Here is a 144,179-nt window from a genome sequence, read left to right on the forward strand (position 1 = left end):
ATACACAATCACATGATGCAGCAGCAGGAGCAGGGACCAGACCGCACCAGACAAGTGAGCTGGAAGGAGAATGGGGGCCGGGGGGAAGACTGAGCAGCGGGGAGGATGAGCGCTGGGGGGGCAATGATCCAGGAGGAGAATGGGGGCCTGGCGAGACTGAGCAGCGGGAAAATGAATGAGCCGGGGGAGGAGGGATGAACGCCAGGGGGAGATTGGGGGGCGGGGGAGACTGAGCAGCGGGGGGAATGAGCGTGGGGGGAATGAGCGACAGGGGGGCAATGATCCAGGGGGAGAATGGGGGGAGAATGGGGGCCAGGGGAGACTGAGCAGCAAGGTGGCGAATGAGCGCTGGGGCAATGAGCCAGGGGGAGACTGAGCAGCGGGGTGGAGAATGAGTGCTGGGGGGAGCAATGAGCCAGGGGGAGACTGAGCAGTGGGGTGGAGAATGAGCTCTGGGGGGCATTGAGCCAGGGGGAGAATGGGAGCCGGGGGGAGATTGAGCAGCGGGGTGGAGAATGAGCGCTGGAGGGGGAATGAGCCAGGGATGGAGAATGGGGGCCGGGGGGAATGAGCCAGGTGGAGAATAGGTTCCGGGGTGGAATGAGCGGCGGGGGTGGGGTGTGGGGAATGAGCCGGTGAGCCAGGTGGAGAATGGGTGCCGGGGTGGAATGAGCGGCGGGGGTGGGGGTGAATGAGCCGGGCGGAGAATGAGTGCTGGTGTACCAGGCCAGATTAACCCCGCCCAGAATATACCCGGGCCAGGCCAGTTTATGCCCGTCTGGGCAAGAATATAGCCCAGATGCTGTAGATTGGATTTTTCATGCTTTTGAGAACCATCAAAAACGGGGCCCAAGGCAGCACACAGGGGCCCCAGGCAGCACACTGGGACAGAGACAGCGAACGGGGCCCCTGGCAGCAAAGAGGGCCCCTGGCAGCACATGGGGCCCCAGACAGCGCACAGGGGGGGCCGAGATAACGCACAGGAGGCAGAGACAGCGCTGTCTCCTACCCCTTTTGTGTGCTGTCTCTGCCCCCTGTGCGTTGCTTGGGGCCACTGTGTGTTGCCTCTGCCCCCTGTGCACTGTCTGGGGCCCTGTGCACTATCTCTGCCCCCCATGCACTGCCTGGGGGCCCCGTGTGCTGCCTGGGGCCCCTCGTGTGCTGTCTGGGGCCCTGTGTGCTGCCTGGGGCCCTGTGTGCAGCATGGTCGGGGCCCCGTTTTTGCTGGTTCTCAAAAGTGTGAAAAATCCAATCTACAGCAGCTGGGGTATATTCTGACCCGGAGGGGTATAATCTGGCCTAGGCCACTTTAACCCCGGGTATATTCTGGGTGGGGTGGTTAATCTGACGTGATACACTGGGGGGGAATGAGTGATGGGGGAGGGGAGAATGAGCCGGGTGGAGAATGAGCAGTGGGGAATTATCCCAGTGGGGGAGATGAGAATGAGCCCGGGGGAGGTAGATAAGAGGTTGAACGAGAAATGACATCACAATTCTTTTTTTTGTAAATACCGTTTAAACTCGCATATAAGCAGAGATTTTCAGGGGGGAGCAGGGGTGTCAGATCATACTGACTCCCCCTGCCGCCTCTCTGCAGCCCCCCTGCTTGTCCCACGGCCTCCTTTCCTTCCTACAGCGGTCACATGGTACCGCTCATTAAAGTCATGAATATGCTCATATTTATGACTTTAATGAGTAATAGCACATGACCACTGAAGTAAGGAAAGGAGTCCGTGGGAGAACGGGGCTGCAGAGACCGCGCTAGGGGGAGGTAAGTATATGCGATATTCACCTGTCCCGGTTCCAATGCTGCTCGCCGCTATCTGCCGCCGGGTCCCTCTGTCAGTGATGTTCACGCAGTAGAGGTCGCAATGACGTAGTCATTGCACGCCCTCTGCCTGAACAGTCACTGAAAGAGGGACCCGGCAGGCAGACAGCGGCGAGCAGCGGTGGAACCGGGACAGGTGAATATCGCATATACTTACCTCCCCCTGGCGTGGTCTCTGCGGTGGAACCAGGAAAGGTGTAGGGTCCTGAGACACCTGTCCCCCATAGCGCACCAGTGTCCGCCTGCTCAGCACACCGGCACCTGCCCCCAGCGACGAGAGGCGAGTATATGTTTTTTTTTTAATACCTGCAGTAGTGGCAGCAGCAATATATGGTGGCATAATCTATGGGGCATATTATGTGGGCAGCATATGGGGTCATATTTAGTGGAGCATCTTATGGGGGCAGCATATGGGGGCATATTCAGTGGAGCATCTTATGGGGGCATATTCAATGGAGCATCTTATGGGGGCATATTCAATGGAGCATCTTATGGGGGCAGCATATTGAGGCATATTCAGTGGAACATCTTATGGGGGCATATTCAGTGGAGCATCTTATGGGGGCAGCATATGGGGGCACATTCAATGGAGCATCTTATGGGGGCAGCATGTGGAAGCATATTCAATGGAACATCTTATGAGGGCAGCATGTGGGGGCATATTCAATGGAGCATCCTATGGGGGCATATTCAGTGGAGCATCTTATGGGGGCATATTCAATGGATCATCTTATGGGGCAGCATATTGGGGCATATTCAGTGGATCATTTTATGGGGGCAGCATATTGGGGCATATTCAGTGGAGCATCTTATGGGGGCAGCATATGGAAGCATATTCAATGGAACATCTTATGAGGGCAGCATGTGGGGGCAAATTCAATGGAGCATCTTATGGGGGCAGCATATTGGGGCATATTCAGTGGAGCATCTTATGGGGGCATATTCAGTGGAGCATCTTATGGGGGCAGCATATTGGGGCATATTCAATGGAGCATCTTATGGGGGCAGCATATGGAAGCATATTCAATGAAGCATCTTATGAGGGCAGCATATGGGGGCATATTCAATGGAGCATCTTATGGGGGCAAATTCAATGGAGCATCTTATTGGGGCATATTCAGTGGAGCATCTTAAGGGGACATCATATTGGGGCATATTCAGTGGAGCATCTTATGGGGGCAGCATATGGGGGCATATTCAGTAGAGCATCTTGTGTGGGCATATTCAATGGAGAATCTTATGGGGGCAATATATTGGGGCATATTCAGTGGAGCATCTTATGGGGGCATATTCAGTGCAGCAACTTATGGGGGCAGCATATGGGGGCATATTCAGTGGAGCATCTTATGGGGGCATATTCAGTGGAGCATCTTATTGGGGCAGCATATGGGGGCATATTCAGTGGAGCATGTTATGGGGGCAGCATATGGGGGCATAATCTATGGAGCATCTTATGGGGCAGCATATGGGGCATATCCTATGGAACATTTTATGGGGCCGCATATGGGGCATAATCTATGGAACGTCTTATGGGGCCATAACCTTTATGGAGCAGCATATGGGGCATATTATTCTATGGAGCATCTTATGTGGCCATTATTAACCTTTGTGCCGCATTATATGGGGCGTATTTTGTGTGGAGCTTGGGGGGCCTATCATGAACTGTATGGTGCATTATATGGGGCTCCTGATACAATATGGCTATTCAAAAACATTTAACCAACTGTTGTCTCAGTTAATTTTACTTTTATTGGTATCTATTTTTATTTTTGAAATTTACCAGTAGCTGCTGCATTTTCCACCCTATGCTTATACGCGAGTCAATAAATTTTCCCAGTTTTTTGTGCCAAAATTAAGGGGGTCAGCTTATACACGAGTATACGGAAATCCTCTAATGTCTGCTGGACATGGTATGGGGATAGTTTATAGTTCAAGTTAGTACAGACACCATACTTCTTGCTGTTAACCAGTTAATGCTCTCTTGTCCACCACACTGCAGTGTCAAAAGAGGAAGACAGCGAGATAGGCAGCAACATCGCATCAGAGAGCTCGTGACCTCGAAACAGAACATCCTCAAATCCTGGTATTGTGACATAATATTAAGAATAATATTTACTCATTGATATTGAGCTATTAAATCCACAGCGCTTTACATACATCATCAACACTGTCCCCATTGGGGCTCACAATCTAAACATCCCATTAGTAGGTCTTGTGAGTGTGGTAGGAAACCCACACAAACACAGAGAGAACATATAAACTCTTTGCAGATGTCATACTTGTTTGGGATTTGAACCTCAAGACTCCAGTGCTGCAAAGCTGTTGCGCTGACTACTGAGTCACTATATACAGTGCTAACCACAGAGCCACCACGTACAGTGCTAACCACTGAGCCACCATGCTGCCATAATAGCTATGCAAGAATATTTTTGCTGTCAGCATTATGTATTAGCTCTTTCTATGCACATCATATGCATTAAACATCTGTTTTTATTGATTTATTTGAGGATATAATATTGATATCACATCCTTATAATAGGCCATCAATATTGACACCAGCACTGATCAGTTGACTGAAGGAGTTGTAGCGCTTCGTGGAATAATGACTGCTATTTTACCATACTTATACACTACAGTATGTTCCAATGGTCATTTGTTGATTTTGCAGCATTAAGGCTGGAAACACGGACCGAGAGGCATGCGAGATACGCATGAGTCTCGCACGACTCACCCGGGACAGCTGCAAGCTCTCTGGATGTGAGTGCATCAGCTGCATTGAAACACATACAGCTGACATGCTCCCTCCTGCGACCGTCCCAGGTGAGTCATGTAAGACTCGTACAAGGATCTCGCATGCATCTCACGCCTTATATCTCCAGTCTAAGAGACCACATTTACTGAATTCAAATGCTTTTTCAATCAAAAACATCTTAGGTGCTTTCACACTGCTAAATTTCTGATCCGTGTCTATTCTTTTTTATTTGCTTCATTCTATTCGTTTTGTCATTGATTCATTTGTGTCAGTTTTTTGCATGCACCCAGAATCGGAGACTGCTTTGGTTTTGGGCTGCCTTGAAAAACGCCGACACAAACGGACAGACGTGGATCCGTAGCTTTCTGAGTCAAATAACATGGATGTCTATGGAGACGGATCTGTACAGATCCGTGAAAAAAACAGATCCGTGAAACAGATCCGTTTTGCTGTACTGAGAAATCAGCATTTCAATTGATATATAAATAATGCCTAACGACTATGGTGGATCTTAACTCTCTCTCACTCCAGCTCTATTTCCCGCAGAGTGCTACCTCCTTTTGCTTCACTTACAGCCTCTATGATGTGTTTCCTTCTGGAAAAAATAGCTGTAAGTCAATCAGGAAGAGGTGGCACTGAGCGGGTATAGAGCTCGAGTAACAGATCTACTCCCTTATTTGCATATGTATGCAAACCGATTTCAGATGAATAGACTGAACATGTAAAAATATTGCTGGAATTGTCTTTGAAAGAGCTACATGGGCATACACATAGATTCGCCCTTACTCATTCCCTATGAGACTTGCGAACATGTTCGGCACTTGCGGTTTTGCACTTGCGGTGAGACAAAAAAAACACAGCTAGCAGCGTTTTCTTCCGTTGCTGCAAGTACCGCATTTGCGGGATCGCGGCAAAACTGCAAGTGCCGCACATGTCCGCAAGTCCCATAGGGAATGAATTAGGCCGAACGCAGTGTTGCCGTAAGTGATCCATTACGTGGCAGATGCGGAAAAAGTGATGTGAAAGTAGCCCAAGTCACTGCCAACAGTGTCTGCATTAGTCATACTCGCCAATGGGGGGAGGCAGCAAGAAAAGTGCCTAGGGCAGCACAGACTATAAATACGGCCCTGCCCCCAGGGATCATCTGTAGTGCCAGCTATACTACAGTCGAACACTCCAACTGGCGTCATGAATCACTACATAAACTTTATCCCTAATCAATACTCCCCTTTTACATGACCGCCTGGGGCCACGGACCGGGTCACTGCCACTGTGACGCATCCCTTTAAGACGACTGGCCCGGTACCCAGTATCCCACGGCCCCTGGGGTGCGTCACCACTGTAAAGGGACAATCCATCCATATTATACACTTCACCTGTCAGTGGTTACATTTTCATAGCTGATAGTTGTATCTTCCAAAATACTATAACTAAATTGAGAGCATGTTACTTAATTCATCAATGGCTTCTGTTTATTTTTCAACAAGAGAAGTGAAACTTTCTGAAGATCTTCAAAATCCAGAGAGATTAAACATAACACCATTTGCATAATGTTCACTAGGTATAAGGCTTACGGACAGGAACCCACTGAATCCTTGGGGGAAAAAACAGTCTCAGCTGGATTAACTGAGCTAGAAAATACCAATTACAGTATGTCAGGAAAGCGATGGAAAGATGTAGGAGGCCACTGTCTTCTTTGTCCCTTTATACATAGATCATATTCAAAACAGGAGAAAAAGCTTCAGGAAATCTGATAATGTCCTTATTTCGGATACCATGAAAGCTTTAATGGACATTTCCTCTATTTAAATGCAGCGGAAAATATTGGAAACATATACACTGCTCAAAAAAAAAATAAAGGGAACACTTAAACAACAGAATATAACTCCAAGTAAATCAAACTTATGTGAAATCAAACTGTCCACTTAGGAAGAAACACTGATTGACAATCAATGTCACATGCTGTTGTGCAAATGGAATAGACAACAGATGGAAACCCAGCAACAGGACCGCTACCTCAGCCTTTGTACAAGGAGGAACAGGAGGAGCACTGTCAGAGCCCTGTAAAATGACCTCCAGCAGGCCACAAATGTGCATGTGTCTGCACAAACGGTTAGAAACTGACTCCATGAGGATGGTCTGAGTGCCCGATGTCCATAGAAGGAGGTTGTGCTCACAGCTCAACACCGTGAAGGATGCTTGGCATTTGCCACAGAACACCAGGATTGGCAAATTCGCCACTGGCGTCCTGTGCTCTTCACAGATGAAAGCAGGTTCACACTGAGCACATGTGACAGACGTGACAGAGTCTGGAGACGCTGTGGAGAGCGATCTGCTGCTTGCAACATCCTTCACCATGACCGGTTTGGCAGTGGGTCAGTAATGGTGTGGGTTGGCATTTCTTTGGAGGGCCTCACAGTCCTCCATATGCTCGCCAGAGGTAGCCTGACTGCCATTAGGTACCAAGATGAGATCCTCAGACCACATGTGAGATCATATGCTGGTGCGGTTGGCCCTGGGTTCCTCCTAATGCAGGACAATGCCAGACCTCATGTGGCTGGAGTGTGTCAGCAGTTCCTGCAAGATGAAAGCATTGAAGCTATGGACTGGCCCACCCGTTCCCCGATCTGAGTCTGATTGAGCACATCTGGGACATCATGTCTCGCTCCATCCACCAACGTCACGTTGCACCACAGACTATCCAGGATTTGGTCGATGCTTTAGTCCAGGTGTGGGAGGAGATCCCTCAGGAGACCATCTGCCGCCTTATCAGGAGCATGCCCAGGCATTGTAAGGAGGTCATACAGGCACGTGGAGGCCACACACAATACTGAGCATCATTTTGACATTCATCCACTCAATGCCGACTTTTATTCCCCATTGACTTGCATTGAGGTCGGGTTTCGGACGAAACTCCGACTTTTTTTGCCCTAGTCGGACCAGTTTCATCCGACTCAAAATTTGTTTCATGAAACCCGATCCGACCAAAGTCGCTCAACTCTACTTATAACGTCTACCCCTAACAAAAAAAACTATGTTTCCAAAATTGTGCTGATGTAAAGTTGATGTGTGGGAAATGTTATTTATTAACTATTTTGTGTGACATAACTCTCTTATTACGGGCACAAAAATTAAAAGTTTGAAAATTCCAAAATGTTCAAAATTTTTGCCAAATTTCCATTTTTTTCATAAATAAACACAAGTTATATTGAAGAAATTTTACCACTAACATGAAGTACAATATGTCAGAAAAAATGTTCTCAGAATCAGTAGGATCCGTTGAAGCGTTCCAGAGCTATAACCTCAAAGTGACAGTGGTTAGAATTGTAAAAATTGGCTTGGTCATTAAGTAGGAATTTGGCTCTGTCACTAAGGGGTTAAGGGAAGCACTCATACCCATAGTTTTCTATGGGACTGTGCGCAATTTTTTTTGCAGTCCGAGGAAAAATAATTGACATATTTGACTTTGATCTGAGGGTCAGATCAAAATCCTTGTAACGGCATAAGCAGCTGAGGAGTTCATTGCTCAGTAGTTCGTTTGCCTCCTCTTCCTACTAAGGGGTAGAAACTGCAATCTGTCTATGCATTGTACATACTTGCATTCATTTAATTAAGTTATTCTTCCATTTTATTGAATTTTGGTCTTCCCTGGTATTCAAACACACAACCTCTTGCATGCCAAGTATAGGACAATTTTCTCTACTTCTCTAACTCTTAAAAGAGAATAACACACTGGCGCTCACAAAGTATTGGTAAAAATATAGCTGCTGGTAGAGGGGCAGGCTCTGTGTGTTAGCCTGTCAGCAGAGTGGTCAAGGTGATGACAGAATATACTACCAAGCTACTACAGAAAAATAGAGCACATAGGGTATGAAGCAGACTAAGGTTAAAACCAGATGTGTGGATAAAACACATTTGGTTGTGATGCACACAAGCTGGTGAGCCACCAAAGGACACGGTTGTACTTAGTATCTCTATGCCATATTTTAGCACAATACAGTGGCTGTAGATATCTCCACTAATTATTAACAAGTAATATATGCCCAAAGTGAATAAAATTCATAAATTTCAGGAGGTCACGTTGCCCGAGGTGTCTTTTGCCTGGCCGCTGCGAGTCTGCTTAGATGCGACACTGTACAGTGTGTATAGTAAAGTCAGTTGCAGTGCCTCTTGTAAGTGGGGTATTTATTAGTAGCAGTCATACAGCTCTCAACTCGGCGTAGTGCTAATGGCAAGGTCCTGTTGAGTGGAAGTGTGGCGCCCTGAGGGTTCAGTCGCCACAGAGGTACTGCACCTCATCCTGAGGTGTGGTACCCCACGATTCAGGTAAGGTGGAGACCCCTGACCACACTCCAACACCTGCATCCCACGCAACATAGTAGTGTAGCAAAGCACCCTTTGGTGGCTCCTTGCTTGGAACACGAAGAGTGCTGGGAGGTGGGTGGAGCTTAGTCTGCACCAAAAGATTGGGAAGAGTTTAGGATTTGGGCAGTCTGACTCAGTCAGTCAGTCAGTGAGGCTGACGGGGTCGGAAGGAGAGAGAAGATCCCAGGAGAGGGATGGATGAGGGAAGTGCTGCAGAGGACCTCAGTGACCTGGGTCTGCTGGCACAGGAAAGACATCACGAAACAATCACTGACCTCAGGGAGACCAGTCAAAGAAAACACTGCGGCAGCGGCGCTCAATCAGTGAAATCCTAGGTGCATTGCTCCCTGGAAAATACGAATATGCAAATAAAGTCCGTGGAGCCTCATTTAAGAGTCTCAAGCACGGGACTAGCCAGATCTTCCTCCAGGTAAGGACCCAGCCAATGAGTGGCTCCTTTTGGAAACCACCATTATCACCATATTAAGTGGCCCCTTAAGTCAATATCCATCTCTTTACGAGTTTACAGATATGACAAGGGAAATACCAAGGCCAGGTGTCCATCCACAGACAGCTGTTTCGGGGTGTTGCCCCTCATCAGTGTGGAGTAGGATTCTGGCTAGGCACAGGAAAGAGACATAGATGGAAAGCCTGACTCTTTATAAGAAAGATAGATTTGAACGGAACGTAAGGAGGAGAGGAGGACTGAGGATTAGGGTTAGAGCAGAACCCTTCCCAAGTTCACAGTGCAAGGCCAGGGTCCGGTCCCCGAGGTTGTATGGATACTAATGGTCCTGCAGTAGACACCGGAGGAATAGAAGTTGTCACCGCTTTATTCCCACACAAGACTTGGGGGCACAACAGCAACGTGAGTGAGCCGGGACTTAGTAGCAAGGAGTCCCCGAAGCAGGCTACCGCTGTCTGCCATACAAGTAGAGTTCATAGGAACATCTGACAGGAGGAACTCCAGTGTAACTCAGTACTGAGAGTACTTCACTATAGGCGCAAAAGGGAGATGTTCAGAAAAGGCACATATGTTGGCGGAGTGTTGGAACCGAGTACTTCATCTTGCCTGGAAGTTGGCTGAGCTCCTGACCTGGAGGACATGGCACGGATGCGGGCACTTGTATGCACAACAGACTGTGAGAAAAGCTTTAGAACTACATGCCCTGGTGTCCTCCGCTTATTCCTGCGCCAACATCCTCAGCACTGCTACATCTCTGTGCCTGACACTGCACCATCTACGTCTCTCCCCTATCTTTTCAGCTACACTGCCCTGAGACTACTGCCCTACCTGTGGAGGGCCACAACATCATTGCTGCACTACACCATCTGTCCCAGAGGATCTGTTCGCAGCATCGGCTTAACACCTTTCTTGCAGAACACCACAGGTGGTGTCACGAATCATTCAATGAACTATCTACAATGGGTGCCCAGGGCCACGGACCGGGTCATAGCTGCCGTGACAACAACCCTCCTCGTGGAGATCCGCGTGCCCGGTACCAAGTACCCCACCAGCCCTGGGTGGGCGACTCAGAAGTCCAATGCAGGAGCTTCCTCCACTGGATGCCCCACTCCATGTCTGCCACCTTCTGCCAGACACAGAGAGGAGTATCCATGAACACAGAGAGTAACGGAGAGGTCATCCACTTATTTTTCTCTAGTAGCGTGGTAGTATATTCTGTCACCACCTTCTCTAATTCTTCATTGCAGGCACATTGTACTAGTACATAGAGCTAGATTGCTAAATTCCAGTGCATTTCATTGTACCTGAATTTTTGAGGTAAAATAAAAATTACAATTTTTTTTCCTCCGTATAAAACATCAAAATATTTAAAAAAAAAGAAAAACTATTGCAATTATGACATTTATAATGCACTTTTAAAAAGTAAATATTACAAAACCGCAAATAACAGACAAATTTGGTATCCCTGTAATTGTAAATACCCATACAGTGAACAGATTATTTCTGTTGATTGATAAATGGTGTAAAAAAAAATATCATGAAAGATTTTTTTTCCATTATATCCATAAAAATGTAAGAGAAATCTGAAAATGAAGCTGTAGTCACACGTAGTGTACATCCTTTGTTTGTTCGGCTGCTTTTTATCTATACTTTTTCTGCTGGTGTCCTGCCACACGATGTAATAACAATGTTCTCTGAATATTGCATTTTTGCTGCCTTTTCCCCTTTATTTGATACTTTTTTGAGCAATTTGAAGAAGCACTTTTAATGTGTTTTTACAGTACAGAAAAGCTTATACAGGAAAAAAAACCACTGTAAACATAAAAACACAGTTCACAAATGTCTTTAGACACACAGCGGGCTTGCATTTTCATGAAGCTTTGCTTGGACAGTTAAATGCAGAAGACTTTTTTAACAAAAAACGCAGCAGAAAAAATGCAGCATATGTTTGACAGTAACTACAGCTCAACTCACAAACAAAGCAAGACTTTATATAGTGAAGCTTAAAGGGAAGCTGACAGCAGGATTGTGCACAGTAACCTACACACAGTGTCAGGTCACCGCCGTTACACTGACTAAAATGATACTTTGGTTGATGGAATCTGGTTTGTGTATTTGTAGTTTTCAGTTATTTAGATTTTCATGCTCTGAGGAAGCCTGGGGGGGGTCCTTATGTGGTGCTCTGCTTAGGTATTCACCAGTATGGCTTCTGACAGGTCACTGATCCCTCACTGACCTGCCCCCTAGCTTACATACTGGATAGAATATTGTTTGAAAAAAAAAAATCACATTCATCAGGCAGGTGCCGGCAAGGTGCTTTGGATCTTAGGAGTCTCCTTTTGGAATACAACTACTGCACGCACTTGGACAGGTTCTGGAGGTCGTTCTTCTTGACAAAAAGCTGTAGACTAATGCAAGATAGAAGTTTTCAGATAAGGAAAATACAAGCAGGTAGAAGAAGCAAGTCAACTGTAAACTTATTTTCATGCTGTCTAAATAGTTAAATTAAAGGGAATCTGTCACACCCTGGGACACTTTTCAGCCATTACTATGGGCATGCAGGTAATAGAAATGTTAATCTAGTCTTACCTGTATGTCTCATAGTTTCTCTCTAGATGTGGAGAAATCGAGTTTTCATTTAATTATGCTAATGAATTCATCCAGGCTCTGGGCCGTGCGGTGCCTTGAAAAAATCCCTGCCTCTGCTCTTCATTATACTATCACCCCTTTGCATGCAAGTCACACTGACATGTGACGTGAAGTTATGGCTTCAGAATCCAGTGCCGGAATCCCGTGCATGCACCCTGCACTTCCTTGACAATCTGTACCTCTTCCTTGTTTCTGTGGTCCAGTTCTTGTGCTTACGAACACAAGAACACTGAATACGCTGACCATAGAGAGATGGAAAATGTACACATTGTCGCGCAAGTGCAGGGTGCATGTACAAGATTCCGGAGCCACAACTTCACGTCACAGTTCAGTGTGATGTGCATGTGAGGGGGTGATAGCATAATGATGTGCAGAGGCAAGGATTTCTTCCAGGCACCGCATGCCTGGAAGAAATCACTAGCCTAATGAAATAAAACTCTAATTCTCCACATCTAGACTGCAACGATGAGGCATACAGGTAAGACTAAATTAACATTTCTATTACCTGTGTGCCCATAGCAATAGCTTAAAAGTGTCCCACAGTGTGACAGATTCCCTTTAATGTATTAGCATGAGAATATCCCTTTAATAATTGCACCATTTTTGGATAATTTAACTGTTTTTCTTTTTTTGGTTGTTAGAAGTTACATGTATGAAAATAAAAATCCTTTAAATCTATAACTTTAATAGCATATACGGTAATAGAACTAATTTATGTTAACATATAAAGTGAAATCGTTGGGTTATCATTATTGACTAGGTTAATGGTGATGTTCTTCATTGTTCATTTGTACTTTGTTTTATTATTTCTGCTTTCTCGGTAGGGTTGACTTATCTATGATAGTTTGGTCTTGTATCATATAGCTTCTAATATTGTAGATGTTAAATATTCCTGATATGATGATTATTTAAGGTTGTGATCAGTGCTGGATTGAGTTACCTTGAACTCAACAATGGGAAATATTTGACCTGCCAGACTTGTACTACACAGATCAAGGAAAAATCAAATATAATTACATTGCAGTCTATGTTTTAATTACTTACATTTTGGGGTGAGCGATATTGACCGATATTGTATCGGAATTCCGATTTCCGATATTGAAAAAATATCGGATATTGGAATTTCCGATTTCCGATATCAATGCAAGTCAAAGGGAGAAAAAAATCGGAATTACAAAATGACCACTACAGTGCTATATAATGGATAAAATGGAGGGGAAACACCTCACGATAATGGGGAAGGAGATTGCAGAGACCGAGGTGCAAAAAAATCGCATAGAAAAATGCACAGAGCGAAAGCTGTAGCAGGAAAACATCTTCTTAACAGCGGTGTTTTTTCTTTGGGTTAGGATTAGTTGGGGTAGGGTTAGGGTTTATGGTTAGTAGGGTAAGGGTTAGGGGTTAGGGATAGTTAGGGTTAGGGTTAGTGATTTTACATTATTAAATTAAAACTGCCGGTGGTGGTGTCAATATGCCCTTTGACTGACATGTGTCCGCGTTCAGCTCACCTTGCTTTGCAGGGAGTTTCCAGGAGCACCATGTGGAGGAACGGATACACTCCCCTTAAACCATGCTTAGTCTTCTTCTGCTGATTATATTACTGTTATTCAGTAATTCTGCATATTGATATTCTGCTTTTGGATCATGTACATCTGCTCCTACTGCTTCCTAAACCTCTGTCTATGGTTATCCTGCTATTGGCTGGTCGCAGAATGTCCCAAACCCAGAGGAAATACACAGAAGTAACAGTAGGCACAGGAACTTGAGAGAACCAGCTGGTGAGTCTGGAACCCGTATAGGCAGCAGAAATCAGCATAAGAGCCAATGGAACTAACGGGCACCAGCTGACGTTACTGGAGGCTGATAGCTAAGCAGGAGGTAACCTGTGCCAGAGTGCACTACCAAGGACCAGCAGACGTTACTGGAACTCGGATACCACAAAGGAGGGACCTAAGCCATTGACTCTACTGAGAACCAGCTGATGTTACTGGAACCCAGATAAGCAGCAGAAGGTAAAAGTGCCAGTGGCTGTACTGGGCAACAGCTGACATTACTGTAGCCCGGATACCACAATGTAGTAGTGACATAAGCCAAAAGCACTGCCGAGAAGCCCAAAAAATCCCCACACAGACGCAAGTTCAAGAGCAAAAAGACAGGAGTCCAGATACATCTCCATCTGTCTTCTTGTCTTGGGTCTTCTGCATCTGTCTTCGTGTCTTGGGTCTTCTGCATCTGTCTTCGTGTCTTGGGTCTTCTGCATCTGTCTTCCTGTCTTGGGTCTTCTGCATCTGTCTTCCTGTCTTGGGTCTTCTACCGGAGTAATGTCTTCTCGGCAGAAGATGCAAGAGCCACATTTGCCCCCGCAACCCGGACACAGTCTTCTTTGCTCCGCAGTCGCAGCAGGGGAGGAGGAGGGCCTACTGGCACTGTCGAGACCAGCCTTGAGCGCCAGGTCCCAGAGTCCACGTAGGGGGCTCCTACACTGCCGACACCTCGGATAACAGCAAACTGAGCCGAAATGATATACGGCGGGGGCGTGGAACAGTGCCACGGACACAACCGTGTAACGGCGAGCGTTGTCGAAACACGGTTTGGAACAGGAGGTACCCGTGCCCTTGGGCACTCCCAAGAACCAGCTGGCGATGCTGGAACTCGGTTTACCCCTCGGGGGAGGCACCTGTGTCCGCACTTCACTGCCAGGAAACAGCCGACGTGGCTGGATCCCGCCTCTTGTGCTTCTGCCTATAGGTGTTTGGCATCTGTTGTCCTTTTTTGAGATAAGATTAGGTAAGATAAGATAAGATAATCCTTTAATCGTCCCACCATGGAGAAATTCAGAGCATTACAGCAGCAAGGCAGGAACAAGTACAGATACAGATGCATAAAGGCATTACATTGACAGTAGGTAGGTACATATACGAAAAAAAAAGATATAACCGGACTATCACAACTTTGGATCTATCAGTTCACTGTTTGGGTCGTTCTCCGTTTTGGACAGTGTTGGTTATACAGCCTAACTGCAGCAGGAAGAAAGGACTTTTGATAGCGCTCCCTCTCACATTTAGGATGAAGTAGCCGGTCACTGACAGTACTGCACATCTTTGTCACGGTCTCATGCATGGGATGGGAATCATTCTGCACCATGTAGCTCACCTTGGCCAGTATCCTCCTGTCGCCTACTTCCTGAACTGGATCAAGGGGGCATCCCAGGACAGAGCTGGCCCTTCTAATCAGTTTGTCCAGCTTATTCCTGTCCCTGGTTGATATGCCACTACCCCAGCACGCCACACCAAAGAAGATGACTGATGCCACAACAGAGTTGAAGAAGGATGCAAGGCGTTCTCCCCTAACTCCGAAGGCTCTCAGCCTTCTGAGCAGATAAAGCCTACTGAGGCCCTTCCTGTACACTGCATCCAAGTGATGGGCCCAGTCAAGCTTATTATTGAGGATCACACCAAGGTACTTATAGGTGTCGACTTTCTCAATGTCATTTCCCTCAATTTTTCCACTTTGGTCTAACGAGGTACAGCTGGCGTTACTGGTGCCCAGAAACACAGCATGCTGTGAAAGTGGCAGTCACGGAAATGGGAACTAGCTGGCGGTACTAGAGCCCAGAAACACGGCATGCTGTGAAATCAGCAGTCACGGAAATGGGCACTTGCTGGCGGTACTAGAGCCCAGAAACACGACATGCTGTGAAAGTGGCAGTCACAGAAATGGGCACTAGCTGGCGGTACTAGAGCCCAGAAACACGGCATGCTGTGAAATCAGCAGTCACGGAAATGGGCACTAGCTGGCGGTACTAGAGCCCATGGAAAACAGTATGAGGTTAAAGAGTCAGTCACAGAACCAGGAGCTAGATGTTGGTAGTAGAGACCTGAGCACTGGCATAACAGATGACGCTGTGTGAAACATAGACACATGACAGACCATGCACAGCTGCCACCAACAATGCATGTAACCTGTTTACTCTGGCCCAGGGCAGCAAAAGTCACCAGAAATCAGGCCTGGTTCATTTTTAGGAATGTAAGCCGGTCCACATTTGCAGCGGATAGTCTGGTACGTTGGTCTTTTAGTACATTGACAGCTGCACTAAAGACACGTTCAGAAATCACACTGGCACCAGGACAAGCCAGGACCTCCAAGGCATACTGGCTAAGCTTGGGCCATGTATCCAACTTGGAGACCCAAAACTTGAAGGGGGCAGATCCATCCTGAAGCACACTGACAGGGGTGGAGAGGTATTGTGCCACCATGTCACGGTAACGTTGCCTCCTAGTGCGTTGCACTGTCTGTGCCCGAACTGTTTGCGGGTTCAGAAACCCTTGGAACAGGTTGGGTATACTGAACCTGTCAGTAGCAGATGTACTGCTTCTGCTACCGGCTTCTGAACGGATTCCGCTGGGCCCAGGATGCACTGAGGTGCCTGCTAGTGCACGCGCATCACTGCTATGCAGTGGAAAAGAGTACATGAGTGAATTAACCAGTGCATCTTGTTACTCCTGCATTTTACGTGCCCGGTTCAACGGTGTAATTAGGATTTGAAGGCTGTCCCGGTAACGTGGATCTAAGAGGGTGGCCACCCAGTAGTCATTTGTGTGGAGAATACGAGCCACGCTTGGGTCGTTTCTCAGACACTGCAGCATGAAGTCACTCATGTGCTGAAGGCTGCTAACTGGCCATGCATCGCTGTCACCAGCTGGAGGAATGTGCTCTGGCTGCTCTGCATCACTCCATCCACGCTCTATCTGGTGACTACTAGTAGAGCGCTGTGTACTTTCCTCCTCTGGCTCATCCTCATAGTCCTCCTCATCCTCTTCTCTTGCTGTGTCTTGCCTGGACCTTTGTGAGGCACCCACAGAGCTTTGTACCAACCGGACCGATGAAGATTGCCTGGTTGGTGCAAGTGTCTCATCATACTCCTCCTCCTCCAGAGAAACCTCATCCCTTAGTCCTTTAAGTCATGATTCTATAAGGCATATAAGGGGAATAGTCAGGCTGAATAGGGCAGCATCCGCGCTCACCATCAGAGTGGAGTCCTCGAAGCACTTCAAAATGGTGCATATGTCCTTCATGGATGCCCACTCTGTGGTTGTAAAGTGGGAGGGCTGAGATGTGTGTCGCCTACTTTGCGCCTGCTGCAGCTGCAACTCCATAATTGCAGGTTGCTGCTCACACAACCGCCGCAGCATATGCAAAGTCGAATTCCACCTGGTGGGGAGGTCAACAATGATGCGGTGCTTGGGCAGGCCCAATCTTCGCTGCATGGCTGAAAGGCGCGATGCAGCCATGCTTGAACACCGCAAATGAGAGCAATCGTATCTGACTTTGTGCAGCAGCTCCTCAAGGTCAGGATAGTTCCTAAGGAAACTCTGTACCACCAAGTTTAGGACATGGGCAAGGCATGGAATGTGAGTCAAACCACCTAGGCCCAGAGCCGCGACCAGGTTTCGGCCGTTGTCACACACCACCATACCTGGCTGGAGGTTGAGCTGTCTAAGCCACATGTCGCTCTGCTCCTTGAGCGTGTTCCGCAGCTCGGTTGCGGTGTGGCTAACATCACCCAGATAAACCAATTTCAACATGGCCTGTTGATGTTTGGCTGATGTAGTGCTGAAATCGGTTGTTGTGGTATGTCTGGGTGCAGGCGAGTCTGACGAGGAGTATGAGGAGGACTCAGTTTGTACGGAGGAGAGGCCTGCAATCCGTGGAGTTGGCAGGACCCGCGCACTTGCACTGTCTACTTCAGTTCCAGGCTCAACACTACATTTACCCAATGGGCGGTGATGGAAATGTAGCGTCCCTGGCCATGCTGACTGATCCACGCGTCGGTGGTCAGGTGGACCTTGCTACTAACTGCATTTTGTAGCGCATGCTTAATTTTACGCTCCACATGCTGTTGCAGGGTGGGGACGGCTTGCCTGCTGAAGTAGAAGCGGCTGGGAACGCTGTATTGTGGGATTTCAAACCTCAACATATCGATAAAGGCTGGCTTGCTCACCAGCCAGAATGGTAGCATTTCCACTGCAAGCAGTTTGGCAATGCGAGAATTCATGCCCTGTGCTCGTGGGTGGCTTGCCAAGTACGGGCGCCTTTTCTCCCACACCTGTGTGACAGATGGCTGCACACTGGATTGGGAGTGTGAGGATGCCAGCGATTGGGATGCTGATGCTGATGAAGTACAGACAGTGTACAACACTGCCTGCAGATGCACCCTGGCATTCTGGCTAGGAAGCGGGAGCAGCTGTTTGCGAGCTGGAGTAAGAGGTGGCCGCTGTGGCTGAAGAGGTGGAAGGTGGGGAACCAGCTGCAGGTGGCGAATCATCTTGGGTGTGATGCTGCCACTCCACAGGGTGCCTCTTCCTGACATGCGTCAACATATTGGTGGTATTAAGGTTGCTGACGTTCTTCCCTCTCCGCACAGTTTGTCGACAAAGCTTGCATCTGACTACTGTAACGTCATCTGCAACTTGGTCGAAAAAGGTCCATGCACCACAACTCATGGGCGCACCCCTTGTGTTCTTTAAAGGAGCCCTGCTCCTAACGGGTGCTGAAGTTGAGGGAGCCAACAACCAATTTTTCCCTCTTCCTCTCCCACGTAGACTGCCACGCTGCGCCACACCTACAAGCTCTTCCTCTGAGCTATCCCCACTTGCTTGCTGCCCCTCAGCATGCCATGATGGGTCGAGGACCTCATCATCCAATACACTTTCGTCAGCAGAAACTGGCAGCTGAGTTTCATCATCATCTCCTGACTGGGGTCTGGTCACTGGCCCACCCTCCACTTCTTCCTCAGACGGACACAGTGGTTGCGCATCTGTGCACACTACCTCTTCTTCAGCTGCAGGAATGCTGTCTGGCTGGCACACAGATTCCAAGCCATCAGATTTTGAGAAGAGGATTAAGGATGGCTCCTGGCCCTCTGAATGTCTGGGCAATTTAGTGGGCGGTTAAGAAGCAGATGAGTGCTGCTCTTCAGTGGCCTGACCCGAGGTGGTGGAGAGGTAGGTCCTGGGAGGATGCTGCACTCATTGAGGTGGATTCCTCAGCTGCCATCCAACCAACAACGGATTCTACTTGATCCTCTCTTATCAGCCTATGGCCCTGAGCTCCTAACAAGCTGCACATAAATGACTGCTGCCGGGTGAAAGTAGATGCTAAGTTACTTGGGCCTGCTGCTTGCTCTGGATGTGCACCATGTCTAGCTGCTGATGCACCTCTTCCTCGGCCGCCGCGGGGACGTCCCTTACTCCCTGCCTTCTTCATCTCTATCAATGGATTCAGAACGGCAAGAAAGTAATTATTAGGAATTATTCCTGTAGGACTACAAACAGGTATAAGAAACACTAATGGCACTGTATTATGATGGTGTGTCTGCTACACTTTATTTGAATCTAGTGTGGCCTACACAAAGAGAAATGTGTGTTTGTGGTATTGGTGTACACGTTACGGTCGGATATCACAGCGCAGTAAATGACACTGCTGTGATACCAAAAAAAAAGGATTCTCCGGGACTGGGCCAGGTGCTGTGTGGCACCAGCCACAGAGGTTGTTTCGGTCCCTCACAGCACAATCCCTATATAGTGTTTAACTTTTAGGAAAAAATAGGGGAAGGGGATTTAAGAGTTGAGAAGAAAAGGCAGTGAGACACACACCACACAGTGCTGCAGCAAGAGGAGCTGCAGCAGCTGCATTGAATGTGCTCTGCACTGTCTCACTAAGCACCTCACCGAGAGCCTGCACAGCACAAAAAATGAACCTGAGCAGGGTCAGTGAGGAAAATGACTGCTTCTGTAACACACAGGGGCTGCTATAGTCGCTGAAAAACAATTTCTATCGCTATTAGATCCGAGATCTCTCCCTATCTCCAACAGCAACCTATCCCTATCTGCTTTCACAGTAGAGTGAGGCTAAAATGGCAGGCGCAGCCTTTTATACTGCCTGATCACACCATTCAGCCAGCCAATCGCAGCGCAGCTCCTAGCTAGCAAGTTTGGACGCCTCCTACCAAGCTTAGGGGAGTTACACAATGTTGTCAGCAATTCTTCAGCTCCTGATTGGCTCCACAGAGCGCTCAGAGGCTGAAGGATTATGGGATTTCCGATTTCCGATGTGAAAAAAATATCGGAATCGGAATTCCGATATCGCAAATATCGGGTCGATTTCCAAGATTTCAATATCGGAAAGCTCATCCCTACTTACATGGGCAAGTTCATAACACAAAAAGTGTGACAAATAGTTTTGATTGTCTCCACCGGCAGCTTCAAATGGTATTCTGTTGTGATTGGATCCTATTGGAAATTGACCTAGTTTTTTAGATAAGATCTGAGCCACTAGAGGATCATCTCTTCTTCTGATGCTTTCCGTCAATCTTTGTTCTAATAAACACAAGTTTTACCAAAATGTGGCTTGTAAAGTTGAGATCTTTCTTTCTCCTACGGCAATCACATAAAAATGCAAAGAATAATTACAATGGAAAATAAAATTATTAATCAGAGAATTATATAAATAACTGTTCACTAATACTATATCTAAAATTATACAGCATAAAATATAATCTAATATTAAAAGTAAAAGTAACAGTATAGACAATAAACAAAAAGTAATTAAAACACGGCTGTAAAGGATAAATATTGTTGACTGCGCTGACAAAATCGCTAAGCTTCTAGATCTGAAATCCCTGTGCTAGGACTTCAAAAATCTTATTGAAAGCAGCTTTCTTTAGTTTTAATTACATGCCTGCTAATTAACAGTAGGACACTCTCTCCTTGGAGGCCATTGTCATTAATTACCATAGGCAGGTATATATAAATCATAGCCTTAGCTTACCTTGCTCTACATTTTATCATTCCGGTTACTGGACTTGTAAACTCCTGAAAGCACAAAGTATCATATTAAGGAGCGATCATCATTTTTTCCTCCATACCTTATTGCATACAAGTGATGAATGCTTGATGTTTTAATTTTTTCACCATCATGGGATGGCAGCAGAGAACTTCTTTACGGTCAATTTGCATCCATACTCTTCGTCACACTAGTGCTCATGGAGTGCCAAACATCATACATTCTCAGAACCGATGGAGGAGCTGTTGCTGGGCAGCTTTTGTGTTCCTAGTATTAGGCTGCATGTTATGGCAGTGCAGTCAGTTAACGGCTACCTATCTTCAGTATCCCACACAAGAGAAGGTTATACTGGTGAACAGTGCTCGGCTTCCATTTCCAGCCATCACTTTTTGCAACCTTAATCGGGCACGGAAATCCCATCTTAATTCATCAAGATACAAGGCTCTAAATGACCAATTATCACTGATGTCAGATCATGAAAAGGAACATGGTCTAAACAGTAATGCATGGGAAAGGAAATTTGCTTTTGCTATGTCTCAGCTAAGTACCCAAGAGCAGATGACGTTAGGACACCAGCTAGAAGACATGCTGATTTCCTGTGTCTTTCATGATATGTCCTGCAATGAAAGGTTAGCATGGTTAAATTAAGCTTCTGGGAACCATATTTAATATATTGTTAAAGTGATTGCAATAACTGACTTTTCCTTGTTGCTTGATATTAATGTAAAATCTTAATATACTTTTTACATTGGCTCCAAAGTAGAGCCATAAAGGTTGTGAAGGAGGTCGTATATGATCTAGAATAGAGTTACGTTCTGCTAGCAGCACTTTTTAGCTTGACTTAAGCACTCCTTGTGTTATATAAAAATGGCATTCACCTGAATAAATTCCATATTTTATTAATTCCACTAAGCGGACACATTTTGAAAAGGTATTGTCACTGATAAAGGCAAGGGGAAGAACTGCTTCAGTGTACAGGCTCAATGCAAAGTCTTGAGCACGACATTCTGCTCATAATCGAGAATAATCAGAGTATTTCTGCAACTTGGTTTGAGCTATTCATTTGAGTTTCAAGACCTAGACAGATCAAAACTAATAAAAAGTGCCTTTAACCCCTTAATGACAGAGCCAATTTTCCAATACTGACCAAGCCAATTTTTACAATTCTGACCACTGTCACTATATGTGGTTCTAACTCTGGAACGCTTCAACGGATTCCACTGATCCTGAGAATGTTTTTTTCGTGACATATTGTACTTCATGTTAGTGGTAAAATTTCTTTTATATGACTTGCGTTTATTTATGAAAAACTGGAAATTTGGCAAATTTTTAAAAATTTTTGCAATTTTCAAACTTAATTTAAGTGCCCTTAAATCAGAGAGTCATATCGCACAAAATAGTTAATACATAGCAGTTCTCACATGTCAACTTTACATCAGCACAATTTTGGAAACATAATTTTTTTTGTTAGGATGTTATAAGGGTTAAAATTTGACCAGCGCTTTCTCATTTTCCAAACAAAATTTACAAAACCATTTTTTCTAGGTACTACCCCAATGTGAAGCTTACTGTTGCCACATGGGGTTTTTTTGCCTTCCTCTGGATCAACATGTTAGGGCAAGTTAGGATAGGATATGGGTTGAACTAGATGGACTTAAAGTCTCCCTTCAACCTTAATTACTATGTTACTATGTTACTATGTTACCTAACATTTGAAGTGAGTTTGGGGGGTCAATATAACAGAAAATACCCAAAAGTGACACCATTCTAAAAACTGCACCCTTCAAGGTGCTCAAAACCACACTCAAGAAGTTTATTAACCCTTCAGGTACTTCACGAGAACACTGGGGAAGGAATAAATGAACATTTTACTTTTTTCACAAAAAAATTACTTTAGACCCAAACCTTTTTATTTTCATAAGGGGAACAGGAGAAAATGAACCACTAAATTTAGAGTGCAATTTCTCCTGAGTACACCGATACTCCGTATGTGGGGGAAAGCCACTGTTTGGGACTATGGCAGAGCTCAGAAGGGAGGGAGCAACGTTTGACTTTTTGAACGCAAAATTGGCTGGAATCAATGACGGGTGCCATGTCGCATTTGGAGACCCCCTGATGTACCTAAACAGTGAAAACCCCTCAATTCTCACTCCAACCCAAATACATCCCTAACCACAACCCTAACCCCAACACACCCCTATCCCTAATCCTAACCCTAACTATAACCCTAGCCACAACTCTAATTACAACTCACCCCTAACCCTAATCCTAACCCTAGCCATAATCCCAACCCTAACCACAATCATAACTCCAACACCACAACCCTAACTCCAACACCACAACCCTAACCCCAACACAACCCTAGCCTCAAACCTAACCCTAGCCCCAGCCCAAACCTAACCCCAGTTCGAGCCCCAACTCTAACCCTAGCTGTAACCCCAATCCTAACCCTAATGGAAAAATATAAAAAATGTATTTTTTTCCTTTATTATTTGTACCTGACTAAGGGGATGATAAAGGGGGGTTTGATTTACTATTTTTTTATTTTGATCACTGTGATAGGGTCTATCACAATGCTCAAAATTAATCAATAGGAAAAATCTCTTATTGTTGCCAGGTGACGGCCTGCAGATCTCGGTGGGCACACTGTGCATGCGCATGCTATTATCTTCCAGGACAAAGATGGAGGACAGAGCCAGAGTGTGCAGGGATACTGGAGGTACTGGGGGCTCCCATTTCTCTCTCCTTAGGTATGCTAGATCATTTCAGAGGAGAGAGAAATGAATGGGAAATCGGACATTTTTGCCATTGCCTTTATTTGGTGAATAACGGCGAACACAACACTGAGGATGGTAAAAAACGACCCGAATCATGTTCTCCGGGGATTCAGCTACCCCTGGAGATTTTCCGACGCTGGGAGGTGCGATACCTTTATTTCTCAGTGCTGTTAAAAAGCAGCATTGAGGAATAAGTACCCTTAACAACCCCCGTTAAAAGGCGTATTGGCGGTCGTTAAGGGGTTAATATCTCAAACCATGTTTAACCCTTTTATGCCGTGGCCATGTTCAGTTTTTTCGCTTTCGTTTTTTTCTCCCCTTATCCCAAGAGCCATAGCATTTTTTATTTTTCCGTAATTAAAGCCATATGAGGTCTTCTTTTTTGCAGGACAAGTTGTACTTTTGAATGACATCATTCATTTTATCATGTGACACACTGGAAAATAGGTGAGTCGAAATTGCAAAAAAAGTGCAATTTCACAATTGTTTGGGGATTTTTATTTACTATGTTCACTATATAGTAAAACTAACCTGGCAATATAATTCTTCAAGTCAGTACAATTACACAGTGAACAAATATGAATTTTTTTTAAGTGGCAAAAAAATGTGGAAATGTAAAAAATTTTTTTATGAGTTTAGTTATCCTTTAATATATGGGGCAGATGTTCTTGTAGAAATAGAATGAACATGGAAATAGACATATGGAGATTCTAGTAAGATCTAGAATATGCAAGGGTACCTCATAGTTTTGAGTTCAAGGAAAGGTTCTGCAAAGACTGTAAATATCATGACATGCATTGATAAATAGCATAGTATGTCACAGTTTATTTACTTTTTAGTGACTTTGTATCCACTACCAGATCCTTTTAACCATTAGCTGTGTAGAAATGCAGAGAGAGTCATTGTAAGCACATAGCTGCAACTCCCTATTGCCGGGTGGAAAAAGTAGAGATATGCAGCAGAGTTGGAAGTGCTGCATGAGGACTCAGTATGGCGGCCTGACATGAGGAGAAGCAGATCGGTGAACGCAATGAGTTGCACAAAGCTGTAAATGCGTGCGAGTTCCCGCTGTGACACACGGTGCCATATAATATGATGATTGCAATATATTTAGATTAAACAATCTTTGATGGGGGTGCTTATTTAAGTTCTAAATATTGCTGTTTGTACTTGCTGGTTGCCATCCCAAACCATCATCCTGAGATAGCCTGATGTTATTTTTCTAAGCAACCCCTTGCCTTCACCATCCATGTTAGGTATGCAGAATGGAATGATTGTATTGCTGTTGCAGAATTTTACCACCTCTATTCATGGGCCCCTTGACCTAAGTGCCTCCATACTATGTTTGCCCAATTCTGTATAAGTGTCCACACCCTTGAAATTGTTCTAGAAAATGAAGTATTTCTCACATAAAATTATTACAATTATACATATTTTGTTATACACATGTTTATTTCCTTTGTGTGTATTGAAACAACACAAAAAAAACAGAGAAACAAAGGCAAATTGGACATCATTTTACACTTATCCCCAAAAATGGGCCAGACAACTTAATAATTGGTTGAACACCCTTTGGAAGAAATAACTGCAATCAATTGCTTTCTATAACCATCAACAAACTCTCAACTGGAATTTTTGACTAGCATTCAGCTCCAGGTCTCTCATTTTTAAAAGGTGCCTTCTCCTAACAGCAATTTCAAGATCTTTCCACAAGAGTTCAATGGGATTTAGATCCAGACCCATTGCTGGCCACTTCTGAACTCTCCAGGACTTTGTTTCCATCCATTTCTGGGTGCTTCTTGAAGTATGTTTGGGGTCATTGTTGTGCTGGAAAACCCATAACCTAGGCAGCAAACCCAGCTTTATGACACTGGGCATTACATTGTGACCCTAAATCCCTTGATATTCTTTAGATTTCAAGCTGACTTGCACACGGTCAGGGCACCCAATGCCAGAGGCAGCAAACAACAACCATATTTGACTGTTGGTGTAACAAGGTGGCACGGGGGGTAGTTATGGCCGAGTTACTTAAAGAAACAGTCCACAGAGAGAGTCCACTGAGCAAAAGATCAGCGAGCACCCCTGGCCCCTTGCACATAAATAGACAGGACTAACACAACTCCTTCCCATGGGTTACCTTTTCTTTCCAGCCACTGCAGTCCGGCAATCAAAATCCAGGGTCACCGCTGTGATCCAACAGGGATAACTTTATTTTATGCTTTTCAATAGTAAAGAAGTAGGAATAGGTAGTAAAAAAGAAAACACTGGCTTCCTGCTCTTTCCCTGACACTATCCATGGCCGTGCCCACAACGGCCACAGTGGCCGAGATCAAGCAATCAGTCCACTCGCTGGAATCTGGATGTTTATGGCTCGCCCCGGAGGCCGTGGGGTACTCGGTGCCGGGCCCGTTGATTTCAATGGGAGATGTCAAAGTGGTAGTGACCCGGTCCGTGGCCTCAGGCAGTCAATGTAAAAGGGGTAGAGTGATGGGGATAAAGTTATTGAGATGATTCGTGATGCCACCTGTGGTTTCTGGTCAGTTTGACCAGCGCTGCAGGGTTGCTTCTCTGGGACAGATGGTGGGGTGCAGCAATGATGTTGAGGCTCCCCACAAGTGGAGCTGTAGTCCCAGGGCAGTAGGGATAGGTGTTGAGGAAGATGGTGTAGTGTTGGGAACAGAGACGTAACAGTGCTGGATGAGTGGCGCAGGAATAAGTGGAGGACACAAGGGCTTTTAGTTCAAAGGCTTTACTCACAGTCTGGTGCACACAGATGCCCGTGTCGGTGCCGAGTCCTCCAGGTCAGGGGCTCAGCCAACTCCCAGGCAAGATAGAGTACACCTTTCCAGCACTCCTCCAACACATGCCTTTCCTGAATGTCTCCTCACTAGCGTCTAAACTAAGGTACTTGCAGTCGTGAATTAGACTCAAGTTCCTCCTTCCAGATGTTACTTGGAACTTCACTCGTATGGAAGATAGCTGTAGCCCGCTTCGGGGACTTCCTACTATCAGGTCCCGGCTCACACACGTTGCTATCGTGCCCCCGAGTCTTAGGTGGAAATAAAGTGGTGACAACTTCTATTCCTCCGGTTTCTGCTGCAGGACCATCAGCATCCCTACAACTTCGGATACCGGACTCCGACCCATGCGCTTTAACTTAAGGAAGGGCTCTGCGCTCACCCTTGTCCTCAGTTCTCTTCTCCCCACGTTCTGTACTAATCTGTCTCCCTTCTGAAGAATCAGGCTTTCTCTTGCTTTTTCCCGTGCCAACAGCTCCGACTCACAACAGTCTGCTGCTGCACTTAATTCCACTCCATCCCTCTCCGGGGATCTTCTCTCACTAACTGACCCCTTCCTAACCTTCTTCCGCTCTCTTGTGCAGTCTAAGCTCCACCCGCTTCCCCAGCACCCTTGGTGAACCGAAGCAGCTGACTTACAGGGTGCGCTGCTATTCTAAAGTGTCCGTGCTGGGGGCAGGTGTTGGAGTGTGGTCAGGTGTCTCCACCTTACCTGGATAGTGGGGTACCACACCTTAGGAGGAGGTGCAGTACCTCTGTGGCGACTGAACCCTCAGGGACGCCACATTTATAGTCCCTTCAGATGGGGCCCATCCAAAGTCCTGGGGCCTGTGATGTGGTCCCTAAATCCTTAGTCCTTTAGTCCTAACTCTAGGGCAGTAGAGTTCCCCCCTCCTGGGAGTCTGGCAATGCTCAGTTGTGTCCTTTCGCCCAGGGCAGCAGATCCTCTCCCTACAGGGAGTCTGGCAATCCCCCGGCTGTAGCCACATGACTGCCCAGGGTGAATGTGCCCGGGTTTCGGACTGGGAGCAGCAGCCTCCTGCCACCTTATGCTGCTGCTGGCCCAACCCACTCATTAGCTCTTTGCTTTCCCTAGTTCTACAACAACATGGCAAATGTAGCACAGCAATAAAGATATTGAACATTTAAAGGGGAACTTCCCACAATGAAAGGATACACAGTAGTACATAAGGATACAACATATTTACATACGCACATAGTAAATACCACACATCAATATGAGGCAGTTCAATGGAATCACATGGCATATACAGTAAGAACAATGTGATCACAGACATTAACACAATACATTAAGAACATATTTATATCAAGTGCTCAGGGGCCACACAGGAAGGAGAGAGGGAGTATTGAGGTCCTCCGCCACCTCCTTACACTCCTTCCTCCTGTAAACATAGCTGTCCTTGGCCACGGCAACCTTCACAAAATTAGCAGCAACATAGGCACAAACTTTTGTGCAACAGTTTTCAAATAAGATTAACATAAGAGTCCAAGTCTCTCTCTGCATAGGGGTCCACGTGACCCTGGGCCCATTGTTCCTGAAACCATCAGGCTTAAAAGAAACATAGTCCATAATACCAAAGTCTTTCACAGTGACCGGCCGGCCCTTTAAGACTCTTCAGTTCAATAAAACTGAAAACATAACACAGTCTATATTATGACCATAGTCCTCCAGAATGGCTCAACAGTCCTTGAGAAGGGCCTCATTCAGACCTGGCAGTTCATCCCCCTCCCTCCTGTGAGTGGACCACGGGCTTTTACGGGGTGGTGTGCTGCGTTTTCAACAAGGGGGTAGTCCAAAGGGCAGAAATGGGGTACAGTTCAGGGATAGCACAGTTCAGTCGAGTAACCACACACCCACAGTCCATCGTAGTTAACCCCTGTGGGGTTTTGGTCCTGTGATCCAGCAAGGGAGGCACCTATGGGTGCAAACAAACTGGGAGGAGAGGAAAACAAATAAGCATGGCCACTTAACCAGTGGCCAAATCAGGCGCCAATGTCTTTGGGCACCATACAGGGGTGACTGCCCTCTTATTGACATGGAACAGTCCCTTGCTCTGGGTGCAATCGGCAACTATATCAAATCTTAAAGGGGCCACTCAGTCTGTACACGGCCGTTGACTTGCATAGTGGGCCGCATTCGGACTCTGCACCACCACATACACATTAGATGAGGACCCACTGTAGGAGGAGGAGTCCCCGCTGTTTCTCCAGATCCACACTCCCTCCTGTGATGGTCCTGCAGCTCCCGGAGCTTCCGGCACCACGATTACATCGGCGGCCACCTCACTGCCCTGAGGCACCATTCTCTCCTGTGCAGCTGGAGTGACTGCAGCCACGGCATCCAGCCGCTCTACACTCAGGGTCCCCTATGGTGGGCTGGTCTCCCAGTCAGAGGCCATTTTTATTGCCACTGTGTAGGGTCCCTGGAGTCCTTGCTCTTTAATGAAATCCACGTAGTCACCCTCTTGAAGAGGACCACAAAACATGAGACCCAGCATTAATATAAACTTTGGCCCCGGTTTCCTGCTCCTGCAGGAAACCATAGCCCTTGCTTCAGTTTAGATACCTGACGAGGCCGCAGGTCATCCGGCCTGCTGCGGTTCCTCCACCGGGGCACCGCAGCTCACGCATGATCTGGCGCTCCCGACGCCTTTTCTCCCGAATTGACCTCATGGATCCACTCATCCTCCGCGACCATAGATACACGGCGTTCCTCCACACCCCTGCTATGGGTGTTATGCAGAATGGGGATGACTTGGGGAAGCGCAGGGGCCATCACTGCTGAAGATGACAATGGAGGGGACTGGCCGGACAGCTCCGGCAAAGACGGCTGGGCCACAGGAAGCAGGTGTGCCATAGGTGAGGTGACGAGATGGCCAGGTGGGGGCTCTTTACCCACCGCCATGCCCGATGACAGTCCTTTAGCGAGGTCGCCAGGGTCAGCCATCGCGACTGCCATGATGCCTCGCAGGGCCGCCTCCAGAGTCTTCTTCACGCCTGCGGGCTCCTATTGGGGCATCGCTAGTCCTTCATCCTCCTCATAGTTCTCGGCCTCCACAGTTGGCAGGCGTGGCCACTGGATCAAGGGTCGCTCCTCCAGTTCCTCAGACCACCAGAGTTCGAAGCGCAGGCCCGTCTCCGCCCGGGCCTTGGATCGCCTTCAATCCTGGTGGCTGATGCCACCACGATAAGACATGCTGCTCCTCACAATGTAAAAAAAAACTGGAGTCTGAACTGAGAAAGTAAGTTAATGTGTATGCACAATGTAAGTGCATATTAACACATGACCATTAACCAGAGAAAACAAAAAGCGAAAAACACAAATATCCTAAAATTAAAAAGTAAAAAATAAACTGCAAATAATGCATAAAGGTAATAATAATAATAATAATAATAATAATAATAATAATAATAATAAGGGTATTTAGCAAACATAATTTTGATCAAAATAATGTGAAAGCCATCCCGCCACATCAAGGCAACCTTTGTGGGACAGTCCTAACTCTAGTATTTAAAACACTTTCACTTGCCAAGTGACGTGAATGTGAACGAGGACGGAGGGACTGAACCACTAGTAAAAGCATAGGCCAGACAGGATGGTTTTCCCAGCTCAGAAAGAGGGCGGTCACAGAAGCAGTGTTTTCCATGCTGTCATGCACACTGGATGTTCGGGCCCCCATTCAAGTTCAGCTTCGGGCTCGGGTACTGTTCTGGTACCCAAATCCGAACTTTTTATAACTGCTTAGCTAAACCCGCTGGACCCGAACATCCAGGTGTCCGCCCATCTCTAGTCTCTGTGTCAGCAGTGGGGTTCTCTTGGGTCTCCAGCCGCAGTGCTTTCTTTTCATTCAAATGTCGACAGTCATGCTAAAACTGATGCACCCTGAGTCTGCACGACAGTTTGAATTTCTTTGAAACATGATTAGGGCTGCTTATCCACCTTCTGGACAATCCTGCTTGGCAACCTTTCATCAATTTGTCTCTGACCTTCACATCCAAGGAAATTAGCTACAGTGCCATGGGTTGTAAACTTTTTGATTATAATGTGCACCATGGACAAAGGCACATCAAGATCTCTGGAGATGGACTTGTAACCTTGAGGTTGTTGATATCATTCAACAATTTTGGTTCTCAAGTCCTCAGACAGTTCTCTTCTCCTCTTTCTGTACTCCATGCTTAATGTGGCAAACACACAAACACACAATGCAAAGATTGAGTCAACTTCTCCCCTTTTTATCTGGTTTATAAGGTGTGATTTTGAGACTGCCCACACCTGTTACATGCCACAGGTGAGTTTGAAAGTTTTTTACTCACAAGTTTGGAAAGGTGCCAACAATTTTGTCCGGTCCATTTTGGGGTTTTGTGTGAAAGGATGTCCAATTTGACTTTTTTTGTCTACTTTTTTATATTGTTCCAACATACACTAAGGAAATAAATGTGTATAAGAAAACGTGTAATTACAATTATTGTCTGGGAGAAATATTTCAATGGTACCAACACTTTTGGCCATGACTATATGTATTTATGTGATTGTCAGAGTCAATTTGAAAAAATACACAACTCTGTCTGAACAGTATACACAAATGAATACATTCTCTTTTTCAGCTTCTTTTCCCCTTTCCTGAATCCCAAGCTTGGAAACTGTTATACCTTTAATGGACCAGGAAATCAATCTTCAAGAAAAGAAGTAGAGGTCCTAAATGCCACCAAGGCTGGATTCAGTTATGGTGATGTTATATTAAGCATTTTTTCCCTAAACCTATAACTCTTATGAGCCATATAACATTCTCTCATCACTTTTTAATGATTGTCAGATTAGAAAACTGAGATTGTTCTAAGTCTTATGCATTGAGTTGAGGTTACAGTTGTATTCAGAGGCATGAGTGATAGGAGATGTATCTTGCAAGTCCAACCTGTAATTTATGTAGATTTATTTGCATAAATGTAATGTGATTTTCTACTTTTGCATTATTGAGAAAGATCTATACTGCAGTTCAGTCAACCCTAGTTTTCTCTGAGCAGTATAAATATAAGAAATAAATATTTTCTAGGTAGACAAGTTATTAATTATATCACTACAGAAAGGTCATCTGCATGCACTTTATTTAAGGCAATGATTAGATTTGCGTCACATATGATTTGGGGGCTAAGTTTTATATAATGTATGTTTGGTATGTATTAATTTATACTGATTACTCATCTTTACTGACAGGTCTGACAATGGAGCTTTTTATTGAGCAGCATGAGTATATCAGTAGCCTGAGCACAGCTGCTGGACTGAGAGTGGTCCTACATGGACAGGGGAAGATGCCATTTCCTGAAGACGAGGGAGTAAATGCCCCTCCTGGACAGGAGTCAGACATTGGCATAGTGAAGGTATAATCTGGTAAACAATTCTCTAAGAATTCTCTAAAATGCATTACAAATTGATTTCTAAATGTCTGAAATATGTAAAGGTAGCGGTCTGGACTATGCACACCAAGTGGAAAGGAAGGGACACATGACGTAGGTGTAATGCTAGGCCCAAAGTTTGAGGTGGAAAGGATTGTTAGATGCAAGAGCTTTAAGTGGGAATTCAATGAGTGAAGATTAGGGTTATGTGGAGGAGTATGTGGGCTTACTTGACTGGTAAGTAGGTGAGGATCGTTGGAGGGATGTAAAAAGGATAGGTTATCAGGTAACCATTGAGCCCGGAGCATTTCACCCATACACCAAGTTGCTTGTTGATTGCTATGAATGGCACTTTGGGGATTTTTAATTTGTCATACAGTTGTTTAAAAGAGGGGGTGAGAACCTTTCTGTCCATCGCAGGTATGGGTAACCCTATGTGGTAAAATGATGGTGGAGAATTTATATAAATGGGTCCCTACTGAACTTAGGTCTCTGTGAATGTTTGTATGGGAAATATTGCCCCTGAGTTTGCTCGGTGCAGTTAAGGGCAGAGTACAGAATCTGATGTTAAAGAAAAAAGTTGGCGTTCAACATTCAAAGCCCTCTGAACTTTTGCGATTTCATATTTATACATCCCGCGTCTGGAGGCACGTATGCGCCTGTTTCACTTCTAATTAAGCTTACCAGCCAAGCCTGAGGACAGCATGTCCCAAGACTGAGCACACCAAGCTATTCAATAGGTGCATCTCCTATTGCAATAAATCTAGCACATACACGTAACTGAAGAAGGTCATTTATTGACCGAAACGTTTTCCTTCCTACTACAATAAATCTTCCTTGATTATACTTAAGTTGAGTGCTCAGTTTCTATATACTATCAATGCCTGATGAAGAGACCTGAGTAGTCTCAAAAGCCTGCAATTTGTTACCATCTTTTCAGTTAGCCATCAAAATGTATCAACCACTGAGGACTCTCAATCTCTATATATAAAAGTGAATGTATGTATGTATGGGTGTGTGTATCACCAACCAATCACGAAACATCTTTCATTTCACCAGAGCTGTTCAAAAGAAGCTGAGCTGTGATTGGTTGCTATGAGCAACAATTTTCCTTGCAACCAATCACTAAGCATCTCTCATTTCACCAGAGCTGGTTAAAAGTAGCTGAGCTGTGATTGGTTGCTATGAGCAAGTTTTCCCACTGGACAACACCTCAGCAGACACTGACATGGTGGGAGAAATCTAGCATCCCCGGGAACATAAGCTCCCTGCCACTGTCTGCCCCCCTGAAAGGAGCAGAGAGCACATAATAATAATAATAATCTTTATTTTTATATAGCGCTAGCATATTCTGCAGTGCTTTACAGTTTGCACACATTATCATCACTGTCCCCGATGGGGCTCACAATCTAAATTCCCTATCAGTATGTCTTTGGCACATGACAGAAATGAATCCCCCCTCCCTGCCCATATCCCCATCACACATCCTCCATCCCATAGGCACATCTTCCCTCTTAAAGGGATCATTGGTATGGAAGTCAGAGCAAATCAATCCAGGGCTTTGGTTTTGACCCCAGGCCTCTCTTAAAGGGATCCCTAGTATGGAAGTTAGGACCGTTCCAATCAGCTCTGTGGTTCTGACCCCAGGGTCTCTTAAAGGGAGCATTGGTATGGAAGTTAGGGCAAATCCACTCTGCGCTTTGGTTCTGACCACAGGCTGTCTTAAAGGGATCTCCTGCAAGGAAGTTAGGGCAAATCCCTCAACACTCTGATTCTGACCCCAGGGTTCTATTAAAGGGATCATTGGTATGCAAGTCACGGCAAATCCACTCAGCGCTCTGGTTCTGATCCCAGTCTCCTTTAAAGGGATCCCTGGTATGGAAGTGAGGGCAAATCCATTCAGCACTCTGGTTCTGACTCAAGGCCCCTCTTAAAGAGATCCCCGGTATGGAAGTTAGGGTAAATCCCTCATCACTCTGATACTCACCCCAGGCTTCTATTAAAGGGATCATTGGTATGGAAGTCAGGACAAATCCACTCAGCGCTCTGGTTCTGACCCCAGGCCTCTCTTAAAGGGATCCCCGTTATGGAAGTTAGGACTGTTCCACTCAGCGATCTGGTTCTGACCCCAGGCTGATGGGATGATGTGGGATATTATGGGCAGTAGTCCGGTGGCTCTGGCTGATGAATAAGTAAGCAGCGTCCAAGCCGCAGCGTTTACTGATAGTGGGCACATACCCTTACTTGTTCTGCAGACATCCTAGCAGCAACAACATTTGAAAACAAAGGTCTTTATAAATGTAAAGAAGTCTTTGAGAAGTAAAATACTGTGCTAATGCTGAAACTGATCATTTTAAAGTATTACAATAAGTCGACTTTTATAAAGCCTTGCTGAATTGTAACTTGAATTAATAGTTTTCATTGCTCCAATAGAGAGACAAAAATCCATCAATATAGAAATCTGTAGTAAATGTACACTACAAGGATTAATGCCAATCTAAACAAATGTCTCTTTATGACAGGTTCATGTGAAACGCTTGCAAGAACCGTACAGTAGTAGCTGTAGTGGTGGCGAAGGCATAAGAAACTATTATGCTAGTGCGTATGGCACAGACTACAGTAGAGAGGTGAGTATGAAACTAGGACATCTTCTCACCATATTTATAAAGGAAATATGCTTTTATCAAACTTTGTATAATTCAGTAGTACAAAATAGAATATAAGAAGCTTTGTAATATATCCAATCAGAGAAATCTGATTCATTTCCCATGTATCAAACACTTCTTCTCCTACCCCCTGCTTCTTGAAATTACTGTTAAAAGCTCAAAGCTCAATTCTTTCTTGCTCTGAGCTTTTTATCAAGTCTTTTACTTTACACCGAGCTTGAAAAATTAAAAACACATGAGACATGCACAAAAGTGAACAGGTCAGTAGGACAGTGTTCACACCACCCAAAGACACAAAAACACAGTCTAAAAAACGTGCAAAAATACTCTGTTGTAAAAAAATATACATATGCTAAAGATAGGGTGCACAGATCGCATGCGGTCGTGTGCGATAGTAGGAGGAGATGACCGGACGGGGCAGGCAGGGGGCGGGGCTTAGCGGTGCCGTGCACTGCATGTAAAATACGCTAGTGTGAAACTAGCCTAAGACTATGATTCGCCATGTACAGGGCACAGAACACACAAGTAATGGGATAGCAACTAGTGATGGGCAAGCAGCATTGTTGCTCGGGTCTCTCTGAGCATGCTCGGGTGATCTCCGAGTATTTTGGAGTGCTCAGAGATTTAGTTTTCTTCATCTCAGCAGCATGATTTGCGACTTGTAGACAGGCTGAATACATGTGGGAATTCCCTAACACACAGGCATTCCACACATGTATTCAGCCTGTCTAGCAGTTGCAAATCATGCAGATGCCAAAATACTCGGAGGACACCCGAGCATGCTCGGGGAGACCTGAGCAACGAGTATACTCACTCATCACTAATAGTAACTTAAAAGTAGTTCGACTTTAAGAAATCTTTATAAGTGCTAGTGCTGGGAAGTTGATGTGGACTTTCTTTGCGTATTAGTATCAGTTAAGAGCGTTGTAGTCATAGTAGTGCACTGTCTGAACATAATTTAACCTTTAATATTAGTTGTATTCTAGTAGCACTCATTGTGATTCAGTCTCATCATCGTCTATTGGGTGCAAACTCTCCAGCCTCATTCATTTCTGTGATACTAAGCAGTCTACTTGCACTATTCGTAACCATTCAACACATGCAATATATTTTGATCTGTATTTATATTACTGTTTCTATGTTATGTCACTGTATTTGGCCCCTCGGGATGTTTTTGCACATTTTTTATATGTACACATTATTTATGTGTACTTTTGGTAATAAATGTTGATTATACCTTGATGTCACATATTTTTCCTTGGGCTATTACTTTTAAATATATAATTGATATCACTGTCCTGCTATACAGAATAAGAATAGCAAGTCTCGTATATGGGTTAGTAGTTAATGTGATAAATGCTAAGTTTCTGATTTATTTAAATAATTATATAGAAACTTGAGAATATTTTTTTACATCTTTCAAAACAAAATTTACATATTAACACACAAACCTGATTTGAACAATACGGACTCATTTTCTGATCACACTTCCTTTTAACAATGTTCTAGCCACTTAAATGCTGCTGCTCACAACTTGAAAATTGACAATGGCACCAAAGGGTTAAAAAATGATTGAATTTCTGTTTTTAGAGGGATGTGTTGGCTGTCTAACACACTCTGCATCTACAATGAATGCAGATGGTTCAGCTTGCCATTCAATTAAATATACTTTTTTGCACAATACCTTATTTTCTCTTTTTTTCTTGGTTCATTTGTTGGTTGGAATTGCTAATATTGATTGATATTGGATTTCTTAAGGGCATGTGAGGCGTTATATTGTTACAGTACAAATATATCAGTAGAATATAATAAGTAGCTTGTGGCCATTTTTGTGAACATTGTAGAGTATGTTCTATTTTATGGAATATAATGTATAACCATATTTTATATAGTTCATATTATTTGTTCATTGAGCTATTAAATGGTTATTTCAACATTTCTTTGGACCAAGGCCCCTTTAATAGTACAGCAGTATGATAAATGGGTAAAATTAAATTTTTATGTTGCTTGGGAATTAAAATTTCTTGTAACCTTATTCACATCTTCTTAAAAGAAAACTACGTTGGCAATCTTGACAACCTGTGCAGAAAAAAAAAACCTCTAACACGTTTCGGACTTAGCATACCCCTTAGTCACAGAATATGCACAGATTAAGCAGAAATTGTATGTAAAAGCATACTAGAGCCATAATGCCTACTACAGTTGTGGCCAAAAGTAATGACACCCATGCAATTTTGTCAGATAATACTCAGCTTCTTCCTGAAAATTATTGCAAACACAAATTCTTTGGTATTATTATCTTCATTTAATTTTCTTAAATGAAAAAACACAAAATGAATTGTTCTAAAGCCAAATTGGATACAATTACACACCAAACATAAAAAAGAGGGTGGACAAAAGTATTGGCACTGTTCGAAACATCATGTGATGCTTCTCTAATTTGTGTAATTAACAGCACCTGTAACTTACCTGTGGCACCTAACAGGTGTTGGCAATAGCTAAATCACACTTGCAGCCAGTTGACATGGATTAAAGTTGACTCAACCTCTGTCCTGTGTCCTTGTGTGTACCACATTGAGCATGGAGAAAAGAAACAAGACCAAAGAACTGTCTGAGGACTTGAGAAACCAAATTGTGAGGAAGCATGAGCAATCTCAAGGCTACAAGTCCATCTCCAAAGACCTGAATGTTCCTGTGTCTACCGTGCGCTGTGTCATCAAGAAGTTTAAAGCCCATGGCACTGTGGCTAACCTCCCTAGATGTGGATGGAAAAGAAAAATTCACAAGAGATTTCAACGCAAGATTGTGCGGATGTTGGATAAAGAACCTCGACTAACATCCAAACAAGTTCAAGCTGCCCTGCAGTCCGAGGGTACAACATTGTCAACCCGTACTATCCGTCAGTGTCTGAATGAAAAGGGACTGTATGGTAGGAGACCCAGGAAGACCCCACTTCTTACCCTGAGACATAAAAAAGCCAGGCTGGAGTTTGCCTGAAAAAAGCCTAAAACGTTTTGGAAGAAAGTTCTCTGGTCAGATAGTAGACAGAAGTAGAGCTTTTTGGGCAAAGGCATCAACATAGAGTTTACAGGAGACGAAAAAGAGGCATTCAAAGAAAAAACAGTCCCTACAGTCAAACATGGCGGAGGTTCCCTGATGTTTTGGGGTTGCTTTGCTGCCTCTGGCACTGGACTGCTTGACCGTGTCCATGGCATTATGAAGTCTGAAGACTACCAACAAATTTTACAGCATAATGTAGGGCCCAGTGTGAGAAAGCTGGGTGTACCTCAGAGGTCATGGGTCTTCCAGCAGGACAATGACCCAAAACACACTTCAAAAAGCACTAGAAAATGGTTTGAGAGAAAGCACTGGAGACTTCTAAGGTGGCCAACAATGAGTCCAGACCTGAATCCCATAAAACACCTGTGGAGAGATCTAAAAATGGCAGTTTGGAGAAGGCACCCTTCTAATATCAGGGACCTGGAGTAGTTTGCCAAAGAAGAATGGTCTAAAATTCCAGCAGAGCATTGTAAGAAACTCATTGATGGTTACCGGAAGCGGTGTGTCGCAGTTATTTTGGCTAAACGTTGTGCAACCAAGTATTAGGCTGAGGGTGCCAATACTTTTGTCTGGCCCATTTTTGGAGTTTTGCGTGAAATGATCAATGTTTTGCTTTTTGCTTCATTCTCTTTTGTGTTTTTTCATTTAAGACAAATTAAATGAAGATAATACCAAAGAATTTGTGTTTGCTATCATTTTCAGGAAGAAACTGAGTATTATCTGACAAAATTGCAGGGGTGTCAATATTTTGGCCACAACTGTATACAGTTGTGCTTAAAAGTTTACATACCCTGGCAGAATTTTTGCTTTCCAGTCTGGGGTTTGTTTTCTGTTATCTTCTCTCTGGACTGGTCATGCAGGGGTTAATCTCCTCTGTCTCGTTTTGGAGCTGGCTGAGCTATTTCAGTCCTCTGCATCCTGCTGGCCAGCGTCAGCTATAGTTTATGCTTCCAGGCTAGAGCCGCTGACCTGTATACCCTAGTGATCCTTCTGCCTCTGACTTCCCGTATTTGTGTGTGACCCGTTCTGTATCCCTAATTTAGTGTGCATCTGGTGGTTTCCTTACAGTGTATGACTTGGCCTGATCTCTGAACTCCACCTCTTGTTTTCCGTCCCTGATACCATGTTCCCTGACTGGCTTCAACTCACTGGCTTGTACCCTGACTACGTCTTACGTCTCACGTTTTGGATACCACGTTCCCGTTAGGCTGACTTCTGGCTTGTCTCTGACTACGTGCATTGCTGTGACCTTTGGTACTTCTGCTCCTGACAGTGTATGACTTGGCTTGTCCGACCACTCTTTCGTTACCTGTAACACCTGTGCTGCTGCTCAGTGTTGCTACTCTGTGTGTGCGCAACCTCTCTTCTCTCACCAGCACCCCCTGGTGGAGATTGCGCTATGCTGCACTGCAGCAGCATTACAAATGACAGTTTGAAGTCTTTTGTGGTAGTTGTGGATGAGGTTCTTTATTTTCTCAGATGGTAAAGCTGACCACTCTTGGCAAAAAGCCTCCAGTTCCTGTACATTTCTGGGCTGTCTAGCATGAACTGCGTGCTTAAGATCTCCCCAGAGTGCCTCAATGATATTGAGGTCAGGAGACTGAGATGGCCACTCCAGAACCTTCACTTTGTTCTGCTGTAGCCAATGACAGGTCGACTTGGCCTTGTGTTTGGATCATTGTTATGTTTGTTAGCAGCAGATTATTCAGGATACTCTCCAAGCGTGTGACAGCAGAACTTCTTTATTCAGGAGCAAACAGGAACAATATATAATAAGCTTAACAGATCAGGAATAAATCATTTGTGTGTCTCTATCTGTGCAACATCTATAGCAGGCTGCTTCTCTCATACACAGACACAGGAAAAAACAGGAAATACAGTCACATGCTATCCCTGTGTGAGCCTCTGGGACTATTTTTTTTACTGTATACACAGCATACAAATCTAGCAGCTAAACACTCATAGACAGAAATGGAGTTGTTGCACCAAACATATTCCAACTCCCCCATTCAACAACTACTTATCATTTTAGTCCCATTGCGGTTCTAAAGTCCACAAACTTGGCTCTTGATAATGGCTTTGTCAAAATGTCTCACTGTAATTTGTTGAACTGCAGCTACAGACATTAAAGTTCTGAATGTGGTTTGCTTCACAACTGGAGAAAATGTGGCATCATAATCACCATACTTTTGCGAGTATCCTTTTGCAACCAATCTTGCCTTACTTAACCTTCTGAGTCATATTTGTTTTTGAAGACCCACTTACATTTGATAGCTCTTTTTCCTTGTGGTAGCTCAGTTTGCTCCCATGTCTGGAGTTGGTGAAGGGACTCCACTTCTTCATTAGCAGCATTTATACACTTCTGCCTCTCAAGAACAGGCAGTTTTTGCATCTCTTGCCATGACTGTGGCTCTGGTTCAGGGAGTGTTCTGACCATATAAGAAAGGCGTCTAGCTGGGATACCTTTGTTTGGCCTTTCTGAACTCCTGACTGGAGGATGAATTGGTTCTCCTGTGTCTTCGTTGGTGGCTTCAGAGCTTATCCACACTTCAGCGTTTTCCTTTTTGGCATCTGGGTTTGGTGATTGATATTCTTGTTCTTGCTTCTTAGGTTGAATAACTGGTGTAATCATGGAATTTGCTGATTGATACTGTGTTGGTCTCAGGGTGCAGGATTCTGTATCCCTTTTGAGTTATAGTCCACCAGGACTCCTTGCTTTGCGTGTGATTCCCACTTGGAACGTTTTTCTTTGGGAACATACGCAAACATTTTGCTTCCAAATATCCTGACGTGCTTCAGGTTAGGCTTCTCGCAGGTCCATAGCTCATATGGAGTTTTATTTGTGGCTTTATCTGGCACTTTGTTTTGAAGATAGCAAGCTGTCATGATGGCTTCTCCCCAATACGTTGTATGTAGATTCGCATCAAACAACATACTTCTTCCACTATTACAGAGAGCACTGTTCTTTCACTCTGCAATGCCATTTTGTTCTGGGTTGTATGGAATGGTAGTCTGGAACACAATTCCATCCTTTTTCAAAATGGTTTGCACCTTACCACTTGTATATTCGGTTCCATTTTCTGCACGCAGGGCTTTTGGCATTCTTCCAAATTTGTTAAACACTACAGCAAGATATTCTTCAAGTTTCTGTGGAGCTTCATCCTTACTGTGAAGCAGGAAGGCGACTGTATATCCAGAGTAGTCATCAATAAATGTGAGAAAATATCTCTTCTTGGACCGCATACATCTGTATGTATCAGATCCAGTAGCTGTGCAGATCTTGTGGTGCTTATTTTAGAAAAGGATTTTCTGGGCATTTTCCCTTTAAGACAGCTAGTGCACTTCATCATTTGACTACGCTGGATGATTTCAATACCATTTGCAAGTGGAGCTAGCTTCCTTACTACCTCTGGGTCTCTGTGCCATACATGGATACAGTTCTTATGTAGATCTTATCTAGCACTGTATACTCATTCTTTGCATTTTAGCTGATAAAGTTCATCTTGGATTTTTCCTTATGCAAGAGTGTGACCCTTCTTTGAGATGATGCAGCTGTCATTTTTAAAAGTAACTACATTGCCCTTTTGCATGAGCTTGTTTACTGACAGAAGATTGTTTTCAAGGCTGGGAACATAGAGAACATCCTTTATTGGGATGTTTCTGCTTTGTGCTGAGGAAACTGGACACTGGAGGTAGAGACATCTCCTACTACTTCTTAAATCATATAGTGACCATTAGCTTAGATGACCTTTTCTGACTTGCTTTCATTAACCCCTTTACCCCCAAGGGTGGTTTGCACGTTCATGACCGGGCCAATTTTTACAATTCTGACTACTGTCCCTTTATGAGGTAATAACTCTGGAATGCTTCCATGGATCCTGGTGATTCTGAGACTGTTTTCTCATGACATATTGTACTTCATGATAGTGGTACAATTTCATTGATATAACTAGTGTTTATTTGTTAAAAAAAATGGAAATTTGGCGAAAATTTCGCAATTTTCCAACTTTGAATTTTTATGCCCTTAAATCACAGAGATATAGCACACAAAAAACTTAATAAATAACATTTCCCACATGTTTCCACATGTTTGTTTTACATCAGCACAATTTGGGAACCAACATTTTTTGTTAGGAAGTTATAAGGGTTGAAAGTTAACCAGCGATTTCTCATTTTTAAAACACCATTTTATTTTAAGGGACCACATCACATTTGAAGTCATTTTTAGGAGTCTATATGATAGAAAATACCCAAAAGTGACACCATTCTAAAAACTGCAACCCTCAAGTGCTCAAAACCACATTCAAGAAGTTTATTAACCCTTCAGGTGCTTCACTGGAATTTTTTTGAATGTTTAAAAAAATGAACATTTAACTTTTTTCACAAAAAAATTACTTCAGGTCCATTTTTTTATTTTACCAACAGGTAACAGAGAAGTTGGACTGCAAAAGTTATTGTGCAATTTGTTCTGAGTACGCTGATACCTTATATGTGGGGGGAACCACTGTTTCGGCGCATGGCAGAGCTTAGAAGGGAAGGAGCGCCATTTGACTTTTTCAGCGCAAAATTGGCTGGAATTCAGATTGGACGCTATGTCACGTTTGGAGAGCCCCTGATGTTCCTAAACAGTGGAAACCCCCCACAAGTGACCCCATTTTGGAAACTAAACCCCCCAAGGAACTTATCTAGATATGTGGTGAGAACTTTGAACCCCCAAGGGCTTCACAGAAGTTTATAACGTACAGCCGTACAATTAAAAAATCATATTTTTTCCACAAAAATGATCTTTTCACCCCCAATTTTTCCCAAGGATAACAGGACCCCAAAAGTTGTTGTTCAATTTGTCCTTACTAAGCTGATACCTCATATGTGGGGGTAAACGACTATTTGGGCGCATGGCAGAGCTCGGTAGGGAAGCAGCGCCATTTGACTTTTTGGGCTGGAATTGAGATCGGATGCCATGTCACGTTTGGAATGCCCCTGATGTGCCAAAACATTGGAAACACCCCACAAATGACCCCATTTTGGAAACTAGACCCCCCAATGAACATATCTAGATGTGTGGTGAGCACTTTGAACCCCCAAGTGCTTCGTAGAAGTTTATAACACCCAGGCATGAAATTAAAAATTCATATTTTTTCCACTAACATGATGAATTATTCCCCAATTTTTTATTTTCCCAAGGGTAACAGGAGAAATTGGACCCCAAAAGTTGTTGTCCAATTTGTTCTGAGTACTCTGATACCCCATATGTGGGAGAAAACTACTGCATGGGCACACGTCGGGGCTTGGAAGGGAAGTAGTGAATGCAGACTTTGATGGAATGGTCTGCGGGTGTCATGTCGCGTTTGGAGAGCCTCTGATGTGCTATAACTGTTGAAACCCCCCACAAGTGACCCCATTTTGGAAACCAGACCCCCCATGGAACTTATCTAGATGTGTGGTGAACACTTAGAACCCCCAAGTGCTTCACAGAAGTTTACAATGTAGAGCCATAAAAGTAAAAAAAATCATTTTTTCCCACAAAAATGATATTTTTGCCCCCAATTTTTTATTTTCCCAAGGGTAACAGGAGAAATTGGACCTCAAAAGTTGTTGGGCAATTTGTCCTGAGTAGGCTGATACCCCATATGTATGGGTAAACCACTGTTTGGGCACATGGCAGAGCTTGGAAGGGAAGGAGCAGCGTTTGACTTTTTCAATGCAGAATTAGCTGGAATTGAGATCGGACGCCATGTCGCGTTTGTAGAGCACCTGATGTGCCTAAACAGTGGAAACCTCCCAATTCTAACTCCAACCCTAACCCCAACACACCCCTAACCCTAATCTCAGCCCTAACCCTAGAGCTAACTCTAACCCTAGCCCTAACACTAACCCTAATGGGAAATTGGAAACAAATTAAAGGGGGGTTTGATTTACTATTTATAGCAGGTTTTTATGTTTGTCAGCTGTCACACGCTAAAAGACACTTTTTATTGTAAAAATAGTTTTTGCATCACCACATTTTGAGAGCTATAATTTTTCCATATTTTGACCCACCGAGACATGTGAGGTCTTATTTTTTGCGGGACGAGTTGACTTTTTTTTGGTACCATTTTCAGGCACGTGACATTTTTTCATCGCTTTTTATTTCGACTTTTGGGACGCAGAATGAACAAAAACCAGCATTTCATGAATTTCTTTTGGGGGGTGCGTTTACACCATTCCGCGTGTGGTAAAATTGATAAAGCGGTTTTATTCTTCAGGTCACTACGATTACAGCAATACCTCATTTATGCTTTTTTATGTTTTGGTGTTTTTATGCAATGAAAACAATTTTATATAAAAAAAAATTATTTTTGCATCACTTTATTTTGCGAGCTATAACTTTTTTATTTTTTCGCTGATGACGCTGTGTGGCAGCTCATTTTTTGTTGGACAAGATGACGTTTTCAGTGATACCATGGTTATTTATATACTTTTTTTGATCGTGCATTATTGCACATTTTGTTCGGCGGTATGATGATGGTAGCATTGTTTTTTGCTTTGTTTTTTATTTTTATTTTTTAAGGGGTTCACTAAAGGGGATAACTAGTTGGACAGTTTCATCTAATTCCTTGGATATCTTTTTGTATCACTTTCCTGTTTTATATAGTTCAACTACCTTTTCCCATAGATCCATTGACAATTCTTTTGCTTTCCCCATGACTCACAATCCAGAAAAGTCAGTGGCTGGATGAAAGATTTAAGAGTCTGTCTGGATCCCAGAAACTCACTCTGCTTGTAAACAGCGTGTGTGCATAAAAGCTAACAGTTGGTCACAGGTGACGATATTACCTTTAGTAGCCATTCAAACCCATTTGTGTTAACTTCTGTGCATGTAATCAGGCTAAAATCACCAGGGTATGTAAAGTTTTGATCAGGGTCATTTGGATGTTTTGGGTTGTCATTATGATTTAAAAAGGGAAAACACAGTAGTTTGACAATAAGTGGCTTCATCCAACCAATAGCCATGAGTGGAGAAAAATGGAGTCATTCATATTCTCTGAAAAAGGCCAAAAATTCTGCCGGGTATGTAAACTTTTGAGCACAACTGTAGATGGTGGCCAATAAACTCAACAGCAGTACAACCCGGAAGAGCTTATAGACCTTTTAGAGTGGAAGGTTCCCTTTAAGCATAAAATAACATTTAAACAATTGGTGGAAATATTTCATTAACCAAAAAATAGGCAATTCTGTGTGTAAACTAGACTTTCTACCTAACCTACTGGCATTCTCAGAAATGACCCAGGACAAGGAAAGTACTTCTACCTTCATGGTTAAACCAGCAATATCTTGAAACATAAGCTAAAGTCATTGCTCAGAGGGAGGAACAAGGAAGCCATAAATCCAGCTAAGAGCATATTTATACGTTTAAAGTCTACTTGTGTACATAATGCGTCAAACAGTTGTGTGCATTTGCACTTGCCCCCAGGCTTGTAAGAAGAGCTGTGCGCAGTCCAAAATGATCAAGAACTGTGGCTGTAGAATGTGGGAGTTCCCAGCACCCCCTGACTTGGATGTACCTCTTTGTAACATCAGTGAGCTCTCCGTGAGTAAGTACATATTCCCACTAGGTTACATGCTGAAGACCACCCAGTGACCTGAGATGGGGCTTTCTCTTACCAGATATCTGTGTGGAACTGTATGAATATAAACTCTCCCACGACCAGCTAAAATGTCACTGTCCTCTCCAGTGTGAGTAAGTATTATCTACAACAAGATACTTCTCATATATCATTTACAGTTTTCACATATCTTTGTCATTTTCTAGATATTTAATATATAATATGTACAGAAACAATAATGCCAAAGGCAAGATGAAGGCAATTCTAGGACAGAAAGCATGATAATTCCTATTAGAACATGAGAATCAGTCATTGCTACTTTGCCCAGTGATATTTAGTCTGTGCTATAACAGACTGAGATGATCATAATCAAAATAATGGTGTCTTTCATTTCTGTTCATAGCGAGGAGATTTATGAGCTTACTCTGTCTTCATCACAATGGCCCAGCAATACCTACTTGGTAAGTTTCATTCAAGGGACATCTGAGTAAGGTGAGCTAACACACTACAGAGGGATGAATCTGCCAAAGATGTGCTTGAATCTGACGGACTAGGCCTCAGGCAATGTCATGACATCACATGGGGTCATGAGAGCATTGGAGGCACCACTGAAAGCATTGTGAAAAAGGAAGACCCAACTGTAGCTGTGCAGAAGACTGGGCAGGGAGCTGCATATAATAATAATAATAAATTTTATTTATATAGCGCCAAGATATTCCGCAACACTTTACAGTTAAACAGTTTCAAACACAACAGTCATAAGTAACAACATTAACAATAATATAATGATTAAAGCAAAATAAAACAACTCTGCTTGTGAGAGCTTCCAATCTACAATGAGGTGGGGGAGATACAAAGCACAGGTGTTATATTTATAATGATGGACCAGCCATCTTGAGGGAGTGGGGGACAGATAGAAATAGTGAATGGGCTACACACACTACACACACACACACACACACACACACACACACACACACACACACACACTTTCACATAAAATGACTTTGATTAGGGAATGTGATAGGCTTCTCTGAACAAATGTGTTTTGAGGGAGCACCTAAAACTGTGCAAGTTGTGGCTGGTCCTAATTGCTTTGGGTAGATCATTCCAGTGGATTGGCGCAACGAGGGAGAAGTCTTGGAGACGGGAGTGGGAGGTACGGATTAGTGCATAGGTTAGTCGAAAGTCGTTTGCAGAGCGCAGCAATCGGCTAGGCCGATAGACAGAAATGAGGGAGGGGATGTAAGGGAGTGCTGCACTGTGGAGAGTTGTGTGGATGAGAACAAGTACTTTGAATTGGATCCTGTAATGAATGGGCAGCCAGTGTAACGACTGGCAAAGAGCAGACGCGTCCGAGTACCGATTAGCCAGGTGGATGACCCTGGCTGCTGCATTAAGGATGGACTGGAGAGGGGAAAGCAGAGTGAGGGGGAGGCCAATTAATAGAGCGTTACAGTAGTCCAGGCGTGAGTAGATCAGGGCGACAGTGAGGGTTTTTGTTGTTTCCATGGTGAGAAAAACGGCGGATTCTAGAGATGTTCTTTAGATGTAAGCGGCAAGAGAGGGCAAGACATTGTATATGGGAGGTGAAGGAGAGATTGGTGTCAAACAAAACACCCAGAAAGCGCGCCTGCTGCCGGGGTGTTATTATGGTGCCATCCACGGAGAGGGAAATGTCAGATTTAGAGAGGTTAGTAGACAGCGGGAGCAGAAGAAGTTCAGTTTTGGAAAGATTGAATTTCAGATAGAGAGTGGACATGATGTTGGAGACTGCGGACAGACAGTCACTGGCGTTCTGTAGTACAGCGGGGATAAGGTCAGGGGGTAAGGTGTATAATTGTGTGTCATCAGCATAAAGATGGTACTAAAAGCCAAATCTGCTGATGGTATGTCCAATTGGGGCTGTGTAGAGAGAAGAGAAGGGGTCCAAGGACTGAGCCCTGTGGTACCCCAACAGTGAGGGAAAGAGGAGATGAAGTGGAGCCAGCGAATAGAACACTGAAGGAGCGGTCCGAAAGATAGGAAGAGACCCAGGAGAGAGCAGTGTCCTTAGCAGTGTGACTGGAGAATAGAGAGTAGGAGGTGGTGGTCAACAGTGTCGAAAGCTGCAGAAAGGTCAAGAAGAATGAGCAGAGAGTGGTCACTGTTACATTTTTCTGTCAGAAGGTCGTGAGTGCAGTTTCTGGTGAATGTAGGGGGCAGAAGTCGGACTGTGAAGGGCCTAGGAGGGAGGAGTGGAGAGGTAATAGTTAAGGTGGGAGTAGACCAGGCGCACCAAGAGTTTAGAGATGAAGGGGAGATTGGAGATTGGTCTGTAGTTGTTTGTGCAGGATGGGTCGAGAGCAGGTTTCTTTGATAATGGAGTAATGATAGAGTGTTTGAAGGAGGAGTGGAAAATGCCCGAGGAGAGAGATTAAAGATTGCAGCTTGGTGAGTTGTGACGACTGGAGAGAGAGACTGGAGGAGATGTGAGGGATTGGAGTCAGAAGTGCATGTAGTTGGATGAAAAGAAGAGAGGAGCCTGGAGACTTCTTTTTCTGTAATGGGTTCGAATGTGGAGAGTGAGCCAGGGGAAATGCAGGGAGGGATGGGAGTCACTGCCCCTGGGGGCTGGGAGCAGATTTACTTATGGATATTATCTATTTTCTCTATGAAGTGGGAGGTCAGGTCGTCAGCACAAATGTCTGTGATAGGGGCTTGTGCTTTCGGCCTGAGGAGGGACTGAAAGGTGTCAAAAAGCTTCTTGGGGTTGTTGGATAGTAAGGAGATCAGTATGGTGAATTAGGTCTGTTTGGCGAGGTGAAGGGCAATATTATAGGTTCTTAGCATAAATCTGAAGTGGATGAAGTCTTCTGGTGTGCGAGTTTTTCTCCATAAGCGCTCAGCACACCTAAAGCATCACTGGAGAAATCTGGTTTGCGTTGTGAGCCAGGGCTGTTTTACTCTGTGCTTGGCAGTTCTGAGGGTGGGGGGAGCTACTTGGTCAAGGGTGCTTCTAAGAGTGTCATTGTAGTGATGTACAGCCAGATCAGTACAGGAAAAAGAGAAGATTGGGGACAATGATGAGTGTAGGGAGTCTGCAATTGTATGAGGGTTAATGGCTTGTAGATTTCATAATGTGTGGTAGGTAGAGTTGAGCGACTTTTGGTTTTTTAGGGTCGCGTTTCGTTTCGTGAAACCCGACTTTTCCAAAAGTCGGGTCGAGCAAGATCGTCCGATTATAGGGAAAAGTCGGGGTCGTCCCGAAACACGAAACCCAATGTAAGTCAATGGGGAATAAAAGTCGGCAGTGAGAGGAGGACAGGAAACACACCTACAGTGCCCATTTGAATGCCAAAAGCATCAATTCTTCTTACTTAAGCTTGTCAACCTTAATTAACTTCATAATACAAGTTACGCACTGAAAAATGGGGGTTATTTGGCTAAAGTTGTGGGGGGGGGAGGGCTGGCTGCAGGTTTTCATGTGCCCTGGGCGAAAGAGCGCCCCTTTAACACATACCACAACTCATCATGCTCCGATACGGCAGATAAATAGCGGTATAGTACAATGAAAAATACCTCACTTTTTACATCTCATGACGAGGCCCATCTATTTCTCCATACAGAATCATTGGTCCCATATAATGTTTGAAACAGTATATGATGAGCTCCACATAATGCTACAGTATATGTTGGTCCCCATGGATGAAGCTCCACTGTCTTATGGGCCCAAATAATGCTCCAAACATAAATGGGCCCCATTTCTAATGCTCTAGTGTATAATGGGCCCTGTAAATGCTGCTCCAGTGTCTGATGTCCACCTTTGGAATGTTCCAGTGTATGGTGGGCCCCATCTATCATTCTCCAGAGTATAGTGCTCCCCAAAAATTGCTGTCCCAACATTGAAAACAATCAAATAAGTCTCCTCTCTAGGGAATCCCTGTACTTGTCTGGACAGGTGCTGTAGCTTGCTTAACAGCTCGCCAGCCGTTCTCACGCCCAGTATGGATTGCACGTGATTGCACAAAGGTTAGAAAGGGTACCATATCCCTGGATAACATGTATGGATAGCGTACACATTCAAAATATATGTCTCAGGAGGCAGCCTCAGAAGGTGTCAGGCCCAGTATGGATTGCACGTGATTGCACAAAGGTTAGAAAGGGTACCGTATCCCTGGATAACATGTATGGATAGCGTACACATTCAAAATATATGTCTCAGGAGGCAGGCTCAGACGGTGTCAGGCACAGTATGGATTGCACGTGATTGCACAAACGTTAGAAAGGGTACCGTATCCCCGGATAACATGTATGGATAGCGTACACATTCAAAATATATGTCTCAGGAGGCAGGCTCAGACGGTGTTAGGCCCAGTATGGATTGCACGTGATTGCACAAAGGTTAGAAAGGGTACCGTATCCCTGGATAACATGTATGGATAGCGTACACATTCAAAATATATGTCTCAGGAGGCAGGCTCAGACGGTGTCAGGCACAGTATGGATTGCACGTGATTGCACAAAGGTTAGAAAGGGTACCGTATCCCCGGATAACATGTATGGATAGCGTACACATTCAAAATATATGTCTCAGGAGGCAGGCTCAGACGGTGTTAGGCCCAGTATGGATTGCACGTGATTGCACAAAGGTTAGAAAGGGTACCGTATCCCTGGATAACATGTATGGATAGCGTACACATTCAAAATATATGTCTCAGGAGGCAGGCTCAGACGGTGTCAGGCCCAGTATGGATTGCACGTGATTGCACAAAGGTTAGAAAGGGTACCGTATCCCCGGATAACATGTATGGATAGCGTACACATTCAAAATATATGTCTCAGGAGGCAGGCTCAGACGGTGTTAGGCCCAGTATGGATTGCACAAAGGTTAGAAAGGGTACCGTATCCCCGGATAACATGTATGGATAGCGTACACATTCAAAATATATGTCTCAGGAGGCAGGCTCAGACGGTGTCAGGCCCAGTATGGATTGCACGTGATTGCACAAAGGTTAGAAAGGGTACCGTATCCCCGGATAACATGTATGGATAGCGTACACATTCAAAATATATGTCTCAGGAGGCAGGCTCAGACGGTGTCAGGCACAGTATGGATTGCACAAAGGTTAGAAAGGGTACCGTATCCCCGGATAACATGTATGGATAGCGTACACATTCAAAATATATGTCTCAGGAGGCAGGCTCAGACGGTGTTAGGCCCAGTATGGATTGCACGTGATTGCACAAAGGTTAGAAAGGGTACCGTATCCCTGGATAACATGTATGGATAGCGTACACATTCAAAATATATGTCTCAGGAGGCAGGCTCAGACGGTGTCAGGCCCAGTATGGATTGCACATGATTGCACAAAGGTTAGAAAGGGTACCGTATCCCCGGATAACATGTATGGATAGCGTACACATTCAAAATATATGTCTCAGGAGGCAGGCTCAGACGGTGTCAGGCACAGTATAGATTGCACGTGATTGCACAAAGGTTAGAAAGGGTACCGTATCCCCGGATAACATGTATGGATAGCGTACACATTCAAAATATATGTCTCAGGAGGCAGGCTCAGACGGTGTCAGGCCCAGTATGGATTGCACGTGATTGCACAAAGGTTAGAAAGGGTACCGTATCCCTGGATAACATGTATGGATAGCGTACACATTCAAAATATATGTCTCAGGAGGCAGGCTCAGACGGTGTCAGGCCCAGTATGGATTGCACGTAATTGCACAAAGGTTAGAAAGGGTACCGTATCCCCGGATAACATGTATGGATAGCGTACACATTCAAAATATATGTCTCAGGAGGCAGGCTCAGACGGTGTCAGGCCCAGTATGGATTGCACGTGATTGCACAAAGGTTAGAAAGGGTACCGTATCCCTGGATAACATGTATGGATAGCGTACACATTCAAAATATATGTCTCAGGAGGCAGGCTCAGACGGTGTCAGGCACAGTATGGATTTGACGGCCCAGATTACACAGCGGAGGAGCAGGGAGAGGTAAAGATTGCAAATGCTGGGGCCCTGCCCAAGCAAGGGGGGCCCACTCGTGGGCGTCGGTACTGGCACTGGGCCCCTCATAGTACAGCGGTGTGTCTGACGGCGGGTGTGCACCACCACCGTCAGAGACACTTGATTGCACTATGAGGGACCCTGTGCCAGTGCCCGCTCCCAAGAGTCGGCCTACCCACCTGTCCAGGGCAACGGCACTCGCACGGTGTCGTGCGGTAGGTGGTGACCCCGGCCATGGGGGGGGAGGCAGCACAGTTAGGGAGTTTTAGAAAGTGGCATATGTTGATGTTGGACATTCAGCTGATGCAAAAGGCGAAATAGGTGAAGTACCAGGAAGAGGTGGACCAAAGCAAGCCATATTTCTGTCACCCTATGTGTCATCAGGGGAAGGTGGGACAAAATCCTTGGAAACCCATGCGTGGTTCATTTTAATGAAGGTTAGATCATCCACATTTTGGGTTGACAGACGGGTCCTTTTTTCTGTCAGGATTGATCCAGCTGCACTGAAGACTCTTTCCGATAGCACACTTGCAGCTGGGCAATCGAGCTCCTGTAAGGCATATTGTGCCAACTCAGGCCAGGTGTCCAGTTTAGCGGCCCAATAGTCAAAGGGGAATGACCTGTGTGGGAGAACATCGATATGGGAGGAAAAGTAGTTTGTAACCATAGTTGACAACTGCTGTCTCCTGTCACTTTCCATCGATGCAGTATTACCAGTTGTGTGAGCAGTATTTGAAAAATCAGTCCACAATATTGTCATGAAACCCCTGTCTCCAACGCCACTTCTGCTGTGTGCACCACGAACACCTCTGCCAAGCTGCCCCCGGCCCGTACGGCTCGTGTGAGAACCATCACCGCTGCTGTGTGCTGGGAATGCCTCAAGCAACCGATTTACCAGAGTTGCTTGTTTATTAGCCAATATTAGGTCAAGGTTCTCCTGTGGCATGATGTTTTGTAATTTGCCTTTATAGCGTGGATCCAGGATGCTGGCCAACCAGTAGTCGTCATCGTTCATCATTTTGGCAATGCGGGGGTCCCTTTTTAGGATCCGCAAGGCATAATCTGACATGTGGGCCAATGTTCCCGGTGTCAATGATGCACTGCGAGTGCTGGGTGGAGGAGCACTTTCTGGCAAATCCACATCCCTCCAGTCACGCACAAACCCTGTACCAGACCTTGCCACTCCAACATTTTCACTTGCCCCACGAGATGCATCCTCCTCCCCTAAGTAATCATCCCCATCATCCTCCTCCTCCTCCTCTTCTTCCTCCACCTCGTCCAAGAGAGGTCCCTGAGCAGACAATGGCTGAATGTCATCAAGGATTCCCTCCTCCTCTTCCTCCTCATCAACATTGGCTGCAGACGCCTGCTCCTTAAGGTGCGTCAAAGTTTGCATGAGCAGACGCATAAGTGGGATGCTCATGCTTAGGATGGCGTCGTCTGCGCTTACCAGCCGTGTGCATTCCTCAAAACACTGAAGGACTTTACAAAGGTCTTTCAGCTTCGACCACTGCACGCCTGTCAACTCCATGTCTGCTCTCAAAGTGCCTGGCCGTGTATCCTCCCACAAATGCATTATGGCCTGCCTCTGCTCGCACAGCCGCTCCACCATGTGCAGGGTGGAGTTCCACCTTGTTGCAATGTCGATAATGAGGCGGTGGTTGGGAAGGTGGAGCAATCGCTGCAGCTTCTGCATACGAACGGAGTGTACAGGCGACCGGCGGATGTGCGCGCACAGTCTTCGCACCTTCTGGAGCAGGGCTGTTAACTCCGGATAATTTTTGAGGAAGCACTGCACCACCAGGTTCAAGGTGTGAGCCAAGCAAGGTATGTGGCTGAGTTTTGAAAGGGCTATGGCTGCCACAAAATTACGGCCGTTATCACTAACTACCTTGCCTGCCTCAAGATGTACACTGCCCAGCCATGACTCAGTTTGTCGCTTCAAGTACTCGGCCAGCACCTCGGCGGTGTGTCTGTCGCCCAAACACATCATCTGCAACACAGCCTGCTGACGCTTTCCACTAGCTGCTCGATAGGGGGACACATCGTGTGCAACAGTGGCAGCTGCAGATGGAGTGCTCGTACGACTGCGCTCTGTGGACGAGCTTTCGCTTCTGGAGGAGGAGGAGGAGGAGGGTCGAACGCCTACAGCCAACTGTTTCCTATACCGTGGGCTATGCAGCACTGTCCCACCACCGCTGTCCCCTGTGGACCCTGCATCCACCACATTAACCCAGTGCGCAGTGATGGACACGTAACGGCCCTAGCCATGCCGACTGGACCATGCATCAGTTGTGAGGTGCACCTTTCCGCTCACTGACTGTTTGAGTGCATGGACAATGCGGTCTTTCACATGATGGTGGAGGGCTGGGATGGCTTTGCGAGAGAAGAAGTGGCGACTGGGTAGGTCATAGCGTGGTACTGCATAGGCCATGAGTTCGCGGAAAGCTGTGCTTTCCACCAACCGAAAGGGCATCATCTCAAACGAGATTAGTTTGGCAATGTGGGCGTTCAAACCCAGTGTACGCGGATGAGAGACTGAGTACTTTCTTGACCTACTCATAGTGTCTGGGAGGGTGAGCTGGACTTGAGAGCTGCATATGGTGGAAGTAGCGGTGGACAGGGCGGACTGAGAGAGGGTTGATGATGGTGATGGAGTTGGTGTTCTTTCTGATGGCCTAGAATCAGTCTTTTGTTGATATAACAGTGGGATTCCCTGACTGCTGTGGTCTTGCAACGACACCTCAACATTTGCTGCTGTGCTAACCGGTGGGCTTACAGTGGGGGAAACAATGTAGCGTTGCTGACTACCTTCGTTGTGATCAGTTGCACATGTGGCACTTGAGGTTTGGTGTTGTGTCCACGCTTGCAAGTGCATGCTGGTTAAATGTCTAAGCATGCAACTGGTATTCAAATTTTTCAGATTTTTCCCTCGGCTAAAGGTCTTTGCGCACTTCTTACAGATAACCTTGGCCTGATCATGAGGATTTTGGTCAAAAAACTGCCACACTGCACTCTTCCTACTTTGGCAGACATTTTGCGGCCTAGCACGCTGTGATCTTTTGACCCTCTGGACAAGCTGTCCAGCAACTCTTTTGATGTTTGGAACCTGTCTTTGGAGTGCTCCGGGCCTGCCAGATAACAGCTGTTGCGATGTCGATGTCTGCTGTGGATGCTCCTCATCTGAGCTATTGGAAGCAGCACCCTCTTCCCCCAATGGATGCCAATCTGGGTCAACAACTGGGTCATCCATCACCTCCTCTTCTATGTCATGTGCACCTTTCTCTGTGTCACCGTGTATGGTGGTATAGTGTGCGGGAAGGGGCACCTGAGTCTCATCAGGGTCAAAATCTGGCTCTGTACACTGCGAGGACAATATAGTGCTCTGAGTGAATGTACCAGCAGAATCATCCATCAGCGGCTGTGCATCAGTGCACTCCATGTCAGATTCATCTTGGCCTGGGTAATTCACCATTTCACTTGATAGTCCAGGCATGGTATGTGAAAACAGCTCCATGGAGTAATCAGTAGTATGGCCTGCGTCATCCTTCAATCTTGGTTGGGGTGAAGGACACAAGGAAAGGTGTGGTTCATGAACATGAGCCTCCAATGACGACTCAGTGCTTTTACTTTTTACAACTGAAGAAGAGGAGGCGATAGAGCTGGAGACTGAGTCAGCAATGTAAGACAAAACTTTTTCCTGATGCTCTGCCTTTAAAAGCGGTTTGCCAACTCTTAGAAAACTAAGCGTTCGAGGCCTTATGTAGCCAGACGATGACGCAGGGTCAGCACCTCCTGCATTCGGTCCTATTTTGCTCTTGCCACTACCATCAGATCCACCACCAACACCATCATTACCAGCTGCCAACCCCCGCCCAATTCCACGGCCTCTTCCACCAGCCTTCCTCATTTTTGGTAGAAATGTAGACAAAATCCAACAAACTATATAGTAATGTAAAACAAGGTACAAGGTGTCTATAGGACAGGGGAGATTTAGAATTTCTGCACACACTTGTGGACAGTGGACACTTTTGGATTGTGTGAGGCCCACTGATATCTCAGCGCTATGTGACAGGCTCGATGGCACAGCTGCCTGTGACCAAAGTGACGAGAGGATAATGGAGATTTTGAATCTCTGCGCACACTTTTGGACACTGGACACTTGTGGATTGTGTGAGGCCCACTGATATCTGAGCGCTATGTGACACGCTCGATGGCACAGCTGCCTGTGACCAAAGTGACGAGAGGATAATGGAGATTTTGAATCTCTGCGCACACTTTTGGACACTGGACACTTGTGGATTGTGTGAGGTCCACTGATATCTGAGCGCTATGTGACAGGCTCGATGGCACAGCTGCCTGTGACCAAAGTGACGAGAGGATAATGGAGATTTTGAATCTCTGCGCACACTTTTGGACACTGGACACTTGTGGATTGTGTGAGGCCCACTGATATCTGAGCGCTATGTGACAGGCTCGATGGCACAGCTGCCTGTGACCAAAGTGACGAGAGGATAATGGAGATTTTGAATCTCTGCGCACACTTTTGGACACTGGACACTTGTGGATTGTGTGAGGCCCACTGATATCTGAGCGCTATGTGACACGCTCGATGGCACAGCTGCCTGTGACCAAAGTGACGAGAGGATAATGGAGATTTTGAATCTCTGCGCACACTTTTGGACACTGGACACTTGTGGATTGTGTGAGGCCCACTGATATCTGAGCGCTATGTGACAGGCTCGATGGCACAGCTGTGACAAAAGTGACTAGAGGATAAGGGAGATTGGATTGCTTTTAAAAAAGCAGTTTGCGGAGCAGTGGGTAAACAGCAATGCCAGCGTGTCAGGAAGCCTTAAAAGGCAGCCCAACAACCAACACCACAATATAGCCTCCCCTTGCACTGCACACACAGTGACTTGTGTGTTGTGCAGGCCAAATCGCTAGCAGCAGAAGCAGTTTTTTTGTCTTCTTCCCTGCCTAACGCTCTCCCTACAGAATCAGCAGCAACCTCTCCCTATACTAAGATCGGCAGAAGTAAGATGGCGGTCGGCGTGCACGCCCTTTTATACCCCCTGTGACGCCCACCAAAGCAAGCCAATCACTTGCATGCCCTTCTGAAAGATGGTTGCCCACAGTGTCCGTGGATCCTGATTGGCTGAAAAAGAGCGCAAAACAAACTTTTGAAACCTTTGAAACGCGACTTTGGCGCGTAAGTCGCCGACCTCGTGGCCGACCTCATCCTAGGGTCGGGTTTCGTTTCATGAAACCCGACTTTGCCAAAAGTCGGCGACTTTTGAATTTTTTCGACCCGTTTCGCTCAACTCTAGTGGTAGGTAAGGATTTGTGAGCGTGAAGAAGAGAATGTTGTGGTCAGAGAGGGGAAGCATGAGTTATTTAGGTAGGCGATTGAACAGAGGATCAGAGCTGTGAGAGGCCAAGAGAAGTGGTTGGTGATAGAAGCTGGGATGCAGATGTGGAAGTGGGGCTGTTAATGGGGATGTAAATGGAGATATAGGGTCAGGTGAGGGACCAGGTAAGAGGAGTATAAATTTTTTAGCCACCTCCTTGCCCTAAGACAAATCCAGCAAAGTGACAGCCAGATGGCAACCATGGTGTAGGATTTAAGTAAATGCATATGGAAAATGCAAAAGGGATTCTAGAGAATCCACATTTTTTTTATGAGATTCAAATCGAATTTGATTCACTCCGAATTGAGTGGCTCTTCTCTACAGGACACAAGATATAAAAACCACTGGAAATAAGATAATTCATATATAAAATACAGTTAGCTCATGACTAGAGATGAGCGACTTTTCCTTTTTTCGGGTCGAGTCGGGTTTCATGAAACCCGACTTTCTAAAAAGTCGGGTGGAACGAAATTGGCCGACTGAAACACGAAACCCAATGAAAGTCAATGGGGAAGCAAAGTCGGCAGGGAGTGGAGGACAGTAAACACACCTACAGTGCCCATTTCAATGCCAACGACATCAATTCTTATTACTTAAGCTTGGCAACCTTAATTTACTTTATAATAAAAGTTACGCATTGAAAACTGGGGGTTACTTGGCTAAAGTTGTGGGGGGGTAGGGCTGGTGCCAGGTTTTCATGTGCCCTGGGCCAAAGACTGTTAGTGCGCCCTTCTAACACATACCACAATTCATAATGCTCTGATACGGCACAGAACTATAGGTATAGTACAATGAAAATACTTCACTGCTTACATGACATGACTGATATCTATTTTAAATTCTACAATAGCTCAAAAAACGGACAGTATATTACTCCATACAGTATTATGGCCACCACCTAGTGCGCCATACAGAATAATGAGCCCCATATATTTCTCCATACAGAATAATTGGTCCCATATAATGTTCCATACAGTATATGATGAGCTCCACATAATGCTACAGTATATGTTGGTCCCCATGGATGATGCTCCACTGTCTTATGGGACCAAATAATGCTCCATATATAATGGGCCCCATTTCTAATGCTCCAGTGTATAATGGGCCCCGTAAATGCTGCTCCAGTGTCTGATGTCCCCCATTTGGAATGCTCCAGTATATGTTGGCCCCCATGGACGATGCTCCAGTGTGATATGGGCTCAAATAATGCTCCATATATAATGGACCCCATTTCTAATGCTCCAGTGTATAATGGGCCCCGTAAATGCTGCTCCAGTGTCTGATGTCCCCCATTTGGAATGCTCCAGTTTATGATGGGCCAAATGGATGATGCTCCAGTGTATGATGGGCCCCATATATTATTCTCCAGTGTACAGTACATTGCTCCCCAAAAAATGCTCCCAACATTTAAAAAATTAAATACTCTCCTCGCTGGGCACTGCCCTACTCTGGACTCCTCAGCATTGCCATTTTAAAGCTCTCTGCACTTGTACTGTTTCGGTAGAGGGCATACAGACATGATGTCATCGCGCTCTGTAACCTGAACATCACTGTCAGGAAAGGCGGAAGACGTCACAGCGGTGGAGCAGGGAGAGGTAAGTATTGCAAGTGCTGTGGCCCTGAGCAAGCATGGGGGGCCCACTCGTGGGCGACGGCACTGGCACAGGGCCCCTCATAGTACGATGGTATGTCTGACGGCAAGTGGGCCCTCCCACCGGCAGAGACACTTTTGCGTACTATGAGGGGCCCTGTACCACTGCCGTCGCCCACAAGTAGGACCCCCCACCTGCTCAGGGAACTGGCACTTTCATCGACACCTTCCTCTGTGTCACCGTGTAAGGTGGTATAGTATGCGAGAAGGGGCACCCGAGTTTCATCAGTGTCACATTCTGGCTCTGTAGAGTGCGAGGGGAATGTAGTGCTGTGGGTCAACGTACCAGCAGAATCATCTAGCAGTGGCTGTGCATCAGTGCACTCCATCTCCAATTCATGTTGGATTGGGGAATTCAGATTTTCACTTGATAACACAGGCATAGCCTGTCAAAAGAGTTCCATGGAGTAATCTGAAGTGTGGGCTGCCGCATCCTTCACTTTTAGTGGGGGTGAAGGAAACAAGGAAAGGGGTGGTTCCTGACCAGAAGCCTGCACTGGCGACTCAGTGCTTGCATTTTTTTAAACTTCAGAAGAGGAGGCGAAAGAGCTGGAGGCTTTTTCGGCAATGTAAGGCAAATCTAGTTCCTGATGCTCCGGCTTTAAAAGCAGTTTACCTACCCCCAGAAAAGGGAGCCTTAAAGGCCTTCTTGTGCCAGCTGATGACGTAGGCTCAACACCTCCTGCCTTAGCTGCTATTGTGCTTTTGGCAATACCAGCAGATGCACCACCACCACCTTCAGTATCAGCTGGCCCCCCACACCCACGTCCGCGGCCTCTTCCACCATACGTAAAAATTTTTGTGAAAATGGACTAAAAATACCAGCACACATATGGTACTGTTTCAGAAGCGGACAGCTCTATACAGTCTAGGGATAATTGTAAATCTCCGTATATATTTCATGAGTCAGACACAGATGGTCACAGACTCAGTATGGATTAGATAATAGCATAAAAATTTGCAAAAGGATACAGTATCACTAGATACAAGGTATATGTAGTATAATTTAAACATACTGAATCTCCGTATACATTTCAGGAGGCAAACACAAACGCTTTCAGGCCCAGTATGAATCCGACAACAATATAGAAAGTTGAGAAAGGGTACTATAGCGCCCCTGAGGGTACGGTCGCCACAGAGGTACTGCACCTCATCCAAAGGTTTGGTATCCCACCCTCAGGTAAGGAGGGATCACCACTCAGTACTCCTAACCCTGCACTCAACACACACGTTAGGCTGGTTTCACACTTGCGTTTTTTTGCGCTGTTTTTTAGCGCAAAAAAATGCATGCGTTTTTTCCCTATCTTTTAAATGGGTGCGCATACACATGCGTTTCTACACGCATGTGTTTTTTTGTAGTGTACGCTCGGGCGCACAAAATGCATCCTATTGCATTTTTTGTGCGTCCGACTTGCCCCCAAAAAATGTATGCACACGCAATGTGTTTTTTTACAGCCAAACACCCATTATAGTCTATGGGTGCGCATACATGCGCATGGTAATGCGCACGTATGCGCAAAAAAATGCATGCTTTTTTTAAAAACCGCACCAAAACCCACAAAAATCGCACATGCGTTTTTTATGTGGGTTTGCACTGCGCACGGTGCACAGCGCAAAAAAACGCAAGTGTGAAAGTAGTCTCAGTCAGTGCTTTCTAGGTGTACCCGGCGGGAGGATGGCCTCATCCCAGACTGACTAGGAAAGGGTGTTGGGGGTTAGTGTGGAAGGTAGGTACAGTGAGAGGAGCTTAGGTAGTGGAGTGATTGAGGGCATCCAATCAGAGAGAGCAAGCTGACAGTTGATGGCTGGAGCTAGTCTGAGGTAAATGGATCTTTCTAGAGAGTTGTCAGTCGGTGACAGGACAGAGTAAGAACAGGATTGCTGTGAGAGGGCTGAGGGTCAGAGAAGAGAGAAAAATCTTGTCCAAGCTCCTAGACTGGAAGGAAGGGGTCCTTGGAGCACAGGAAGTCCAATAAGCCACCTGTGAAGCCCGTTTCTGGAGAAGGAAGGACCAGGCCTCATTGGGGAAGGTGGCTCCTGAAGGTAGTGGAGAAATACAGGGCTCAGCTAGAAAGACGGAGGCTGAGGTAAATTAAATTCCTCAGTTGCAGCCGCATTCAATACTCAAAAAGGCAGCAGTTGGAATAAAGGACCCCGGTGCCTGACCCACGTCGCCCAGTGTGATCCGTGGCTGCCGGCTTGGGACACTGTTTGCGAAGGCCCACAGCAGGAAGGAAGGGAGAGATCAGCGCAGAGACACGGCCTAGAAAAGATACACAAGGAGGAGTCTGGAACAGGTGTTCCTGATCTACCTTTGAGTTTGCCGGACCCCTCCCTCGGAAGACACAGTACCAATCGGGTCATCTTGTGCACAAAACTTTTGAGGAAAAACTCAGAAACTGCACCCAACTGCGTCCTTGATGGCTTTTACAATTCACCTGCTACACACGCTACACTCACCATCACCGTCAATGGCTCACAAACACCATCTCAACTGCCCTGGGATACAGCTCTGCCCGTGGAGAGCTTCATCATCTTGTCTGCTTTAACACCGGCACAGAGGATCTGCATTGCAGCGTCGGCTACCCTAGCCGAGTACCACGGGTGGTGTCACGATCCCCCTTTTCCAAATTAATCATACCATCTTCCCCCTCATCTGAACTGTCATCTTCTTTATTGGACACTCAGGGCCACGGACCGGGTCCCAATCACCACCGTGACATATTTCCCCCTTAAAAAAGCCTGAAAGGCCCGTTACTGAGTAACCCCCGGCCCTGCGTGGCATTTCATTTTAACACCAGATAACAGGGATATATTGTATAGTTTCAACATTATAAATCTACATACAGTATGTATTTGATTAGGCAGACACAGACGCTGTCATGGCCAGTATGGATTCGACAACAAACTAAAAAGTAGAAAAAGGGTACAGTATCACCAGATCAAAAGGTATATATAGTATAGTTTCAACATTCAAAATCTCTGTATTTATTTCAGGAGGCAGACACAGATGCTCTGAAACCCAGGATGGATTACACAACAATATTATAAGCAGTAAAAGGGGAATGGATCCCAAGCGTACTGCTGTATACAGTGTTGGGGTCATTTGGCGATCTTCATATATATTTCAAGAGTAACACACAGCCTCTCACAGGCTCAGTATGGATCACACCATAATATAAAAAGAAGGTCCGCAAGAAATAATCACACATGTCTGCCAATGTTCCAGGTGTCAATGACGCACTTTGAGTGGTGGGTGGAGGATTTATTTCGGGCACAAAGGGTACTGGATCAACAGATACAAGGTATATATAGTCTACTTAAAATACAAAAAAATTTCTGTATGTATTTCAGGAGGCAGACACATATGCTCACACGCTCAGTATGGATTTGATAATAATGTAACAAGTTGAAAAAGGGTACAGTATGACCAGATGCAAGGTATATATAGTATAGTTTAAACATTCTAAATCTCCATAGACATTTCATGAGGCAGACACGGACGCTCTCAGTCCCAGTATGCATTAGCCAAGAATATAAAAAGTATTAAAAGGTTACTGTATCACCAGATACCAGGCACATATAGTATTGTTTAAACATTATAAATCTCCTTATTTTTTTCAGGAGGCAGACACAGACGCTCTCAGGGTCAGTATGGATTACACAATATAAAAAGCAGTAAAAGGGTAATGGATTAGAAGCGCACAGCTGCATACAGTGTTGGGGTAATTGTAAATCTCAGTAGATATTTCCAGAGTCAGAAATAGACTCTCACTGGCCCAGTATGGATTAGACCACTATATAAAAAGCAGTAAATGGGTAAGGTATCACAAGCGTACAGCTGTATACAGTGTTATGATAATCTTAAATCTACAAATATATTTCTGGAGTTACAGACAGACGTTCACAGGCTCAGTATGGATTACACAAGAATATAAAAACTTGAAAAAGGGTAATGTTTTACAATCGGTCAGCTGCATACAGTGTTGGTGTCATTTTAAATCTCCTTATATTTTACCAGAGTAAGACACAAACTCTCACAGGCTCAGTATGGATTACACCCGAATATAAAAATGAGAAAAGGGGAAATGTATTCGAAACGTAAACCAGTGTACAGTGTTGAAGTACTTTGAAATCTTCGTTTATATTTCAGTGTCAGTCTGCCAGTCCAGACTCTCTGCTAGAGGAAGGTAGATGGATAAAAGTACAGACGTAAAGTCGAGTGATTTTAGATGTTTTTGAATTTGTAATCACTGGAAAACCTCCTGGGAGAATTCGCAGAGGCGATGCTGACCCTCAATAACTTTAACTGTGGATACAACTAAAACGCAAATTAGTGAAGAAAGGGTTGCTGTATCACAGTTGCGTCGATCCCATCACCGTAACTCATCTCCATCAAATTGTGATCACAGGGAGAGCTGTAGACATGGTCCTCACTGCCTATCATGATCTGTCTGGTCACTTTGGAGTGCAAAACACACAAGCCACAGGCCATAGGGGATTCTATTGGATTGCCATGACAGGACACATTGAAAAATGGTGGCAGGAATGTCACAAGTCTGTGACTATGAAAAATGTGAAAGGTGATCATAAAGCACCACTGCATCTGATTGGGAGTTGATGTCCATTACAAATGGTAGCCATTGGTAATCTGAATGTAGAGGCCAGCAGGAGAGGACATAGCTACACATCTTAACCATCATCGATCAGTACACCAAATTTGTAGTGGCCGTCCATCTGACGGATTTAACTGGCCAGACTACACAGTGGTGGAGCAGGGAGAGGTAAGTATTGCAAGTGCTGTGTCCCTGAGCAAGCAGGGGAGACCCACTCGTGGGCATCGGTACTGGCACAGGGCCCCTCCTAGTACGCCAGTGTGTGACAGCGAGTGGCCCCCCCCACCATCACAGACACTTTATTGTACTATGAGAGGCCCTGTGCCAGTGCCGTCGCCCAAGGGTTGGGCCACACACCTGTTCAGGGCAACATCACTTGCCCGGGTGCGGCAGGTGTTGACCCCGGGCCTGGGTGGGGGAGCAGCCCATTTCGGGTGGTTTAAAAATGGCATATGTTGATGTGTAGGCTGGACTTTCAGCTGCTGCAAATGGAGGAATTGGAGAAGTCAGAGGAAGAGGAGGACAAAAGCGAGCCTTTTTTCTGGCAACCTATGTGCTATCAGGGGAGGGTGGGACAAAGACTTTTGAAACCCGTGTATGGTTCATTTTAATGAAGGTTAGATCATCAACATTTTGGGTCGACAGATGGGTCCTTTTTTCTGTCAGGATTGATCCAGCAGCACTGAAGACTCTTTCAGGTAGCACACTACCAGAAGGGCAAGCGAGCTCCTGTAAGGCATATTGTGCCAATTCAGGCCATGTGTCCAGTTTTGAGGCCCAATAATCAAAGGGGAATGACCTGTGAGGGAGAACCTCGATATGGGAGGAGAAGTAGTTTGTAACCATAGTTGACAACTGCTGTCTCCTGTCACTTGCAATCGATTCTGTATTAGCTGTCGTGCGCACGGGACTTGAGAAATCAGACCACAACATGGTCAGGAAACGCCTGTCTCCAATGCCAGTTCGGCTGTATGCACCACGAACACCTCTTCCATTTTGCCCACTACGGCTCGTGGGAGAACCAGCTCCGCTGCTGTGTGCTGGGAATGCCTCAAACAACCTGTTTGAAGCACCAGAGGTGTTTGTTTGTTAGCCAATATTAGCTCTAGGTTCTCCTGTGGCATGATGTTGTGTAATTGGCCTTTATAGCGTGGATCGAGAATGCTGGCCAACCAGTAGTCATCATCCCTCTTCATTTTGGCAATGCGGGGATCCCTTTTTAGGATCCGCAAGGCATAGTCACACATGTGGGCCAATGTTCCAGGTGTCAATGCTGTACTGCCAGTGGTGGGTGGAGGAGCACTTTCTGGCAAATCCACATCCCTCCAGTCATGCACAAACCCTGTACCTGACCTTGGCACGCCCACATGTTCTCTTGCCCCCTGAGAAGCATCCTCCCCCCAAAATAATCATCCCCCTCATCCTCCTCCTCATCTTCCTCTTCTTCCTTTACAGAGGTCTTTCAGCTTTGACCACTGCACACCCAACAATTCCATGTCTGCCCTCAAACTGCCTGCCCGTGTATCCTCCCACAAATACATTACAGCCTGCCTCTGTTTGCACAGCCTCTCAACCATGTGCATGTTGGAGTTCCATCTTGTAGCAACATCTATGATTAGGTGGTGCTTGAGGAGGTTGAGTGATCGCTGCAGGCTCAACACCTCCTGCCTTAGCTGCTATTGTGCTTTTGCCAGAACCAGCCGATGCACCACCACCACCACCATCAGTACCAACTGCGCTCTCCCGCCCACGTCCACGGCCTCTTCCTCCAGACTTCCTCATGTTTGGGAAAATGTACCAAAAATGCCAGCAGAGAAATGGTACTGTATGAGTAGCATACAGCTGTGTAAGGTGTATGTAAGAAGTGAAATCTCCGTATATATTTTGTGAGCCACAGACGCTCACCTAGTATGTATTTCACTGTAATCCAACAAGCAGATATACGGTACTGTATCAGAGGTGAACAGCTGTATACATTGTTGGTGAAACTGTCAATCTCCGTATATGTATTTACGGAATGTCACACACACACACGCTGACTCTGTGTAGATGTGACCGTATTAAGAACACCAGATATCCAATACTGTTTGACAATCGGACTGCTCAATGCGGTGTATAAAGAAATGGAAATGTCCATATATGTATTTATGGAGTGTCACACACACTGACTGTGTAGATGTGACAGTAATAAGAACACCAGATATCCAATACTGTTTGACAATCGGACTGTTCAATATGGTGCATAAAGAAATGAAAATGTCCGTATATGTATTTATGGAAAGTCACACACACACGCTGACTCTGTGTAGATGTGACCGTAATAAGAACACCAGATATCCGATACTGTTTGACAATCGGACTGCTCAATACGGTGTATAAAGAAATGGAAATGTCCGTATATGTATTTATGGAATGTCACACACACACGCTGACTGTGTAGATGTGACAGTAATACGAACACCAGATATCCGATACTGTTTGATAATCAGACACCTCTATACGGTGTATGTATGGAAAAATGTTAATCTCCGTGTATTTTTTTATGGAGTCACACAGATATAGCATGTATTTGTCCGTGAAACCAGCCGGTACACGGTAGTGTGTGAGGAGCGTACACCTCTATACGGTGTGTGAAAAAATGTACGCTCAGTATCTACTGTACAGAAAAAAGGAATAAAAATATTTTTGCTTTTAAAGAAGCACTCTGCACAGCAGTGTGCAAACAGCAATGCAGCTATCAGGGAGCCTTATAAGGCTACTTTCACACATCCGTTTTTTTAAATCCGGCATGATGCGGCGAAATTTGTGTAAACCGGATCCGGAATTGGATCCGGTTTTTTCACATAGAATGTAATGGACATGCGGCGCCTCCGGGTTTTGCCGGATACGGCAAACATGCGCCGTCCGGCGTCTGCAAAAAACGTTGGCTGCAACGTTTTTTTGCAGCGCCGGACCGGCTTTTTCAACTGCGCATGCCCGGGCACTATGAGTTTTAACCCCACAAGTGCCCGGCGCACATCTCTCTCTCTCTCCCCCTCCCCTTCTCTCTCTCTCCCTCCATACGCTCCATACCTTTCTTTGGCTGGCTCTCTCGTCCCCCTCTGTCTCTCTGGCTGCTCTCTCGTCCCCCGCTGTCTCTCTGGCTGCTCTCTCATCCCCCGCTCTCTCTTCGGCTGCTCTCTCGTCCCCCGCTCTCTCTTCGGCTGCTCTCTCGTCCCCCGCTCTCTCTTTGGCTGCTCTCTCGTCCCCCGCTCTCTCTTTGGCTGCTCTCTTGTCCCCCGCTGTCTCTCTGGCTGCTCTCTCGCCTCCCGATCTCTCTCCGGCTGGCTCTCTCGACCCCCGGTGCTGCGGCTCCTTTAAATGTCCTCCAAGCTGCATCAGGGGCCGCATGTACATCCGGTGTCACCGCTGCAGGCCGGATCCGGCGGCCCGGCTATTCGCTGCAGGCCGCCGGACCCCTGACACCGGATGTCTGAAAGAGGCCTAAGGCAGCCTAATAACCAACAGAGCTGCTGCACACAAATATAGCCTCCCCTGTCACTTCACACTATAGAGTTGTGTTTTACAGTGACATTCGCTATCAGCACAAGCAATTTTTTTTTTCTTTTTCCCTGCCTAAACACTTCCTATTGAGAACGATCAGCAGCAACCTCTCCCTATGCTAAGATCGGCAGAAGTAAGATGGCGGTCACGGCCTTTTATAGCCCCTGTGACGCCACACAAAGCCAGCCAATCACTTGCATGCCATTCTCTAACATGGTGGGGGCCGCTGCCGACGTAATCACGTTGCCCACAGTGTGCGTCCTTCATGATTGGCTGAAAATAGGCGCTGGAAGGATTGTGGGAAACACGACTTTGGCGCTCAAGTCGGCGACCTCATGGCCGACCTCACGCTATGGTCGGGTTTTGATCGGCGAAACCCGACTTTAGCAAATGTCGGCGGATTATGAATTTGGCCGACCCGTTTTGCTCAACTCTACTCATGACATAAAGCTCGAAATAAGATAATCTAATATATAAAGCTCAAGTGCGTGTATGTATGTATGTATGTCCGGGATAGGTATCCGCACCGTCGCAGCTACAGCCACAAAATTTGGCACAATCACACGTCTGGACACCGAGAGCATCGTAAGCTATGTTGTGAGGCAAAATTTTAACCCCACGCGTTCCAATTTACCAAACAATTTTGCCCCTATCTACATACTGGGGAAAAAGTGTGTGCGTGTCAAGCCCCGCCCCTCATTATGATGTCATAATGCCCCTATTTGCATAATGGGGAAACAGTGTGTGCGTATCAAGCCCCGCCCCTCATTATGATGTCATAATGGTTGCCATGGCGATGCTGATGTCATCATAGATTGCAAGCCCCGCCGCTCATTATGATGTCATAATGGTTGACTGTGGGATGGAGGATGTGTGATGGGTATATGGGCACTGGACTATGGGATGGCGGATATGTATGATGGGTATATGGGCACGGGACTATGGGATGGAGGATATGTATGATGGGTATGTGGGCATGGGACTATGAGATGAAGGATGTGTGATGGGTATATGGGCACGGGACTATGGGATGGCGGATATGTATGATGGGTATATGGGCACGGGACTATGGGATGGAGGATATGTATGATGGGTATATGGGCATGGGACTATGGGATGGAGGATATGTATGATGGGTATATGGGCACGGGCCTATGGGATGGAGGATGTGTGATAGGTATATGGGCACGGGACTATGGGATGGCGGATATGTATGATGGGTATATGGGCATGGGACTATGGGATGGAGGATATGTATGATGGGCATGGGACTATGAGATGAAGGATGTGTGATGGGTATATGAGCACTCGATATGGGATGGCGACTATGTATGATGGGTATATGGGCATGGGACTATGGGATGGAGGATATGTATGATGGGTATATGGGCATGGGACTATGGGATGGAGGATTTGTATGATGGGTATATGGGCACGGGCCTATGGCATGGAGGATGTGTGATGGGTATATGGGCACGGGACTATGGGATGGCGGATATGTATGATGGGTATATGGGAACGGGACTATGGGATGGTGGATATGTATGATGGGTATATGGGCACGGGACTATGAGATGAAGGACGTGTGATGGGTATATGGTCACTCGACTATGGGATGGCGGATATGTATGATGGGTATATGGGCACGGGACTATGGGATGGAGGATATCTATGATGGGTATATGGGCATGGGACTATGGGATGGAGGATATGTATGATGGGTATATGGGCACAGGCCTATGGGATGGTGGATGTGTGAAGGGGATATGGGCACGGGACTATGGGATGGCGGATATGTATATGGGCACGGGACTATGGGATGGAAGATGTGTGCTTGGTATATGGGCACTAGACTATGGGATGGAGGATATGTATGACGGATATATGGGCACGGGACTATGGGTTGGCGGATATGTATGATGGGTATATGGGCACGGGACTATGGGATGGAGGATATGTATGATGGGTATATGGGCATGAGACTATGAGATGAAGGATGTGTGATGGGTGTATGGGCACTGGACTATGGGATGGAGAATATGTATGATGGGTATATGGGCATGGGACTATGGGATGGAGAATATGTATGATGGGTATATGGGCATGGGACTATGGGATGGAGGATATGAATGATGGGTATATGGGCACAGACCTATGGGATCGTGGATATGTATAATGGGTATATGGGCACGGGACTATGGGATGGAGGATAATTATAATTTGCTATAACTAACCACAGTTAGTTACTATGGCTGGGCAGCGCCGGGCTCTTCAGCTAGTACATATATAAAATAGGTTCATCGGCATAAACACCAGTGTAGAGGACATGGCAGGTGATATGGGACCCAGCACCTGAGGGAGCATATCTTCTGTCAAAGTTTTGGCTGTAGCTTGTGATTACTGTAGATGACAGAGAAGTTCAAAGCAGAGTACAGATTAATCATTCATAGTCACAGAAGGAGGAAAGGGCACAAGATATACAGCAGAATCCAAAAAGTCGTAAGTGCTTTCATGGCCTGACCTCTTTGGCTGCTCAAGTTGTAAAGAGTGGCAGTTGTGCAATAGAGTGTCATATTTACTTATAACAAATCTGTTTAGGTGCTTCCAGATAAATACAGTGCTTTATAACATATTACGGTAAAGTAAACACGGGCGCTACCTGTCCAATTAAAAACTCCGATACAGCTTGTGAAGAGACAGGACTGTGTCGTCTCCTGTTATAAAGTCTGAGCGAACCGTATATTTGTGTGATTCACCGCGCTATGCTGAGAAGATGTATACAAAAAAGGGGGGGAAATAAATACTTAACAGCAGTTGTACGTACTTACTTAAAAATGAAGTTGATGTAGAATATTCTGTGTAAGTTGAGATGTCTACGTGGCAAGTAGTTTGCAGGTTATCTGATGGTAGAGATCTCGTTTTTGATAGCTGCTGATGCTATTGGAACAATGATATATTAAGGTACCAATAAAACATACAAAAGGTCACACTACTCCTCGCATGTCCACCATACTCACTGGTTGTATCTTAACGTTTATATTCTCTTCGGGGTGTTCCCTTTATGGTGGATCAATTGATAAAATACTAAATATGAAGAGAATTTCAATTACTAACAGTGGCCACAACCTTGATATTCAGTCCCAGTTCCTGGGGTACATATGCACTTACTTGTGCTAGATTTGCTATGCTACCCAGGTTTAAATCCTGATAGACTCTCTATAATGGTCTTTGTTGGCTTTATTTAGAGCCGGTGCAGGGACGATATCCACTGTTGAAAAAAATGACAAAGTGCTGGGTAAGGAGGGATCCACTAAACCCACAAATAGTGCTAGCGTTCCAGTAGCCAGTTAGTCCTGGTAGGACTTCTCTGCACTTACTTCTGGTAATTGCTCTGTCGCAGTCTGGCTGAGGCAGCAGCTGCTGATAGAGTGATAAGCGATGCAGTGTAAGGAGGGAATTGCTACCGCAGCGTCCTAGATTTGTTTACACTAGAGCCCAGAATTTAGGGCTTCTAGTGGCACCCACCACAAAAATGATCAAACCCATAACAAGGCCATCCTTACGCCAAATACTACTAATTCAAATACACCTTCTGGGTTTTTGGCATGTGGGAGATGCTTATGTTGCAATAGAACGTTGACACAAAGGAAGTTACAACCAACATTCACAGATATGACAAATAATACATTTAGTATTAGCGATGAAATAACATGCCAAACTAAGGGGGTGATATATATACTCAGGTGCCCTTGCAATAAAATCTATGTAGGCAGAACCAAGAGACGTTTAATGGATAGGATTAAGGAGCACCTGGATAACATTAAAAAAGGATTCAAAGGTCACCCCTTATCACGTCATTTTTAGGACAAACATAATCAGTCTTACAAGGGGGTATCCTATTGTGGAATCCAGGTGGTCCCCCAAAATCCAAGGAAGGGCAACTATTTGAAAGCTATGTCAAGAGTGGAGTCTAAGTGGATTTACACTCTTGACAGCCTGGCCCCAAAAGGCCTCAACCATGAGATTGAGCTATATGCTTTTTAGATAAAATTATTAAAACATTAATCTTATTTTTATTAATTTTTTTTATTACTTTTTATTTATTTCAATACACTTAGTTATTTCTATCTACATTTTATGAAATATACAATTAAGGATGTACATACTACATCCGTGCGTCAGTTTTCATCTTTATCCACACTTTCTTTATATAGAGATTCATGACGAGTACCGTAAGGTCAAATTAGTCTTTTCCCCCCCTTCCATTTCTATCCTTTTTTCTGGTTTGGGGTTTTTTGCTAAAGTGCTGGTAGCACACATATACTTTTTAGAAAATATAGGTATCTATTTTATTAACATGCGGAAGGTCAATCTGCTCGTGTAACCCTCCATATTCATGTTTTATTTATTTAGTTCCAGTAAAATTTGAAATTATCTTAAAATTGGTATAAATAAAAGTTATGTTTTAGTTTAGTTAGGTATTCTTTTATTATTTAGGAGACAAAGCGGACTATCCATTTTAATAAATCAACAATATAATATTGTAATTATAGCAGCAAGGCACATCTTGAGGCAACAATACACAAAAAACCATACATTTCTACCCAAGACTAATGATTGGTATGGGTTGCAGCTGGGTGAGCTATTATATAAGGACGGGCTGACAGGCATTCAGCATAGCCCTGACGAAGAGGGAAGCCCCCTCAAAACGCGTTGGTTGGTGCCTCTCGTGCACCCGTCCTCCTCCCTGCCTGTGACGTCACAGTAGCTCCGCCCCCACTCTCTCGCCACGTCCTCGTCAATACTTCCGGCCGGAGTACACGAGGTGCTGGCGTCTACCCGCTCCCCTACTACACGCTGCATAGCTTATCGCTCCATCAGCAGCCGCTGCCTCAGCCAGAGCCGCTGCCTCAGCCAGATTGCGCCAGAGCAATCACCAGAAGTAAGTGCATAGAAGTCCTATTAGGGCTAACTGATTACTGGAACGCTAGCATAATTAGGGTGTCTAGTGGATCCCTCCTTACACTGCATCGCTTATCACTCTATCAGCAGCCGCTGCCTCAGCCAGACTGCGACAGAGCAATTACCAGAAGTAAGTGCATAGAAGTCCTACCAGGACTAACTGGCTACTGGAACGCTAGCACTATTTGTGGGTTTAGTGGATCCCTCCTTACCCAGCACTTTGCCATGTTTTCAACAGTGGATATCGTCCCTGCACCGGCTCTAAATAAAGCCAACAAAGACCATTATAGAGAGTCTATCAGGATTTACACCTGGGTAGCATAGCAAATCTAGCACAAGTAAGTGCATATGTACCCCAGGAACTGGGACTGAATATCAAGGTTGTGGTCACTGTTAGTAATTGAAATTCTCTTCATATTTAGTATTTTATCAATTGATCCACCATAAAGGGAACACCCCGAAGAGAATATAAACGTTAAGATACAACCAGTGAGTATGGTGGACATGCGAGGAGTGGTGTGACCTTTTGTATGTTTTATTGGTACCTTAATATATCATTGTTCCAATAGCATCAGCAGCTATCAAAAACGAGATCTCTACCATCAGATAACCTGCAAACTACTCGCCACGTAGACATCTCAACTTACACAGAATATTCTACATCAACTTAATTTTTAAGTAAGTACGTATAACTGCTGTTAAGTATTTATTTCCCCCCCTTTTTTGTATACATCTGCTCAGCATAGCGCGGTGAATCACACAAATATACGGTTCGCTCAGGCTTTATAACATATTTTACGGTCACCATCACCAATAAATATTAATAATTTAGTAATCTAACACAAAATGATTCTGTACAAAATATTGTATACTGATATTTTTTAAGCTCATCTGGCAAACCAGCACAATGCGATAGAAACATTGTACAAACCTATTTAAGAATGTAGACTGTAAGCCCACAAGGACAGGGTCCTCTCCCCTCTGTATCAGTCTGTCATTGTTAGTTTGCTTACTGTAAGTGATATCTGTAATTTGTGTGTAACCCCTTCTCATGTGCAGAACCATGGAATCAATGGTGCTATATAAATATAAATAATAATAATAATAATAATAATAATTTAAGTGCAATCATACAAAGGCTGGATTCAGAAAGAGGGTTTTGCTACATTTTTTGTGGTGTTTTTAAAGGTAATCTTTCACCTAATTTTAGCCCTATGAGATGCAGCCACCGCCATCAGGGGCTTATCTACAGCATTCTGTAATGCTGTAGATAAGCCCCCGATGTAACCTGAAAGATAAGAAAAACTAGTCATATTATACTCACCGGGGACGGGGTCCGATCCGAGGGGTGTCATGGTCCGGTCCGGCGCCTCTCATCTTCTAGCGATGACGTCCACCTTCTTACTTCTGCCGCGGCTCATGCGCAGACGTACTTTATCTTCCCTATTGAGGGCAGAGTAAAGTACTGCAGTGCGCAGGCGCCAGGAAAGGTCAGAGAGGTCCAGCGCCTGTGCACTGCAGTACTTTACTCTGCCCTCAATAGGACAGATAAAGTGCTCCTGCACAGGAGCCGCGGCAGAAGTAAGAAGGAGGACATCATCGCTAGAAGATGGGAGGCACCGGACCGGACCGGACCCCCAGGTGAGTATAATCTAACTCGTTTTTCTTATCTTTCAGGTTACATCAGAGGCTTATCTACAGCATTACAGAATGCTGTAGATAAGCCCCTGATGGCTGTGGCCACAGCTCATAGGCCAAAAATTAGGTGACAGATTCCCTTTAATAAGGTTTTTAATTAAGGTTTCTTTGGGGGGTAAAATAAGTTTCAGTCATGTGTTTTGTAGCATCTACTAGGAATCGTAACATTTTGTTTGTTTGTTTTTTTTCAAAATACAATCTACTATTAGTTTAATTTTTTTTGCCATTTTTATAAAGGATTTTTGCATGGGATATTAAGAATATCAGAGAAAAAAACATAGACAAGTGTAAACTAAGTATGAATTAAAAAAATCTTGGGTTTTTCCATTTTTGCAATTTTGTTTTTGGCTCTCCTTCTACTCAGAGCTATAGCTTTTTATTTTTTTGTTAATATGGCCATGTGAGGGATTGTTTTTTGTGGAACTAGTTGTACTTTTTAAATACACCATTGTTTTTACCATAGAGTGTACTGGAAAATGGAAAACAATTCAAAGTGCAGTGAAGTTGCAAAAAAAAAAAATACAATTCCACAATAGTTTTTGGCTTTTTTTTTACCATGTTCACTAAATGCTAGAACTGACCTGCCATTCTGATTCTCCAGGGCATTACGGGTTCGAAGATATCAAAATTGTATAGGCTATTTTTTATTTAAGTGGCAAAAAAAATCAAAAAATCTGAAGTTTGTAAAAAAAAAAATGGCACCATTTTCCAAGAACCACAACGTCTCCATTTTTCTGGGGCTGGGTGAGGGCTTATTTTTTGTGTGCTGAGCTGACAATTTAATGTTACCATTTTGGTGTAGATATCCGCCGTTACTGCATTTTATTGCAATGTTGCGGCAACCAAAAAACCGTAATTCTGGCATTTTGATTTTTTTCTCATTACACCGTTTAAACTAATTAGCAAAGCCACTAAAGAAGACTCAAAGTCTCCAAAAATTCAATTTAAACAGCAGACAAAAAGTCAGCAACACTTACCAGCCCAGATCTTGGAACAAATGCACTACAGGGTGCAGCCAGCCCATAAAGCAAGATGTTAGCAACACAAGTACAAAATACCAGATCAACAGCCACCTACCCATTCCAGAGGGGGGGTGACTGCCCAGCATACAATTGCACAATAAAGGCCCGCATAGGGCGTTGTTCACACAAGGGTACCACATAGTGTCTGGTTCTCAGCCTATTAGTCATGCCCCTACTTTTCGATTAGGCGGGCTGGCCAGCACACTCTCAATGCATCAGTGTGAACACCCCTCATGCGAGACCCGACATGTTTAGGCTTGGCTGCACCCCGAAAAATATAGTGCAAAAAATACAAAAATAGCGAGGTATTAGTTGATATTTTGGCCAAAATACGTAAGCTTGTAACCCACGCCAAGGGTCCCCACACTTACGAGTCCCTTCACTAAACTAATTAGCAAAGCCACTAAAGAAGACTCAAAGTCTCCAAAAATTCAATTTAAACAGCAGACAAAAAGGCAGCAACACTTACCAGCCCAGATCTTGGAACAAATGCACTACAGGGTGCAGCCAGCCCATAAAGCAAGATGTTAGCAACACAAGTACAAAATACCAGATCAACAGCCACCTACCAATTCCAGAGGGGGGTGACTGCCCAGTATACAATTGCACAATAAAGGCCCTCATAGGGCGTTGTTCACACAAGGGTACCACATAGTGTCTGGTTCTCAGTCTATTAGTCACGCCCCTACTTTTCGATTAGGCGGGCTGGCCAGCACACTCTCAATGCATCAGTGTGAACACCCCTTATGCGAGACCCGACATGTTTAGGCTTGGCTGCACCCCGAAAAATATAGTGCAAAAAATACAAAAATAGCGAGGTATTAGTTGATATTTTGGCCAAAATACGTGAGCTCGTAACCCACGCCAAGGGTCCCCACACTTACGAGTCCCTTCACTAAACTAATTATCAAAGCCACTAAAGAAGACTCAAAGTCTCCAAAAATTCAATTTAAACAGCAGACAAAAGGCAGCAACACTTACCAGCCCAGATCTTGGAACAAATGAACTACAGGGTGCAGCCAGCCCATAAAGCAAGATGCTAGCAACACAGGTGCAAAATACCAGATCAACAGCCTCTCTCCACCTACTCATTCCTGGAGGGGGGACTTCCCTGTATACAATTGCACATTAAAGGCCCGCATAGGGGGTTGTTCACACAAGGGTACTGCATAGTGTCTGGTTCACAGCCTATTAGTCACGCCCCTACTTTTCGATTAGGCGGGCTGGCCAGCACACTCTCACTGCATCAGTGTGAACACCCCTCATGCGAGACCCGACATGCTTAGGCTTGGCTGCCATCCGAAAAATATAGTGCAAATAATACAAAAATAGTGAGGTATTAGTTGATATTTTGGCCAAAATACGTACGCTCATAACCCACGCCAAGCTTAAGAGTCCTTACAATAAACTAATTAGCAAATCCACTAAAGAAGACTCAAAGTCTCCAAAAATTCAATTTAAACTGCAGACAAAAGGCAGCAACACTTACCTGCCCAGATCTTGGAACAAATGCACTACAGGGCAATTGCATACTGGGCAGTCACCCCCTTCAGGAATGGGTAGGTGGAGAGTGGCTGTTGATCTGGTATTTTGCGCCTGTGTTTCTAACATCTTGCTTTATGGTCTGGCTGCACCCTGTAGTGCATTTGTTCCAAGATCTGGGCAGGTGAGTGCTGCTGCCTTTGTGTCTGCTCATTACACCGTTTACTGATTGGATTCATTCTTTTTATATTTTCATAGACCGGGAGTTTCTGAAAATGGCAATACCAAATATGTATATATTTTTTTTTAATTGTTTTATTTTGAATGGGGCAAAAGGGTGGGTGATTTGAACTTCTATTTTTTTAAAAAACCTTTTTTATCTGCTTTTCACTTGCTTCAATAGTCTCCACAGGAGACATGACGCAGTGATACTCCGCTCATAACAGTTGGCAACGATAATAACAGGGGTCTCCTTGAGACCCCGGGATGTCATGTCAACTTATTAACGCCCCGTCATCGTGTAACAAGGGGCATCCATGGGCAGGATTAGTGACACACTTCTGATGCGACCATGTTAAATTCTGCTGTTGGAGCTTGACAGCGGCATCTAACATATTAACATCTGCGGGGGGATCACGATGCCTCCAGCAGCTGTTAGGGGCACATGTCAGCTCTCATGCGCCGAAAAACATGTGATCTCAGCGCCAGAACCCACATGGAATGCAGAGACACGACTTATGACATAAGTATATGTCATAGGTCATGAAGGAGTTAAAAAGAAGCATGACAATATGGCAAAATATATAGTTACAGTGCCATGTAAAAGATTGGGCACCCCTGGTCAAAATTGCTATTATTGCGAACAGTTAAGCAAGTTGAAGATGAAATGATATTTAAAAGAAGCTGGATCAGTTGTAGCCCTGGCTTCCTCCTCATGCTCAGTTTGTCAGAAATTTAAGACAGTGATGCTAGCGCTGATTGGGCGCCAGCGTCACATGTCCCAACACCGAATCACAGCCCCAGGGAGAGCAAGTGCTGACACTGCGGGAACGGCGCCAGCACCGTAGGTGAGTATAGGCTGTATTGTGTTATCGGGGCATAACATTTAGTTTAAGAAGGGGTTGTCCTAGTAGTGGACAACCCGTTTAATTATATCCTGAGACATTGTGGAAAAGATCTTAAAAAGGCATAGACAGCAGGTCTGGTAAATATCTCTTTATCCTTAATATAGTTTAAAATATTATAGTTTATAAGAACTAACTACTTTTGTATTTGTCATAACATTTGCTATTATATATATGTAAAATGAAGCTTAATATTTTATTAGGACCCCTTGTCAAAGCGTCTACAAAGTAAAAGAGGGTATCAAAACATAGAAACTATAAGGTAAGCCTAAAAAACATCCTTTAATATATTGTTCCATTTAGTCATACTACACTTACATACAGTAGATATAAAAAGTCTACACGTCCGTGTTAAAATGCCAGGCTTTTGTCATGAAAAAAATCACAATGAGAAGAATCATTTCAGAACTATGTTAAATGTCACCCATAATTGGTACAAATTCATTGGGAAACAAGCTGAAATAATTTTGAGGGTAAAATAAATAACAAAACTAAAAACTAAAATAATGTGGTTGCATAATTGTGAACACCCTCTTATAATTGGGGATGTGGTTGTGTTCAGAATTAGTCAATCATATTTAAATAGTAGTCAGCATACAGCTGGCATAATTTAAAGTGATTCTAATTATTTCCATATACATTTTAGCTGTTCTTTAGGATTTTCCTGATAATTTCTTAGTTGCATTTTACAGCAAAAGCCATGGTCCATAAAAAGCTTACAAAAATCAAAGGAATCCCATTGCTAAAAGCTGTCAAAATAATGGTACACATTTTTTAAAGGCATTAGCTATACAACTGAATATTGTGAAAACAGTCATGAAAAAGTGGCTTAAACTTGTCACAACAGTGAAATTACCTAAACTGGACATTTCTCAACAATTGATGAAAAGACAGGAGATAAATTGGTCTGGGAGGCTGCCCAGAGGCCTACAGCAACATTAAAGGAGCTGCTTGAATTTCTAGCAAGTATTAGTTGTATAGTACAAATAACAACCTCCCAAATTCTTCAAATGTCTGGCATGTTAGGTAGTGCGGCAAGACGAAAGTCTTTCTTTTCAAAGAGCAACATCTAAACCGGGCTATATTTTGCAAACATTTACATCACATTTGCCAAAAGCATGTGGGAAAACGTGTTACAGACTTATGAGACCAAGGTTCAACTTTGTGACCATAATTCCAAAGGGTATGTTTGGCATAAAGCCAAAATTACGCATAACCAAAATAATACCATTCCCTAAATAAAGCATGGTGAAAGCTGTTTTAATCAAGGTGGATGGAATTACACCTTCGGCCTGGGACAGCTCATAGAGTCCCACAGCTTTCAGTATCATCTCTTTTCTGATGACACATACAGATCTACCACTCTGGACCTGATATCCTCTCCTTACCAACCAGAATCCCACAATGTATATCCTCTATTTTCTTCTTCTTCTCTGCTAAATTTCTAAAACTTAGCATAGATAAAACTGAATACATAATCTTTCCCCCATCTCACTCAACCCCCCCAACAAACTTATCCATCAAATTCAAAGGCCGCTCACACTCTCCAGTCCTGCAAGCTCGCTGCCTCGTGGTAACCCTTGACTCTCATCTCTCCTTCAATCCTAAATCAAGAATCTGCAAAAACACTAGTGCATACCCTTATCATCTCCCGTCTCGACTACTGCAGCCTCCTGCTCTGTGGCCTTCCCTCTAACACTCTTGTGCCCCTCCATTCTATCCTAAATTCTTCTTCCTGAGTAATCTACCTGTCCTCACACTATTCCCCGGCCTCACCTTTCTGTTGATCTCTTCACTGGCTCCCCATTGAAGAGAGACTCCAGTTTAAATCCCTAACCATGGCATACAAAACCATCCGCAACCTGTCTCCTCCATACATCTGTGACCTATTGTCCTGTACTTACCTGCACACAACCTCCGATCCTCACAAGATCTCCTTCTTTATTCCCCTGTTATCTCCTCTTCCTCCAATCACATATAAGATTTTTCCCGTGCACCCCCCACACTTTGGAACTCTCTACCCCAACATATCAGACTCTCGTGTCCCATGTAAACCTTCAAAAGGAACTTGAAGACCTATCTCTTTTAACAAGCCTACAACTTGCAGTAAGCCTCCTTGCAGCAGCACGACCACCTCTACCCTCACCTACTGTATCCTCATCCATTCCTTGTAGACTGTGAGCCCTTATGAGCAGGGTCCTCTTTCCTCCAGTGCCAGTCGATGACTTGTTTTGTTCAAGGCTATTGTACTGTTTTTTTAATATGTATACCTCTTTTCACATGTAAAGTGCTATGGAGTAAATGGTGCAATGGAGTAAATGGTGCTATAATAACAAATAATAACAATAATTATAAACACTTCAAAATATCAGTCAATCTTGCAACAAACATTCAGGCCTTTGTTTAGAAACCAGAAGATGAAGTAGAATTTCACCTTTTAACCCAACAATGACCATAAGTAAACCTCTAAAATCAACAAAAGAATGACTTTGCTAGAAGATCAGACTTTTGGAATGGCGCACAAAGAGTCCGGACAATTGAAAATCTATGGGTTGACCTGAAGAGCTGTCACAAATTCGAAGGTTACTTCAACAAAGTATTGGCTTTTTTTACACCCCAAAAAAATCAGTTTGTTTCTCAATTGAATAGTACAGATTGGGTGAGATTGAAGGTGAACAAAGTCCTGAAATGATTCTTCTTGGTATTATTTTTTTACATGACAAAAGCCTGGCATTTTAGCAGTGTTGTTTTACACCCATTGCAATATCTCCTGTTACAATGTCCACTGTATAGGCAAGACTGCGAGTTTTTCAACAGTTGATGACAAATTTATGCTAGAAGAACACTTTTCTGATGTGGCAACTTTGTGGTGTCTTATGCAGTTGTTACATTATTTTCTACGGAATAAAGCTGTATGAATTCAGAGTTGAGATATGGCAGAACACAATTTTAGCTAATGACCCAATGGACATTGTGTCATCTAATTTCCTTATGTAACACAGGAACACAAACTGTACATTCTTCTATCTTCATTCTCAATCCCCTCAGTCACAGAGTGTTTTAACACTAAAACAGTTACCATATTTTCAAACAATAACCTTGACAAACCATGTAAACTTGATTGTAATAAAACTCTGTGTTTTCCTAAAATAAGTGGCTCTGTCCAGATTGTATTACTCTGTGACCTATTTTTCCCATACAATATGAGAATATGCAATAACAGACATCAATCCAAGAAGCAAATTTGGTTGAAAATACAGAACAGCATAACTACTGATAGATTTATAAACTGTCTCCCTATGAAATGTTAAGACTAAATACAATTTATTAATATAAACATCTGGCAAGGGCAGAGTAACAAAAGGTTGTTTGCAAAACAGATACTTATTGAAGTCAGCAAACATTAATCATTTCTAGGACAGGGAAGATGTTTTCACTCACACATACTGGGTTGCACTTTGAGAGCTAGATGGACTGTCGGAAGAAAGGAAAATATAAACTTATAAAGTTACTCCATACAATGTCAACTATGTGCCCATCCCTCTTTGAAATCATCTATTCATACAGAATATTTTAATTAACTTTGGCCTTTATCATATTTGTTAGCTATGTCAGATGGATATGTTTGTACATTGTGACATATTCAAAGGATATCATGAACTTTACATACACTAAAATGGTTGTCAATATTATGACACTAAATGGCAAAAGTGTATGTATTTATTTTTTCTAGAAGAAATATATTAAAACTTCTCTAGACGTCTATTTACTGTACCCGGAGTCCTAAACCAACTCTGACTTATTTTATTAAACCCAGTAAGTTCTTCTCAATGTAGTTCCCATAATAAATAATCTGCAAATAAAGCTGAATTTGTGTATATTATGTTAATATATAAGTTTTGTTATAATCTATTTTACGTGACTATCCACTGTTTAAAATGTTACAGTTTTTTGAAGATCACTTGCCAGCTTTACTGGCTAATCATCCCATATCATCGAAGGGCAAAGGATTTGTTGATGACTATACTATTCTGTTGGGAGGCTTTGATAAACCATTATAGTAAAGGAACTTTGCCCAACCAACATCTGTTCATTTAAACTCCACAATATACATGTACATTGGGCTTATGTTCTCAGTGGGAGATGGGTTTCTTATCTTTTTAGAGGGCACTTTTATTTTTTTAAATTCTTTGTCATTAGGGTTAGGATTGGGGATAGGGTTGGGCAAAGTGTTAGTGTTGGACTAAGGGTAAGGGAAGGGGCAAGGGTTAGTTTGGGCTTAGGGTTAGGCTAAGGGTTAGTGTTGGGCTAAGATTTAGGGTTGGGCTAAAGGTTAGGGTTGGGCTAAGGGTTGAGTTTTTTCAAAAGTTAAAAAAAAACAAAAACGAAATGATGACTTGTGTTGAGCACATGCACCCACCGAGATCTGCCGGCCATCACCCAGCAACAGCAGAGATTTTTCCCATTAGTTCCTTTTGATCATAGTGATCAAATGCCAATAGTTGGTAAATCACCCCTTCCCTGTGTAATCATTTTAGTCGAATATTTTTTATATTATAATTTTTAATTTTATCATTCCTTGCCATTAGGATTATGGTTAAAATTTGGGTTAGTGTTGGACTAAGGGGTAGGGATGGACGAACGGTTAGCGTTGGGGTTAAGGCTGGGCTAAGAGTTAGGTTTGAGGTTAGGGTTAGGCTAAGGGCTAGTGTTGGGATAAGGGTTAGTGTTGAGCCAAAAAATATAAGGTTAAGGTTGGGCTAGGGGTTAGGGTTGGGCTAGTGGTTAGGTTTGGGCTTATGGTTGGGTTTTTTCAAAAGTAAAAAAAATGATGACAATATGACAATTAGTGTTGAGTGCTCACTATTCGAGTTTGCATCGGTTGCTCTGGTGTGCATTGTATTGCCATACACAAGCAATCCCAGAATATTTTTTTGGCTAACAGCCATTAAACATGTGGGGCGGGCACTCAAACATTTCACTTCAGCACCCTCGATGCTTACCCAAACACCCAATGCAAACTCGAATAGTGAGCACTTGTGCTCAACACTATTGAATTCAATATGACGACCAATGCTATCAAATTCTGTGTAGTACCTGTGGGTTAAAAATCCTCAATATACCCCTGGATAAAAAACCCCATCACAGTATTATTTTCCAACTGTAATCCCCACACAGACCTCCATACAGTATAATGGCCACAAAAATTGCTCCATACAGTATAATTGGCTCCATATAGTCCTTCATACAGTATAACAGGGCCCTGTATTACCATCCATACAGTATTATGGCCCCACATAGTGCTCCATGCAGTATTATGGCCATATAAAGTGCTCCATACAGTATAATGGCCTCACATAGTGCTTAATACAGTACAATAGCCCCACATAGTCCTCTGTACAGTATAATGACCTCAAATAGTGCTCCATCCAGAATAATGGTCTCACATAGTGCTCCATACAGTATAAAGGGCCCCGCATTGTTCTCCATACAGTACAATGTGCCCCACTTAGTCCTCCATACAATATAACGAGCCCATTTAATACTTCATGCAGTCTTATGGCCCCACATATGGCTCCATACAATATAATGGCCCACATAGTTCTCCATACAGTATAATGGCCACACATAATATTCAATACAGTATAATGTGCCCCACATAGTACTCCATACAATGTAATGGGCTCACATAGAGCTCCATAGAGTATAATGGGCCCACATAGTATTCCATACAGTATAATGGCCCCACATAGTGCTCCATACAGTATAATGGCCACACATAGTGTTCCATACAGTATAATAGGCTCCATGCAAAAAAAAAAAATACTCGCCCCTGCCTGTTCCTCTTCTGATCCGGTCTCTTCATGATGTCTTCAGATCCTCTGCACATCTCAGTACAGTGGGTGCGCAGTAATGACGTCATCGCACCCGCTGCACCGAGATGTCAGATGCAGAGGGGCAGAGAGTGTGCCAGCTGACTCTCCCTCCTCTATCATTGCTTTCAACTGTATCAGCCTTTAGCATGCTGATATAGTTGAAAGTGTGAAGACAGGCAGGGGATGCGCCCTGCATCATGGTCAAGTATATTTGGGGGACTTGCCTGGCATTGCAGGCCAAATATACTCACCTTGTGGACCAGATTTGGCCCCGGACCAGAGTTTGACATATGTGCTCTGGACAGACAATACAAAAAGAAAGTGTGTGTTTCCAATAAAGCAACTGCTTTAGAAATGTATTGCTGAAACCACCAGTGATATGACACTATCCTATTGACAATGCACCTTTCAGAAGTTATTATCAGTTTCACCTCAAAAGGTACACAAAAAAGGGATGTCTAAAATAATTGTGCTTTCTTTTTGTTAGAGACAACGTAGTAAAGGTTGTGGTGTATTACCAGCAGCTAAATTATGAATTGATAGAAGAAGTTCCTTCCATGCAGGTAAGACTCAAGATATCGGCTTACTCTGTAGATTGTGCGGTTATTAAATCCGTTTTATTCATCCACAGGTGTACTGCCTCACAATATTTCAAGGACTGAAAAAAGTAATAAAAATATATAAGTGAGTTGATCACAATATGGATTGGGGTCATAGAAAGCTTTGTCTCTTCCATGTAGCACCTGAAAGTACAGAAAAAATGGCAAAAAAGGAGGTAATGCCAACTAAGTATAAAATACCAATCTGTACAAGATTATGTAACAAAAAATAAAATTATCCACATGGTATAAAAGTGTCATTTCCAAGAGAGAGAAGGTATACACGTGATCACAATATGTTGGTTGTAATTTACACATTTCATGTAAGTTTTAATTAATATGTGAGAAATTTTAATAAAAATTACCGGAAAGTAACAACTATATGCCTAATGCTCAATTGCATGCCCAGATCACACAACTCAAGGTGCATTTACTTTATTACAACCATTTTAGAGGTAAAGTGCAAAAAGTTAGGTCTCTTGCATGCTAAGGAAGTGTGGTCTGTGGTAACCTATCTATTGTGATGACACTTATCTCCTCCACCCATAGTGATGACACCAATTATGAAATTTGATAAAGGTTTACTATTTTTTAAATATCTGGCATTTCCTTAATTTTTGCCTATTTTGTCTGAAATAGTTTGCAGTTGTTCAAAGGGATATGCCACAAGTACTGTGCATAAAATTATGCACATCATATATAACTGCGATGTAACTATATAAGTGGTTATAGTATATGTGCATTTCTATTGGTGTACGTAAACAGTTATTCCAAAACAAACATGTTGTCTCCTATACATCGTGTAGGAGGGAGAGTCCCTGCTGTGTAACTGGACCTGAGCCAAGGAGACTGTCACCAAGGTTCCTAGGGAGACTGTTTCCCGGGGACATAATTAGAGGACGGACCGGAGACAGTTCTAGAAGGAGTGGGGGCAGAGCAGATATAAAAGGAGCTGAGAACACCAGCAGGGGGCACTCGACAGAACAGGAGAGAAGGAGCAGGAAGCCTAGGTGGCGCCAGAGTGCCAGAGCCAGAAGGAGTGAGCAATGACCAGAGAGACTGGAAGGGGACTCACCATGGTCAGGGAGGAGACAGCACCAAGCAGCCCAGCCGAGGGACGCCGACCAAACGACCGGACTCCCGCTCCCGTCACTCCAGCCCACAGTCGCGGAGTGTCCACTGCCACCCGCGGCTGCCACTACCCGATTCCAGCCCAGGTCACGGCCTGTCCGCTGCCGCCCACGGCCGCCACTGCATGACTTCAGCCCGCAGTCGCGGTCTGTCCGCTGCCGCTACTGCCTGTCTCCAGCTCGCGGCCGCGGCCTGTCCGCTGCCACCCGCAGCCGCCGCTGCCTGACTTCAGCCTGCGGCTGTGGCCTGCCTGCCATCACCCGTGGCCGCTGCTGCCCAGCCCCAGCCCGCGGCTGCGGCCTATACGTCCAGGGCCCCGGCCACCTCCATCCTGCCTCTGCTAGTACAGAGTACACAGTACAGAGCTCAGCTTTCACTGGCAGTCCCATAGACAATCTATGGAGCAGAGGTTGAGCATGCATACCTCCATTCTATTCAGAATGCGGCTCTGTAGTCCTGTTTCACAGTCCCAGCAGTCAAACCCCATGCAATCATTTCCAAGATAGAAGATAACTTTTTTTCCAATAACACAACATGAGAAATAGAGACCTCTAAGTACATTTACAATGTATTCCACCATTAGACCTTGGAAATCAAGGTCCGAGTCTAGAGGAAGAGTGGAGAGACAGACAATCCAAGCTGCTTGAGGTCCAGTGTGAAGTTTCCACAATCAACGATGGTTTGGGGAGCTATGTCATCTGCTGGTGTAGGTCCACTGTGTTTTATCAAGACCAAAGTCAGTGCAGCCGTCTACCAGGAAATTTTAGAGCACTTCATGCTTCCCTCTGCTGACAAGCTTTTTGGAGATGGAAATTTCATTCTCCAGCAGGAATTGGCACCTGTCCACACTGCCCAAAGTACCAATATCTGGTTTAAAAACAACAGTATCACTGTGCTTGATTGGCCAGCAAAGTCGCCTGATCTTAACTCTATGGGGTATTGTCAAGAGGAAGATGAGAGACACCAGACCCAACAATGCAGATGAGCTGAAGGCTGCTATCAAAGCAACCTGGGCTTCCATAACACCGTAGCAGTGCCACAGGCTGATCTCCTCTATGCCACGCTGCATTGATGCAGTAATTGATGCAAAAGGAGCCTGTTGTGAACACTTTTGACCTGGCTTCTGAGTTAGGGCTCCCTCTGGTGGTTGCTGGTGGTAATGGAGCTGGTCTGGCTGACAGAAGTCAATCACCTGAGGAGGATGATTGGAGGTCAGGTGTTACAGACTGGAGTGGTTTAAGTGAGCAACCTTCCCTCAGTTGTTGCCGGTGATTTGGTTTTCTTCCTGAGCATTTAGGAAGTCTGCTTGCCTCCTGCTTTGTCCTGCATCTTTCAGATAAGTTATTTGTAGTGTTGAGCGATACCTTCCGATATCGTGAAATATCTGATCAGATTGGATCAGACCGATACCCAAAAAGTATCGGATATCGCCGATTCCAATACCGGAAACCAATGCAACTCAATGGGACAGAAATATCGGAATTAAAATAAACCCTTTCTTTCCTTGTAGGTTAATTCTACATGAAGAAAAACAACTAATAATAATGTAGAATGTATTGGGGGAGGTGGAGGAGACATTAAAGGCATAGAGGTTTAGCCCAATCAAATGGAATAGCAGGAATAATTTTTTTTTTAAGACGTTCGGAGTTACAAAGATATTGACTATGTTAACCTTTTTTATATTTTGTCAGATATGTATGTTTCACTACTTCCATGCTCTTCACCTTCTTTTTTACTTCTCCCACACTTTCTCTTTCATGATCCTCAGCAGCAGCAGCATCTTTTTCATCAACTTCTTCTTCACCTTATTCATCTTCTTCTTCACCTTCTTCCTATTATTCTTTTTTTTTTACATTCTTCATATTCTTCTTATTCAACTATTCTTCTTCTTCATAATCTACTTCTTCATCTTCTTCCTATTCTTCTTCTTCATCATATTCTTATTTGTGACAGGAATTCCTGTAGTTGTTATCTATAAAAGTTTGAAGATTACACCAGCCGTTCTGCCTGTCACAAAAGATTTACAACAGGATTTGTCCGCGTTCAGTTTGGCCTGCAGCAGCAGGCATTTTCCAGGGGCACCACGAGGAGGAACGGACTCACCCCCATACACTGCTTAGTCTTCTTCTGCTTATAATTTAGATAATATCTTTTGCTCTGATTTTTAGTCTTATGCTTAATGTTCTTCTGCTTTTTGTTCTTCTGCTTTTTGTTCTTCTGCTTCTTGGTCTTCTGTCTCTTGTTGTTCTTTATCTTGGTGTTGTCTTCATGTTCTTTGTCCTCTTGGTCATCTTCTTCAAGGTCATCTTTTTGGTCTTCTTTGGGGTGGTCTTCAAGGTCGTCGTCAGGGAGATCCAGAGTGATTACCAAAAACCATTTCAAAAAGTTTGAAATTGGAAATGTAGCTGAAGGTACAAGAAGGCTGAGGAACTGCCGAGAACCAGCTGACGGTACTGGAACCCGGATGGGTAAAAGAAGGAACAAGAGCCAATGGCACTACCAAGGACCAGCTGACGGTACTGGAACCCGGTTACTAAGCAGAAGGTACCTGTGCTAGAAAGCAGTACCAAGGACCAGCAGACGTTGCTGAAACTCGGATACCGAGATGGAGGCACCTAAGCCAAAGGCACTGCCGAGAACCAGCTGACGGTGCTGGAACCCGGAGGGGCAGCAGAAGGAACAGGAGGCAATGAAACTACCGAGGATCAGCTGACAGTGCTAGAACCTGGAGGGGTAGCAGATGGAACAAGAGCCAATGGCACTACCGAGGACCAGCTGACGTTGCTGGAACCTGGTTACTAAGCAGGAGGTACATGTGCTAGAAAGCACTACCAAGGACCAGCAGACGTTGCTGGAACTCGGATACCGAGATGGAGGCACCTAAGCCAAAGGCACTGCCAAGAACCCGCTGACGGTGCTGGAACCCGGAGGGGTAGCAGAAGGTACCCATGAAAAACAAAGTTGCAAGGCCGCGACCCGACCACAGTTACCGAAACCCACAGTCCTACAGGGGGTGCTTGTCCTATTGGCACTACGGAACCAGCCTTTATTGCCAGAACCCACAGCCCACATAGGAAGCACCTAAACTGCAGGCACCATAGAGTCGGCTAACCCGACCGCAACTCGACAGGACAATGTATTGGTGCCAAAGTGACGTTGACACTTCCCTGAAACAGCTGACGGTGCTGCCCCGGGTTGGAGGGGCAGCAGAAGGAACAAGAGCCAATGGCACTACCGAGGACCAGCTGACGGTACTGGAACCCGGTGACTAAGCAGGAGGTACCTGTGCTAGAAAGCACTACCAAGGACCAGCAGACGTTGCTGGAACTCAGATACCGAGATGGAGGCACCTAAGCCAAAGGCACTGCCGAGAACCAGCTGACGGTGCTGGAACCCGGAGGGGCAGCAGAAGGAACAAGAGGCAATGGAACTACTGAGGACCAGCTGATGGTGCTGGAACCCGGATGGGTAGCAGACGGAACAAGAGCCAATGGCACTAGCGAGGACCAGCTGACGTTACTGGAACCTGGTTACTAAGCAGGAGGTACCAGTGCTAGAAAGCACTACCAAGGACCAGGAGACGTTGCTGGAACTCGGATACCGAGATGGAGGCACCTAAGCTAAAGGCACTGCCGAGAACCAGCTGACGGTGCTGGAACCCGGAGGGGCAGCAGAAGGTACCCATGAAAAGCAACGTTGCAAGGCCGCGAGCCGGCCGCAGTTACCAAAACCAACAGTCCTACAGGGGGTGCTTGTCCTATTGGCACTACGAAACCAGCCTTTATTGCCAGAACCCGCAGCCCACATAGGAAGCACCTAAACTGCAGGCACCATAGAGTCGGCTAACCCGACCGCAACACGACAGGACAATGTATTGGTGCCAAAGTGACGTTGACACTTCCCTGAAACAGCTGACGGTGCTGGAACCCGGAGGGGCAGCAGAAGGAACAAGAGCCAATGGCACTACAGAGGACCAGCTGACGGTGCTGGAACACAGTTACTAAGGAGGAGGTACCTGTGCTAGAAAGTACTACCAAGGACTAGCAGACGTTGCTGGAACTCGGATACCGAGAAGGAGGCACCTAAGCCAAAGGCACTGCCAAGAAACAGCTGACGGTACTGGAACCCGGATGGGTAGCAGAAGCTACAAGAGCCAATGGAACTATCGAGGACCAGCTGACGGTGCTGGAACCCGGAGGGGCAGCAGAAGGAACAAGAGCCAATGGCACTACCGAGGACCAGCTGATGGTACTGGAACCCGGATACTAAGCAGGAGGTACCTGTGCCAGAAAGCACTACCAAGGACCAGCAGACGTTGCTGGAACTCGGATAACGAGAAGGAGGCACCTAAGCCAAAGGCACTGCCGAGAACCAGCTGACGGTACTGGAACCTGGATGAGTAGCAGAAGGTACCCATGAAAAACAAAGTTGCAAGGCCACGAGCCAGCTGCAGTTACCGAAACCCACAGTCCTACAGGGGGTGCTTGTCCTATTGGCACTACGGAACCAGCCTTGAGTGCCAGAACCCGCAGCCCACATAGGAAGCACCTAAACTGCAGGCACCATAGAGTCGGCTAACCCGACCGCAACACGACAGGACAATGTATTGGTGCCAAAGTGACGTTGACACTTCCCTGAAACAGCTGACGGTGCTGGAACCCGGAGGGGCAGCAGAAGGAACAAGAGCCAATGGCACTACCGAGGACCAGCTGACTGTACTGGAACCCAGTTACTAAGCAGGAGGTACCTGTGCTAGAAAGCACTACCAAGAACTAGCAGACGTTGCTGGAACTCGGATACCGAGATGGAGGCACCTAAGCCAAAGGCACTGCCGAGAACCAGCTGACGGTGCTGGAACCCGGAGGGGCAGCAGAAGGAACAGGAGGCAATGAAACTACCGAGGATCAGCTGACAGTGCTAGAACCTGGAGGGGTAGCAGATGGAACAAGAGCCAATGGTACTACCGAGGACCAGCTGACGTTACTGGAACCTGGTTACTAAGCAGGAGGTACATGTGCTAGAAAGCACTACCAAGGACCAGCAGACGTTGCTGGAACTCGGATACCGAGATGGAGGCACCTAAGCCAAAGGCACTGCCGAGAACCCGCTGACGGTGCTGGAACCCGGAGGGGTAGCAGAAGGTACCCATGAAAAACAAAGTTGCAAGGCCGCGAGCCGGCCACAGTTACCGAAACCCACAGTCCTACAGGGGGTGCTTGTCCTATTGGCACTACGGAACCAGCCTTTATTGCCAGAACCCACAGCCCACATAGGAAGCACCTAAACTGCAGGCACCATAGAGTCGGCTAACCCGACCGCAACTCGACAGGACAATGTATTGGTGCTAAAGTGACGTTGACACTTCCCTGAAACAGCTGACTGTGCTGGAACCCGGAGGGGCAGCAGAAGGAACAAGAGCCAATGGCACTACCGAGGACCAGCTGACGGTACTGGAACCCGGTGACTAAGCAGGAGGTACCTGTGCTAGAAAGCACTACCAAGGACTAGCAGACGTTGCTGGAACTCAGATACCGAGATGGAGGCACCTAAGCCAAAGGCACTGCCGAGAACCAGCTGACGGTGCTGGAACCCGGAGGGGCAGCAGAAGGAACAAGAGGCAATGGAACTACCGAGGACCAGCTGACGGTGCTGGAACCCGGATGGTAGCAGAAGGAACAAGAGCCAATGGCACTACCGAGGACCAGCTGACGTTACTGGAACCTGGTTACTAAGGAGGAGGTACCTGTGCTAGAAAGCACTACCAAGGACCAGCAGACGTTGCTGGAACTCGGATACCGAGATGGAGGCACCTAAGCTAAAGGCACTGCCGAGAACCAGCTGACGGTGGTGGAACCCGGAGGGGCAGCAGAAGGTACCCATGAAAAGCAAAGTTGCAAGGCCGCGAGCCGGCCGCAGTTACCGAAACCAACAGTCCTACAGGGGGTGCTTGTCCTATTGGCACTATGAAACCAGCCTTTATTGCCAGAACCCGCAGCCCACATAGGAAGCACATAAACTGCAGGCACCATAGAGTCGGCTAACCCGACCGCAACTCGACAGGACAATGTATTGGTGCCAAAGTGACGTTGACACTTCCCTGAAACAGCTGACGGTGCTGGAACCCGGAGAGGCAGCAGAAGGAAGAAGAGCCAATGGCACTATCGAGGACCAGCTGATGGTACTGGAACCCGGATGGGTAGCAGAAGCTGCAAGAGCTAATGGAACTACAGAGGACCAGCTGACGGTGCTGGAACCCGGAGGGGCAGCAGAAGGAACAAGAGCCAATGGCACTACCGAGGACCAGCTGACGGTACTGGAACTCGGTGACTAGGCAGGAGGTACCTGTGCTAGAAAGCACTACCAAGGACTAGCAGACATCGCTGGAACTCGGATACCGAGAAGGAGGCACCTAAGCCAAAGGCACTGCCGAGAACCAGCTGACGGTACTGGAATCCAGATGGGTAGCAGATGGTACCCATGAAAAACAAAGTTGCAAGGCCGCGAGCCGGCCGCAGTTACCGAAACCCACAGTCCTACTGGGGGTGCTTGTCTTATTGGCACTACGGAACCAGCCTTTATTGCCAGATCCCGCAGCCCACATAGGAAGCACCTAAACTGCAGGCACCATAGAGTCGGCTAACCCGACCGCAACACGACACGACAACGTATTGGTGCCAAAGTGACATTGACACTACCCGGAAACAGCTGGCGTGCTGGAACCAAGCTGGGTAGGAGGGAGTACCTGTGCCAAAGACACTTCTGAGCTGCAACTGGCGGTGTTGGAGCCCAGGGATTACAGGAGAAACAGAGTGTAGCCAGAGGCCTAATTGGAGCAAGTTTAAAGTTTGGAGTAGTGTGAATGTGGACAGAGCAGGCGAAATTGCCGGACACACAGCAGGGGATCAGCTGATGTTACTGAACCCCACTAACACTGGAGCATGTGTTTTTCTCTGTGCAGATGACACTTCTGAGCAACAACTGGCAGTGTTGGAGCCCAGGGTCAATCATGGAGTAGGCTGAGGCCTAATTGGAGCAAGTTTAAAATCAGTTGTAGTGTGAATGTGGAGGGAGCAGGAGATATTGCTGGACACACAGCAGGGGAGCAGCTGGCGTTACTGAACCCCACTAACACAGGAGCTAGTGTTTTTCTCTGTGCAGATGGCACTTCTAAGCAACAACTGGCGGTGTTGGAGCACAGGGTCAATCATGGAGTAGGCTAAGGCCTAATTGGAGCAAGTTTAAAATCAGTTGTAGTGTGATTGTGGAGCGAGCAGGAGATATTGCCAGACACAAAGCAGGGGAGCAGCTGGCGTTACTGAACCCCACTAACACAGGAGCTAGTGTTTTTCTCTGTGCAGACGGCACTTCTGAGCAACAACTGGCGGTGTTGGAGCACAGGGTCAATCATGGAGTAGGCTAAGGCCTAATTGGAGCAAGTTTAAAATCAGTTGTAGTGTGAATGTGGAGGGAGCAGGAGATATTGCCGGATACACAGCAGGGGAGCAGCTGGCATTACTGAACCCCACTAACACAGGAGCTAGTGTTTTTCTCTGTGCTGACGGCACTTCTGAGCAACAACTGGTGGTGTTGGAGCACAGGGTCAATCATGGAGTAGGCTAAGGCCTAATTGGAGCAAGTTTAAAATCAGTTGTAGTGTGAATGTGGAGGAAGCAGGAGATATTGCCAGACACACAGCAGGGGAGCAGCTGGCGTTACTGAACCCCACTAACACAGGAGCTAGTGTTTTTCTCTGTGCAGATGACACTTCTGAGCAACAACTGGTGGTGTTGGAGCACAGGGTCAATCATGGAGTAGGCTAAGGCCTAATTGGAGCAAGTTTAAAATCAGTTGTAGTGTGAATGTGGAGGGAGCAGGAGATATTGCCAGACACACAGCAGGGGAGCAGCTGGCATTACTGAACCCCACTAACACAGGAGCTAGTGTTTTTCTCTGTGCTGACGGCACTTCTGAGCAACAACTGGCGGTGTTGGAGCACAGGGTCAATCATGGAGTAGGCTAAGGCCTAATTGGAGCAAGTTTAAAATCAGTTGTAGTGTGAATGTGGAGGGAGCAGGAGATATTGCCGGATACACAGCAGGGGAGCAGCTGGCATTACTGAACCCCACTAACACAGAAGCTAGTGTTTTTCTCTGTGCTGACGGCACTTCTGAGCAACAACTGGTGGTGTTGGAGCACAGGGTCAATCATGGAGTAGGCTAAGGCCTAATTGGAGCAAGTTTAAAATCAGTTGTAGTGTGAATGTGGAGGAAGCAGGGGATATTGCCAGACACACAGCAGGGGAGCAGCTGGCGTTACTGAACCCCACTAACACAGGAGCTAGTGTTTTTCTCTGTGCTGATGATACTTCTGAGCAACAACTGGTGGTGTTGGAGCACAGGGTCAATCATGGAGTAGGCTAAGGCCTAATTGGAGCAAGTTTAAAATCAGTTGTAGTGTGAATGTGGAGGGAGCAGGAGATATTGCCGGACACACAGCAGGGGAGCAGCTGGCGTTACTGAACCCCACTAACACAGGAGCTTGTGTTTTTCTCTGTGCAGACGGCACTTCTGAGCAACAACTGGCGGTGTTGGAGCCCAGGGATTACAGTTCAGGTGGTAGAAACATGAACACAACAGGAGACCTGGATACTGTTGCCAACCAATTATTTATTCTGGAAGAGGACTGGCAAATTCCGGCGAGATCCAGGCCTTGTTCATTTCCAGAAAAGTAAGCCGGTCAACGTTATCGGAGGATAGTCGCGTGCGACGGTCTGTTAGTACAACACCTGTGGCACTAAAGAAGCGTTCCGATAATACACTTGCAGCAGGGCAAGCCAGCACCTCCAATGCATACTGGCTAAGCTCTGGCCATGTATCCAGCTTAGAGACCCAAAACTTGTAGGGGGAAGAGCCATCTGGGAGTACACTGAGAGGGCAAGACATGTAGTCTGTCACCATCTGACGGAAACGTTGCCGTCTGTGATGGTGTAGACATTTGTGGCGGGCACACAAAACTTTGCCACATTTGGGCCATACTGGTCTTTCCTTGTGCTGAGGTGCTGCCTCTGCTCCCTCTTTGTGCAGAGCTTCCTCCACTGCCTCGACGCACAGAGCTGCTTTGTAAAGCACTAGCAGCACTGCTCTCGGGTGGAATGGAGAACATGATGGAATGCACCAGTGTCTCTTGGTACACCCGCATTTTACGCTTCCGGTTCAACGGTGTTATGAGGCTTAGTAAGTTGTCCCGGTAGCGAGGATCTAGGAGGGTGTACACCCAATAATCAGCCGTGTTGAGAATGTGAGCGATGCAGCGGTCGTTTCTCAGGCACTGCAGCATGAAATCAACCATGTGCTGCAGACTCCCAACTGACCAAGAAACGCTGTCACCTGCTTGAGGCGTCATCTCTGCCTACACTGCATCGCCCCTCCCTCGCTCTACATACTGACTACTAGAGCATCGTGTACCTCCCTCCTCTGGAGAGATGTCTTCCTCCTCCATTGACTCCTCCTCATCCTCGTCACAAAGTGTCCCCTGCCTAGGCTTTTGTGAGGAACCACGTTGCGCAGACTGTCCAGAAGCAGATGGCATTTGTGACTCCTCATCCTCCACCTCTTCCAGAACCTCCTCCCTTAGTGCTTGCAGTGTTTTTTGAAGCATGCAGATAAGGAGGATAGTCATGCTGACTAGTGCATCATCTGCACTCGCCATCCGCATTGAATCATCGAAGGCACACAAAACGTGGCAGATGTCTTTCATAGAGGCCCACTCAGTGGTGGTCAACTGTGACCGGCGCGCAGTGCGACTTGTTTGTGCCTGATGCAGCTGGTACTCCATTACTGCTGCCTGCTGCTTACACAACCGCTCCAACATATGTAACATTGATTTCCATCTGGTGGGTAGGTCACATATGATGAGATGTTCCGGAAGGCAGAATGGGCGCTGCAGAGCTGGAATGCGCGATCTTGCCATGCTGGAACGCCGCAAGTGAGCGCACTCTATGCGGACCATGTGCAGCAGTGCATCAAGATCCGGATAGTCCCTCAGAAAGCTCTGCACGACCAAGTTGAGCACATGTGCCAGACATGGGATGTGAGTGAGGATGCCTAGGCCCAGAGCTGCCACCAGATTTCGGCCATCGTCTCACACTACCAAGCCTGGCTGGAGATTCACTGGCACAAACCACACGTCGCTCTCCTGCTTGATGGCATTCCAGAGCTCCTGCGCTGTGTGGCTTAGATTCCCCAAAGAAATTAATTTCAGTATGGCCTGTTGACGTTTGGCCACGGCTGTACTCATATCGGTCGTAACAGGTAAGCGTTCACGGATCCGTGTGGAGGTAGACCGTGACGGCTCCTGCAGCACTGATTCTGAGGAACTGGAGTATGAGGAGGAGTCAATGTGTACAGACTGGATTCCTGCAATCCTTGGAGTTGGCAGAACACGTACAGCGCCACTCTCAAGATCTGTACCCGGCTCCACAACATTGACCCAATGGGCAGTGAGGGAAAGGTATCGTCACTGTCCATGGTTACTGGTCCACGCATCGGTGGTCAGGTGGACCTTGCTACTGACGGCGTTTAGTAGCGCATGTTTAATTTTTCTCTCCACATGCTTTTGCAGGGCAGGGATGGCTCGCCTGCTGAAATAAAAGCGGCTGGGCACGGTTCATTGTGGGACTGCCAATGCCATGACGTTACGGAAGGTGTCAGTCTCCACCAGCCTGAATGAGAGCATTTCAAGGGCCAGTAGTTTTGCAATGCCAGCATTCAGAGCCTGTGCTCGGGGATGGTCTGTCGAGTATGGCTGCCTTTTCTCCCATGCTTTTGCTACTGTTGGCTGTAGAGTGGCCTGGGAGTGTGAGGATGACATGAAACGTGGTGCTGTGGGTGGAATGTCACTGGGTCTCTGGACAACAGTGCCAGAGGTTCTTCCATGGCGATCCTGTGAGGAAGCCGAACCAGCTGTGTGTGAGCTGGAGGAAGAGGCTACAACACGAGCTGAAGAGGTGGTAGGTGGTGCTGTAGGTTGGCCTACGTCTTCAGTGTGTCTTTGTAACTCCACCACGTGCTTGGTCCGCTGTTGTGAACTCATTTTCTGGTTTACCTCTGGCTTCTGGTGAGGGTGGTGGAGCTGGCTGTGTTGACAGAGGAGTTGTGAGTTCTCCATCCGGGCTCCCTCTAGTGGTGGCATTAGGTAATGAAGCTGATCTAAATGGCAGAGACCTGCCACCTGAGGAGGAGGACTGTGAGTGGACATCAGGAGTCTCTGACTGGATTTAAGACAGCCTACTCCCTAATTTTGTGCTGGTGACTTTTTCCTACCCTGAGGTTCTGGTTTTCAGTTCTGTTCCTGCCTTCTCAAGCTAAGTGTGCTCTGCTATGTTTTCACATGAGATTTGGTCTGGTTTACTCAGTTTTTGTGGTCAGCCAGCCCCTGCTGGCGCTGTGCTGAATTTCCATTCTTATATCTCTGTTTATGCCAGTTTGCTTTTTGTCCCTGATCAGATTGGTCTCTTTTTGCTCTGTCTTCAGAATATACCAGAGTGCTGATATAGGGAATTGAAGTCTAGCGACTTCAGGGTTTTTGTTATCAGAAAGTGTTGGACATTTTTTGGCAGGGTTTTGTGCGTGATTGCAGACAGCATCTTTCCTTTCCTGTCCTTTCTAGTTAGTGTGGGCCCCATCGTTTGCTCAGCCTATTTTTCTATCAGTGTTTGTGTTTTCATCTTGTCTCACCGACAATACATGTTTGTGGGCTGTCTATTGCTTTGGGGTCTGCTCTGGGGCAGTTTAGATTTCCCCTTTTCTTGCTTTAGGCTTATTTAGTTCTCCGGCTGTGACAAGGCGTCTAGGATCATCGTAGGTACGCTCCACGGCTACTGCTTGTTGTGTAGATAGGATCAGGGGTCTGCAATCCGCTTAGTTACCAACCTCTCTGGCATTCTGTGGCTTAGCTTGTTTTTGTTTTTCCTCCTCGGTGACTCATTCATAACAGTCCGCACATGTTTCCACATATTTGTGGTATTGAGGTTGCTGACACTTTTCCCTCTTTTGACTTTCTGATTACACAGCTTGCATTTGACAAAGCAAATGTCATCTGCAACTGTGTCAAAAAAGGACCACGCACTGCAAGTGCTGGGAGCGCCCGTTTTGGGTTTTGGAAGAGGAATGCTCCTAATGGATGCCGAAGTGGAGGATAGAGGCAACCAAGTCTGACCCCTCCCTCTCCCTCCTGTTTTGGCCATTCGGGGAATCTCTTCCTCAGAGCTACTCCCACCACCTTCCTGTTCCTCACGCCATGATGGGTCAAGGACCTCATCATCTACACTCCCCTCTTCAAACACCTGCTTCTCCTGGGTAGTCTCGCCAGCACAGTACGCACCAGAAAGTGGCACCTGAGTCTCATCATCTGATGCGTACTGAGGTGTGCTGACCATAGGCACTGGCCCACCCGCCTCTTCAGATTCAGAGGGACAAAGCAGTTGCGCATCACTGCATACTCTCTCTTCTTCACATTCTAGAATGTTGCTTGGCTGGCCCCCTGTTTCCAAGCCAAGAGATTCAGAGAACAGAAGTAGAGATGGCTCCTGTCCAGGGCTCTCTGACTGCCTGGGCAGTTTGGCAGGTGGTGAAGAGACAGATGGTTGCTCTTCAGTGCTCTGGCCCTGAGAGGATGTGGAAGTAATTGAAGTCGATGCGTTAGCTGCCATACATCCGACAACGGCTTCAATTTGTTCATCCCGCAGCAGTGGGGTACGGCGAGGTCCTACAAAGCTGCTCATAAAGGTTCCCTGGTCAAACTGTGGGATGCTGAGCCACTGGTGCCCGCAGCAGGCACAGAATCCCCACGTCCTCTCCCTGCTGAAACTCCACGCCCACGACCACGTGTGCCTTACTCCCTGCCTTCTTCATCTTGGTAGACTTATAAAGATAGGCAGAAAAGTACAAAGGGGGGGCTTAGTGTGCTTATTCCTGAACAGCTCTTAACAGGTATAAGAAACACTAATTTTATAAAGTGTGTGGACTACACTTTAATATGAGCAAATGTGGCCTACACAACTGTCAAGTGGAGTGTTTGGTGAACTTTATTTACGTGTTTTTTTTAAAAAAACAAAAAGGATGTGACCAAAGATAGTATCACAAACTTTTTGGAGCTATTACAATGCAGGAAGGTAACCTACAATGCAATAGATGAGGCTCAAAAAAATAGGCTAATACTAATCAGGCTGGGGCTGCAGGGCACAAGCCAGAAAAAAGGCTCCTCTATCTATTCCTATGTAGTGTTTGCATCCAGTCTAGCTGGATACAGATGGAAACACACTAATAGGAGAAATTCAGGAAAAATAAGCAGCACTACAGCAAAAAAGAACAATGTATGAGGCAGTGACGCATGCTGAACGGAATACAACCAGAGGTGGCTGCAGAACACACTACAGCGTGAGCTGCACTCACACACAGAGACCTCACAGACAGCCGTGAACAGTGCAGAGAACTGTGCACTAGCACTGAAAGGCTGCAGAAAGGCTCCGCTGTTTACTCCTATATAGTGTTTGCAACCAATGTACATGGATACGGATGGATGCACACTAATAGGAGAATTAATGAAAAATGAGCAGCAATAAAACAAAAATAAATATTTATGAGACAGTGATGCACACTGAGCGGCCTACAACCAGAGGTGGCTGCAGGACACACTACAGCATGAGCTGCACTCACACAGACCTTGCAGACAGCTGTGAACAGCGCTGCAAGGCAAAAGGAAGCTTCTCACGGGGGTTGCTAAACTAGCCTGGGTAAAGCACAATCTAGCAAATCAATATTTCTAACTGTCCCTCAGAGTCACAAGAGCAACGTCCTGTCCCTAACTGAATTCACAGCAGAGTGAACCCAAAATGGCGGCGGCAGATTTTATAGCGCATCATGACATCATTTCAGCAGCCAATCACAGCCATGCCATTAGTTAACATGCCTACATGCCTAACAGGATGTGCCCACACTTCTTAGGATTCCTCATTGGCTGAATCAAATCAAACTGGCTCATAGCATTATGGAAACTTCCGATTCTGGTATTCGATATGCAAAAAGTATCGGAACTCAGTATCGGAATTCCGATACCGCGAATATCGGCTGATACCCGATATTTGCGGTATCGGAATGCTCGACACTAGTTATTTGTCTGCTTGAATCTTTTTGCATTTGATCAATTTTTTGCTTTCCTTTGATTTCTGCTTTGCTGGTGTGAATTCAGCCTTGTTCCCTGCAGGGACCTGTGCTGGACTCTGTTCCATATGCCACAGCTCATGTCAGTCTTTTCAGTATTTCTAATCCCCTGTTATATCAATATCTTTTGTTTTGCGTCCAGTTTACACCAGAGTTCTAATTTAGTGGGGGGAGGTCGTGTGGCCTCAGTATTTTTGCGTATCAGACGTGTTGGATTTTTTCTTAGGGTTTTTTGCGTGATTGCAGACAGGATCCTTTCCTGTCCTGTTCTATCTAGACAGTTTTGGCCCCATCATTTGCTTACTCTATTTTCTGCTTGTGTTTTGTGCCTCATCTTGTCTCACCGGCAATATATGTTCGGGGGGATATCTTTTCCTTTGGGGTTCTACTTCGGGGCAGTTTAGCTTTCCTTTTTCTCTGTAGAACTGTAGATTCTAGGGTACTCTAAAGAAGAAAAAATCCAACACATCTGATATGCAAAAATACTGAGGCCACACGACCTCTCCCCCACTAAATCAGAACTCTGGTGTAAACTGGATGAAAAACAAAAGATACTGATATAACAGGGGATTAGAAATACTGAAAAGACTGATATAAGCTGTGGCATATGGAACAGAGTCCAGCACAGGTCCCAGCAGGGAACAAGGCTGAACTCACACCAGCAAAGCAGAAATCAGAGGAAAGCAAAAAATAGATCAAATGCAAAAAGATTCAAGCAGACAAATAACTTATCTGAAAGATGCAGGACAAAGCAGGAGGCAAGCAAACTTCCAAAATGCTCAGGAAGAAAACCAAATCACCGACAACTGAGGGAAGGTTGCTCACTTAAATCTCTCCAGTCTGTAACACCTGACCTCCAAACATCCTCCTCCAGTGATTGACTTCTGTCAGCCAGACCAGCTCCATTACCAACAGCAACCACCAGAGGGAGCCCAAACTCAGAAGCCAGGTCAAAAGTGTTCACAACAGTACCCCCCCTTGAGGAGGGATCACCGAACCCTCACCCAAGCCACCAGACCAATCAGGATGGGTCCGGTGAAAGGCGTGAACCAATCTCTCAGCATGAATGTCAGAAGCTAACACCCAAGAATTATCCTCCTGACCATAACCTTTCCACTTGACCAAGTACTGGAGTCTCCATCTAGCCAGACGAGAATCCAATACCTTCTCTGCTTCATACTCAAGATTACCCTTAACCAATACAGGATCAGGGGGCGCAGCCATGGGCTCCACAAACCTTTTCAACAAAGATTTATGAAAGACGTTGTGAATCTTAAACGTTCCTGGAAGAGCCAAACGGAAAGAAACGGGATTAAGGATTTCCAAAATCTTATAAAGTCCAATGAACCTTGGCTTAAATTTTGGAGACGCAACGTTCATAGGAATATTTTTTGAGGACAACCAAACCATGTCACCCACTTTAAACCGGGGACCAATAGTCCTATGCCGGTTGGATTTTTTCTTAGGGTTTTTTGCGTGATTGCAGACAGTATCTTTTCCTGTCCTGTTCTATCTAGACAGTTTGGGCCCCATCATTTGCTTACTCTATTTTCTGCATGTTTTGTGCCTCATCTTGTCTCACCGGCAATATATGTTCGGGGGCTATCTATTCCTTTGGGGTTCTACTCCGGGGGAATTTAGCTTTCCCTTTTCTCTCTTTAGGCTTAGCTAATTCTTTAGCTGTGCCGAGGCATCTAGGGCATCGTTGGTACGTCCCAGGTTAATTCTAGTTGTGTTGTCAGTTTAGGGGTCTGCAATCCGCTAAGTTACCAACCGCTCTGGTTATCTGGTTGCCTAGTCTATTCCCCTGCTATCCTCCTCGGTTACCTAATCATAACATGAGCCCTAACCAAGCATTGATTGCATTTACTGAACATACATTTCAATAGGCCAACATTTTGGATTTTAAAATTATTTTTCAAGCTGGTGTTATAAAGTATTCTTTATGGCGGTAAGCCATAATTATCAACATTAACAGAAATAATGACTTGAAATAGATTACTCTGTTTGTAATGAATCTATATAACATATAATATATGAGTTTCGTCTTTTGCATTGAAGAACTGAAATAAATTAACTTTTTGATGATATTCTAATTTCGTGAGAAGCACCCGTACCTACAATTAGAAATGTAGAATAGTTTCTTTCCCATTGTGCAGGCTTTGCAGAACCTTAGGTATCTATGGTTATGACTAATAGCAACTAGGCATCGACTAACGATACCTCTGCTCAGAGTGTCTGGGACTCAGTAATAGACAGCTCTATCATTCTATCCTGTGCTGGGGTGTGCTGAGCTGTCAGAGCATTGATTAACAGCTTGGTTGACCTATCTGAGACTGAGAGGTGCAGAGATTTCCACAGGTGCTCCCTGTTCTTAGTAATTGTCCTGCTATTTAGTTGAGCTGTCTGGCCCAGATCACTGCAAGTCAAAAGCTTATACTCTCTGATGTGTTTTCGCCTGATCCTTGTTCTGTAAGTTCTGATCTTCTGTTGCTGACCTTTAGACCATATTCTGACTACCCATTTGTTATTGCCCCTTTGTTTATCCACTATTTCTCTGGTATTCTGACCCTGGAATATGACCTGACTTACGACTTCGTATTTTCTCTTGGTTTACTACGTGTTCTTTTGGTATTGACCTCGGAACGTCTGACTTTGCTGACTCGCGGCCTGTCCCTGGGTTGTGACTAGCATCACACTAGGTAACTGTCACTATATCAGTGGTCATAACCATGGATACCTATGGTCCTGCAACGCCTGCACATGAGGAAAGAGACATAGTTAATGAAAATAACTAAACTACATTTCTAACTGGAGCTATTTGCTAATATTATTATTATTACACCTACTACATATTTTGATATGAACTTGGAGATGAGAATATCCCTTTAAGTAAACATAATAATAGTAGTTTTCTGTCTAATTATATTTACACAACTTTGATAATTAAACTGATTTGATTCTGTCTAAAGCAAAGTAATCTATTATTGTTTTCCAAAGACAATATGTAAAATGTATACTTTATTTCTTATTTCAGCTAGTAGACCTGTTTTCAAGTATCGGAGGACTAGTTGGACTTTGGATTGGGGTCTCAGTTTGCACAGTTGCTGAATTTCTAGAATTGATACTAAATATACTGAAATTTGTCATTATATTCTTCTCACATGGAAAAGAAGACTGTCCCGAGAATCCATACACAATCCCAAACCCTCATCCTGAACCTTTCTCACCAGGGCTTTCTGCAGATTGTAGCTTTCTATGGGACTCTGTGGAAGATGTCTCCGTTTTGCTCAGTAACAATGCTGAAGATGATCAAACCCTATACAACCCATACCAGGTCTACGAAATAGTAAATTAATCCATATACAATGTGTAGGCTTCATAACAGAAACACACAAATAATAAAGGAGACAACTACAGTATCCCCTTGGAAGCTAGCTGTCATTTGGTTTGAAGCCTTCAAAAATGATCGCATTCCTAGTCCCCCAGTAGAGATCTGCAATATCTGAACATGAAAGTTTCCAGATTCTTTTCCATGTAGAAATATCAAATGATCTACAGTATGGTAAGTAACTGCAGTTATATTCTTCAATACAAGTGCAATATCTTAAAGGGGTTGTTCCACAAATAAAGTACATTTTGATCAATAGATCTTGCAATAATTATTTCTTCAATTTGATGTGTTTAAAAAAAAGGTTCCTGTGCTAAAAAAATATTATATATGTGCTGCTGCTGTGTACTGCGTAATGGCTGTGTCTGACTGTGCAGGAACATGGTCTGATCATACCACAGCTCCTGGGCAGGGGAGGAAGCAAAAGAGTATACAGACATCACAGCATGGGGTCGTAAAGAATTTTTTCTTTAAGGTACAACATTTTTTTAAAAACAGGCAGGGAATGGTTTTATCTCACAAAAAGAATAATCTGTGATCCCATGCTGCAGTGTCTATACACTCTCTTTTGCTTTCTCCCTTGCTCAGGAGCTGTGGTATGATTAAACCATGTTTCTGCACAGTCAGACACAGACATTACACAATACACAGCAGGGGCACATTTATAAGATTATCTCAGCACAGGAACATTTTTTTAATCACATTCAATTAAATTATGATTAATCCAAGATCTATTTTTTAAAATGTACTTTAAAGTTAGCGTTGTTTGGTACGAAAAACCCCTTTAAACCTGATCATGCAACTGTAGGAGGTGACTGACTATTACAGTATAGCCTTAACAGGTTCTTGTGCGTATGGCTATGCATATGCACAATATTCTGGCCTACATAAAAAAAATCCCAGTGCTTTTAGACCTCAAATAATGCAAAGAAAACAAGTTCATAATCATTTATAAACAACAATACTAATGTTTTAACTCAGGAAGAGTTCAGTAATTAATATTTTGTGGAATATCCATGATTTTTACTCACAGCTTCCATGCGTCTTGGCATGCTTTCCACCAGACTTTCACACTGCTTTTGGGTGACCTTATGCCACTCCTGGTGCAAAAATGTAAGCAGTTCTTCTTTGTTTGATGGCTTGTGACTATCCATCAGAGGTTTTCAATGGGGTTCAGGTCTGGAGAATGGGCTGCCCATGACAGGGTTTTGATGTGGTGGGCTCTTAATTTTTACCAGAGCTGTATATGATGAGGTTACTTTGACATTACTAAGGCTGTGCATTACCATTAAAGATCATTAAAGAGGTACAGTTCTAGGAGACCTCACAGTTTTATACATATATTTTCAAGGCATTTAGAGGCTTTGCTGTACTTATAATTTACGGTGAATTAATTACGGTAACTGGAAATCAAATTTTAGGAAAAATTATGGCTAAGCTAGCGAATTCGAATTTCAAAACATTCACTTGTCTCTAAAGTGCCCCAATGTATGGTCTTTGATAAAAACATGTACTATAAATACATGTACGTTTAGTTCAGGTTTACAACACATGATAATGGGATTTTTTTCCTTGTTAACCCCAAATTCATAAAGATGGGATGCATATGTATACATTATTAAAATGCTACTTATATAAAAGTATAATGTGTCCAGTATAAGATTGAGGAAATAAACGTAAAAAAAAGTTACTAAAATAGTATATGGCCATAAACACAGAAAATGACTTGGTCCCAAATAACTTTTTATGCCTACTACCTCTTACTATAACAAATGCTGGCAGATAATACATGTTGCCACTATGGTTATACTCCTGCATTGTCCCTTGTTATTTGGTGTTTAGATTTTAGGCTGCGTCTGCTGTATCGAGAATTGAAAAGACCTATTAATATTTATCATTCCATCTTCTGCTTCTTATCTCTTGCTCTGCACCACTGAGCTGGAATGTGAGCGGAAGGCATTTCATGCAGAGTAATACAGAACATCCAGTATAGAGATTGTCACATAAGAAGCCGTCAGATAGCCTGGCTATACAAATAAACACAAAGACTAACCTAGCAGCATTGTTACATAATTGTAATGGGTTGTGTGTATGGATTTTCATCTAATAGAAATGGATGTACCACTCTCTATGGCTTTATCTTGGGGTTACTAATGAAGGCTTCAATATGAGAATAGTCGTGATGATCTGGGATGGTTATTGCTCCATAATGATAAAGATAATTGTTCAATTTGGAAGATAGTGAGAAATGGCACATTGTTTAACGTCTGACAATGTTCAGACTGAATATTATTAAAGTACGGCATGACCAAGTAATCTATTGGCACAAAGGTAGAGCACAAAGTGGAATAAAGTATGTGTGGCGGTGCAGATCCAACTTCATCACAAATTGTGGTGCCTAAGCTTCAGTGGAACACAGGTCACATTATTACTATAGGATTCATATATTAATGCACACACTTCTGCAATAGTTTCATAATTATGGCCTTTATTCAGTAATCAAGTCCATCATAGGACTTAAAGGTAATCCGTCAGCAGGATTTCAGACCCCAAACTATATATATATATATATATATATATATGTATATATATAGCTCTTTTGAAGCCAAGTCTTGAATACCTTTACATGGTCAGTCATCTGTTAATCCGTTACTGAAAAATAGCGTTTGAATTGATATTTAAATCAATTTCCAGAGTCCATATCACATTAGTAAGATTCAGGGCTCATTCCCACGACCATATTTATGGTTTGAGTTACGTCCATGAAAAAAATTGATCGCATTTGGACCAATGTTATTCAACAGGACAGTGCAGAAAAGAGATTTTTTTTGACGGCCTGAATCTGCATGTGAAAAAAAATCGCAGCATGCAACAGTTTCTTCCATGAATCAGATGAGTCTCAGCTATTCAAGTTTGTGGGTGCATGAAAAAATTTGGATCCCATACGGAGCCACCGAATAGCATCCGACTCTTATGGATACATTACAATTTTGTAACATAGGAAACTGAATGGTCTTGAATCTTATTAATACCTGCTGTAAAAAATGGATTGTATACAGACCGCACACAGATTGCATGTGGGATGACAAGTGAAAAAAAATGGTCCCACTTTTCTGGATGCAATTCTGAACTATTTTTCATACGCTCATGTGTAGCAGCTCTCCGCAGTTAGAGCTAGGCCCCAGGGCAGTTATAGTTCTTATAAAAGGATAGTGAAGTTGGGGTGCAGGACTGAGGAAATGATGAATAACTGCAGACACATGAACTGTAGTTTCCTTTACCTTTACTTGGTGGTTTGGAATGCAGATCGGAGCACTGCTAACAGATGGAAATGGAGATCCGGACAGCCTGGAAGCAATTTAGGATCCCATAAGCCAGATGGAGTTGGAGGACTCCTTGCTGCGCTGTTCTGAGGTTCTTGCTGCTTTACGCTATGCTCGAGCCTCTGTTCCTTATGGTCCCTGTACTTGCCCGTACGGCAGGCAGCTTGAACCTATTGCAGGTGTCGCTCCTTTGTGGTGGCTCCGGGCAATGATATGCTGCTGTGCCCCAAGTGTTTGATGGGCCAGGGGACCTGTAGTTCCCTGCCCTCTGGATTTAGCTGTTGGGACTGTTGTACCCATGCAACCATGGACTCCGGTGTCCGGTTTTAGCTCTCTGCTCTGGGGTGAACTTGGTCACAGCTCCACTCCCCAGCTTTTCCTAGACATCTCTCTTCCTCTATACTCTTCTCTGACTCAGACTGCAGCTCTAGTCTGGGGACGAGCTCCTCACTCTTCCAGTCTCCACCACTGACTCCTAACCCCACCTCCAGGCCAGAACTAATATGAAAGCTCCACTAAAACAAGGTTTTGAGCTCCCCCTTCTGGTCTGAAGTTAGGAAAATTGTTGAATGCATGACATCACCCCCTGTGAGGGAGGTAACGCCACTGTGGCAACCGGACTCCTGGGGTGCCACATTTGCCATAACTTAATGGAACACATAGGTTTAGAGATGTCACACATCTTATGTGTAGCAGAATAAGTTAAGAGCTATAAGGTATGTTTTTGACATCAAGCTCTTGCCAGATGTAGGCCGGTCAGGAAAGGGTGGATATAAGTGAAAAAAAACCCAGGACGACTGTCAGAAGTGGCCGACACAGCTGAGTTTCTGGAGCCCTTGGAGCATTGAGCCAGTGACCACTGAAATCCAGATAGCTACAGCAACAGAGATAATGTGTAGTGGGAGGGAGAGGTGACCACAACCACTTGGAATCCAAGTATGGCTTCCAAAAAGTGTACAGTTCCTTTGGAGAAGAACCATTTCCATGGAAGTGCCATTTTAACTTTAGTTGAATGGTTACAAAATAATGTTCTTCCTTAAAGGTGTCTCGTGTCTGCATCTTATTCCTTGTCTTCCTTAAAGGCCAAAAGCTCCCTAGTATGTGATTATTACATGTATATGTTGTGCCCTCCTCATTGAAAATATTGCAGGAGCAAAACTAAACTTTCCTTTTTCTGAGCTCCATTAAGCTCTTAATAAAATACTGATTATCCTAAAACAAGCCACCATTGCCTTCTCCCTGACATCCATATGGAATGATAAAAGTTCTGCAGTCGTGTAATATTCTCCCGATGAGCTTCTCAGGGCTCAGATATTGTCAGAGAGATTGCGTGTGGGATGGATTCTCTGCCATGATCCCACATCCGGCAGCAGGTATGTCAGGCCTCATGTAAAAGTTAGTAGAACTGTTGCTAGGAAAAGCCCTGTAAATCTGTCGTTAGCAGTCAATTAGCAATGTCAATGCCGTACTGTTTTTCCAGATGGATAAACAGCCATATCATTAGTGCTGGCTCCTAGCAATCTTGAAATAACCACACATTAATAGCTGCACTTCTCAATAAAGCCAAAACAGCAGCACTGGGAAGAAATGCATGGAGAATCCATCTTGGATGCCTGTAAATATAAATATTGTAAACCAGTTCTGTTATTTACTGTTACTGTGCATGATATAGCAAATATGGATGACGCGACTTACAATTATCAGGTTGGTTATTCGGAAGGTTGCTCTTCATATTTTACCCATATGGTTAGCACTATTGCTTTGCATCGTTGGGTTCAAATCCCACCGAGGACAACATCTGCAAGGAACTAGAGTTGAGCGAAACTGGTCGGCCAGATTCATAAGTCGCCGACTTATGGCAAAGGCGGGTTTCGCCGACCGAAACCCGACCACAGCGTGAAGTCGGCCATGCGGTCGGCAAAACGAGCGCCAAAGTCAGATTTCCCTGAATGCTTGCACGTGACTTTTTTCAGCCACTGAGCAAGGGCGTACACTGTGGGCAATGAGATGACATGTGCAGCGTCCGGGGAGAGAGAGAGATTTTGCGCACTTTAAAAAAGCCGTCCAGCATGTAGGTGTGTTTACTGTCCTCAGCTCCCTGCCGACTTTGCTTCCCCTTTGACTTGCATTGGGTTTCGTGTTTCAGTCGGACCTTCAACTTTTCCCGATAGTCAACTCGACTTTTGAGTTTTCATGAAAAGCGACTCGACCCTTAAAAAAGGCAAAGTCGCTAATCTCTACAAGGAACTTGTATGTTCTTCATGTGTCCCATGTCTGTCTGTTCATGGAGAGGGTGTAAGGGTTCCCAAGTGCAAGACCACCACTTGATAATAAGAGAAGAGAGCTGGTTTAAAGAATATATGCCAAAGAATATTTCTTTTACAATGCAACAGACAATAGAGGGTACCATCAAATGAAAGCGATCCACCTGTGGCATGTCGTAAAAGGACTGAAACAGTGAAGAGGAAAGAAACATGCCATGAATACGGGGCTCAACATAGAAATGCACAATATTTATTGAGACACAATCACAAAAAGTTAGACATTTAAAAAGTCGCAAGATGAAATATAGACATCAGCCCCGCAGAGTTGCACATACAACAGCTTATTGACACACTGATGAATACAATAAGATTGAATACAATATTAATGCCATCCCAACATGTGCCATATATGTACGGCGCTGCGTTCCCGCAAACCGCCGTACATATACTTCTTCACAATCTCGCAGGCTCATGCTGAGCAACACCACAATAAAATGCAGGTGTCAGCGCTATATGAGAGCTGACACCCTGCAACAACATCAGCGATTAGTGCTAGCACTGATCGCGGGCGTTTAACCACTGATACCATTGTCAATAGTGACAGCGACATTGATGTGAATCATAGCAGGAGCTCCCTCTCTGCTACATCGGCACAAATTGATTTCAATCACATTGTGCCATGGTGACCCTGGGCTGAAAGATGGCCGCAGGGGCACCTATGGACGGTGGCCTGTAAGCTTCTGATCACAGCAGGAGCTAACATGCCTACTCCCCGCCTGCGATACACAGATCTAATGCCCTGCAATGTAACAGCATTGCAGAGTACTAGGTGTGCGATCAGGGAAAGTTGATGTCTCATCCTGGGACAATGCAAAAAATTTTTTTTCAAAAGTTATTAAAAAATGTGAAAATATTTATAAACACTTACAACGTAAAGAACCAAAAAATAAAAAAAATAACAATCCAATAAATACATTAATTTATGTAAAAACAAAAATAAACAAAAAAATGCACATATTTGGTATCGCCGCGTCCGGAACAACCCAACGTATAAAACCATCCAACTGGTTAACCCCTTCATTGAACATAGTGAAAAAATAAAGCGAGGCAAAAAACTATGCTTTATCATCATACTGCTAAGCAAAAAGTGGAATAAAACACATTTCAAAAGACGAATGTACTGTAAACAAATAGGCTATCTCTGAATACGTCATCTTGTCTTGCAAAAGACAAGCTGCCATACCGCTCCATCAGCGGAAGAAAAAAGAAGTTATAGTTCTCAGAATAAACAGATGCAAAAATAAAAATATTTTATAGAAAAAAGAATTATTGTGCTAAAGAGCCAAAACATAAAAAATATATAAATGTGATATCACTGTAATCGTACTGACCTGTAGAATAAAACTGCCTTATCAATTTTACCACAGACAGAATGGTATTAAAAAATAAAAAAATATGGGGATGCAAACTAGTTTTTGCAATAAAAGACATCATTTAGTGTTAGACACCATTAAACATAAAAAACTATATAAATCTGATATTGCATTGACTCAAAAGAATAAAGTAATCTAATCACTTATACTGCACGAGGAACAGCATAAAATATACCGTAAATAAAATCAATTCTTCACATGCTGTTAATTTTTTCATTCTGCCTCGCAAAGATTGCAGTAAGGCTCTGCTCACATTTATCCTGCACTCTATGATGAGCACTTTCCATGTAAATCTCTGAAATACGTGATTCAGACAGAACCCCCATTGGAAAAGTCCCTATAATTAGGCAGATGAAGACATTGAGGATGCTGTCTGACCTGTAATACGGCTGTGACTGTCTTTTTAGATGTGCCTAAAAGGTCCTCCACCGTTTTGGACACTTCTAAAAGGAAGGACAACGCTGAACATTATAATGAGGGTCTCTCTTTTGGTTGTTTTATCTGAATCACATCGCTCTGAGATTTAGAAGGACAAATCCCAATATAAGTGCTCAGCGAAGAGCACAGGATAAATGTGATACAAAATATTTTGTAAAATGCTCCCAATAAGAGCTTCAAGTCAATCCGCAAAAAAAAGCAAGTCCCAACTCAGGTTCATCATCTGTTAAATACAGGGGCTTTCATGTTACTGGTAGTACAAAGAATTTGGAAAAGCTCTATGGCTCCTTGGCCCTCAATAGAAATTTGGCAAATACTGCACACCAAAATCCAAATGCCCTCTCCTTTTTGATCCCCACGGTGTACCTAAACCACATTTCGCCACTACATGTTAGACATTTCTGTAGCAATGACAGCCTGCCTAATTTACAGATGCATGTCTCCAGAAGCATGAGCTGGGCACCACAACATACTGGGCACTACAATGTACTGGTGACTACAATGTACTGGGCACTACAATGGCAGTTTTCAATTTCACTAAGCAACATCCATTACTGGTTGTTTATGAAAAAAAACATGGAGGCAAAATTATCACTACACCTGTAGATAAATTCCCAAAGGGATGTAATTTCTAAAATGGGGTCACTTGAGGGGGGATTCTGCTCTTCTTACACTTAGGGGCTCTGTACATGTAGTCTGTAAACTATTCTAGTAAAGTCTGCGCTTCAGGAGGCAAATAGTGGTCCGTCCCTTCCGAATGTTGCTGTGTGGCTAAGCAGTACTGTACAGCCACATATGGGGTATTTCTACATTTAACAGAAATTGTGGGACAAATTGTGGTGCCATTTTTACCCATTTCCCAGGGAAAAATATAAAATCTGGGGCTAAAACTAAATTTTGGTTGAAAAAATGTAATTTTTTCTTCACTGCCCAATAGTATAAAATTCTGTGAGACACCTGTGGTGTTAATATGGTCACAGCACCTCCTAGATGAATTCAATGAGACATGTACTTTGTAAAATGTGGCCACTTATGGGCGGTTCTTCTGTACTGGAACCTCAGGGGCTCTACCAATGAGACATGGCACCCCAAATTGGTTCAGCAAAATCTGAATTCCAATATGGTGCTTCTTCCCTTTTGAGCTTTGCACTGTACCTCAAAAGTAGTTTTTCGACCACACATGGGGTATCAGTGTACTCAAGAAGAATGGCACAACAAATATTGGGGTTCATTTTCATCTGCTTTCCATATGAAAATGAAAACATTTGAGGGCATAACAACATTTTTGTGGGAAAAATACACTCACTGGCCACTTTATTAGGTACACCATGCTAGTAAGGGGTTGGACCCCCTTTTGCCTTCAGAACTGCCTCAATTCTTCGTGGCAGAGATTCAACAAGGTGCTGGAAGCATTCCTCAGAGATTTTGGACCATATTGACATGATGGCATCACACAGTTGGCACAGATTTGTCGGCTGCACATCCCTGATGCGAATCTCCCGTTCCACCACATCCCAAAGATGCTCTATTGGATTGAGATCTGGTGACTGAGGAGGCCATTTGAGTACAGTAAACTCATTGTCATGTTCAAGAAACCAATCTGAGATGATTCGAGCTTTATGACATGGCGCATTATCCTGCTGAAAGTAGCCATCAGATGTTGGGTACATTGTGGTCATAAAGGGATGGACATGGTCAGCAACAATACTCAGGTAGGCTGTGGCGTTGCAACGATGCTCAATTGGTACCAAGGGGCCCAAAGAGTGCCCAGAAAAAATTCCCCACACCATGACACCACCACCACCAGCCTGAACCGTTGATACAAGGCAGGATGGATCCATGCTTTCATGTTGTTTACGCCAAATTCTGACCCTACCATCCAAATGTCGCAGCAGAAATCGAGACTCATCAGACCAGGCAACGTTTTTCCAATCTTCTACTGTCCAATTTCGATGAGCTTGTGCAAATTGTAGCCTCAGTTTCCTGTTCTTAGCTGAGAGGAGTGGTACCCAGTGTGGTCTTCTGCTGCTGTAGCCCATCTGCCTCAAAGTTCGACGCACTGTGCGTTCAGAGATGCTCTTCTGCCTACCTTGGTTGTAACGGGTGGCAATTTGAGTCACTGTTGCCTTTCTATCAGCTCGAACCAGTCTGCCCATTCTCCTCTGACCTCTGGCATCAACATGGCATTTCCGGCCACAGAACTGCCGCTCACTGGATTTTTTTTCTTTTTCGGACCATTCTCTGTAAACCCTAGAGATGGTTGTGCGTGAAAATCCCAGTAGATCAGCAGTTTCTGAAATTCTCAGACCAGCCCTTCTGGCACCAACAATCATGCCACGTTCAAAGGCACTCAAATCACCTTTCTTCCCCATACTGATGCTCGGTTTGAACTGCAGGAGATTGTCTTGACCATGTCTACATGCCTAAATGCACTGAGTTGCCGCCATGTGATTGGCTGATTAGAAATTAAGTCTTAACACACAGTTGGACAGGTGTACCTAATAAAGTGGCCAGTGAGTGTATATATTTTTTCATTTTCACACATCAATTCTAATTGTAAAATTCTGTGAAGCAGCTGTGAGCTCAAGGTGCTCACAACACATCTAGATTAATTCCAAAGTGTGGTCGCTTGTGGGATTTTTCCACTGTTTAGGCACATCAGGAATTCTCCAAACGTGACATGACACCCGCAGACCATTCCATCAAAATCTGGGTGTCTGGGAAACTTTATCAATTTACTTGCACTTTATTTTTGATTATAGTCAAATTATATTTATTTTCTCTTGAATGGTGCTGAATTGACCATATATGCCCTCTTTGTTATCATCAGGTCTGGAGAATTCTTTAACAATTCTTTAATTCTTTAAGTATTTAATATTATTGTATTCATCAGTGTGTCAATAAGCTGTAGTATGTGCAAGTCTATTACAGCTTGATGTTCAGAAGTCATTTTGTGACTTTTTAAATGTCTTTAAATTTTTGTGGCTAATTGTGTCTCAATAAAATATTGTACATTTCTATGGTGAGCCCTGTATTCATGGAATGTTTCTTTCCATTTACAATGAATTTCATGCCCCGGGGCAGATATGGTGGTAACTACTGGCTCTCACCTACCGACATATCCTGTAAATGTTTCTGGCATTTTTACTCTCTAAGGGTGGTTTCACATTAGCGTTTAAGGCCGCAGCGTCGGCCTGCGCACGGCCGCCGTGTAGGGTTCTAACTGGTTCTCAGGATGCAGTGACAAGACACGAGACAGGGTATGATTTGTATAATAAACTTTTATAAATTGAAGCCACTGGGGCTAGGCTGAGCGGGTAAAACGGGGTAACAAACAAACTGTCCTCGCAGGGACTCAATAAGATAAACAATACTTTCTGTGTAACTGGGAGTAATCCGGCTAGTCCGGGTGTCAGAGGCCAGAATATGGCCAAACTAATACACTTATTTCTAACGTCCACTTATCCTTCCATGCGCCGCTCAGGATTGCAGATGCAGCCGCTTAGAAGTCGTTGATGCGGCTGCCTTGACTCCTCGATCTTCCGGGAAGGTTTGGGCTCGTCGGGCCCTGAAGAGACTGTACCGGTGGGGCGCAACAGGCCCTGAAGAAACGATGCCGGTGGGGCACAACAGGCCATGAAGAAACGGTGCCGGTGGGGCGCAACAGGCCCTGAAGAAACGATGCCGGTGGGCACAACAGGCCCTGAAGAAACGGTGCCGGTGGGGCGCAACAGGCCCTGAAGAAATGATGCCCGGTGGGGCGCAACAGGCCCTGAAGAAATGGTGCCGGTGGGGCGCAACAGGCCCTGAAGAAATGGTGCCGGTGGGGCACAACAGGCCCTGAACAAATGATGCCGGTGGGGCGCAACAGGCCCTGAAGAAACAATGCCGGTGGGGCGCAACAGGCCCTGAAGAAACGATGCTGGTGGGGCGCAACAGGCCCTGAAGAAACGATGCCAGTGAGAGGCGCGGTAGTGATGCAGTCTCTAAATCTAACCGCTCACCAATCTCGGCCCAGAGTCCCTCAGCAAACCAGACAGGGGCCTCTACGGACGCCTGTCGCAGGGTGGCGCCCCCTGGGGCCAGTGATGACGGGGCCGCAGCTGTGGGGGAAGGCAGGGGTTAGTGCCCTGGACACTGTAACAGAATGATCTTGCATCGAAGTGGTCACTAGCGGTAGCGGTCTTGTAACAACAGGGTGGGAAGCAGCAGGAGTGGCTGTATGCGACCGTATGCGGGGAGTGGCCGCCGGTGCCAATCTTTCATGTGTCAATTGTCGGTGAGTCTGTAACTTCCCCTCACAGACCCCTCCCGGTCTCTCCAAAACACACCGTCCGCTCCCTCGGTTCTCTCTCTTTCACACGGCTCCCTATTTGTTGTCCGGCTCTGTCAACTGCCACTTCAGCGCGCCCCCTGCTCCTTTTAAGCTTGCCCCGCCCCCTGTTTCCCTGACAACTCCAGTCATGTCTTTCCTTTTACTGATATCCCAGTATCATTCCCTCAGGATCCCTGATGGCGGTCCCCTGGGTACCTGCCCATTCACTGTCTGGGAGTCCTCCTCCCCACAGCCGCTAAGCCCCGCCCCCTACGCATGCGTCCTGTGTCCCCTATCTTTAGCACTGGGGACGCAGGCCATGTGCAGGTATGCATTTGGCGGCGCATGCGTCCTTTTGACGGTGCACCGAGTGCACCAAATTGCAATAGGTTGCATGGCCTGCGTCCCCAGTGCTAAAGATAGGGGACGCAGGATGCATGCAACGTCATGCGCCCGTAGGCGGAGCTACCGGCGGAGGTGCAGTAGGGGGCGGGGCTTAGCGGCGGCCGTGCGCAGGCTGACGCTGCGGCCTTAAACGCTAATGTGAAACCACCCTTAGTCAATTGATTGGAAGGTGGTAGGAGAAAATCTCTGAGCCACACTCAAAATTAATTAGTTCAGCAATACCCCTTCAAGCTGAGGCAATGCACGTATCCTTTTGTAGGGCAACAGTTTCAAATTAAAGATTTGCCCAAGATATAAAAAAAGATTTGTAAAGGCAGGAAATGTGACAAAATCAAAGAAAAGCTCCCATCACTCCAGCACCGTTGCTTTGATGCTTCTGATCAGTTTCTGATTATTTCCCTTCAGTAGATCATGTGCCATCTACCTTCAAGTCCATTGCAGCAAATCACTCTCTGAAGTGGTGATATCTTTATGTATGGCATGATGGAGTGGAGATACTGGCTGCAGCGGTTTCATGGGAAGATAGCACATGATCATCGGCAGAGCATCATAGGTTTAACCCATTAGTGACATCCTCATTACATTTATGACAGGTGTTTGCACTCACTTGCGTAATTGACTGATCTAGTAAAATATAAAAATACTTATCCCATCTGTTGAGCACCACCGCTCCCATCCACCAGTTCATTACGGCACTATCGGGGACTTGTAATGAATTGGGGGGTGGGTAAGGAGGGAGTAAAGGGGATTGGACACTTTGCAAAGAATTGGAGGGAAAAGTATTCCGGGGTAAAATTAATATGACCTTTTGCAAAGAATTGGGGGTAGGGGAGGATACGATCAGATACACCCTCCCCAACCCCCAATTCATTATGAAATCCTGATAACAACTCTCTCACCCCCTCATTAATTATGAGGCAATCAGGAACTTATAAAGAATTGTGGGGGGAGGACTGGGGCTAAGGCTATATGCACACGTTCACGATTTGCAGCAAAAATTCTGCTGTAAATCCTAATGCATTGGCAGGAAAAACGCTGAGTAAAATACATGTCTTTGTCTTGTTTTTTACGTGTTTTTTTCCATACTTTTCCACACTCAGTAGTACGGGTAAAATTCGCTGCAAGAATTGACATGCTGCAGATTCGTATCTGACGCATTTCTACATGGAAAAGATAAGCAACATGGGCAGGAGACTTCAGAAATCTCACTAAGCTTGCTGGTACTGTAAAATGCTGTGCATTTTCCGCAACAAATCATTGCAGAAAAAAGGCAAAAAAAATGCAACATGTGTACACAGTCTTGAAATGAAGGCCCTGAAAGGGATGACACTGATGATGCTTCGTTTAACAGTAGGGGAAAGCATCTGCGGCAGTGACCACAGCCCTGTCCCACTGATGATGTGCCATTTGAGTATCACAGCATGCATTGAAGATTCTCAAATGAAACATCATCGGAACACAGGTAAGATAAAAAAATGGGAGTAGAGAAGGAGAGAGGGAAGGGTATGAAACTTCTAATTGGAGTATATTAGAAATGTGATTAGCTGATTAAATTTAAAGAGATGCACATTTGTGATGGAATTCAAATTTGGATTCAGACCACCTCATTAACCTGAGAGACCCAGCCTCCTCCCATGAAGCAGTAGTTGCCCCTATAAAAAGCATTGTGTCAAGGTTATAACTGTCATTGAGAAAAATTAAAACCATGAAGGCATCTCTGGAGAGGGGACATATCACTCTCATATTTATAACTGGGGAAGTGAGAAAGAAATGACACATCAACCTCCATTGAAGTAGGCCTTCACAATCAACGTATGGAATTAATTTTTACTGGGGATGTGGGAAACTAATTATAACTGGGGACGTGAAAAAGAACTGACACCATTGAAGTAGGTACCCCATGTAGTGACCAGGCAATTACAATAAGAGATTTGTTCTGAGTCTAACCTAAGTGTGGTTATGAAGAAATAGATCGGAGGTTTTCGCACTCCTAGTGGTTATTATTGGTGCTCAAAAAGAATTGCAACAGTCAATATAAGTAGGTAACCTTTTGCACTCAAGACATAACAATTTGTATTGAAGAATATAATCAAATTTTAATTCTTGAAATTTACAGCCGATATATGAAAGAACAGAAGTAATTATTCAACGTTTCTGCCTTTATGGCCTTTTTCAAGGATTTCTATGTATCAAAAACAGAAACATGAAATATACTGTGTTGTACAAAAACAAAAATGTGTCAAAAATTCATTATAGCGATATGACAAAAATTACCAAAACCACAATCCATGTTATCCAGTATATTTTGGAGTGAATAATGGCAGCTAATCTGAATTCACCTGGAAGAAAATGAAAAAGAAGATAGGAAAAGAACAAACAAAGGAAATATGTGAAATAATGGCAGTAAGTGTTCAACAAGAAGGTATTTTCTCTAGCCAAGGCTCAGAGATTAATAATAATATTAATCTTTATAATATAAGTGCTTTAATGTGGGAGAACTTACATAGTGTTAATCTTTACAGAATAAGTACTTTAATGTGGAAGAACGTGCATAATTCAAGGGAGGAGAAAGGTCAATGGTTCTTATAAGGTATATATATCAATCATAGATCAAAGCGGTACATCAGTAATTGACGTCATGGTGAATGTACATAGAGGAAAGAAACAACAGTCACAGGTCACATATAAGAATATAAGTGATAAGAAAGAAACAAAAAGCAAAAAAGAGCTGATCTCATTTTACCTGTAGGAAGGTAAATCGGTGTCTGCGGTGTTTTCACTGTTGCCGGCGGTAACGTCATATCCAAGTGCGTCATGTGATCGGAAGAAAGTCTCGTGAATGCATGTGCCGAGGAATGCCGGAGAAGCCTGAATGTCCCGTAGTGATAGTACGCACACGCTAAGGAGGAGAGAGGAAAAACAGACATGTGGAAAGGTGAAAATGTGAGCGCGTGCATGGAGACCCCAGAACGCAAGTCAGGCGATAAAGAATGAAAGGGACATGGTGAGAAGGGATAGTGAATAGTGGAAAAAGGAGAAGGGGAAGGAGAATAGTGTATTTATTGATTTATAAAAGGGAAATATTAAAGAGGGAAAGAAAAAGGAAAACGGACAGGAAGAATGTACAAAAAAGGACATCAATGATGTATGCAGAAGAATGGAGTAAAGCAAAGTAAAAGGGAGAATTAAAGGGTACAGAGAAGAGGGTAAAAGGGGTTAATGGACACAAAAAGAAGGAAGTTGTTATTCAGATACCAAGCTCGTTATGTAGCCTATAAGGGAATGAAAAAAGTTTCAGATCATATGAAACCAACACTTGATTCAGTATAGAAACATAGAAAAATATGAACATCGCTGGTAGGCTATTTCGTATTCGGTATTCATACCTTAAAGAAGCAATGCAGCTTCTGGTCTAATGTGAATTGGTCGAAAGAGGGCATGGCACAAAAGGAGAGACCCTTTTGTAAAATACTCAACTCAGCAGGGGAAAGGTTGTATGACAACATGTTGTATACAATCTGGTTGTCTCTACCTGTGATCGTGTGCGTGTTTGTGTGCTTTTGAAAACGGTATTGTCAGTGGCTCCTCCTAGTCGGCCTCTTGAAGTTTTCTCACACCTCTGTTCTAAAAAAGGAAAGTAAGTGCTAGAATTGAAGTCACTTTCCAACCTGGATGATGCTGAAGAGTTTCCACGTCGGTATCCCCATCTTTCTCTGTAGTAATTGATATCTCGTCATTTGTAAACCATGTCTCGGTGATGACCTTCTGCGTCTCAAAGAAATTTGGATCTCTTCCTCTCTTGTAGTTGAGATTTAAAGTCCTCAATTGTTTTATTAGTCTTTTGTAGAACATGTTCAAATTTTTCTGTGGTAAGGGTAATGATCAGATGTTGTTTGATAGAATTGATTTGTTCCTCAATTTCTGTAATGTCCTTCTGTACATATTCAATTGTGAGTATAATGATGTCCACAGAACAATTATTTTAAATGCCTTCGAATTTCTGGCAATAGTTGGGTTTCTCCTGGAATAGGGTAGGCCTTGGAGAAATACGAATAATAACAAAAAAAACTTGGCACTCAACTTATGTTGATGAATAAGGAAGTATTTATTACAGTCAGTGGTACAAAATCCAGACGTTTCGGTCCAAAATGACCTTCCTCAGTGTACCGACTGCTATGTATAGCAAGATGGTGATGAAAGGGAGCAAAGCGTGGTGTCCCTAAATATGCTTATTATTCAAATTTCTAGTAGAACAGGTCCTATGTAGGGGAGTACCTCTTAATCATAAAGGTGCTGTTCATACACCAAAGTATATTCAACGGAATGTGATGTCGCCATGGAGTAAGGTAGCTGCTCGGGTATAACGCAGTGTCCGCCGTAGGATATATTTTGGTGTATGAACAGCACCTTTATAATCAAGAGGTACTCCCCTACATAGGACCTGATCTACTAGAAATTTGAAAAATAAGTGGAGCGCCCGCTAGGGCCGTGGGGCACCCAGGCCGGATACGATGGTGCTTCGGGGGTTATCACGGCAGCAGTGACCCGGTCCGTGGCCCTGGACGTCCAATAAAAAGATGTGATGTAAGGGGAATAAAGTTTATAGAGGATTAGTTTGTGACGCCACACGTGGTGTTCGGCAATAAGAAAATGGCCGACGATGCGGTTCAGGTCCACTGGGGCAGTAGTTGACGCAGCAGAGATATTACAGCTCTCCACGGGTAGATCTAGGCCCCAGGGCAGTTAAAGTGTTAAAGTCTATGATGGACTGTTGTAGTGCAGGGAATAAGCAGGAACACAGAATGTGCAGTTTTCTTTACCTTTTACTTCTTGGTAGATGAAACTACAGTCCGGGGTACTACTTACAGATGATAGTAGGAGTCCGGCTAGCCTGGAAGCATTCAGAAGATCCACCCTGCTAGGTGGGGATGGAGGCCTTCCTGCTGCGCTCTCTGTTCGGGTCCCTACTGCCTGTAGGTAAGCTACGGCCCTCTTCTGCGTGATGGATTTGAGCTGTATGGCAGACAGCATGAGCCTATCAAAGGCACTGCCTGTTCACTGGCAGCCCTGGGCTCTTGGTCTGCTGCAGTGCCTCCAGGTGTTTGGGGTGGCCAGGGAGCTTGCAGTACCCTGCCCTCCAGATTCGGCTGTCGGGGCGTACAGCACCCCCACAGCCAAGGACTCTGGCGTCCTATTTGTCACTGTTCCACTCTGATGCAGCTGCAATTCCCCAGAGTCCTTGTCTGCTCCTTTCTTTTCCTTCTCCTCAGACTAACTAGCTTAACTCTTCTTCCTGACCAGAGAGAGCAGCTCTCCTGAAGTCGGGTTCAGAGCTCCCCCTTCTGGCCTGGAGTAGGAATTATGTTGCATGCTGTGTATTACCTGGCATGGGGAACTCTTCCTGCTTCCAGGCATGGCATCACCCTGCAGAGAGAGGCAATGTCACCGTGGCAACCGGACTCTGGGATGCCACATTAGCATATTTATGGACACCACACTTTGCTCCCTTTCATCACCATCTTGCTATACATAGCAGTCGGTACAGTGATGAAGGTCATTTTGGACCGAAACATCTGGGTTTTGTACCACTGACTGTATTAAATACTTCCTTATTCATCCACATAAGTTGAGTGCCAAGTTTTCTTTGTTACTGGTTTGAGACCCTACTTGAGCACTGCCACCAGTAATGCCACGTCACATTCTAGCCTCTTGGAGAAATACGAAGTCCTTGTGGTACCCTTTTAACTTTATGTTTGATCAATGTAATGTAGTGGAATTGCAATGCTGTTTTTCTCCACATTTCCCTCTCCAAATACCTGGACCGGATCTCCTACGAGGGGGTATGAAGAAATTCTCCTGGAGTAGTACACGTGAGATGATCTCCTCAGCCTCAGCTTGGCCATAGGAAAGAGTATTAAATTACATCAATCTGGCAAATGATTGCAGAAAAACTCCAAAAAGGGTCCTGAAGAAATAGATCAGAGATTTTCGCTCTCCTAGTGGTTATAGTTTGTGCTCAAAAGGAATTGCAACAGTCAATGTTAGTAGGTAACCTTTTGCACTCAAGACATTACAATTCGTATTGAAGAATATAATCAAATTTTAATTCTTGAAATTCACAGCCGATACATGAAAGAAGTAAATATCCAACTTTTCAGCCTTTATGGCCTTTTTCAAGGTTTTCTATGTATCAAAAAACAGAAACATAACAGTACAGGCGTGGAGAAGGTGTAGAAAATTATGTCACTTGAGAATTGACTCCTCTCCATTTTTGCCATTTTTGGGCAACCCGGGTTTTATAGGAGGTAATCCACCCTCAATATATGGAGAGCTGGTTGGGCAGGGATGCATACTGGCAGCTGATTTATTGGACGATAACGAGAACGATTGGTTCTCTCCACTCACATTTGATGCAGCGGCACGTTTTCCAATATTTGTCGATAAGCCCTTCCTTTTTCTCCAAGCTAGGAGTTTAAGTGCCCCGTCACACATAGCGATGCACCAGCAATCCCGACAAAGATATGATCTTGTCAGGATCGCTGGTGTGTCGCTACATGATCGCTGGTGAGCTGCCAAAGAGGCAGCTTCACCAGCGATCAGCACCAGCGACAGGAGGGTAACAAGCGACGCACGTCACTTAGTTACCCACTGTGTACCTTAGTTACCAGCGCACTGGTGCAGGGAGCTGGTAACCAAGGTAAACATCGGGTTTGTAAGCAGCGCGTGGCACTTAGAAACCCGATGTGTACATTGGTTACCAGCTCCCTGCACCAGCGTGCTGGTAACTAAGGTACACATTGGGTTTCTAAGCGCTGTGCGCCGCTTAGAAACCCGACATTTACCTTAGTTACCAGCTCCTGATCGCTGATCGCTGGTCTCCTGCCTGACACACGCAGCGATGCGTGCTGGCCAGCGGGAGACCAGCGATCAAAAAAATGTCCTGGCTATTCCAGGACAATCAGTGATAACCGGCAGGGGGGGGCGGTCGCTGGTAAGTGTCACACACAGCGATCTCGCTGGTGAGATCGCTGTTGCATCACAAAACTTGTGACTCAGCAGAGATCGCTGTGTGTGACGGGGGCTTAACTCTAAGGCTAAGTGCACACGTACCGGAACTCTCGCGGAAATTACCGCGAGAATTCCGGAATTCCATTCCGCGGGAAAATCGCATTTTAAATTCCCGCGATTTTCCCGCGGAAAAACTAGCATTTTGCAAGCGTATTTAGCTTGCAAAATGCTAGCGTTTTCCAAGCGATCTGTAGCATCGCTTGGAGAACTGATTGACAGGTTGGTCACACTCGTCAAACATAGTGTTTGACAAGTGTGACCAACTTTTTACTACTGAGGCTGCCTATGCGGCATCAGTAGTAAAAGATAAAATGCAAAAAAAAATAAAAAATGGTGTTATTCTTACCTTCCGACGTCCCGCGCAGCCGTTCCCAGTAATCCTTTGCGAAAATGCCCGCGATGATGTGAGTTCTCGCGGGATCGCGATGTCTCGCGGTAATTCGCGATGACGTCCGTTCTCGCGGGATCGCGAAGTCTCGCGGTCATTCGCGCGATGTCATCGCGAATTACCGCGAGACTTCGCGATCCCGCGAGAACGGACGTCATCGCGGGCATTTTCGCAAAGGATTACTGGGAACGAGAGCGTGGAGAGAGGCGGGAAGCCTGCGCGGGACGCCGGAAGGTAAGAATAACAATATTTTTTATTTTAAATTCTATTTTTTACAGGGATATGGTACCCAAAGCCCGGAGGACAGTCTCCTCCGGACCGTGGGTACCATCCGCAAATGTTCTGCTTACTTTCCGCATGGTGGGCACAGCCACATGCGGGAAGTAAGCGGAACAATGCATTCCTATGGGTGCGGGATCGCCGCGATTCTGCAAAATTAATGAGCATGCTGCGGTTTTTACCGCCAAGCGATTCCGCCGCGGTAAAAACCGCAGCATTAGCACAGCATTGCGGAATCCCATAGGAATGCATGGGATGCTTATTTTTCGCGTTTTCGCGGCAAAATCGCGCGGTTAAAACCGCCGCGGAAACGCAAAAAAAAGCCACGTGTGAACTCAGCCTAAAAAGTATAGCAACTACAGAAGGAGGCGGAAAAAGAAATGTGCTAGATGGTCTTATCAGGGCCTCCAGGGTGCAGATAATCTTGACTAGTAATATATACAAAGTATTACGGAAACAATGGCTATGAGAGGGCAAAAAGACAGGCCCTGCATGATGGGTTAATGACATACAGAGCATCACAGTTCAGGACATTTTGGATGCCACTTTGATGCAATGGAAGGTCATCCCCTCTAGTAGCTACACAGATATGTCCCTTTTGCTCCTCCACAGAGCTTATATCACCCCATACATGAAATCGAGGATGTCTCCAGCGGGCGTATATATGCCTGTACTAAATGCGGGGTAAAAAACACAGATATATTTCATCATATGTGGGGTTGCCCTTTGGTGCTAAAATTATGGCAGAAAATCCACGCTGAACTGCAGAATCTCAGTGGGATTTAGTTTCTGTTAACGCCGCAATGGGCAATTTTCAATATTTTAGATAGTGCCCACCACAAACTTCCAAAACACATTGAGGCCATGCTGATAATCTGGGCTTCAGCTACAAGAAAAAGCATCCTACAACACTGGCTAAATCTGCTACCACCACCCAAATCTCTCATACACTCCAAAATAATGTTCATTTTTCGAATGGACTGGTTGAATACCCTGGTCAGTAAGGAGAAACTAACTGGAAAGTTTTTAAATACATGGTCATTGTTTATTACATCTCTACCTCAAGACATTAGGGACAAATTTAGGGCACAATTTGAAAATACTCAATGGTATCTTCTGCAGGTATTTAGCGGACATAATCCTATACCTTGATTTTTCATCAATAGAATGCAGAGACGTCTAATGGGTTTGTTTGTTGGGGGGGAGGTTGGGAGGGTGTAGGGAAGTTGGGGATGTTTATGAGTATTCGGCCTGTCAAATAAGCTTGTACAACTTTTCTTTTTTTTTGTAACACTCTTAAATTCAATAAAATATGTTGGAAAAAAGAAAAAACAGAAACATAAAATATACTATTATACACCAATAAAAATGTGTCAAATATTCATTACAGCGATATGACAAAAATACAAAAACCATAATCCATGTTATCCGGTATATTTTGGAGTTAATAATGGCGGCTAATGTGAGTGAATTCACCTGGAAGAAAATTAAAAAGAAAAAAGCAAAAAAAGGGAAAGGGAAAGAACGAACACAGGCAATATGGGAAATAATGCCAGTAAGTGTTCAACGAGAAGGTATTTTCTCTAGCAAAGGCTCAGAGATGAATAATAATATTAATCTTTATAATATAATGCGGGAGAACTTAAATAGTGTTAATCTTTATAAAATACCGTATATACTCGAGTATAAGCCGATTTTTTCAGCCCCTTTTTGGGCTGAAAAGACCCCCTCGGCTTATAATCGAGTCATGGTCCCTGCGATTAAAAAAAAAATGACATACTCACCTCTTATCGCTGGGGGCCAGGTGCTGGTGTCCTGAGCAGGCGGGGACACCGGCGCGCTATGAGTGTCAGGTGCGGGTTTCGCCGCTGGCTCAGGACCACGGCACTGGCAATATTTACCAGTCCCTGCTCCATCGCTGTGCGCTGCTCTGTCTTCCGGGTCCCTTTGCAGTGACATTCAGGTCAGAGGGCGCGATGACGTAATAAGTGCGAGCCGCGCCCTCTGCTGCCTGAATATCACTGGAGAGAGACTCAGAAGACAGAGCGGCTCGCAGTGATGGAGCGGGGACCAGTAAATATCGCCAGTGCCGGGGGCTTGAGCCAGCGGCAACATTGGCACCTGACCCCCATAGCGCGCCGTTGTCCCTGCCTGCTCAGGACACCGGCACCTGGCCCCCCAGCGACGGGAGGTGAGTATGTCATTTTTTTTCAGCAGCAATATATGGGGCATATATATCAATGGAGCATCTTATAGAGCCACCACTATCCTTTGTGCAGCATTATATGGGGCATATCTATCTATGAAGCATCTTATAGGGCCACCATTATCCTATGTGCAGCATTATATGGGGCATATTTTGTATGGAGCATCTTATAGAGCCACCATTATCCTATGTGCAGCATTATATGGGTCATATTTATCTATGTAGCATCTTATAGGGTCACCATTATCCTATGTGCAGCATTATATGGGGCATATTTTGTATGGAGCATCTTATAGGGCCACCATTATCCTTTGTGCAGCATTATATGGGGCATATTATGTATGGAGCATCTTATAGGGCCACCATTATCCTTTGTGCAGCATTATATGGGCATATTTTGTATGGAGCATCTTATAGGGCCATCATTATCCTATGTGCAGCATTATATGGGGAATATTTTGTATGGAGCATCTTATGGGGCCATCACGAACTGTATGGAGCATTATATGGGACTCCTGATTCAATATGGATATTCAAAAACATTGAACCTACTGATGTCTCAATTAATTTTACCTTTATTGGTATCTATTTTTATTTTTTAAATTTACCAGTAGCTGCTGCATTTCCCACCCTCAGCTTATACTCGAGTTAATACGTTTTATCAGTTTTTTGTGGCAAAATTAGGGGGTCGGCTTATACTCGGGTCGGCTTATACTCGAGTATATACAGTAAGTACTTTAATGTGGAAGAATTTGCATAACCCAAGGGAGGATAAAAGGTCTAAGGTTCACATAAGGTATATATCAATCATAGATCAATGCGGTACATCAGTAATTGAGGTAATGATGAATGTACATAGAGGAAAGAAACAACCATCACAAGTCACATGTAAGAATATAAGTGATAAGAAAGAAACAAAAAAGAGCTGATCTCATTTTACCTGTAGGAGGGTGAATCGGCGTTTGCGGCGCGAACAAGATCCAGCATGGTAATGCGTGTGCTGAGTGCAGTAGCAGGACCTTTCCACTGTTGCCGGCGGTGACGTCATATCCGGGTGCATCATATGGTCTGTAGAAAGTCACAAGAATGCATGTGCTGAGGAATGCCAGAGAAGCACGAACGTCCTGTAGTGGTAGTGCGCATGCGCTAAGGAGTAGAGAGGAAAAGCAGACGTGTGGAAAAGTGAAAATGTGTGTGCGTGCGTGGAGACTGCAGGACGCGAGTCAGGAGATAAAGAACTACTGTTTGTAAGTTCTACCACATTAAAGCATTTATATTACAAAGATTAATATTATTATTAATCTCTGAGCCTTTGCTAGAGAAAATACCTTCTCGTTGAAAGTCAGTAAAGCTGTACACTGAAAGATAATTGTGAATGAGCATTCTTAAAAAAGCTCTTTTCACAATTATTTTTGAGTGTAAAGAGGCTACCGACCACCCGATGACTTAGCAAAACAATGAAAGATGATTGTTCTCAGCAGTGCATCGTCCTGTGTAAACAGGACTTACACTGTGAGAACCATGGCATCTATGCACAATGAGCGATATATTACACATCACTCAGTGCACATAGTTTACTTTGGTCTGCATTGAAATGACTGCTGATTGGTATAGGCTTAATGATTGACGGTTGTAATGTGCCACTGATCGGTCCTAAAGAAAGCAGAGATGTAGTGCTTGTCAGTGTCTACTGCTTGTCAGAATACTGTATGGGTAAGACATTTAATCCAGGAAAATTTTTTAGGATTTTTTGGACTGTGATATAACACAAAAAAGTAACACATAACATGTAATACTCAATGAATCAAAATATATTCAATTTATTCAACTCCCCACACAAAAAACTTCAGCTATATAATTGGCAATGGACTGCACAGCCCTAATCCCTGTCTGCAAACTGTATTCTGACACTGTCCCTGCAACCCGCTCTCTCTCCCTAGACTAAATGCAGAATGTAAAAAGCAAAAACACAAATATCCTGAACTAAAAAGTAAAAAATGTATACTGCAAATAATGCATAAAGGTAATAATAATAAGGGTATTTAGTAAACATAATTTTGATCAAAATAATGTACAAGCCATCCCGCCACGTCACGGCAACCCTTGTGGGACAGTCCCTACTCTAGTATTTAAAACCTTCTCACTTGCCAAGTGGCGTGAATGTGAACAAGGGTCGAGCGGCTGAACCACTAGTAACAGTGTAGGCCAGACTGGATGGCTTTCCCAGCTCAGAAAGAGGGCGGTCACACCCATATATGCACTGAATGCACAATGAAATGAATAAAAAACAAATCTGAACTGAGAATAGTAAGTTAATGTGTATGCACAATGTAAGCGCATATCAACACATGACCATTAACCAGAGAAAACAAAAAGCAAAAACACAAATATCCTGAACTAAAAAGTAAAAAATGTATACTGCAAATAATGCATAAAGGTAATAATAATAAGGGTATTTAGTAAACATAATTTTGATCAAAATAATGTACAAGCCATCCCGCCACGTCACGGCAACCCTTGTGGGACAGTCCCTACTCTAGTATTTAAAACCTTCTCACTTGCCAAGTGGCGTGAATGTGAACAAGGGTCGAGCGGCTGAACCACTAGTAACAGTGTAGGCCAGACTGGATGGCTTTCCCAGCTCAGAAAGAGGGCGGTCACACCCATATATGCACTGAATGCACAATGAAATGAATAAAAAACAAATCTGAACTGAGAATAGTAAGTTAATGTGTATGCACAATGTAAGCGCATATCAACACATGACCATTAACCAGAGAAAACAAAAAGCAAAAACACAAATATCCTGAACTAAAAAGTAAAAAATGTATACTGCAAATAATGCATAAAGGTAATAATAATAAGGGTATTTAGTAAACATAATTTTGATCAAAATAATGTACAAGCCATCCCGCCACGTCACGGCAACCCTTGTGGGACAGTCCCTACTCTAGTATTTAAAACCTTCTCACTTGCCAAGTGGCGTGAATGTGAACAAGGGTCGAGCGGCTGAACCACTAGTAACAGTGTAGGCCAGACTGGATGGCTTTCCCAGCTCAGAAAGAGGGCGGTCACACCCATATATGCACTGAATGCACAATGAAATGAATAAAAAACAAATCTGAACTGAGAATAGTAAGTTAATGTGTATGCACAATGTAAGCGCATATCAACACATGACCATTAACCAGAGAAAACAAAAAGCAAAAACACAAATATCCTGAACTAAAAAGTAAAAAATGTATACTGCAAATAATGCATAAAGGTAATAATAATAAGGGTATTTAGTAAACATAATTTTGATCAAAATAATGTACAAGCCATCCCGCCACGTCACGGCAACCCTTGTGGGACAGTCCCTACTCTAGTATTTAAAACCTTCTCACTTGCCAAGTGGCGTGAATGTGAACAAGGGTCGAGCGGCTGAACCACTAGTAACAGTGTAGGCCAGACTGGATGGCTTTCCCAGCTCAGAAAGAGGGCGGTCACACCCATATATGCACTGAATGCACAATGAAATGAATATTACCTTTATGCATTATTTGCAGTATACATTTTTTACTTTTTAGTTCAGGATTTGTTTTTTATTTTTTTTATTTGTTTTTTAAATGCAGAATGTATAGCTCTGGCGAGACCACTTCCAAATGTTCAGTTTGTCTTATTTTTCTCTTTATAGGTATATTTTTGAGGAAAATGTAAATTGTTGTTTTAGTCTATAAACGTCTGACATCGTCTTTGAATTTCCAAGCAATATATTTTTTTTTTTCTGAAAAGGAGAAATGGTCAAAATTAAAAATAAAACAGTGCTTTCAGACTTCAAATAATGCAGAGAAAACAAGTTCATAATCATTTAGAAACAACAATACTAATGTTTTAACTCAGGAAGAGATCAGAAATCAAAATTTTGTTGAATAACCATGATTTTTAATCACAGCTTTCATGCATCTTGGCATGCTTGCCACCAGTCTTTCACACTGCTTCTGGTGCAAAAATTTAAGTGGTTCTTCTTTGCTTGATGGCTTGTAACTACTCCAACATCCTTTTGATTACATTCCAGAGGTTTTCAATAGGTCTGGAAAATGGGCTGGCCATGACAGGGTTTTGATGTGGTGGTCTCTTAATTTTTGCCAGAGCTGTATGTGATACAAACAGCAAAGCAAACAATTAGCCCTTAGAAGGGCTGTTAGTATGATGCTTCAGCACCTGTATCAACACTACAGGCCTCTGATTCATTATACTGTGCACATAGGCCTAGAGAAGCACTTTATCCCTCCAATATGAACTGTCCCTGAGCTGTGCAATGGCGTCAGTGTGCTGAGCCGGACCGTGCCTGTTCTTTTATGACCCCTGAAGATGTCACAGGGCCAGCCAATCACAGTAATGCCACAACCAAGATGGCTACGGCATTACAGTGACATGCAGGCAATCCCCACATGCTTATTGGCTGTGTAACAGGCGCCAAAACTGCTGGGCGGGGATTTGAGATTTTTAAGAGCATTTGCAAACACTACAGTATATTTTTGTACCCATCCTCTAAGTCATATCCTAGTGATCCTCTCACCCCTCCATATAACAGTTGCCTAATGCTTCTAGAGATAGCTGACCTCTCTAATACCTCTGTAAGTTCTCAGAAGCACTGGATACAGGTTCCAGTGTTTGCCCAAGTGTCGTGATGCATTCAGTCTATGCCTCAGTTATGTTAATATTTATGTATCATCTTTTTGTTCTATATTGTCAACCGCTCAGTCTGTGCAAATACAAGCAACGCCATTAAATCATGTTCTAGATACACAAAGTATACGTTGCTGATTATATCCGGGGAGGTTCTGGATTGTTATTCACCTTTATATTTCTTCAATGCATAGCACGTCCTATACAAAATTCTGCAGGATTAATTGTATATTGATTAACACTAAGAAGCATTTAATGACGTCGTCTATTTGAACAGTGTTCTAATTAACTTTGATGTACTGTACCTAGATGCTCTATGACTGACCTGAAAAGAGAGGTTACTGGCTTTGCCTGGATGTAGCAGCCACCTCATCTGTTGAGATCAGTTGTTGTTTGAGCTCTCGACATAGGTGCAGGACCCAGAGTAAGACATTTCAACATTGAGTAATCTCTGGGTTGGATCTTATACGAAGGTTTGGGGAGTATTGTAATCACTCCCTTGTCATTTATCAAAAAAGTTGCATTATGAATTGTCACTTCAGCAAAGTGAAAGAAGCCAAGTTTCATGGAAGAAATTCAACTTACAATTACATCAATTTATCAGTGATTACATCACAATGTGTCATAAGCAGCCTAAAATTCAAGTTTTCATGGAGCATGACAAGATATTGGAGCATACAGTCATGGCCGAAAGTATTGGCATCCTTGAAATTGTTCCAGAAAATGAAGTATTTCTCCCAGAAAATTATTACAATTACACATGTTTTGTTAACACATGTTTATTTTCTTTGTGTGTATTGGAACAACACAAAAAATAGAGAAAAAAGAAAATTTGGACATAATTTCACACAAAACCCCCAAACTTGGCTGGACTAAATTGTTGGCACCCTCTCAAAATTGTGGGTAAACAACTTTGTGTCAAGCGCGGGATGCTCGTTCAAACTCAAATGTGGCAAGTAACAGGTGTGGGAAATATGAAAATCACAACTTAAACCAGATAAAAAGGGGAGAACTTGACTCAATCTGTGCACTGTGTGTGTGTCTGTGTGTGCCACACTTATCCTGGAGAGCAGAAAGAGGAGAAGAGAACTGTCTGAGGACTTGAAAACCAAAATTGTTTAAACATATCAACAATCTCAAGATTACAAGTCCATCTCCAGAGATCTTGATGTTCCTTTGTCCACAGTGTGCAACATTCGGTAATCAAGAAGTTTACAACCCAAGGCACTGTAGCTAATCTCCCTGGACATGGAAAGTAGAGAAAAATTGATGAAAGTTTTCAATGCAGGATTGTTCAGATTGTAGATATGCAGCCCCAATCAAGTTCCAAAGAAATTCAAGCTGCCCTGCATCAGTGTCAGCGCAAACTATCCGTTGATATCTGAATGAAGTGAAATACTATGGCAGGAGACCAAGGAGTACTCCACTGCTGACTCTCAGACATAAAAAAGGTAGACTGCAGTGTGTCACTATTTATGTAAGCCAAAATCCTTCTGAGAAAACAACTTGTGAACAATAAGACCAAGATAGAGCTTTTTGATATCACAGTTCTGTTTACCGAAAATGGCATCAGGCCTACAAAGAAGAGAACACAGTACCTACAATCATATACACTGCGTTCCAAATTATTATGCAAATTGGATTTAAGTGTCATAAAGATGTAATTTTTTGTTTTTCAAATAAACTCATAGATGGTATTGTGTATCAGGGCTCTTTGGATCACTGAAATCATCAACGCCTGTGATAATTAGTTTACCAGGTGAGCCCAATTAAAGGAAAACTACTTAAGAATGATGTTCCACATTATTAAGCAGGTCACAGGTTTCAAGGAATTTAGGAAAGAGAAAGGATCTCTCTGCTGCTGAAAAGCATCAAATAGTGCAATGCCTCGGTCAAGACATGAAAACATTAGATATTTCCCAAAAACTTAAATGTGATCATCATACTGTTAAGAGATTTGTGGCTGATTCTGAGCAAAGACATGTTTGTGCTGATAAAGGCAGAATGAGGAAGGTTTCTGCCAGGCAAGTTTATCGGATTAAGAGAGCAGCTGCTAAAAAGCTATTACAAACCAGCAAACAGATATTTAAAGCTGCTGGTGCCTCTGGAGTTCCTCGAACCTCAAGGTCTAGGATCCTTCAAAGGCTGCAGTAGTGCATAAACCTACTATTTGGCCACCCCTAAACAGTGTTCACAAGCAGAAACTGTTGCAGTGGGCCCAGACATACATGAAGACTAATTTTCAAACAGTCTTGTTTACTGATGAGTGTCGAGCAACCCTGGATGGTCCAGATGGCTGGAGTAGTGGATGGTTGGTGGATGGCCACTATGTCCCAACAAGGCTGCGATGTCTGCAAGCAGGTGGAGGAGTCATGTTTTGGGCCGGAATCATGGGGAAACAGCTGGTAGGGCTCTTTAAGGTTCCTGAAGGTGTGACCTCTGCAAAGTATATAGAGTTTCTGACTGACAGCTGTCTTCCATGGTATAAAAAGCAGAAATGTGCCTTCAGGAGCAAAATCATCTTCATGCATGACAATGCACCATCTCATGCTGCAAAGAATACCTCTGAGTCATTGACTGCTATGGGCAAAAAGGAGATGAACTCATGGCGTGGCCACCATCTTCCCCTGACCTCAACCCTATAGAGAACCTTTGGAGTATCATCAAGCAAAAGATCTATGAGGCTGGGAGGCAGTTCACATCAAAACAGCAGCTCTGGGAGGCTATTCTGACTTCATGCAAAGAAATCCAAGCAGAAAATCTCCAAAAACTCACAAGTTTAATGGATGCAAGAATTGTGAAGGTGACATCAAAGAAGGGTTCCTATGTTAACATGTAACTGGGCCTGTTAGGATGTTTTGGAGTTAAATAGCTTTTTTGTTCAGTGAATCTGACCTCCTAATGCTGCAAATTCCAGAAAAGAGCATTATCAGTTCTTTAAAACATATCAAATGTTTAGAAATTCTACTGTGCCTAATAATTTGGAACAGTGCAATTTAAGTTTTTATTCATTTTGGAGATTATACTGTTATCATTGGGAGGTTTCTTCAATAAAATTTGATGTATACTCTAACGAGTGATGACTTTTATTAGACTGACTGTCATTTGTACCGACTATTTAGGAAAATCAGAGAAAAATATCATTTGCATAATAATTTGGAACACAGTGTATGGTAGAGGTTCAAAGACGTTTTCTGCTTGTTTTGCTGCCTTTGGCACTGAGTGCCTTGATTGCGTGCAAATAGAGATATACCATGGTATTAATGCTTAATGATGCACAAGGAGGATCCAAACCCATTTATTAATACTTGGCACTCAAAGTATATGCAAATTCAAAGATAATTTTATATGCAATCCAAAAGAGGTTTCAATAATGTTCTGGTATAAACTAGACTTTCCTCAGTGTACCGCACTGTGTTCAGCACTTCCTAAGTCCTTAAAGAGATAAATGCAATCCTAACTAGGTGCCATACAATTGAACTTGAGGCACACTGAGGAAAGTCTATTTTAGGCCAAAATGTTTGTAGAACTGTTTTTGGATTGCATATTAAATTATCTTTGAATTTGCATCTACTTTCAGTGCCAAGTTTTTGCTCCTTGATTGCGTGCAAGCCATAATAAAATCTGAAGATTGCCAAAGGATTTTGGGTCGCAGTGTAGTGTGCAGTGTCAGAAAGTTGGGTTGGTGTCCTAGGCCTCAGGTCTTCCAGCAGGACAATGACTCCATTGATATTTCAAGAAGCACCCAAAAATGGATGGAAACAAAGCGCTGGAGAGTTCTGAAGAGGCCAGGAATAAGTCTGGATCTAAATCCCATCAAACACCTGTAGAGAGATCTTAAAATCTCTGCTGGCAGAAGGCACCTTCAAAATATGAGAGACCTGGAGCAGTTTGCAAAAGAAGAATGGTCCAAAATTCTAGTTCAGAGGTGTAAGAAGCTTGTTGGTGGTTATAGGAATGGATTGATTGCAGTTATTTATTCCAAAGGGTGTGCAACCAAATATTAAGTTGAGGATGCCAAAAATTTTGTCCAGTCCATTTTTTGGGTTTTGTGGGAAATTATGTCCAATTTCCTTTTTTTTCTCAGTTTTTTGTGTTGTTCCAATATACACAAAGGAAATAAAGACGTGTATAACAAAACGTGTGTAACGCCTCTTTAGCGTCTCCAAGAGTGGACCTTCTGGGTTGTGATATCAGGGCCCCTTTGGGCGAGCTAACCTAGCGATACCACCCCCTATACAGGAAGCGTCAGGGACAGGCCCAAGGAAGTTTAATACCACAACATCCGGTACCAAAGAGGCGGCTCGTAGGGGACATGGGAAAACAAGGAGTAGGTCAGAGAGGTGACTTGTGGACACCGGGCTACGAGGGAACAAGGAATGGAGCTTGCAGGAATGCAGGATCAATGGTGGAAGAGGAAGGTACTAGAACGGGATCCAAGGAGTCAAGAAAGGATCCAAGACCCTCACGGGACCACAGCGAGAGCTGGCACTGTAAGACAGTGAGGACAAGGCTGGATAAGACACACAAGAAATAAGTACAGGGATAAGCAAGGGCGCACAGAAGCATGCACGAGGGCAAACCGGGACCTGAAAGAAACAGTATAGGCTCTAGCAAAAGGCACTAGCGCAATCACCACTGATAATCTGTCACCTTCCCTGGCAGGAAGCAGCCTGATATACCCGGTGGCCGCTGCCATGACAGGGCCACACATCTGGGTCATGACCTCCCCACAGTACAATGCGCCGAAGGGGTATGCGGCAGCGAGCTATGCCTCCCAGAGCGCATGCACAGACGTTGGGATCCCCGGAGCAGGCGAGAAGCCGGAAGTGCCGGTGAGACGTGACAAGGGACAGAATCGTGTTGGGAAGCAGAGGGGATAAGGTAAGTATCACGGGTGGTAACAATGTGCAATTGCAATAATTTTTGGGGAGAAATACTTCATTTTCTTGAACAATTTCAAGTGTGCCAACATGATATGATGCGGAGCAGGGGGAGCGATGCTTTCTACATCTGAAAAGCAATCGCTGAATATACCTACAGGTGGGTGTATATATTCAAGTGTATAAACATTGGCGGAAGAGCTACAGCTGTATATATATATGGGTTATACTTGCACTCTGACATATGGCTATGTATCTATTTATAAAGTCATTATTGTTTGCTTTCCCTGGAAGGCTTTACAAGCATTGTAATCCTGCTACTAAAAGTGACGATTTCCAGAACATATCGCCGGCAATGAAGTATACACTCAGAGACAATATATGGTAAAACCCTGAGAAAGCCATCATCCAGGGTAGATACCATAATGTCTGTAAGAAATAAGAATAATTTAGGTAAAGAATAAAAACTCCTACAATAGTTAATACATGGAAGCTTAATTATAAGGCTACACACATTAGGAGGTAAGGGGAACCTGTCATGTGTAATTTGCAGTTTGATCTCTGGGGAGCACGTTTTAAAGAAGGGGTGGGGTACAATTATATATATAGATTTTGGGGAAAATATTTTGTATAATTGGTCATTCATTGGTATAACATTCTGCTCAGTTTAGTCCATGAGGTTGCTCAATGCAGTAAGTGACGGCCATCTTTATATGCACAGCTGACAGTAAATGTCAGTTATTAAGTGAGACGACCCACACGACTGAGACCACCCACAGGATGGAGACCGCCCACAGGACTGATACCGCCCACAGGACTGAGACCACCCTCAGGACTGTCCCCGAATCCCATAAGGAACCGCGGCAGTGTCACTTGCGCAGGCGCAGTTCGTGGCAGCAAGGCCACGAACTGCGCCTGGGCAAGTGACATACACATCTCCACTATTCCTACGCAGGCACAGTAACAGCAAGGCCACGAACTACACCTGCACAAGTGACATTCACGTCAGAGCTATTCCCATGCATGCGCAGTAACAGCCACAACTGCACGCTCTACCCGCACATGCGCGGTAACGACGCAGCGTTAATTTCACTGCACTCCTGATGCGATAGCATCTGGCCTATTACTAGTATATATATATATGTAAGTGAGACACATATATATTTATATTTCATAGAGAAATATCTTGCGGGGGCAAGAATGATGGCCCCTTACCAGCCTGAGAATAGTAGCCCCCAGCTGTGAGTTTTGCCGGGTTGGTTCACAAACATAGGGGGACCCCACATCGGGTTTTCATTGATTCATTCTCTCCGGCTTGCTGTTGCCAGCAGAGCAGGAGAGAATAATGACAGTCGCGTTCAGCACCAGCCGCAGGGGAACAGTGGCTTACAGTAGCTCTTCTTCCCGGCGGCCGTCCGTGAACACGGAGGACAGTGAGGACTGTTCTCTGTGTGCACGTGTTCTGCGCGTTTTGCAGACCGTGTGCTGCCACAAACACTGACATGTCTCCATGTTTTGCACACGGACACACTGTCTGTGAAAACACGCTGTGTACTGGGGTGCAACAAAAACATGGGGGACATTGATCTCTCCGATCAGTGCCTCCAACCATACAATGCTTTTAGAAAGGCCAAGGTGTGGTAGGAAAAGCTGGAGTGCACATCGTCCAAATGGCAATGCTCAACGCTTTCTTGCTGTCATGATGTGCACGCCACACCAATACGTCGTACCTTCAGTTCCAGGAGGTAGTGGTTAAGGCCTGATATTTGGCACTCTGGAAGGAGCGAGCCCTAGTAATTCTGGAAGTAAAGGTGCTCTTATTGTACCAGGTCAGAATTTTCCGGGGGTCGTCCCACCAACCGGAAGAAAAGGTAAGCCGCAAAAAGGTGCCGAGTGTGTTACAAAAGGGGAATACGCAAGTACACCATTTATCACCTGCCCCAAAAAACCTGGCCTGTGTATGAGGGATTGCTTTAAATTGTATCACACCTCTATGCACTACTAATTTACTTTAGTTGGGGCACATCTAGATTTGTTCCTTGGGTGTCTAGTATCCAAAATGAGGTAACTTGTGTTTTTTTACTGTTTAGGCACATCAGGGGCTCTGCAAATGGAACATGATGCCAGCAGTCCATCCCATCAAAATGTGCATTCCAAAACGTCACTACTTCACTTTCAAGCTCCGACGTATGCCAAAACAGTAGTTTTCTCCCACATATGGGGTACCAGCGTACTCAGGACAAATTGGACACCAACATTTGGGGTCCAATTCCTCCTATTACCTTTGGGAAAATTAAAAATTGGGGACTAAGAAACTTTAGCAAAACACTTGGTGGTTCAAAGTGCTCACCACACTTCTAGATAAGTTCCTTAGGGGGTCTAGTTTTCAAAATGAGGTCACTTGTGGGGGGGTTTCCACTGTTTAGGCACATCAGCAGCTCGCCAAATGCGACATGGCGTCCGATCTCAATTCCAGCCAATTTTAGTTTGAAAAAGTCAAACGGCGCTTCTTTCCGTCCGAACCTTACCGTGCGCCTAACAATGGTCCCCCCCACATATGGGGTATCGGCGTACTCAGGACACATTCGACAACAACTTTTGGGGTCTAATTTCTCCTGTTACCCTTGGGAAAATAAAATATTCAGGGCTAAATGATCATGATCTGCAACTGTGAAACACCTGAAGGGGGTTAATAATCATCTTGAATGTGGTTTTGAGCACCTTGAGGGGTGCAGTTTTTAGAATGGTGTCACTTTTGGGTATTTTTTGCCATATAGACCCCTCAAAGTGACTTCAAATGAGAAGTGGTCCCTAAAAAAAAAGGTTTCGGAAATTTTGTTGTAAAAATGAGAAATCGCTTGTCAACTTTTAACCCTTAACTTCCTAACAAAAAAAATGTTGTTTCCAAAATTGTGCTGATGTAAAGTAAACATGTGGGAAATGTTATTTGGTAACTATTTTGTTTGACATACACTCACTGGCCACTTTATTAGGTACACCTGTCCAACTGTGTGTTAAGACTTAATTTCTAATCAGCCAATCACATGGCGGCAACTCAGTGCATTTAGGCATGTAGACATGGTCAAGACAATCTCCTGCAGTTCAAACCGAGCATCAGTATGGGGAAGAAAGGTGATTTGAGTGCCTTTGAACGTGGCATGATTGTTGGTGCCAGAAGGGCTGGTCTGAGAATTTCAGAAACTGCTGATCTACTGGGATTTTCACGCACAACCATCTCTAGGGTTTACAGAGAATGGTCCGAAAAAGAAAAAAAATCCAGTGAGCGGCAGTTCTGTGGCCGGAAATGCCATGTTGATGCCAGAGGTCAGAGGAGAATGGGCAGACTGGTTCGAGCTGATAGAAAGGCAACAGTGACTCAAATTGCCACCCGTTACAACCAAGGTAGGCAGAAGAGCATCTCTGAACGCACAGTGCGTCGAACTTTGAGGCAGATGGGCTACAGCAGCAGAAGACCACACTGGGTACCACTCCTCTCAGCTAAGAACAGGAAACTGAGGCTACAATTTGCACAAGCTCATCGAAATTGGACAGTAGAAGATTGGAAAAACGTTGCCTGGTCTGATGAGTCTCGATTTCTGCTGCGACATTCGGATGGTAGGGTCAGAATTTGGCGTAAACAACATGAAAGCATGGATCCATCCTGCCTTGTATCAACGGTTCAGGCTGGTGGTGGTGGTGTCATGGTGTGGGGAATTTTTTCTGGGCACTCTTTGGGCCCCTTGGTACCAATTGAGCATCGTTGCAACGCCACAGCCTACCTGAGTATTGTTGCTGACCATGTCCATCCCTTTATGACCACAATGTACCCAACATCTGATGGCTACTTTCAGCAGGATAATGCGCCATGTCATAAAGCTCGAATCATCTCAGATTGGTTTCTTGAACATGACAATGAGTTCACTGTACTCAAATGGCCTCCTCAGTCACCAGATCTCAATCCAATAGAGCATCTTTGGGATGTGGTGGAACGGGAGATTCGCATCAGGGATGTGCAGCCGACAAATCTGCGCCAACTGTGTGATGCCATCATGTCAATATGGTCCAAAATCTCTGAGGAATGCTTCCAGCACCTTGTTGAATCTCTGCCACGAAGAATTGAGGCAGTTCTGAAGGCAAAAGGGGGTCCAACCCCTTACTAGCATGGTGTACCTAATAAAGTGGCCAGTGAGTGTATTTCTCTGTTTTAAGGGCATAAAAATTCAAAGTTTGAAAATTGCAAAATTTTCACCATATTTCTGCTTTTTTTCATAAATAAATGCAAGTTACTGTATATTGAAGAAATTTTACCATTAAAGTGAAGTACAATATGTCAAGAGAAAACAGTCTCGGAATCGCCAAGATCAGAATTGATAAAATTGGCCTGGTCATTAACATGTAAATCACCCTTGGGGGTAAAGGGGTTAAGCTGTGTTTTTACAGAACCAGCAAAAGCTTTGAAATCTCAGAAATCTCATGCACACACCTTGTTTGTTTTTCCGAATGAATTGAAAACTGCAGCATGTCTCTTCTTTCAGGGTATTTTCAGTGTTTTTGCAACATTTTTTCACCCATATAAAGCAATGAATAAGTGCAAAAACACAGCAAAAAACAGCATGTATCAGTGTTTGCTGTGTTTTTGGTGCAAAAACCTTAAGTCGCATCATGATTTTTTGGGGGCATTAATCTTCATCAGCCTGCACAAGAGACAGTAAAAACACAGCAAATTCGCAGCAAAAAATCGCACCAAACACTGCTTTTTGTAAGCATCTTTACTGCCAAGAGAGCAGGTTTTCCCTGCAGAAAAAAAAACGCTACAAAAACGCAACATGTGAACAAAGCCTTAGTGTGATCTGATTGTCTCGCATCAGAGAATAGCAGCACAGGTGTAGAGGAGATGGGGAAAGTAATTTTTCCATCTCCCCCATTGCCAGCGTTCGCAGTAATCAGACTGCACTTGGATGACATCCGAGTGCAGTCCAATGGTCCGCACGCACCCATAGACTTGTATGGATGTGTGTGATTCAATTCTTGGATGCACTCACAGCAACATTGTTTTCTCATGTCGTATCGGCACTGATACTAAAACCTTTTTGAATGCTATTTTTCAGCCTTTTGCTGTAGAGGGTATAATAAGCTTATAGAGCTTATAGATAGGATGCGTGAGAAAGCTGGCAATCTGTAAAAACATATGTACACTGCACTGACGAGATAAAGCAGCGAGCAGTAGCCTTATCAGCGCCACTCCAGCTATGTGGCGCTCTGCATAGCAGTATTGGGGCCCAGAGAACTCCAGTGTTCACTACATCAGCAAACTGCAAAGGTTCAGGGCAAGATATGTCTGTTGTGAAATAAAAAAAAAAAAACATTGTGTCATAAACAGGATGAAGCCAGAGTGGATGATCAGGGCAGAGTTTTAGCTCCTAAAATCCAAGCCTGGGCAAGTGCTTTACTGCTCTGTTGTAATAAAATGCCAGTAGCTCCTATGCTCCCTCTAGTGGCGATATGTAGAAGGAAAAACAGCGCCTGCTGCCAGCACATATGTTAAAACTAGTACAGAATTATTGCTGGGCTGTATACCAAAATTAGTTTTTTATTAACTTTTTGAGCTGCATACTTTTGCTGCATCAAAAATACAAAGTTACAATTACAGCAAAGTAGATGGGATTTATAGTAATATGGAACCCAAAAGTGCTTTTTTTTTTCATCTCACCTGTGGTGCGTGTTTCACATCTGCAACATGTCAGTTTTTCTTGTGGATACGATGAGTTTTATGTCTGAATTTCCTCTTAGACTTGCATTAGGTGCACAAAATCAGCAAGTAAAAAATGTATACGTGTGTTTTTAGGGACAGAAACGCATAAAAAAAATGCATAGACTCCGCCCATGACTGTATCAAAAAAGTTTTGTCAAAGCCAAATACCAGGAAGTCTGAAAAACAAAGCAGATTTACTAAATCATGTCATACCAACAAGAGGCAAAAAAAAATGCGGTGTGGAAAATGCTATAAAAACGCCTGCAAAAAACGCATTAAAAAATGCACTCAAAGCACAATAAAAAAATGCAAGTGACTTAATTTACTTACTAGGTGCAGAAAATCTGCAACTGTAAGGGTGTGTGTGGGTCGCCCTCCCAGGGCTGTGGGGTACTCGGTACCGGGCCGGTATCAGCAGGATGTGTCACAGCAGCGGGGACCCAGTCCGTGGCCCTGGGTGCCCAAGTAATGGGAGGAATGTAATGATTTGAATGTATAGTTCATGATGCCACCTGTGGTGTTCGGCAAGTGAGATGTTAGGCCGACGCTGCATGCAGATCCTCTGGGGATGGTGGTGTGTTGCAGCCAAGATGGTGAAGCTCCCCACAGGTGGAGCTGTAGCCCCAGGGCAGTGTAGATGTGGGGGAAGAGGAGAGGCACAAGTGGAGTGGAAGCTGGTACCCAGATGTAGCGGGGCTGGATGCGTTGGCGCAAGAATGAATGGAGGACACCAGGGCTTGCAGTTCCAAAACTTTACTCACAGTCTGTAGTACACACAGGTGCCTGCCTCCGTACCGTGTCCTTCTGGTCAGGGACTCAGTCAACCTCCAGGCAAGATGGAATGCTCCCTTCCAACGCTCCGCCAACATGTACCTTTCTGAACGTCGCCTCTTATAGCGCCTTTAGGTGAAGTACTCCCAGTACTGATTTACACTGGAGTGCCTCCTGACAGATGTTCCCAAGAACTCTACTTGTACGGCAGACAGCTGTAGCCTGCTTCGGGGACTCCCTACTCCTGAGTCTCGGCTCACTATCCAAGTTGCTGTTGTGCCCCCAAGTCTTAGATGGGAGTAGTGCATTTACAGCCCACTACACCACCGGTGTCTGCTGCAGAACCATTAGTGTCCATACAACCTCGGGGACCGGGCCCCGGCCTTGCGCTTAGAACTTATAGGCAGGGTTCTTCCTCTAACCCACGTCCTCTCTGTTCCCTTTTACTCCTTCGTTCTGTTCTAATCTCTCTCTCTTATGGAAGATCAGGTTTCAGTTCAATGTCTTTCTCCTTCTTTCCTTTCCCGTGCCAGCAGACCCAGGTCACTGAGATCTGCTGCAGCACCTGCTTCCTCCATCCCTCTCTCAGGGATCTCCTTTCCTCACTCCTCTCTGAGTGACTCTCCCTGACTGACCTCGAACTGACTGAAATCGTAAACCTTCCCGCTCTTTTATGTATTCTCAACTCCACCCGCCTCCCAGCACGTTTCGTGTTTCAAGCAGGGAGCCACCAAAGGTGCTCTGCTACACTCCAAGCAGGGAGCCGCAATGTGGCTTTGCTGAACTACCGTGTTGTGTGGGATGCAGGTGTTGGAGTGTGGTCAGGAGCCTCCAACTTACCTGGATGGTGGGGCACCTCACCTCAGGAGGAGGTGCAGTACCTCTGTGGCAACTGAGCCTCAGGTGCGCCACATGTGCACACGCTGCGGATTCTGCTGCGGATTGATCCGCACAGATTTTGCAAAATCCGCAAAAGACCTGCGGTTTATCTGTGGATTGTTCTGCGGTTTATCACCTCTACAATGGAGGAGATGGTAAACTGCAGCGGAATCCGCAGAAAGAATTGACATGTCAATTCTTTCTGCGGATTAGAAACCGCAGCAAATCCGCGTGGAAAAATCCTCCCCGTCTGCACAGCGGTTTCCATTTCCCATAGGATATTATGGTACTGTAGATCTGCAGGCCCAAATCCGCAGCGAGTGCACACACCCTTTACCTCACAGTGCGCACACAGCCTTGAATGGTTTAAATGGTTTAAAACATATTTTTTAAAAAGAGGTCACTCACTAGGAAAAAATCAGCAAAAAAACGATGTGCTGGAATGAGTGAAATCCGCAGCATAAAATGAAAAGTGAAATTTGTCCATAGAAGTGTATGAGTTTCTGTACATATTGTGTGCGCACACACGGACACATAGACGGATCGCAGTGTGACACAGGTGGAGTCTTTTCGATGTCAGCTTGTCGTCGTCCATCTTTTTGCCTATGTCGGACACCTGCCTAGTCCAGATTTTGACACTTCTGGGATGTAGTCAGTGATTGCCTGTGAATATGTATTTCCCATAAATGAGTGCATACCCATGTGCATTATAGGAAAGGAAATGAGGGAAGATTCTCAGCACAAATCTGTCCCAGAAATGTACATATTTCCCCAGATAGCTCTGCTGTCTCCGCAGGGCATTCACCTCTATAGGGGTCTGCACAGAGGAAGTCCCTATTAATAGCAGTCTTGACATCTGTGTGTGGAGGAGTACGTGACATGTCCAGCATTAATGTGCTGTGTCCATGAGCACCTCAATGTCAGGAGGCAGCAGGCTGACACGGAGAGCTGCCCCCACCTCCCTGCTCTAACATGGGGCGGTGCAGCTGCTCTGCTGCTGGGAGGAATGCTGCTCACTCCGCAGGCTCTGCTAGCTTTTTCACCTGGATGCGGTCCTGCACAAGTCAAGAGGCTGGAGCTGGGGAATCCTAGTGCCTGGGCTGTCACACAGTCATCTGCGGACTGTGGAACTTCTAGCAGAAACTCCATCTCTTCTGGCTATAAAGGGAAAAGTAGCCAGTCTGCTGAGGAGCACCCAGCTGAGAGGAACAAGGTGCAGAACATGACGGTCTACCTGGAGTAAGTCTGGAGAACTCATCTGATGGCATAGATCTGTGGAGTAATCCTGATATCTGTACTCTACCACCTGGAGATCTGCTGGACTACTGTATCTCCCACCTGGTCTACTAACATGAGACTGAGATGGAGCTTCCAACTTCAGCTGCTGGACTCTACAACCTTTCTGGAAACAGCAGCCAGCAGGACCTTTTCAGCTGGCCATATGCACCCTGGGAGAGCGCACTGATTATCATCGCTGTGGGGTACATCATTTTAGCCACTGTTGTTGGCAACATTCTGGTGATTTTAGCCATATTTACTAGCCGGGCTCTTAGGGCCCCACAGAACTTGTTCCTGGTCTCTTTGGCATCAGCAGACATTCTTGTGGGAGCTTTGATTATTCCATTCTCCTTGGCGAAGGAGGTTATGGGCTACTGGCACTTTGGAAGCGTATGGTGCAGCATGTACCTGGCATTAGACGTATTGTTCTGTACCTCTTCCATTGTTCACCTGTGTGCCATCAGCATTGACAGGTACTGGTCTGTAACCAAAGCGGTAAAGTACAACTTGAAGCGCACACCTAAGAGGATTAAGAGTATGGTTGCAATTATCTGGGTGGTATCTGCTGTTATCTCCTTCCCACCATTGCTGAAAGTGAATACTCTCAAAGAATGGAGGTGCGACCTCAATGATGACACTTGGTATGTCTTGTTTTCAAGCACCATTTCCTTCTTTCTTCCGTGCATCATTATGATATTTCTTTACTGTCGGATCTATAGAGTAGCCAAACACAGAGTTTCTACGGTGTCCAACCTCAAGAATGGTCTTTCTGGTTGCAATAATGTCCCACCAGGCATGTGTTATCTCCAGGAATGCCCAGAGCTGCCCAACCCTCACAACAACCATGAGGCAGAAGAAATGGAACTGGAGGAGAGCACCTCTTCAATTCACAGGTTCCCAGACACAGCCCATCATGACCCTGCCAATAGCTGGAGTAAGACCAAAGTGAAAAGGTCTTCATGGTCCACAAACAGAGGCCAGGAAAGAGACAGATCCATCTCTCAGACCCGCCTGCAGCAGCAGAGGGAGAAGAGGTTAACATTTGTCCTAGCTGTGGTCATAGGGGGCTTTGTCATTTGCTGGTTCCCATTTTTTTTTACTTATAGTTTGGAGTCGGTGTGTAGAGGGAGATGCGGCATTTCTCATGCTCTTTTTAACTTTTTCTTCTGGATTGGTTACTGCAACAGCAGCCTTAATCCTGTCATATACACTGTATTTAACCGAGACTTCAGGAAAGCGTTCCGAAAACTGCTCATACGCTCCCCCAAAAGGACCATGTGAGAAGAAAGTGACCATAAGTCTAGGTTCACACCAGCGTATAAAAAATTGTCCAATTTTCCAGAAAAAAACAGACGATTTTTAATTTGTATTGTCGGCCATATGCTATTTGTATGTCTGGTTATTACATCCTTTATTAACCATCAGCAGTCATTAACATTTACAAGGACAAATACAGTTTCCTGTGTTATCAATTGCAATTTATCTGTTTAAATCGGATGCTATACGGTTGATCTGTATGGGATCTGTTTTATTTTCATGCACCCATACACTTGAATAGGTAAGTCTCCAAAATATGGAATAATAGTGCATGCTGACATTAGGTGTGTGAGAAGACTGTCATCTGAGCAGCCCTATTGAGTAACATTGCACAAGTGCTGTCTGTTCTCATGGAAATCACTCGGACCTAGCCTCAGAGAAGCTGGCAAATGGCCGGGTGCTGAGCACTGTCCGGGCGGCCAACGGACCGTATCGTAATGTGAACCAGAACTTACTGCCTTGAAGAAATAAATATGTTTCATGACATTGTGAGTATTTTTGTTAGTGATTGTAAAAGCTCAATGGTCACATCACTCGAATGGATCATTGAATTTTATAAATATAATGTATATTTC

General features: G+C 44.6%; 2 protein-coding genes across 2 annotated transcripts; both read left to right on the forward strand.

Moving 5' to 3' along the window:
• The first annotated feature begins 21,036 nt into the window (after nt 1-21,036).
• On the forward strand, nt 21,037-101,901 carry LOC141069483 (epithelial sodium channel subunit alpha-like). The gene is made up of 10 exons (XM_073560792.1): nt 21,037-21,533; nt 31,106-31,227; nt 31,713-31,876; nt 34,414-34,518; nt 45,071-45,191; nt 45,265-45,337; nt 45,607-45,664; nt 76,922-76,980; nt 83,082-83,157; nt 101,581-101,901. Exons 1-10 carry the CDS (start codon nt 21,037-21,039, stop codon nt 101,899-101,901), a joined length of 1,596 nt encoding a protein of 531 aa, XP_073416893.1.
• A 40,001-nt stretch (nt 101,902-141,902) lies between these two features.
• On the forward strand, nt 141,903-144,088 carry LOC141082808 (alpha-2Db adrenergic receptor-like). Its single transcript, XM_073566796.1, has one exon. It carries the CDS (start codon nt 142,372-142,374, stop codon nt 143,566-143,568), a length of 1,197 nt encoding a protein of 398 aa, XP_073422897.1. The 5' UTR covers nt 141,903-142,371; the 3' UTR covers nt 143,569-144,088.
• The last annotated feature ends 91 nt before the right edge of the window (nt 144,089-144,179 follow it).

The sequence above is a fragment of the Dendrobates tinctorius genome, unplaced genomic scaffold (assembly GCF_039654945.1).
Source record: "Dendrobates tinctorius isolate UK_male_01 unplaced genomic scaffold, ASM3965494v1 ptg000001l, whole genome shotgun sequence".
Lineage (NCBI taxonomy): Eukaryota > Metazoa > Chordata > Amphibia > Anura > Dendrobatidae > Dendrobates > Dendrobates tinctorius.

Excerpts from the sequence above, each read along its gene's own strand:
- LOC141069483 (XM_073560792.1), top strand. The coding sequence starts at position 21,037 with ATGGGATGGCAGCAGAGAACTTCTTTACGGTCAATTTGCATCCATACT. Across the intron at positions 31,228-31,712 it reads CAAGGCTGGATTCAGTTATG|GTCTGACAATGGAGCTTTTT; the intron begins GTGATGTTATAT and ends CTTTACTGACAG. Across the intron at positions 31,877-34,413 it reads CAGACATTGGCATAGTGAAG|GTTCATGTGAAACGCTTGCA; the intron begins GTATAATCTGGT and ends TCTTTATGACAG.
- LOC141082808 (XM_073566796.1), top strand. The coding sequence starts at position 142,372 with ATGGAGCTTCCAACTTCAGCTGCTGGACTCTACAACCTTTCTGGAAAC.